The following is a 144,179-nucleotide window of genomic DNA, read 5'->3' on the forward strand; positions in this document are numbered from 1 at the left end:
CAGTAGCTTTGGAAAAGCTCAGAGAAGCTGTCACCCTCCTTTACTAGCAACACCTGGCAGGCTCTGAGTAGCGCCTGTGTCCTTTAGATCAAGCATCTGCTGCCAGTTTGCCACAGTGCTCACCACTCCCTCTTGTCCCACAGTAGCAAGGTTGAGTGCTCATTGCCTTTTATCATTGCATTTGTAGAGGAAAGCATCTCTATACCCATGTCTCTAAGGAAAGTGGGAGAATTAAAGAGTGAGGCAGCCATATGATTTTACCATACCTCTATTTATCTTCATTACTGTCCTGGTGTCTGTAGAACTTTGAATTTGCGATCCTTGAATACAGTACACATAGAAGAAGAAACACAGCATTTAAGAAGGGAAGGTTAGCATGGCTGTAGATGTTTAGCATAGAGAAGAAAAAGCTCAGAGGATGCATTATTGGAAGGACTATTGTAGGTCAGAGGGATCAGCCTGTGTTACTCCAGAGGGTAGACCAGATGATGAGAGATTCAGAAAAGCAGACTTCAACTTAATAGGATGGGTTTTTCAAATAGGAATGAGTTGTCTAGAGGAATGGAGACCTGGAAGAGGTGAGCAGAGATTGTTATGGGATGGCATCAAAAGAAGTAAGGAGAGGCAATACACATAAGCCAGGAAATCTGGTCCCCCTGTTTATTTACCATGGCCTTGAACAAGTTATGTAACTTGATGTCTGTAAAGTGGACATTGAAATCATACCACCCGTTAGAGATGTGGTGCAGGTAAAATCAAAGATTGCCAGTAAATTATTTTGCATAACGCTTAGCATGTGATAAACACTCAATAAATTCTAGCTACTATTATTTGCAATTCAGTGAAAGGCTGGATAATTTATCTGAGAGCATTGCCAAGTCTAAGTTCTGTGATATTATGTCTCATTCATCTCCATTTCCTCTCTCCAAGAAGTTGCTAAAAAGAAAGAAAATGAGTGAATTTCAATCTTATTTTCTTTTATTGCTTCTCTCCCCACCCCCGCCAAGGCGCTTCTAACTCTTGAAATGGCCACAGGCTAACTATGAGAACTGCAAACTTTGTATTTAGCTTCTTCTATGACCTCTTCTCTTGTACCAACCATCCTGGAAGTCTGCTAAGGTTTGCAGAAGATATGCTCATTTGAAAATGTTTGCTGATCTCCTTTGCTTCCAATCTAAAGTTGATTGCCCTGAAACCTTTTATTAGTAGTGATGGTATCAATGGGCTGCATCAAGTTCAAGATCAATCAGCTCTTTATGAAATGAACCTGGAAGAAGCAGGCAGACAAATACAAAATGCTGAGCCATTAAATCAAGATGAGACCTCTTCCTTCAAACATGGGATAAATGTGTGCTGGCTATATGGGTTGCTGGGCTTGTGGTTTTATGACTAAATTTGGTACAGAAGGGAAAAATCATGAGAGAAACACGTTTGTTCTTTTTTTAGTAAGATGGCTGTGGCAGACACTGCAAAATATACACCTATTCCTCCCTCTTCCTTACTAGTCAAAAACCCTGTTTTGTTCAGAATACCAATTTGCCCAGTTAATCACACTTCGTCAGTCCCCCTCGGTGCAGCTGGTTCTGACCAATGAAACAAAAGCAGACTTCTTGTTGCATGAGAATAAGCCTCTTACTTGCTCAAGTCACTATTTATCAGGTGTTCTGCTACTTCTAACCAAACAGGATCCTATCTGATTCATAGGCCAGCTACTTACTAGGTGTTTCCATCAGTTTTCACTGCTTAACAAACTATTCCAAAGCTTAGGGGCTTAAGGCAATCTTTTCATTATGATAATTCTATGGGTTGACGGAGGCTGGGCTAGACAATTCTGCTGGTCTCTCTTGGGTTGTCATGTAGTTACAACCAGGATCCAAGCTGGCTTTGCTCACATGCCTGGCACCTTTGTTTTTTTTTTGAGATGGAGTTTCACTCTCGTCGCCTAGGCTGAAGTGCAATGGTGCGATCTAAGCTCACCGCAACCTCCGCCTCCCAGGTTCAAGCGATTCTCCTGCCTCAGCCTCCCGAGTAGCTGGGATTACAGGCATGTGCCATCATGCCCGGCTAATTTTGTATTTTTAGTAGAGATGGGGTTTCTCCATGTTGGTCAGGCTGGTCTTGAACTCCCAACCTCAGGTGATCCACCCGCCTTGGCCCCTCCCAAAGTGCTGGGATTACAGGCATGAGCCACTGTGCCCGGCCACATGCCTGGCACTTTGACAGGTATAGATGAAAGGCTGGGACCTCTCTTTCCTCCATACATTTCCTCATGGCATTCCACACAGCAGCTGGATCTCAAGTGAGATGTCCAACAGCGTGCATTTCAGGGTGCAAGTCTTTGACAAGCTTTGTGGGCATCATACCTGCTAATGTCCTGTTGGCCAAGCCCAGTCACTGCGAGAGGGGACTCCACAATGGTCACCAAACTAATAGTTTGGCACACCAGGGATGTTGTAGAGTGATATATTCTTTATACAGAGGAGAAGAGAGCGCTGTGTAAACCTCCAAGCTCCTCCCGAGTAGTGAAGTCTTTTCCACCATGTTTTCCGTGATTTCATCCTCCTTCCCCATCTTACTCATTTTTTTTCCTCTCCTTATAAACTACCTGCCCTTCCCTCCTTAAAAAAAGGGTAAAAAATGTTGATCTATTCCCAGTTCCGAAATAACATCCCTATGAATTAGGATTTAGAACTTTTAAACTATTATTGTAAACCGATAGCCTACAGACATGTTTTGATTGGGGCAAAGGTTTTTAAAATAGGGAAATTTTATCTTAGAATCCACATTCCAAGCTTATTTTGAAAATAAGGAAGGGCAAGCACTCCTGGGCTCACATTCTTCCATGGCAACAACTGGCAAGAGCTGACTTGAGGCCTCCGCTTGTTAGAGGGCCCAGGACTGTCCAGTTTACCACAGTCCTCACCATTCCATATTGTCTCATTCAGATTGGAGCCATGGGTTTTAATGGTGGTCTGGCTTGTCTGCCTGATGCATTTCTGTCATCTGCCTAGCCTTTGAGTTACAACCCCTTCTTTACACTTACTCTGAATTTTCTCCCTTTCACCATTCCCCGCACCCACAATTCACCACAATTCATCTCCTCTCCATTAAATGTGCTTATTATTATTCTCCACTCACCATAATTCTATCATTGTGTATTACCTAAAGCCTTTCCCAGTTTGAGGCCAGCTCATCAAATAATGCCTTGCCCTTTGTTTAAGTGGTGCCTGAAATCCCATCTCCTTTTAAAATCCTTGCTTTACTTAATAATGGTAAAATGGCAGTGGATTTATCTGCATTTAACTGTGTTTAAATCCAAAACTCAAGGCTCTACTCTGCCTTCATAAGGTCTCAAGTCAAAGCTTGATTGATGACAAATGCCACTGTTTCTGGATTATAGAAAGATGCTCAAGACACAAAGATGGAGTCTTCATGTAGAGCAGTGTTATAATTCGAGGACTGAGAAACACAACTGAGTCCTTTTCAAAGAGACACATTTGGTCCAGATTTCAGATTTGGAGAATCACCAAAGGCGATGGTTCTCAAAGTATGGTCCTTAGAGCAGCACCACCTGCAAGCTTGTTAGAAATGCAAAGTCTTAGGCCTACCCTTGACCTAAGGAATTAGAGACTGTGTGAGGTAGGGCCCAGCAACCTGTGTTTTAGCAAGTTCTCCAGGGCATTCTGATGCACACTTCGATTTGAAAAGCACTGACTTAGAGCCATCTCATATCATTGGGCCTTGTGGCTCCAATTTGAGCTAAGCTGAGTAGGTGGAACCCTCCCCAAGAAGCAGCTGGTTCTGCTGTCTTTTTTACATTGCTGAAGTCCCTTCTTTCTGCAGGTAAGGGATTCCCGAAGTGGCTCAGCATAAGCACCACCTGAGGAGTGACTTCCAGCCTCCCTCCCCACTCTGAATCAGTGGGTCTGGGCTGGAGCCTGGAAATGTGCAGCTCTAACAAGCTCCCCAGGTAATACTAGTGATCAGTAGGGTTTGGAAACCATTTGTGGAAAGTACCTGCTAATGGGTTCACTTCTTTTCACCTCCCACTAAGCACAAGTTGGGCAATTTGGTGTGTTCCTGGAAAACGCCTTGAAAGCCTGTCAATTCTGCTGCAGGTTTTGGAGGTCCACTGAGAGGCCACTGGGCGTCTAAGGAGTGACACAACTTTTTGCACACTGACCCACTTCCACATGCAAAGTGCAGCTCTCCCCACCGAACCTCCCCCACCCTAATGCCCACACGGCGAAACTCTTTGGTCTGCCAGCCCTTTGGGGCTTTCTGTAATGGCATTTGACCTATAATGTGCTTTCCGCCTGGCCGCAGGGGATGTTTGCAGACCTTCTGGTGGGTGAATAAATAAATGATGGGCTTCTTTCTGACCACAGGAAACCATCTCAAGGTCAATGATACTGCAGAGTGGGGTTTTACAGGGCTTGCTAAGATTAAAAAATCATCAGTTCCCACTAACCACATCCCCTCTCTTCTGAAACTTTGAAGCTTCGCCGCAGTAAAAAGGAGCACAATTAAGCCTCGATAAAATTTTAATAGCAGGAATTATGCACTCTGCAACCAGCCTACAATTAGCCGTTGCTATGCTACGGGCAGAACCTAATCATGATAATGAGGCAAACAAAGGGAGGGAATTAATCAGGGCTATAAGGTTAGTGCACAGCCGGTTCCATCTCAGAGCACTGATTTCTGAAACACAGCAGTTGGGCCCCTGGGAAATCTCAGTCCTATGCAAGGTTAGATTAGCTGGTGTGTGTATGCAGTGTGTGTGTGATCTTCTGAGCAAAGAAGGCTATGTGCAATACCATCCCTACCATCATAAAGACGATGCATTCATTTGAAAAAATGGTGGTGTCCCTACTCTGTGCAGGAAACCATGCTAGATCCTGCAAGAGAGATATTGCTACCCTGCTCTTTAGGACTTTGCTATTCCAAGTGTAATCCTTGGACCAGCAGCATCAGCAGCACCACCTGGGAGCTTGTTGGAAATGCAGAATCTCAGGCCCACCCCAGAATCTGCAAAATCACACTGGATTTTAACCAGATCCCCAGGTGATTTGTGTGCACGCTGAAGTTGAGGCACCCTCCTCTAGGAGATTTCAACCTAGCAATAATAACTATTCTTATTGTAATTATAATAACTATTATTTCTGCCACATTCTGGGCAAGGCATTCAACACGTGTGATTATCTCATGTACTTCTCACCATAACCCTATCAGGCTCCCCTCATTATGAATGAGAAGAAGTTGAGGTTCAAAAATATTGAGAGACTTGCCCAAGATCACTGAACTAGTTAACAGGAGGGAATAGGATTACAATCCCAGGGTTTCCTGATTCCAAAGTCTAGATTCTTACCTACTGATATGGAATGGCTCCCATCCCACATAGATCGAAGGTGAATAAAGATAGTCACAATTCAGGTTAACATGTGATAAAGGGTCACAAGTGAGTTTTTTGTTTGTTTGTTTGTTTGTTTGTTTGTTTGTTTTTTAAAGAGGATAGTTTTAGATCATAAAGGGGCAGCAGTCCCTTTTAGTATGGGTGATGAGGGATGGAGGAAGTAGCATTGGAGCTGGCATTTGAACGGTGAGCAGGCTTTATACAGACATAATGATGGGAGGGCATTTCATGTAGCAGGCCCAGCAGAAGCAAAGCACAATGATTTGAGGGCATGAAGGATGTCCATGGGGCTACTAGGTATAACCTTTAAGTATGATACATGTGTGAGGTAGGGCTGGATTATGGAAGGCCTTAAATGTCAAGACAAGGGTTTGGACTTTATTAGGGGGTGATGAGGATCCATGAGGGGTATCTGAGCCAGAGGCATGACATCGTCAGGCCAATATCTAGACAAATCTGTTCTGGCCACGGTGAGCTGCACAGAGAAGACCAGAGAGCCTCAAGCTACTAAGCGGAATCAGAAAGGAAGAGGTGTCGAGATGTCCTGCCTGAAGAGGGAAGCAGGGCCTGGGGCTGATGGGAGACATGGTCAGGGCGATGGGATGAATCAGAGCCTCCAGTGCCGTGAGAACACTGGAGCCAGAGGGAAATATAGTTTGGGGAGAAAATGGTGGCATGGTTTGAGACGTATTATATTTTTCATTCAACAAATTGTTATTGAGAGGGACAGCAGAGCGAATAAGTCACAGAAGCCAACAACAATGACTGGGCACCATGGGCCAGGTCCCGAACTTAGTGATTTAGAGGCATTGCCCTCTGACCCTCACCAGAGACCCCTAAAGCGACTTGTTCCCCACAGACTCCCAACCCAGCTTGCCTGTTAAAATTACCTACAGAGCTTTAAAACACACCAGTGCCTGAGGCCCACCCCTCCACGATATGTGAACGGTTACTGAGTCAGGGTCCTGGTTAAAGCTATGAAAGTCTCAGGTGAATGTTCGTGGGACCTCCAATTTTGTCAATGTCCTGTAATTTACCAAAGGCCGCCAGGAACACAGTTAAACCAGTTGGGTTTATCACTTACTGCAGAGAGGGAGAAGGCACAGCATGGGAAACCATGGGGTGTGTTCTCTCCAAGAGAGGATATTAGAATTGATTATAGAATCTCGGCTTTGATGGGACAACTTGGGAGGGAGTCCAAGAAAGTGAAGGTTGCTCTAGATTGGATGCTGTCAGTAAGCAGGGGCAATTCTATGATTGGGTATCTCAATAAATCTCATCTCTAGGGACTATGGGAAAGACTAGAATGAAGATAAAGTTGAAATTAGAAAAGAAGTAGCAGTCATTCATCTTAGCCAAGAGAGGGGCTACTTGGTATTTGGTAGGTGGCAGAGTGACCTCATTCTTGTCTGACCTTAGGTAAAATTATGAAGTCACCTTGCTTCATTTCATTTTATCTTGGCCTCGGAGTTAATCTGTCTGAGGCTGGTATGCTGTGAGATTGTTTAGATCCAAGAAGAGAATAGCATGGCTTAGCTGCAAGGGTCAGGCCAGCTTCTAAATGTCAGGGGCTGCTTTTCTTTTTTCCCATCACCCATAGTCCCCTCATCATCCCCATTCCTTCCCCCGCCAAAGGAAAGAGAAGATGGAGTAGAGGAGAAAGAGAAGAGTGAATGGAGGTTGAAAATTGAGAAAGTGAAGAGGGAAAATAAAAAGGTGTGAGAGAGTAAACCTTATGGACTTTGCTTCTCAGCTCCAAGCTGAACCATCTTTCAGCTGAATCTGGGGCAGAAAAGCGATGACAGGGAAGTGATCCATTGATTTTTCACTGCCCTGCAGCCCAGCCCCTCACGCATCAGCAGTGACCTTGCCGGCATCCCCACTCAGAGCAAGAACTCTTTCCCGCCATCTGTTTGGCATCGGGTGATTGGTGGTGCTCAGCTTGGTGTGAAGGGGAACCTGCTCATGGAAGGGCAGGAGAGTGGCAGTGAGAGGCTCCAGGGAGCTGTGCCCGCAGCTTCTGTGTGTGTGTGCGCGCGCGTGCATTCGCATGCTTACTCTTGGCCAGACTATGCTAGAAGTAGGTTGTCACCCAAGATGTGTGTGCCAAGGGCTCTCCCTGAATCTGGAGTGCTGGCCTCAGTCCAGGTGTCTTGTGGCCTCCCCACTTCCACTCCAACCTATCTAGAAGAGGAGGGGCATGTGTCTGAGCCCTTGAGTGCTCCCATCTGGCTCAAGGTGCTGACATCTGAGGGGGCAGAGCCATCCTCCCTTTCGGGGCTGGCTCTATGAAACTCTGATGATTCGAGGGCCTTGGAAGCAGCAGGGCCCAGGTGTCATGGAACATGCCATATCTTTTGTGCCTTTCTTTACTTGGCTTAGGCTTTTCCCGTACCTGGAATCACTGTGCCTACCCTGCCCTATTCAGCCTTCAAGACTGAATGCAAATGCCTGCCTCTCCCAGCTGAATCAGTATTCCCTCCTCCCTGCTCCCAGAGAGAGGTCTTTGCTCCTGCATCTATGGAAAAACTTCTCACACTGTATTTATTACTATACGTTTCTTACTGGAGTGTCTCTCCTACTGGACAGGGAGCAGGTTTATTTATTGCTCAGTCGTCAGCCCCTGGACTTAGCCAGACTCATAGTAGACATTTGGGAAATGATCGGGAAAGGAAAGGAGGGGAGGAGAGAGGACTCCATGGCCATGTCTAAATGCCCAGCAGTCATAGAGGTTATGGGGGTGCAGGAGAAGACACGGTCCTCCCTCTGGCAGCTAGGATAGACCCTGGCTGCTGTTAAAGACAGGCAGCTCATTCCTCACCTGGGCCAAGCTGCAGCTGGTCATCTCTGCCCCTTTCTCTTTCCATCTTATGTGAGCTTTTATGGAGTCAGAAGTGAGTAAGGCAGACCTGGGAGAGCCCTACACTCAGGAAGAATGTAGGCTGCAGAAAGGAGCAGGTGTCTTGGAGTTAGCTCAGGAAGGTCTTGAAGGAAGGGGTTAACTAGCAGATGGCAACCCAGTGACTTTTGTTGCTCTCTGAAGCCACAGAGGAAAACAACAACAAAATAAAATAAAATTAAAAATTAAAAAAAAGCAAAGTTCCCAAGGAATAAGATGGGGGAATTGGGAATTAAGAAACATATTACTCACTGCCTGAGCTCCCCTGGGCAAAAGCAGAACTACTTCAGCACTCATCTGGTGCGGCTGGGTCCCTGGGCAGATGCAGGCTGTCATCTCCTGGCTGCTGTCTAGGCCCCAGCAGGGGAGACCTGCACACTGTGATGTTCAGAGAAGCTGAGCCTCCTCTTTGCAAACTTAAATCGTGGAGCTTTTCAATTATGCACTTCAGCGCCTGGAGCTTCAGTGGAGATGCTAAATGGAAGTGATGATCCACACATGCATAATGATTCATAGCATTTGTAATTGGCAAAACGCATAAAGAGAATAGGGAGAGGAAATTAAGGTAGGAAAGATTTCTTTATTTTATTATTTCAGCTTGAGATGAGCATGTTGGTCAGCACCTTGGGACTTGACAACTTGTCAAATCCTACCTCAAGGCCACAGCAGGAACCACAGAGAGGCCTTGTTTCAGAAGTTCAGGGATTCAGCCAAGGGGAGCAGGCAGAGATTTGGGAATAACATCTGAAATGTTGCCCTGAGTCCACCCTCATGGGGGCATCAAAGGGCACAAGGGGCAAGATCTTGGCAGTTGCAATTTCAAAGCATCTCAGCATAGGGGAGTGGCCTATTGGAAGCCACATAGACCAGGGTTCAAATCCCAGCTCCACCACCTGCTAATTCTGTGATCTTAGACAAGGTTCTTGAGCTCCCCAAATTTCTATTCCATCACTGCAATGAAGAGATCGTGGTTGTTGTGTGAGGCTGGTGGGATCTGGATTAAATTAAAGGATATGCCATATGGAAAGGGAGGGAGCACGAGGTCTGGCATATTAGAGGTGCCCACAAATGGAAGTCCTCTTCCTCCACCCCCATCCCCCTTCACAGGACAAGAACATGCCTTCCTGGACCCTCCCTGCCAACATACCCAGACGTCACAGTTTCTCATCAGAATGAATTATTCAGGTCTTCACGTGTATCTAGACACTCAGTGAGTGTGTCCTTGGCAAAGGGGAAGCGGTTGGCTGGAAGTGATGGTCAGTGGGTTCTAAATATTGACTTTCTTGTGTGTGAAGCAGAACTTCTTCTAATTTGTCCCAAAGAATATCTGTCCAACTGTGGGTTGGGCCTCAAGCTGGAGCAGGCTGGGATTGGATGAATCTCTCCTTCCCCATCATGATTTTATCGTCTCTAATCGCCTCTCTGTCCAGACTGCCAGGCTCCAAGTTTTCAGCTTCAAGTGATTCATCTCAAAGGCCACCCCCACGGGCCCCTCATCTGCTGTTTAATTGGAGAAGGGGGTGCTAGAGGCCCAGGCGCCTTAATTGCATTTGTTAATGGGTAGGTGCAATTATCCCTGCCACACTCCTGCACGCTGCCAGGCAGACAGAGATGATTAAGGGGGTCTTTACAACTCCAGCTCCCTGCAGCTCTCTCCACTAATTGAGCAGTGGAGGAAGCGATATTGCGCTCCCCCACTCCTTTCTTTAAATTAACTCCTGGCTCCAAAGTCTTCCTTGGAGCAGTGCATTGGCCACATGGCTCAGAGCATTTAGTTCCAACCCCATCCATCACCTGTCATTTAGGCCCAGGGCCTAGCCAGACCATGAGTTGGTCTATCCATCACCCACAGGCTGGGAGTGGGCTGGTAAGGGGGGTGCCTTTGTGGCCCCTGGAGGGTGATACCATCCAGCCTGATGATAGCACCTGTCATGGAGACTATAACTGAGAAGTGACTCAAAGGTTTCCACTGTCCTCTGAGCCTCGGCCACCTGAGTTCAGCCCCAGTCTGGACCACCACAGTTGCCTACAAACTGGTCCCCTACTCCATGGCTCCATGCATTCTCCACCTAGTAGCCAGAATGATCAGCCTGAAATGCAAATGGGGTCAAGCACTAATGTTAAAAACCATTTGATAGCTTCCCAATGTATCCAGGATGCCATGCAAGCTCCATGCCATCGCCTGTAAGGGGCTGTCAACCCAGCACATGGCACACTCTCCATCCTCAGCCTGTAGGCCTCTAGCCCTTGCTTACTAAGCTCCAACGACACTGGCCTTCACAGTCCAGCTCCTCAGACATACCAAGTTCTTTCTAGCCTCAGGGCCTTTGTACATACTCTTTCCTCTGCCTGGAAGAAGTGGCCCTCACACTTTTCGTGGTCAGCACCTTCTCACCCTTCAGGTCTCCATTTAAATGTTGCTTGAGAGAGGCCTTCTGTCCTCCTGTGACTGCCATATCTTAAGTAGTTTCCTACCCTCTTAGTTCTGTTTTTTAAAACCTTTGTGTGTTTCCTTCAAAATATATCACAATTTTTCATTATTTTAGTTTTGTTCTTTTGCGACATGTTTTTGTAATTGTTTCTGTCTCACTAAAATCATGGAAGATATAAACTCCATGAGGTCAGGATCTGTCTTCTGGTTCATCATTGCATCCCAACTGCCTGTTGAAGAGATTGATACCTCCTCATTCATTCAGCAAACATTTATTGAGCACCTGCTCTGTGCCGGTCACTTCTTTTAGGCATTGGGGAGACAGTAGTGAACAAACAGGAGAAAATCACTGCCCTCCTGGATCTTACACTCTAAAGGGGACAGGGGAGTCACGCAATAAACAATTAACATGGGCTAGGCATGGTGGCTCATACCTTGAATGCCAGCACTTTGGGAAGCTGGGGTAGGAGGATCACTTGAGAACAGGAGTTTGAGATCAGCCTGGGCAACATAGTGAGACCCATCTACACAAAAAAAGAACAATTAACAAAAGTAAATCATATCGAATATTAGAAGGTGACTAGGACTCTTTCTACCAGTCAAGGCTGGTGATTAATAATTCTCTGGGATCCTGGGAATTCAATATTGGGTAAAGAGAAAAAGAGAGAGATAGTATTGGGATGTGAGAGGTCAGTTAACAGGGTGGATAACATTGAGATGTAAATGCATTTTGTTCCCATGAAAATGAAGACCGTCACTTCCAGCTTCCTTCTTCCCAGTACCCATCTTCTAACCACTGCTGCTTCCTGAGTGGGTCTAGTTCCATTAGAGAGAGCCACAGAAACTGTCCCACCCTGCAGCCCATCGCAGCATGGTGCAGTCAGGTGAGCTTGGGATTCCGCCTGCCTAGGATTCATTCCTCTTTGTTCTGGAAATAGCATCCCAATTTGGAGGGAGGGGCAGTCCCTATCCCATTGAATATAGGCTTGGTAGGACTGTCAATTACAGCAGTCTGTCCTCTTCCAGCCAACAAGTGACACTGGGCCCAGCTTCCTCCCCAAACCTGAATCCTAAATGGAGAGACAAAACAATTTAAAAATAGAAGTTTATTTATTCCAATGAAATGATGGTCCATTCCTGGCACCCAGATCCTGACGCTGCCCTGCTTCCTGTCCTTTCCAATCATGTGTCTTCAGCTTTCCTTTTCCTTCTGGTGTGGCACCACCGTCCTTCAGCAAATTTTTTGCTTGTGATAGTGGGAGCTGGTTTCTGTTGCTTGCAACCAGAGATCCCTGGCTGGTACTGACTGATACTAACTGTGTCAGTACAAACTGATAAAGTGGCAGACCAGTTCTCTTGTTTGTTACTTGGGTGAACTTGGGTTAGATGTCTTTGGGCCTCAATTTCCTTGTCAGTACCACAAGGATAATAATAGCATATTTCTTAGAGTTATTGTGAGGATTAAGAGACCGGGTGTTTGTGTATGAAAGTGCCTGGCAGTCCTGTTCTTTCCCCTCCCCTCCTCTTCCTAACCTCTCTCACAAGTCCAAAAGGAGATGTGGGGAAGCAGGGATGGCAGGTCTCCACAGAGGTTCCTATGGGAACCCTAGCCACATGTGCAGCATCTCTGGGGGTATCTGGGAGGGGCTAGGCAGCTGCTGGGTGGTTGGCTGAAATGACTCTGCCTTTTGGAGCAGAAAGGCTCAGCTGTTGCCGTCCCCCCAGGTCCTAACTCAGCTCAGTGCATAGAACTCCAAACGGAGCAGATGTTCAGCTTCTGGAGCCTGGAAGAGGAGTGATCTCTGTATGGCTCTCAGCTTTCAGTCTCAGGGGACGCTGGGAGGGAGGAAGAACAGTACTCAGCTCAGAGTTCTCAGGTTGGAAACAAGCCTTAAGAAGCCATTCAGCCGATCAATCCAACAATGCACCTTCAATGAGCCGGTTCCAGGAGTCCAGCACTTAACTGGATAGGCAGTGAGGGAGATGGAGAATTAAGAGACATGAGTGAAAAGACTTCAGTGGAAATAAAAATAGAAGTTAAAGACAGCAACTATGGCTGTCATCTGTGGAGCGCCCACCATGTTAGCCACTCAGCTCAGTTATTTACATACATCTCCATGGTCTGAACCACAGATTCTGCCAGGAGGTAGAGAGCCCTTTCTACCTATGTGGAGGCTGAGATCATAGGAGTTACATACAGGACATGGCCAGGTTCTGTAGCCAGAACAATCACCTAGTGTGATCCTGTCTGACAGACTAATTCATTCATTCACTTATACCCAGAAATTTGTTGAGTACCCAATATGTTTTGAGCTCTCTATTTGATGTGCTTGGAGTTGAGTGGTGGAGGCTCATGAGCACACAGGTGACAATGATACCACTGAGAGCCCAAGAAAGGGTTGTGACAGCCATAGGACAGGTCAGTGGCTGTGCCTGGGTTGTCAGGAGGAAGTGAGGAGATGTTGGCTTAGTTGGCCATGGAGGATGGAGGAGTGGCAGTTCGGCATAGGGAAGGTGGAAGGAGGGAGGAGGGAATTTCACACAGTGAGCCCAGCAACAGCAAAAGTGTGAGGCTTTGCACAGGGCATCTTCATCCTGGAGGCCCTCAGCTGGAGCACTGAGTCCAGGGGACTCCATGCCAGGGCCTGAGGCCAGACTATGGCTGATGCCAGACGGTCAAGGGCCTTATATGGGATGTCAAGTGATTTAAACTTCATCCTGTAGGAAAGGGTTTTAAGCAGTGGGGAGGTGATGTGGTCAGATTTGCTTGATACCCAGATAACTCCTGCTCTTGCATATAGGATGGGCTTAAGGGTGGGGTTGAGGCGGAGCAGGAATCCTGTCCTGACTTTGCTATTGCCCAGGGGTCTCGGTGGGAGTTTCAGGGACTAGGGATGTGGCACAGGTGGAGAAGAGGGACAATAAGTAGAGACGTTTCAGAGATGGAGTCAGTAGACTCTCGCTGGCAGAAAATTGAGGACAAAACAGTGTTCCTTGCCAGACACTTTTGTGTGTGTCTCTGCGGTGTTTGTGGGCATAGACATGTGTCCATCTATGTACACATCACATGTGTGCATGCGTGTGCATGCATGCGGGGCTATCTGGATGCACATTGGTGATCATGCACATATTTGTGCATGTGAGAGTCTGTGCTCTCAGGCATCCTGTAATCTGCATGACTGTCTTTTTATGACTGTGCCTACGGCCTGTATGTCTGCTGCTCCCAGTCCAGCTGTGAACCCACCTTGCCAGCCCACTCCCATTGTGCTCCGGGCTCAGCACAAGATTCTGTGTGCCAGGCACCTTCCAGGGCTTCAGCTGCTTTCCAGGCTCCTGCTGCTAAAGCAAGATGCATCTTCCATCCCTGTTTGATGCTAGAACATGAACCCCAAGGCAGTTCTTCAAAGGGAGCCACTAGGAATGGAAAGAAAGAAAGTAAACATCGGGATTAAAACTGTGAACTAAGCCTGCCCCTGCTCTAGATCTGGCCCATGAACCTGCTCCCACAGGCAGGCTTTGATTTGACAACTGCATTACCCCAGGCCAGGATCCCAGGAAGAGCAAGAGGTTCTGGAAACAGAGATGGGCAGGGCTCAGGGAGGGGCTAGGGGACAGCCCTCTCCCACTCAGCAGCTTCCCATAGCTTCATGAGTCCCTCTACAAATGTGAAACAGCTGCCAGTGGGCCTGTCCTCAGGGCCATGGACAGAGAGCCCTACCTCCTTTCCTTCCTTCCTTCCTTCCTTCCTTCCTTCCTTCCTTCCTTCCTTCCTTCCTTCCTTCTTCCTTCCTTCCTTCCTTCCTTCCTTCCTTCCTTCCTTCCTTCCTTCTTTCCTTCCTTCTTTCCCTCCCTCCCTTCCTTTCTCTCTTCTTCCCTCGCTCCTTCTTCCTTCCTTTTTCCTTCTATTTCCTTCCCCACTCCTCCCTTCCCTTTTCTCCCCTCCTTCCCCAACCACCATTTCCAGAGGATATTGGGACTTCAAACTGACTCCCACGTGTGTGCTAACCCTGATAGTTAGTGGTTCTGTGATTGTGGGTAAGCATGCCTGCTTTATAAGGTAGCTACTCTGACCTCACAGGGTTGGTTGGTTGTTGGGTTTTAGTAAATTCAGGCATGGATGTGCACAGCAAATGCCAGCCTGGCTGGAAAAGCTCAGTACATGGTAGCCATCAGAATTGCTGTCACTGTTGTGCAGTGTCAGTGATCAGGAGTGACAAGGCATCTCTTGATCTCAGTCTGCTTCTACCATCAGGTAAACAAAGAGTGTGATGAGAGTTTTGTAAAAGGCAGGGTGCTAGGGTGTTTGGAGGGGGCTCAGAAGAGCAAAGGCCCAGCCTTCCCAGGAGAAGGGGCAAGATCTGGGAGAGCTTCCTGGAGGAGGTGACTCTCAAGTCTTACAGGACAGCTGGATTTCACCAAGTGAGTCCAGGCCAAAGAGAGGCTTTGGCCGAGGTGTGAGAAGCAAACTGCAAAGACCTCTGGTATGTCTAGGCATTGGATCCTGTGTGGGAAGCCTGTCTGCAGGCTATGATGCAAAGCAGGTCCTATGGGTGCTGGGCACTGCTGGACAAATTTAACCAGACTAGGAGTGCTGGGACTGAGGGATCTGAAAAAAATTTTTACAGGCCAACAGATCTTCTAAACTCAGGCGGCAGGCTTCCTGTGGTGGTTGCCCAGATCCCCTTCAAGGAGGGACATGCTGGGAGAGCTATAGTCAGGCCAGCCCCTTCCAGATGGCCTCAGCTGCAGAGCGCAGCCAGGCCTGAGATCCCTCGTCTTCCTGGGCAGCACACATTCAGTGACTGACCAATGCTGAGGTATAAAAGTGTGGCCATCACAGCCCAAGTCAGGATGACTCTGAGGAACTCATCTAGCTCCAGGACTCCCGCAAGGGATTGAGGGATTGGGGAGGCTGTGGCTGGCCTGCACTGAAACCCCACCTCTCCCTCTGCCCCACCTGCTTCCTCCCCTTCCCTTCCGTCCCAGAGGCTGTCTCTAAATTCCAGTAAACACAGTCGCAGAGTCCCCTACTCACCCCTTTGGGCTGAGCATTCTCTTTCCGTACTGCTCTCCCCCTACTGTCCTTTTTTTATTTTTAATTTAATTTCTTTTAAAGACAGGGTCTCCATCTGTCGCCCAGGCTGGAGACAGTGGTGCGATCACAGCTTACTGCACCCTCTACCTGGGCTCAAGCGATCCTCTCACCTCAGCCTCTGACTAGCTGGGACTAGAGGTGCACACTACTGTACACAGCTAATTTTCTTTAAAAAATATTTTTATGTTGCCCAGACTAGTCCCAAACTCCTGGGCTCAAGTGATCCTCCTGCCTCAGCCTCCCAAAGTGTTAGGATTACAGGTGTGAGCCACAATGCCCAGCTCTACTTGCCTCTTTTTAAAGTAAACTTCTTTTTTGTTGAAGTATAACATGCACACAGAAAGATGCAAAACTTAACCAATTATGTACAACATAAATCTCTGCAAAGTGAACATAACCTATAACTGTCACCAGATCAGGAAACAGAATTTTACCAGCACTCCCAGAGTCCCTTTTTGCCCCACTCCTTCTCAAAGGCAACCCCTGTCCTGACTTCTAACACCACAGATTCAAGGCTTACATGTTTTTGAACTTGAAATTAATGGAATCACAGTGTGCTGTCTTATGTATTTGGCTTCTTTCACTCAACATCACATTTGTGAGATTTGTTCATGTTGTTGCAGGTGGCAGTTCTCCATTCATTCTCATTGCTATACACATTTTCATTGCCTAAATAACTCCCACTTTCTTTATCTACTCACCACTGATGGGCATTTGGGTGGTTTCCAGCTTATGACTAATACAAACGGCTCTACTGTGAACATTCTTGTATCTTGTATAATTGACTTTTGGTGCCTTTATAAACAAACTTCTGTTAGATATATACCTGGGCTCAGGATTTCAGGAGTAGGCATGAATATGTTCAGCTTTAGTGATGCTTCTAAACTGTTCTTCCAAAGGGGCGGTATGAATTTACCCCTTCGCCAGCGCATAGGAGAGTTCCAGTTGCTCTGCATCCTCACCAGCCCTTGATATTGTCAGTCTTTGCACTTTCAGCCATCCCGGTGTAGTTCTAATTTGAATTCCCTGGTACCTAATGAGATTGAACATCTTCTCATGTGCTTCTTGGCCATTTGGAGGTCCTCCTTTGTGACATGGTTCTTCTAAGGTTTTTGCCTATGTATCTAATGAGGTTTTTGCCTTGTTGATTTGGAGGAGTTCTTTATATATGCAAGTGCTTTGTCAGATCCCCATGCTCCCTTTTTGAGATTCAAATATCCCCAGGGTAGGGTGAGGCCTGGCATCACCAATACTTGGGTGGTTCCAAATTACTTTCTCCCTTCTCTGGGCCTGGGAAGCCCTTCCAGAATGGAGGCCTCCTCACTGAGGCTGCATTTCCCTTCCTCTTACCAGTTTTATTCTTTCAGCTGGGAGAAGCTGAAATACAAAAGGGTACACACTAAAAAAAATCAGGAGCAAAGATCTGGAGTTTTCACAGAGGAGAAAAGAGGCCATGGGAAGAGTTTGACCTCTCCCCTCCGCCTGGGCAATCACAAGTGTGAGCATCTCAGTCTGGGCTGTAAGTGAGGAGGTAACTGCAGACCATGCTCTGAGGAGCTCTCAGGCTCAGGATACCTGGCAGGGGACTGGAGGAGGTTGGAATCCCCTCCCTGTTTCCAGAGAGACAGTGCAGAGGAGGTGCCCCAGCCCAGGGGGGATTGGAGGAGGAGATGAGAAGAAAGAAACAGGGGGGTCAGAATGTTTATGGAAAGATGTGAACCCCTCAGTGGACAGGACTCTGTGTTCATCTCCAGATCCCTGGTCCTTAGCATGGTACATGCCCCCGAATGTGCCTACCAGAAAGTAAGGGACATGTAGAACTTTCTGAAGGTAAGCCCTGTGGACGGAGGGCCTGTGGCTGCTCATCAGTATGGGTTGAATGAATGAAGTTCAAATTATGGTGTTAATAATAATAGCTCCATTTCTTGAGCAGCAACCAGGCATGTGTACCTACTAGCATCACATTTAATCCAACAAGCACTAAATTGAAATTTATGTCCAGTTCCATCTGATTCCAGAGCTCACAGGCTTTTTCCCTAAGCTGCACACCTTCTCATGACAGGAACCATAAAGAGTTTACGAAGGTGTTCTCTAGGCAGGAAGTCCACTCTTCTCCCTTCCAGGTGAGGAATCACAGGCCTAAAAAGAGGGGCTCTGAGAAAAGGAGGAGGAGAAAGGTGAAATTACAGATGCTCCTCTTATCCTGCCCATCACCTCCTTCAAACTGTGTTTCACTTCCCTTCCTCCCCTCCCTCCCTCTCTCCTTCCCTCCATCCCTTCCCTTCCCCTCCCCTCCCCTTCTCTCCCTTCCCTTCCCTTCCCTTCCTTTCTCTTCCCTTCCCTTCCCTTCTTCCTTCCTTCCTTCCTTCCTTCCTTCCTTCCTTCCTTCCTTCCCTCCCTTCTCTACAAACATTTCTTGAGCACCTACTGTGTGCTGGACTCTGTACTAGGGCCACAGTGACCAGAACAGACACAAAACCCTGTCTTCATACAGTTTACACTCAGTGGTGAATGCAGAAGACAGTCATTAATCAAATGAAGATGTCATTACACAGGGATGGGGAAACCTGGAGGCAATTGCATGCAGTTTGCTCTTCCAGCTGCAGACACTCCCCTCCCCAGTTTGGGAGGGAGACCAGCCTCTGTGAGTTCTGTTCTCAGAGGATTTTGTGTTGCTGGGTGAGCCACATCCTCCAGCCAAGCCGCTGGCTGCACAGGCTGCTGTTGCCAAGCACCCCAGAACACACCTCCTCCCCTTCCTGGTTTTGTTTTGTAAAAACACGTTTTCAGGGGAATTATGCTGAATTGTCTGACAGCGGGAGGGCTTGGAGCAGGTGAGATGGAAGTAGCTGAAGAAGGGATTTGGGGAGCTTCTCCTCACCAGAAAAAGGGGCAGACAGGCAATAGGAATGGGCAGCGGGGGAGACCTTGGAGGGAAGTGGACAGTGAGGACCCTAAGGTGGTCACGCCTACTAGGCACACAAGGTTCCCAACCTCAGCAAAGGTGCAAATAACCCCCACTATAAACACACACACACACACACACACACACACACACACACACTCAGGTAAGCCTGGCAGGGACATTGCAGAGCCTCCAGTCTTCAGGGACTAGGAAATCCTGGACAACAGCCATTATCTATGATGTCCAGGGCAGCTCACAGTCCAGAGGACCTAGCCTGAGCTATGTGGGTTCCTTAAGCCCCCAGACCCTTGCTTGAGTGGGGAGGAGCCCCAATGTCAACCGAGATGGAGCTGCCCAGCCTTGCAATGCAGCCCCAGTTCGTCACCTAGTTTTCCTCCCTTCATCTTCAAACTCTTTCCTGGCCTCTAGACTATCATATTTCCTCTGATGTTTTTCATTTGATCCTTCACTCCCTAACTCCAGTGGGAGACCTCAACCCAGAACTCCTATGTGCTTCTCTAGCATATTCCCCCAAATCTGAGTTGTTTAGCCAGAGTGACACTGTGGCAGGGTGGAGGGGGTAATACCAGTGTTACCTCATCAGGAAGTTGTGAGGATTAAACAAGATAATCCACCTGCAGCCTCTAGTGGAGCACCTGAAACATAGGATGTGCCCCATCAGTGTGAGCTATTGTTGCGAATTACCTTTCCAAGCAAAGGGGAGATGGGAACGCAGGCCCAGAGGCCTCGAGGGGCATGGCACATTCGCAAAGCTGGAGTTCACACAGTGGTGCTATCTGAGGATCATAGGAGGATTGCTAACGCAGGAAGGCCACCCAGGATCTAGAACATGTGTGTGATTATATACGCCATCCTGAGGGATCTGTGATGGCTTCCTGCAGGACATGGGAAGTATAAATGTTTTTTTTTTTCATTTTTAATTTTTTTTATTTTTTGGAGATAGGGTCTCACTCTGTTGCCCGGGCTGGATTACAGTGGCTCAATCACAGCTCACTGCAGCCTCCACTTCCCGAGCTCAGATGATCCTCCCAGCTCAGCCTCCTGAGTAGCTGGGACTACAGGTGTGCACCACTATGCCTGGCTCATATTTGCAAGTATGAGTGTTTTTTAAGTAGAGATGTGCATTTTACAGAGCCCACTTGGCCATGGTATGGAAGATGAATCTGAATAGGGAGAGACATGCCATTACATACCATTGACCCTGGTGTATAAAGACAGCCCTTCAGCCTCTGGGCAGGCAACATAAGGAGAAGGGGAGGATAACCTATTTTCCAACTACATCTCATTTTTAGTGAGTAAGCAACTTTGGAATCACGTTAATTGTATTGCCAGAGAAGTGATACCGCAGGAGAAGAAAAACACTGTAAAGAGATTGCAAAATCGAAAACCTGTTGTGGCTCTGCAGGTGACAGTGGTTCAGGGACACAGATGTGTCAAAGTTTCTTAAATCCTGACACCTCCCCTCCCACCCCATTCTGCCAACTGACCCCAGGAGGTCTCTTCTTCAGGTTGTGCATTTATTAGGACTCTGTATTGCAAGCAGCAAAACAAACAAAACCTCAGCTCAGACCAGTTTAAACGGGAAATGGAAGTTACTGACGTGCATAACTGAAAAGCCTAGAGGGAGGTTTGGCTTCAGGTGAAGCTTGATCTTGTGGCTCAAACAATGTTATCTAAGACCTGATTTCTCTCTGTCCTGCCATCTACAATACAGGCCTCACCTGCAGGCTTCACTGAGAGGACCCCCCAGTAACTCCAAGCTTTCCCTCACAATTATAAATGGCTGTGTTGGTGCCGACTTCACATCTCTACCTTACTCTCTTCCACCTGAGGGGGAGTCTCTTTCCCACAATAGCCTGCCTTTCCTCCCCTCACTCACATCCATGCCTCCTCGCTGCACATTGGCTCTGAGGGGTCATACAGCCATCCCAAAACCAATGAAGGGGGTGTGGGGCTGGGATCCACAACTGGCTAAGGATCCACCATCCTCATCCACACGGAAGGCAAAGGAGGAAGGCTGCTTTCCCAGAGGAAACTGCCCTGAGAACATGGGATCTGGACAAGGGTGAATCCTATGCTACACTGTGTGTGCATTCTCCTTACTCTCTAGGATTCGTCCTCTAGATTTTGAGGCTCCTCCTCTGTCCCCATCCTTTAAGGATAGGGCCTTCATAGTGCTGTCCTGGTCTCCCTCCTGAGCCATCATCCAACTCTCTTCTGCCCTCCTTGACCACTCATGCATTGCTGACTCCTGAACTCACGTCTCCAGTCCCGATGTTTCTCCTGTACCATGAAACCATATATCTACTGCCTGCAGGACTTTCCATTCTGATCTCCCACAGGGGCCTGACACCCAACATGTCTAAAGCCTGATTCATTCTCACTCCTCCCAACGACCCTGCTCCAAAATTGCTTCCCCTTCTATACTGTCACCGTTGCCCCTGAGCTGGAAATCTAATCACCCTCAATCCCTTCCTCTCTCACTCCCCCAAATTTAATCAAGCCCCAGGCCATAAATCCCTGGAATCCATTTACTTCTTTCTCTTCCTTCCCCCAGCCTCTGTTAGGTGCTCGGTGAAGTTCTGCTTGACTGATGGTTTCTATTTTAGCCAAGGCCCCCTCCCCTGTGCTGCGGAGCCTCTTAACTGCTCCCCTGGCCACCAGAGTGGCCTGGTCCTGAGGGCAGGGTAGATATCCTCATCACTGCCACACTGACAAGAGCTCAGGACAGCGCCTGGTGCTTAAAGGCTCTCACAGAAATGCGCAGGTGAACAAATCAACCTGTGAATGAGAGGGGAAAGGGCAAGAAGATTCTTCTTGGGAAAAAGTCAATATCTCCGAAGGCCTAGAGAAGCAGGAGCTTCCTCAGACGACTGGCGCTGGCCTGGCAGAGACTGGTCCTTCCTCATTCAAAGCTCATCAGGCAGCGGGCTGCCCAGCTCCAGTCAGGAGTGCAGGACAGCTCCTGACAGGCACTGTCCATCAGAGGAAAGGATTCTTAAAGAGCCTTTGAATCTCCAAATTTTGGGATTCCAAATGTTCACCTTTTCCCTTAAGCTCAGTACATTTAGCCCCAGTTACCACCTGGAGCAGCTAAAAGTCCAACTGCTCCATTTCTTGTTTAAAGTCATCAGAAAACCAGCACGTTGCAACTGGGACTTCGGGAACAAAGTGTGCTTGTTCTTCCCCCACCCTGGTCACAGGAGGTAGGCACGTGGGTTAACGACACCTAAGACTTCAGCTACTGCAGTGACATTAAAATGTTTGTCAGGGAGAAGGGAAAATGTGCCTGTTTGGCTTTAAACGGATCACAAATTTTAATATCCTTCTGTGACTCGGTAGAGAGGGCAAACCGGTGGCAAACGCACATATGTGGGAATAGACCTGTGACTGTGTGTTTTGGGTCTTCTGTATCAGGCTTCTGCATTTTTATAGACAAAGGCTTGCTCTTACCTCTCTTCTGCTGAACAAGGGCCTCCTTCAGTCCTTGACGGGCTTAGAAATAAACATAAGAAAGGAGGAGAAGATTTGGTTTTGTCATGTTCTGGCTTGGGCCCGTGGCCATGCTGGGCATCCCACAGCATAATCTTATTTAAGCCTCACAGTAACTCTGAGAACAAACACCCTCACCACTCCCATTTTGCCAGATGCAGACAAAAGCCTAGAAAAGTCCCTACTTACCCAACGTTGAATGGTTGGTGAGTGACAAACCCCTTTTCCCCTCCTGATGCAGATCTGTTCTCCCCAAAGCCCTAGAGGTACCAGGCTGATGACACAATCATCTTTAGCTCCTAGGGCCTTGGTAACCATCCTAAGAGAAACCAGGCCTATAGAGGGCTGGGGATTTATCATACTTCTTTTGACACTGGCCCCCAGTGAGAAGCTTGAGTAGTAACCTCACAGGACAGCCCAGTCTTCCTGTTTGCAAGAATTTTAGTGCATATAGTATATGCCATGGTAGACTCGAAGATTTCTCCCTGTGTGACCCACCTTATATAATGCTAATTGGATTTTTTTTTTTTTTTTAAGACAAAGAGGTACCAAGAAAAACAAAAAAAAAAATGAGTTAAAATCTCCCTGGTCAGATAGCTTTTGTTGACATTAACAAACCCAAGTATAAGGTTAAAAAATTCAAACAGCAGGAAAGTTTTAAAAATTAAATACCATTCCCCTCTATTCCTCTCCCAAAGGCAATCTTTGCTAATATTTTCTTGTGATTCCTTCCAGCAAAAAGGAGCGTGTAAAATCCTATAGATATGACTCTATTTTGTTTTTGACACGAATGGAGAGAGTACCCCCAGGGTATTCTGCAGCTCGCTCCTTTCACTCTAAGATGTCTGAGAGAAGCTTCCCATTTTAGCACAGAGCAATCCACTGTTCTTTTCCTGAACTCTGTGTGTTCATATTCTTTGCTCATTTAAAAATTTGGCGTTTGGTTGTTTTCTTATCAAACATTTGTAAATTAATAAGTTTGTGGTCAAGTTTATATGTTAGAAATATGTTTTCTCTGTTTTTCACTGCTGTAACTTCTAATAAATATTAGCATTTCTCCTTTTTAGCCACACAAGGATCACAGAGAGGAGAAGAGAGGACTGTATGACCTACCTACTGCTACTATGACAAATTACCACAAACTTAGTGGCTTTAAACAACTCATTTATTGTCTTACAGTTCAGGAGGTCAGAGCTCTAAAGTGGGTGGGCAGGGCTGCGTTCCCCTGGTGGCTCTGGGGAGCCTTTTCCAGCTTATACAGACCACCTTGGTTTGTGGTCACCTCCTCCATCTTCAAAAGCAGCAGCAAAGTGGCCTTTTCTTTCTTGCGTGACCTCTGTTTCCACCCTCATGTCTTCTCTCTCTATCTGAGCCTCCTAGCTCCCTCTTATAAGAACCCTTGTGGTTACACTGGGCCCACCCAGATAATCCAGGGCAACCTCCCCATCTCAACACCTTTAATTTAATCACAATAGCAAAGACCCTTTGGGCATGTAAGTTATCATATTCATAAATTCCAGGGATTAGGACATGGACATATTTGGGGGCCATTTTTCAGGGAAGAAGGGAAGAAGGGTATGTTGGGGGAAGGGGTGGTAGTATTGCTGCAAATTGTAGCTGTCCCCTCACCTCTGAAAGTCTGGAACCTTCTACACTTGGTGTGATTTAAGCCTCCTAAAAAGTGACATCCCTGCTCTTCAAGGCTATCACATCACAAGGTTTGTTTCTTATCCCCTCCCTGCCCCTAACACATATATCTGGCATGAGGGCAATTTACGAAAATCAAGCACCTGTGCCAGAAAATTAACTCTCCCAGCTGGGTGGTACCTCCTTACCAGGCTATAGGCTCTTGGAAGCCAGAGACCACGTCTCAAGCTTTGTTTTTGTTCTATCTTACACAATCTGCCTGGCACAGCACTTCATATGTGATTAGAGAGGGAAAGAGGAAGGAAGGAAGGAAGGAAGGAAGGAAGGAAGGAAGGAAGGAAGGAAGGAAGGAAGGGGAGAGAAGGAAGGAAGGAAGGAGGGAGGGAGGGAAGGAAGGAAGGAAAGGGAAAGAAGGAAGGAAGGAAGGAAGGAGGGAGGGAGGGAGGGAAGGAAGGAAGGAAGGGGAAAGAAGGAAGGAAGGAAAGGGAAAGAAGGAAGGAAGGGGAAAGAAGGAAGGAAGGAAGGGGAAAGATGGAAGGAAGGAAAAAAGGAGACAAGGAGTCAGTGCTTCTCTGCAGGCCCCAGCTCTCCTTGCACATTCCTGTAGAAATACTCTCCTGTTCTTCCTCTTCCCCGAGGTCCTCTTCCCCAAGGTCTCCCCATCCCTGGGACTCAGCTTGACTTCTCTTTCCTTGGATGACTGGGCTTTCCAAGAGGACACTGGCTATAGGCAGGTGGTTGAGCAAAGATTTTGTGGGAAGATCATGCCCTATTTTCCATCCAGCCATCAGTGCCCTATTTTCTATTTAGCAGAACACTGAAAGCAGGAAAGCAGTAAGAATAATTAGCACGAAGTCAAACCTCTTTTGGCATTCTGCTGGGAGTGGAAGGGCAAGGAAGGCAAGGGGCAGTTCTGACATGGTGGGGGGAGAGGATTCAGATATTGGTCTTATTCAGATACATCCAGAAGCCAGGAGGATGGGCTAGATGACCTCTCAAGGTCCCGTCCAGTCTGAGATGTTCACTGCCAATGTGTCCTCATCCCTGTGAATCTGCCTCTGGCCTCTTACTCTGAAACCTCCAGCCTTATGTCCTCCCTGAGTTGGCCAGGGAACCTTTTCCCCTCCTGATTATAAAAATAGCACATACTTCCTATTACCGAAAGTTTGACAATTTAAAGAAGCAAGAAAGTATGATATCCACAATTCAGCTATCCAGAGGGAAGCATGCTTAACATTTTAGATTATTTTTCTCCTAGTCTTTATTCTATGCATATATATTTGCAACTCCTGCAGTAGGCTTCTTTCTGCAGTCTTCTGGGGAGGGTGTGTCAGGAGATCGGCCTCCCTACCTCCAGGTAGCTTGTCCCCAATGGATGGCTGCTTCCCATACCCAGTGGCTGCCAATGACGGAGCTGCTTTGGCTCACCCCAACCAAGGAGGCAGCCAGAAAGCCTTCCTCTGCAGTAACTCAGCCCTTAAGGGAGGTTTCACTTTGTCATTTAATGAAAACAGGAGACTGGGCCAGGTGTGGTGGCTCATACCTGTAATCTCAGCACTTTGGGAGGCCAAGGTGGGCAGATCACTTGAGGCCAGGAGCTCGAGACCAGCCTGGTCAACATGGTGAAACCCTGTTTCTACTAAAAATACAAAAATTAGTTGGGCGTGGTGGTGGGTGCCTGTAATCCCAGCTACTTGAGAGTCTGAGGCAGGAGAATCGCTTGAACCCGGGAGGCAGAGGTTGCAGTGAGCTGAGATTATGCCACTGCACTCTAGCCTGGGCAACAAAGTGAGATTCCGTCAAAAAAAAAAAAAAAAAAGAAGAACAAGAACAAGAAGAACAAGAAGAAGGAGAAAGAAAGGAAAGGAAGAGAAAAAGAAACAGGAGACTGTCTTCAGGCCTCAGAGAATTGGAGTCCTATTGGGGGAAATGGGAGGGTGGAGGCAGATATCTCACGAAGTCCCACAGACCCGCACAATGTCTCCTACATGGATCTCTTCCCCGTCTCCCCTCTTCCTGTTGCCTCTCTAGCTTTTCACCTCTTTCTCCTCAGTAGCTACTGCTACAGGAGAGAAGAGGTGAGATCTCTGAGAAGAAAGGTGTGCGGAGGAGGGGATCCCTGAGGTGCAAGGCAGGAGGTGGGGAAAGGAGGACTTCCGCTTAAACTGTAGCTGCTTCACTCAACGGTGCATCTAAAATAAAACATATCTCATTCTCTAAAACTAATCTTTTCCAGGAAAGAAAATACAACCACAGAAATAATATTTGGCCCACATAAGAAATTGGCATTCCTCCTATTACTCTACTCATAACTCCATTTCCTGTGAGCAAACACTCTGACCTTATTAGCCCAAGAGAACATTTACATCCTCTCTGTCCAAGGTCAGATGACAAGATATCATTTATTAACTTGACAAAACAGCATATTGTACTCAAGTTACTGACTCCTTTAATCACTCAGAAGGGAAATAGTGGTGGGTGTGGAATCCTGGGGAAGGCAGGGTAAGAAGTCTCTTTTCACTTGATCACGCATATTTTTAACGTACACGAAATTACACAGTTTTTGTGGGTTTTTTTTCACAATATCATAAGCACTACCCCCCAAGTTTTTTAAAACTCCCTGAAGACTCTATCTTATCTGAGCACACTTGCAAATGAATTCATACTATTCCATTGTAGAGCACAGCCGTGGTTCTGTGATTTTAGGAACAGAGGTCCTTACAGACCAGAAGACCTCATATTATTCTTGCTAAAGTAAATCCTTAAGATTTCCCAATAGCTAGCTTAGTAATTGCTGGTAACTTTCCAAAGACATCACTGATAAGGAGCAGCTTCTGTTAGATGATTCAAAATATTGTCCTGGTTTATCAAAGCTGTGTGTAGAAGGCACTGAGGCCAGGTTTGGCAGTAACCACATAAGTGGAGTCAAGAAACATATCCTAGGAAGAGACACAGTATCTGGGTCATTGTTTCCACAGCTGTCAGTCTATCCCAGGGAATAGAACTGAAGACATTTCATCCTGGACACAGGCAGGCAGCTGTGTTACTGCACAAGAGTGGACAGATGTGGAGCCAGCACATTCCTAACTTTGAATTCTGATCATCTCTGAGATTGTGTAGCCCTCAGTTCTCAACCTTGGTTGTACATTAAGAGGGGAAAAAGCCAGTACTCAGGACTTATTGCAGACTGATTAAAGAAAAGAATCCGAGTTTCCCCCCTCTGGAGAATCTGAGAGAGAAAGCTCTCTGTTCAATTTTCGTAGTTTGGATGACCTGGAAAGCCTCTGTGGAGGCAGGGAGTGGGTTCTATGACCTCTGTTAGGTCCCCTTTCCCTCCCTGTGTTCCTTAGCCAGGACTTGGCAGGAAACACTGGGATATCAACAGTTCCACAGAGCGTTTTGCGCCCAGTTTTCCTGTTTTTGTTTTATCTTGAGATCTCATCATCAGGGAGACTTGGAGAATAGGCCGGTAATTTTGAAACCACAACTTGGCTTCTGACTGCATCAGGCCTTCTTGAAAGTTTCCACCAGCCAAGAGTTTCATCCAGATATCTGCAGGGGACCTTCAAGGGAACGGCTGGGAAGCTCATTGTCCCATTAGGACTCCCTATGACGTTCCCAGAGGGCCCAGCCACACAGATGCAGCCTGGAATGTGGCAGGAAGCTGCAGAACAGGCAGGAAGCCCAGCTCCACGTTACATCGCAAGCAGCCTCCAGCAGCCAGCCCTGAAATATCCCGTTTCTTCCTGATCCACCCCCACTCCCAAACACACATCTAACCAGCCAGTAAGATTCAGCAGTTACCTCTGAAATGCGTCTTGGATCTTCTGTCCTAACGCCAACTCCCCAGCGCAGGAGCAATCTCCTAACTGGACTTCCAACCTCCAGTCTCTCCACCTCCAGCCCATTCTCCATGCCATGGCCAACATGATCTTACTAATCTAAGATCTTCTGGTTTGAAGATGGCATAAAGTTAGTAATCCTCCCTTCATTTTCTGGAAGTAATCCAAAAGCAAAAAGGACTTGAGCAATAAAAACACAAATTCCATTTTTAGTAAAAGTAGGAGATACCTAAACCACAAAATAGATGAAAGAGTTGCCAAAAGCAATGGGGCTTCAGCAGAGACGTTGCAGGAAGAAATAGAGCAAGGATGCTGTGCTGCAAAGTCTCTGGGACAGCCTGAAAAAGAATCCTCCAGAATGGGAGGGGCACACCTGGATGCGGAATGCACAGAGCCCTTGTGTGCAGCAGCAGAAAACGGGTGCAGGTGCTGTGGCCTGAGCTCTGCTGGCTCAGGACTCAGACAAGCCATAGTTGTAGGAAATGGTCTGTTTCTGTGGCAACAGGGGAGGAGAGACTTTGCCTCGGGGAATCTTCGCCATTGGTTGGAAAGAATTCAAGGCTCAGTGAATTTACATCAACCCTGGGTCATAAGGAAAATTTAGCCAACCTGGAAGACAATCTTGGCCTCTCTCACACCTGAGGTCCACGGGGAAGGAAAAACATTACCTGCTTCAATAATGAGTAATATATACAAAGTTTTGACAAGAAACAAAGGAGGAAAAAAAGAAAAAGAAAAAGCAAACAGCAGGTAAAGAAGATTCATCAGAAAACATTGCCATGGAGCAGATGACAATTTTAACGAGAAAATTAAGAAAACATAGCAAAGTAATTTCCCCCACAAAGAAAACACACACATGAGAGATGAGGGAAGAGGTAATGAAACAGTGGGAGGAAGTGAATCCTGAGCTGCCAGAGCTCAGTGAAGAAGTGAAAGAAAAAAAGAAAACTATCCAACCTTCACTCTTAAAAAATGAAGCCTCAAATCTGAAGCAGTAAAAGGGGAACACATACTGTGGAAACTCAATGAGAGATAGTGAGAGGAATAAGAAAAGGAGGCAAATTAAATGAAAATAAAGAATTAGAAAACAATAGGTACATTTGAAAGGCAAAGAAGAATTAATTTTATATGCATTAAATATGTCTGAAAGGGGCCGGGCACAGTGGCTCACGCCTGTATTCCCAGCACTTTGGGAGGCCGAGGCAGGCGGATCACTAGAAGTCAGGAGTTCAAGACCAGCCTGGCCAACGTGGTGAAACCCTGTCTCTACTAAAAATACAAAAATTAGCTGGCGCACTGACGCACACCTATAGTCCCAGCTACCGGGAGGCTGAGGCAGGAAAATCACTTGAATCTGGGAGATGGAGGTTGCAGTGGGCCGAAATCATGCCACTGTACTCCAGCTTGGGCAACAGAGTGAGACTCCATGTCAAAGAAAAGGAAAACAAAATTCTGAAAGGGCACACAAGAAATTGATAATATCAGTTGCTTCTAGGGAAGAAAATTGGGTTGGCTGTGAGGTGGGGTGGAAGGGGTGGAAGGAGGGCCAGGGTGGAAGGGAGATTTTTCACTTTTGTGTTTTTTAAAGTTTTGACTTGTATGAACATATTAGCTCATCAAAAACATTCAAATTAAGCAATACACACCCTGCCTCCAACACACACACACTTTCACAATCTGATTATGTTACTGTCTGTTTAAAACCCTTCCATTGTTCTCATTTCTCTTAAGATAAGAAGCACACATCTAAAAGTGGCTTATTAGTAGGGTGATCATATAATTTATTGTCCAACAGGGCACTTAAGATCAAAAAGACGCGCTACAGATGTAAACTGGGACTAAGGCCATCTACTTATAAGGCAGGCCATGATCTGGCCCTTGTTTCCATCTCTAGCCTCATCTGTCACCTTCCAGCCCACAGGCTGTAACTCCAGTCTTACTGAGCTATAAGCAGCCACCCTCTTCCCTCCAGACCTCTCTGCACAAGCTGTCCCCTCTGCACAGTACTTTCCTTCTTCCAAGTCTCCCTACACCCTACACCCTACTCTTAGGCTTATTCTGTATATCCTTCGGGTCTGATTTACCTTACGTATTTAATCAGTTCTAAAATGCATGTTCTGGCCAGGCGCAGTAGCTCATGCCTGTAATTGCAGCTCTTTGGGAGGTCAGAGTGGGAGGACTGCATGAGCCCAAGAGTTCGAGACTAGCCTGGGCAACATAGTGAGACATCATCTTTACAAAAAGTTAAAAAAAAATTATGGTTAAGTGCAGTGGCTCATGTCTGTAGTCCTAGCACTTTAGGAGGCCAAGGCAGGTGGATCGCTTGAGCTCAGGAGTTTGAGACCAGCCTGGGCAACATGGCTAAACCCTGTCTCTAAGAAAAAAAAAAAAAATAGCTGGGTGTGGTGGCATGTACCTGTAGTCCCAGCTACTTGGGAGGTTGAGATAAGAGGATTGCCTGAGCCTGGCAGTGAGCTGAGATCGAGCCACTGCACTCCAGGCTGGGCAGCAACAGAATGAGACCTTGTCTCAACAACAACAACAAAAAGTAAAAAAAAAGAAAAAAAATCCAGGCATGGTGGCTCATGCCTATAGTCCCATCTACTCAGGAGGTGGGAGGATCACTTCAGCCCACGAGGTTGAGGCCGCAGTGAGCTGAGATTGCGCCACTACACTCCAGCCTGGGTGAGTGACAAAGAGAGACCCTGTCTCTCAAAATAAATAAATAAAATAAAATGCACATTCCTCGCCTCCCTACCACCCCATTACATTTTCACATCTCTGAAATTAGAACAGGTCTTGATAAAATCCATGACATGTCATGGTTCAATTGGCAGCATTTTTCTTAGTGGTGCATAAATTAATGATGCATCTTACAACAGAAGGCATCTTGGGTTTGATGACCCGTGTTATCACACTGTACTGTAACTGCCTAGTTCATGGCCAACTTTCCACTTGCTGGGAAAGCTAGTAATTGAGGGCAGGACTGTGTGTTATTTTTCACTGGGCTCCCACTGGCACTTACTGGAAAAATGGTAGTTCCACGATAAACATTTTCTGAATGTGCATAAACAAATGGATGCAGTTTAAACAACTTTTCTGAAAATACTTTGTATCATTTTCTATCTAGGCCCTATAGCTTAATTGGTGACATAAAACTTACAATGAAGCAGAAAATTTCAGAAGAAAAATTTGTTTAAGGACAGGGGGTTTACTCTCAGACATTTCTGCACATTTTTCCTCGTCAACATTTCTGGTTTACTCTGGGTCTTCAGATCTCCTGAAGACTCTTGATGACTGAATGAAGGCAATCAAGTTCCATATAGAAGAAATCTTTATGTTTTAAAAGCAGGACTTTAGATCTATAAAGGGAAGTGAAATAAAATTATTGTATATATTTGTATTTTCTTTCAAAGTTTCAATCTCACTCTTTTTTTTTTTTTTTTTGAGACGGAGTCTCGCTCTGTCGCCCAGGCTGGAGTGCAGTGGCGCAATCTCGGCTCACTGCAAACTCCGCCTCCCGGGTTCAAGCCACTCTCCTGCCTCAGCCTCCCAAGTAGCTGAGACTACAGGTGCCCGCCACCATACCCGGCTAATTTTTTGTATTTTTTTAGTAGAGACAGGGTTTCACTGTGTTAGCCAGGATAGTCTCAATCTCCTGACCTCGTGATCCACCCGCCTTGGCCTCCCAAAGTGCTGGGATTACAGGCTTAAGCCACTGCGCCCGGCCCTCAATCTCACTCTTAACTTGGTTCACAAAGCAGAAGTGACAAATACAAATACAAAACAGAAATTCATTTATTTATTCAACAAATATCTGCAGAATTCCCACTATTTGCTTGCATTCTTTTCCATACTAAGAACATTCCAGTGAATAAGACAAGGTCTTTCCCTCTTGAAGCTTACAGTCGAATGATGGTTGAGATACAATGATGTACACACAAATTAAAAACATAATATGTCAGAAGCTGTGACTGCAATGATGACATGTGAATATACCATTTTATTACACTTGTGGGTCCCCAGGCTTATCTGATCATAACAACTACCAGGCAGCTCGTTAAAAATACAGATTCTTGTGCCCCTGCCAGCTCCACTGAATCAAGATCTACAGCAGAGAGGCTGGGGCAAAACTATTCTAGGGAGTGCTCCAGTAATTCTTGTGATCACTGGACACCTAGGCTGTGTCAGAACTTTTGAACTTTGGCTGCAAGCTAGAATCACATGGAGAGCTGTAAAGATATGTGACACTGGATCCGTTTCCCATCACTTCTGATTTCATCCATCTGGGATGAGTCCTGCATCTGTATTTCAAGGCTCACCAGATGATGCTAGTGGGCAGCCAGGGTTGAGAACTGAGGGCTACACTGCCTCAGGGATGGTTGGAGGTCAGAATTGGCAACTTGCTGCCCACTCCTGCTCAGGAATCAGGAATCAGGCTCTTGTATGCAGCTGCTTGCCTATGTCCAAGATAAAATATCTTTAGCCTACACCCAGGGACAGACGGGCAGCTAACCTAGGTACTGTGTCTTCTGCATCTGGCTTTATACATTTGCCTTGGATGTAGCTCCTCCTTGGATATGCTTCCTGTACAGAGCCAAGTCTGAGAGGTGACCCCTACTGTAACATTTCAGCTGGGCCTGGCCTCAATACCCAGCTGTGATAATCTGATGCAACACTTCCAGTCACCTAGCACAAGCCATTCTCTCTTAGCGGTTTCTTTGGAACGTCCCCAGTGTATAATTTCCATTAGTAATTTCATTTTGAAATCCCATCAAGCCTACCAGCTGCTATGCCAGGAACCCAAAATGCAAACACTCCAACAGTTCCCCTTTTTAAAAAAGAAGAATATGTTTTCCTTTTTCAGCTCAAAAATTTCCAAAATCATTATGTCATTACACCTGGCCTCTGAGGGGAGAAGAAGAGGAAAACAAGAAGATGAAAGCCCCAGGAAACCCTGGCGTGAGAAGCATCGTCATTCTCTTTTCCTACAACCAGCCCCTGAAGTCCCTACCACTCTAAGACATTGTATCCTAACTGCGCACAATAATAGTTTTTTTCCCCCCAGAGGTAGTAGAGTGCTATGGGAAAAACTCAAGTTCAGGCCTTAGTTGGAGATGTGTGACTTCTGTAAGCCTCAGTTTCCCCATTTGTCAGTTTTGTTGTGAGGATTGGAGGAAACATAACTAAAGCAGTAAGCATGACACCTGCACATAGTAGGTAGCTATGATTGTTATTGCATCCTCTCCGCCTTTTGGTATTTTTCTCCTACAGAAATGATTATGCTGAGATTTTTTTATGTCATTGCTCAATGAGCTGGAAAAGGCAGTCCTGCTGATTAGAATGCTGGTTTGCAGGAAACAGAGTGGTAGTGTTGACATTTGCAAAAAGCTTTCTTGCTAAACTTTAAACACTTGGCAGATCTAATCCTGCTGGCATTGCCTGTTAGTGATATTTCTATGTCTATAACGGACATGCCGAGTTCAATCAGACACCCAGGGAAAGGGCAGGATAATTGGTTTCCCTCAAGTTTCCAGCAAAGTTATGTGGACGCAAAGTCCATTTTAGCATGGAGGGAACTAATGTGTATTGAGTATTACCTGTCTAGCACATTTGGAGGTGCTCAATAAATGCTGAGAAGCTGAATATACTGTGATGGAATGAATGTACTGCATAGGCCAGAATGGACTATGCATTTTTATTCTGTGCTATGTGTTTTGCTATGGATAAATGGTTAATTTCAAATATTGATGTATTTTTTTTTTTTTTTTTGAGCAAAGGGTGTGTCAGTCCACATGCTAGGTTCTGGGACCATACCTGTAAGCAAAACAGAAAAGGTGTCTCTGCCTTCTGAGCCCTCAGCACAGAGAGGGTGACAGGGAAGAAACGGGAATATTCTCCTACTCTGTGTGCTAAATCCTGTGATGGAGAAAGCACTGAAGGCATCTAACCCAGCCTGGACTGAAAGCTAGGGAAGTGGAAATATATGCTGGCTCTGGAGGGCAATGGGAAACTCAGGGAAGGACTGAGCCTCAGAGGAACTGGAAACAGGTTAGCTGGCCGGTGCAAGAAGAGGAGAGAGGCAAGGTGAGGAGATCCCAGCTGGCTTTGCAAACCTTACCGGATCTTCTGTTGGGCAGGCCAGTGTGCTGCAAGGCAAGGGCTTGTCGTTGCTATTAAAATAATTTTATAGAGGAAAATCGGCTTTTTGGTAAAGTTCCATTTAGTTTTTTTTTTTTAATTACATTGATGGAGATAGTGGGTTTTATAATTTTAGGGCCTCCAAAGGTCTTAATCAGGCTCGGATGGTGAGCTCATTAGGGCAATGGGGAGTTATTGAAGCATTAGCAAGAGGGTAGCGAAAATGCCCTCCTTTCTCTTTGTCTCACCACGTTCCTGAGGACCTCCCTTCAGTAAGCGCAAACGGGCAGGCGTGGCTGCGGAGATGGAGTCCATCCACTTCCTGGTTTTCTGCTCCGCCTGCGGGAAGGGCAGGGAAAGATTTGGGGACTTGGTTTCTCCCTGGGCTTGGCACACCAGTTCAGCCTTGGCTTCGGGTCCAGGGTCCCCCATCCAAGCTCCCGTCTCTGGGGAGGCCCAGGCAGGGCGAGGACTAGCGCGGTGATCGGGAGGCTGGATCCTGGAGAGACAGGAGCCTGCTTTCCTGCCCCGAGCGGCCACGACCTCGTAGGGTTGCAAACCGAATCAATCCTCTCCGTGCCACCACCTCCAGTATCTTCTTTGTGCCCTGGACTCGATTCCTCCTTTGGGATTCCTCCCTTTATGCAAAATCTGCTGGGACCTCCCGCGCCTGGAGACTCCCGGGGCGGCGTGCTGTCCCCACTGGGCGCGCAGCGCAGAGCGCTCCGGACAGCGAGAGCGCTCCCTGCAGCCAGCCCTGCTCCGGGCTCCCCACCGCGGCCCTTTCCTTAGGTTGTAGACACTCCCGCCCCTGCACGTTCCGAAAGCTGCACGTCCAGCGGGAAAAGGCGAGAATGGGATCGGGCAGTTTCCAACGTCCCCCTCCACCGCCCATCTCCGAGCACCCTAGGGGCAGTGCCGAGCAAGCGAAAGGCCACAGCGAGGCGATTCCTCGCTGTTACTTTAAAACAAAGTGTGTGTTTTCTATATTGGGATGTTAAGGAAAAACAAACAGGTAAAATAAGATGCCTGTAGTCACGACTCAGTGGGTAAAACGCTGTTTCTGTTTATCCCCTCTTCCTTCCATCTCTGCTATCTGCCTGCCTTTTTATGATTTTCTTTGTTTTATCACACAGGGAATACGCAAATGCATTTTCATTGTAAGAGGTTGAAACAATGCAGGAGATTACAAAGTAAAATGTGAACACCATATTGCAACTCGCCACCCCCATTCCACTTCCCTCCTCCCCAGTAAAACCACTGCCTGCCATTTGGTATGCGACATTCACTCCTATTCCACGCATTTACACGTATGTGAAAGTACACATTCGGATATACACAAATATAACATTATTGCATATATGTACATATGTACATGCACACATAACTTTTTTGCAGTTTTATGTCATGGAGACCATACAGTAAGTGTTCTTCAGATTGTGATTTTCATGTACTAATACGTCTTAAGGAGCTGTCAATGACAGAACATACGGGTCTTTTATGCCATAGCTCTCTTTCTAATAGGTGCAAATTCCAAACTGGGGATTTCTCATGGGTTATTTAACCTCCCATTATTTACATTTCTGGTGTTTCTTTTTTAAAATTTTTTATTTTCTTTCTCTTTTTTGTCATTACGAACAGGAAGCAATGATTATTGTATTAGTTATTTACTGCTGCCTAACACAATACTCCAAAAAGTAGTGGCTTAAAAGTATAATAAATATTTATAATCTCTCACATTTTTTGCCAGTCAGGAATTCGCAGCTTCTTGGGTGGGTGGTTTCTGCCTCAGTGTTTTGCATGGGCTTGCAGTCAAGATGTTGACTGAGGTGGCAGTCAAACGAGGCTCGACTAGGCCTGCAGGATCTATTTGCTTTCAGAGCTGGCAAGTGGATGTGGGCTGTTGGTGGGAGCCCTTAGTTTCTCGCCTGTGTGGGTCTCTCCACAAGGCTAATTGAGTGTCTTCACAACATGGTGGCTGTTTCCATCATAGCCAGTCATTTGAGAGAGCAAAGTAGAAGCATAGGGCCTTTTATGACCTAGCCTCGGAAGTCACATATTGTCACTTTGGCCACATTCTACTCATTAGGAGTAAATCATTAAGTGTAGCCCTTTTGTGAAGGGAAGGGTATCAAAGAATTTGTGAACATATTTTAAAACCACTGGTATCACCCTTATACATAATCTTGGTGTAGTTGTGTGACTATTTCCTTAGAGTACGTTTCTAGAACTGGAATTGCTGGGTCTAGTGATATATGCACTTTTAACTTTGATAATTCCTCCTGTTTGTGTTAGAAACTGTTCATTGTCCCCCTAATATCCATTTTCTCTTTTCTTCCTTTTAGCAATGAATCTCCTGAGTTTCAGGTGGGTATGAGTTGAGAATATATTTTCCACCCCCCTTGCTGCTACATGGGGACATGTAACTAAGTTATGACTGATGGGAAGCAGTGTGTGCAATTTCTGAATCAGGTCCTTAAAATATGCTATTTGTTGTACTTCTGCTTTCCCCATGGAGAAATCTATTCAGAGAACAGATGTGGTGGTGGGAGTCAGCTTCCACCAAGTGATGCAGGTAACATCCCTGGGGATGGTGGTACAATGTATAGAAAGAACCTGGGTCCTTGCATAACCTTGTGGAGCCGAGCCAGCCTTCTTTCCAGGACTTTCTACTAGCTTAGACTTTTGTATAAGAAAAAAATAAAATAAAGCTTTTATCTTGTTTCAGCCACTGTTACTTACTGATGATTTGCCTCCTTGAAAGCCTACCCCAAAATGTATGAGTATCCATTTCTCCCATCCTTGCCCACACTAGGTATTATCAATCTTCAAAAAGTTATCATTCTGATGCCCCCCCCAACTTATGACTTTATAATCTCCTTCACGTGCTACTGGTAGGGGCAGGGTGAAGGATATTGATATAAAATTCAAGAAAAAAACCTACCACAATCTGTATTAATAGAAAACACAAAGATATAATCTTGCTTTTGAGAAAGAAACTACAATTTCAAAAGTACTCATACATCCCCCCATAGACTCTGCAGGGATGCTGTGCCTTCCTTCAAAGGCATTACAGCCTAACTGGGAAAAGGTATCTGGACATAGACAACTAGCAGTACAGAGTGCAGCAGTCTGGCTGGCTAATTCCTGGTGCTGACCCAGGGAGATTGAGGAGGGAGCTGTGACGGAGGACATTTAGCCTCCCAAAGTCAGTGGTTCATGAATTTTGTATGCTGTTCGGGTGAGAAGCAGGGAGAACGGAGTGGACTATCTGGGAGAAAGTTGTGGCAAATGCTAAGGGTACAGGCTCTGGAGTTAGACTGTCTACATTCATGTCCCATCCCTGCCACTTCACTCTGTTGGCACATACTTACTGAGTGCCTTCTGCAAGCAAGGTACTTTTGGCGAGGCCGGGCGTTCCATGAGAAACTCTGCTGTAACTGGAGCTTCCTTTCAGAGTGCTGAGACAGATGACGACGGGCTGGGCTTCAGTTCCCTCACCTAAAGAGTGATGAGAACACCAGCACAAAACTCCAGGGCCGTTGGGAAGATGGAATGAAATAGTACGTGTAATGGCTCGCATCCATACTGCCTGGAACATAACAAATGCTCGTAAAGGTAGGTGTTATCATTAAGAAAAACCATGAAGGAGAAAGTCTCTAGAGCCCCCAAGCTTCCTTTCTGTGCCCTCGCTGGTGACTCCCATAAACTTTGTTTTAATGCCCCCTGAAACAGCGTGGATATTTCTCCCCTCCAAATCTCATGTTGAAGTGTGATCCCAGTGTTGGAGGCAGGGGCTGGTGGGAAATGTTAGGTCACAGGAGTGGGTCCCTCATGAATGGCTTGGTGCCCTCCTTGTGGTAATGAGTGAGTTTTTGCTCTATTAGCTAGAGTGAGATCTGATTGTATAAGAGAGCCTGGCACCTCTTCCTCCCTCTCTTGCTCCCTCTCCTGCCATGTGACCTGCCTGCTCCCCCTTTGCCTTCTGCCATGAGTAAAAGCTTCCTGAGGCCTCACCAGAAGCCAAGCAGATGCCAGTGCCATGCTTATACAGCCTGCAGAACCATAAGCTAAATAAACCTCTCTTCTTTATAAACTACCCAGTCTCAGGTATTCCTTTACAGCAATGCAACAAGGACTAATACCACCTCCCCATAGAAAAACTCCTGCTTTCATAAAAGATATCGGTTCTTTCTCACTGAGGTGAAAATGATTGATGTAGTTTGATGCACTACTTCTGTTGCATTTACACTTTAGTGGAGAACATCCTGTGTTTGGTTAAATCACAGGGATGAAAGTCTAATTATGAAATTTCAGGCATCAGCAAAGCTAAACCAGGGGCATTTGGGCCAGTTGAGGGTGCTTCACTGATGCTGCTGAAATAAACATTTTTAGGGAGCTGGCCCAGTCTTCTCTTCCCTTCCCTTCCCTCTCTTCCAGTCCCTTCTTATCTCTCCTCTTCTGTCTCTGCTCCCCTGCCTCCCCTTTCTTTCTCTCCCTCCTCTTCCTCCTCTCCTCTCTCTCCTCTCTGTCTTTCCCTTGCTTAAATGGCTAAGTCCCTGATGATTCAATGTGATTACGTTTCCATAGGCAGGTGTGTGTCTTGTTTAGTCACATTAAAAATAAATCACTTGGCCACACACAGTCGATGCATCAATCTGTTACTTTCCTCTGCTTTCCAGGAACAGATTGCTCAAAAAACAGACGACTGTTGGGTGAAATGTGAGTGGGGAAAGGAGTGAGATGAAGGGAACAGAGCCCTTCCAAACTTGCCCTTCAGCCTTCCTACGCAATCAGAAAGGAAATCAGTCATGTCCACAATCCTGCCAATAACACAGTATAGCAGCTGCATTCTTTGGACCAATGACAGTGAGCTGTAGAAGAAATCTCGTTTGGAGAAGAGACGGGGGGCTTCTGTTTACTGAACATCTACTACGAATCAGGCCCTGTGCTTTCTTTTGCATCTGTTCTCTTCTAAAGGGGAATCAGGATCCTGGCTGAGGGACCCTGGACTATTTCACCTTTCAGGATCTCAGTTTCTTTAGGCCAAAAACATTAATTTTTTTTTTTGCAATTTTTTCTTTTAAATTAAACTTTAAGTTCTGGGGTACATGTGCAGAACGTGCAGGTTTGTTACAGAGGTATACAAGTGCCACGGTGGTTTGCTGCACCCATCAACCCATCATCTACACTAGATATTTCTACTGATGCTATCCCTCCCCTAGCCCCCCGACCCCAAGACAGGCCCCAGTGTATGATGTTCCCTTCCCTGTGTCCCTGTGTTCTCATTGTTCAGCTCCCACTTATGAGTGAGAACATGCGGTGTTTGGTTTTCTGTTCTTGTGTTAATTTGCTGAGAAAGATGGCTTCCAGCTTCATCCATGTCCCTGCAAAGGACATGAACTCATCCTTTTTAATGGCTGCATAGTATTCCATGGTGCATTTTTGCCACATTTTCTTTATCCAGTCTATCATTGATAGGCATAATTCCTATTCTTTAAAAAAATTTTTTTTGTAGAGATGGGGTCTTGGTATGTTTCCCAGGCTGGTCTCAAACTCCTGGGCTCAAGTGATCCTCCCACCTTGGCCTCCCAAAGTTCTGGGATTATAGGTATGAGCCACCACACTAATTCATATTCTAATAATTCTTTTTGGCATCAGGGACAAGTCTTGGGGTTATTCAGACCTAGCTCCACCCTTTTGGGTAAATTACTTATCATCTCTGAGCCTCAGTTTCTTCATCTCTAAAATGGGGGTGGGAATCAAGATCAAATGAAATAATGTATTTAAGACATCTTTTTAAAATGGAGAGCTAGTAGTGATGGTGTTTAATCTTTCCTTCATAATATGCACATTTTCACCCTCTTAGAGATTTTTAAATATTTTTTACAGGTTGGAATGGTGGTTTTCCAGGTGGTATGAGTATGTGTGTGTGTGTGTGTGTGTGTGTGTCTTTGTGTGTGTGTGTGTGTGTTCTTTTTAGTCTTGATGAAAACAGTCTGAGGAAGAGACAGCTGAGGTTTTTTATAGTAATCTTGGCACTAATGACAACCAGACCCTGGCCTCCATAAATGCTATTGGGCATTCAGTCAAGGGGTAGCAAGTATCCCAAGATGTTCCCTAGCAAATCAGACCTCCCCTAGTGAATCACATCACCCTTGTGTGATCCCCTCCCACACTGAATCTGAGCTGGCCTGTGACTTGCTTTAACCAATAAAGTGTGTTAGAAGTGACAGTAAGCTGTTTGTGGTCTAAGTTTTAAAAATCCTCAAATCTTATACTTTTGTGCTTTGGGGATCCTCAAGTCAATATGTAAGAAGTGTGGTCTCTCTGTGCTGGAGAGATCACATAGAACAAGTGGAGAAGGAGAGACCTTGAGAATATATGGATAGAGGAAGACAGGGAGGAAGGGAGACCCAACTGTCCCAGCTTCACAACTGAGCCAGGCCTCCATCCACCCCTTCAAGGCACCAGTGAAGTGAGTGACTTATCCTGGATACTTCAGCCCAGTACAGTCCCCAGATGACCACAGCCCCAGCTGCTATCACGTGCAACAGAAGAACCACTCAGCTGATCCCAGTCAACCTATGGACTCATGAGAGATGATAGAATGGTTGTCTTAAGCCATTCACTTTTGCATTGGTGTATTACAAAGCAACAGATTATTGAAAAAGTCAGCAATATTTTTGAGCTTTCACTATGTACCAAATCATGGGTTCTCATTAGGAGACATACAGAGGAACTGCCCGCAACTTCCCTCAGGAACTTATTTTGGGCAAGAAGATTGTAAAAAGGCAAGTATAAAGATTCTAGACATTTACTAATCCACACACAAATGTGTGCTTGGAAGTATGATGTAAACAGACTGTTTAGTGATGGGGTCATTGGGGTTCAGTTAGGGTTAGGAACACTCCTACAAGGAGAGAGTCTTGAGCTGGATTTTGAAGGAAAGGGCAGGTGACAGTTCAGACAATGGCTGGGGTTGGAAATGGGGGGCATTGACAGCAACATAGCAATAAAATAGGAGCACGTGGAGTGGAAGCTGAGAAACTCAAGTTTGATATCAGCTGGACATAAAAATAATGGGTCTCAAAGGGGATCTTGCCAAGTCAGGTTCTAGGCCTGCAGCAGGGACCTCAGGAAAGCTGGTTATTTCATGATCTTCATTTTCTTCATTCCGTTTGGTAAAAACATAACTTGTGAATGGCAGCATAATCCCTTTATAAATGCCCCTGATTGTGGAGTCTCCTGGGGGAAACTTCCTCTTCAGCACCCATTGGAGGGGGCTCAGAAAATGTGTTTAACCTGTTTATAGAGGACCCTTTTAGGCCTCCCCCAAGGACAGCCCCCAAGGGGCAGGGGTTATAAGGGCCCCTCTGTGTGGCTGATAAGAAGCAGAGACATAAGCTAGGGAAGCATAGCCGAGAACAGAGCTAATTGGTTGGTAGCTGGCAGGTTAATGGCTCACATCAGGGATAATGCAAGGTTGTAGCCATATGGCAGGAATGACTTCAGGGTTTTCCTTTCTTTGCTTCTCTCCCTTCCTGGTCTTTGGTGGGGCTTTGAAGCTCTCCTGCCTGGGAAGATCTGGGTCATGCTTGAATCCTCAGCTCTGGGAGTCAAGGCAAGGCCAAAAGGTGATGACCTCTACTATGAAATGTGGACTCATAGGAAAATGAGCCATTCTGCCAGTCCCTTGAGGAACAGGGGTGCAAGTACAAGTCGGAGGGGGCAAGAGGCAAGTAGTTCCAGCTCTGAGCAGAGAAAGACTGAGGAGTCAGGAAAACAGGTGGCTCATGACAGCACCTTTCTTCAAATTTTAGGGTGGTGTCTTAGTTTGTGATTCTACCCAGTTTACTCCATTTATAAAGTTAGCATATACTGTTATTATTTTTCACAGTTACTGAGTTAGGCATATGTTCAGTTGTAAGTAACAGAACTCCCAGCTAACAGTGGCCTAAGCAATGTTGACCTTCCCTCAACCCACAAAGGATGACTGAGTGGCCACCACATACCAGTTGCTGTTCTAGGAGCTGGGAAAGAGCAGAGAGAAAAACAAACTTCTTGCTCTCATAGAGCAAGAAGGCAGCTCGGATCAGGGCAGGGCCTTGTCATTTTCCTGAATGCCTGGGGCTTCTGCCTCATGGGCATAGGAGACCTCAGGATGTCCAGGAATCTCAGTCAAGACAGGAAGCAGGAGAAAGAGGTGGACCAGCCTCCCTTGTTCCTTTCAGCAGAAGAGCAAAAGCTTCCCCAGAATCCCCAGCAGATCCCTCCTTACTGTCACTGGAGAACCAGGCCTGTGGCTACCTCAGAATCTTCATGGTTAACTTGGTCACTGTTTATGACCTGGGGCTGCCCAGAACAAGGCAGGGTTCAGTTTGCAAGGGAGAAGGGAGAAGGAAATTGGGCAGGTAGTCAGAGTTGGGCTGTTTCTGTGTTTGCAGGGGAGGTGGACACTGGAGAAGGTAAACATTCCATGGCAAATATATCATTGCAAACAGTAAGGAAATAGTGAAATAATCGTAAAATGACATTGAAACAATCCAAGATGAGGCAAAAAGTCCTTATTGAGTGCTTGCTGTTTCCTGTGGTCTTTTCCAAGTAGAACATGTGAAGAGGGAAGGAAGGATCCAGCCTCAGGGGGCTTTCAGACTGGCAGGAGATGACACGCACACATCTGAAACAACCTGTGCCCAGAGAAAGTGAAAAGGGATCTGGTGGCAACTGAATGCACAGTTCAAAGCAGTCATTGTCATAGGCACTTTCCCTGCCTGTCCTGCCCATGCTCCTTCTAGGGAACATGCCCTGCTCATGGCTGCTAAAGGTGTTGACCCATGAGGTCGAGGCCCATCCCCATCCCACTAAAAGGTGTTAAAACAAGGAAGATCCACTAAAAGGTGTTAAAGCAAGGGTGTGTCTGGTCTCATCACCTGATTTTAGTGCTTTTAATACTAAAAGGTGTTCAAAGCAAGGAAGATCCACTAAAAGGTGGATGGGACCAAACACGCCCTTGCTTTACACCTTTTAGTGGATCTTCCTTGCTTTCAGATTAAAGACAGACTCCTTGGCACAGCCTCGAGGTCCATCACTGTGCCTGTGCTCCCCTCTCGCTGCCTCCTGACCTGGCCTCTAGCCACCCCAAGATGGGCTGATCCCACCCAGCAACTCACACTTCTGGGTCTTTTCACATGCCTGGACTCATGTGCACAGATATACCCTCCCCCTCCCCTGTTTTCCAGCTAGTGAAGTCCCGTTCCTCCTTCAAGACCACCTCCTGGGTCATCTCACCCCCACCATGACCTTGCTTCCTCTCTCCTTCATGCTGCCCCAGCACCTCATGAGGACTGTGCTGGCATCTGCCCCTTGTATTGGCACTATGGGCCTGTGTGTTTCCCTCTCACTCTAGGGCAGGGCCTGTGCTTCATCTTGGTATCCTTGTTAACTGATACAGTGCCTGACACGAGGCAGACACTCAGCCAATGCCTGTGGGGTGAATGAATGAATGAGTGGTTCTCTAATGGTGACAGAGTAGGTCTCACCTGATTTAGTAGGGCTTTCCTCCCTGGGAGTTTAGCCTCAGTGTGGCTCTGGGTGGGGGGTCAGGTGCTTTATTGAGCCCTTCTGCCCTCTGCCCCTAAAGCCAACTTTATTTCCTGCTCACTGTCACCATCATCCTCTTCTCTAGAGCCGGAATCCCCTAGGAGCATTTCTTTGTTTTCCTCCTCTGGAGAAGAGGAGCCCAGAGCCAAGGAGCAGAGGACTGCAGAGCATGGCTCGGATTTGATAAACAGGCAGGAGATTTCAGCAGCAATCAGGAGAGGAAATCACATACATTATTCCCGGAATTCATAATGCAGCGCTAATGAGCTGGAGGGGCTGGGAGTTGATCATCCACCTCTTGCAGCCCAGGATCATCAGTGTTTGGAGAAGGACGCAGGGAGGGGCAGTGCCTCCAGGCTGCTCTCCCCCATCCCGTAGCCTGATGGCCCTCCCAGGAAGGGAAGGCATTTATTAGGCCTCCAAATGTGGCTTGGTCACAAAGGACATGAAGATGAGGGGCTGCAGAGACCTCCAGGGGGCAGTGGAGCTGCGGAGGGGTGCATGCAAGGTGGGGGACCCATAGCGACCTCCCTGTTGAATAACCTTTCCCTGAGAAAGTCCTAACATCTGGGAGATTTCTAAATCACATTATCATTGAATTAGTATCTATCGAGGCTTGTCATAGGCAGAAACAATGATAAGCACTTATTGAACCTTTGTCCTCCAATGCTGATAGTTTACAGTTGTACCTTATCCAATTCTCTACCTCCTCCCCAAACGCACACACTCACACCCATGAGCACACACATGCACTCACATACATTCTCACACACCACACCCCCTCCCACACATACTCCCCATGGTGAGGTGGGCATTGCTGCCCTCACTTTACAGGGTACAGGGAGAACTAAAACACCAAGCATTTCACGACTTCCTGTCATCACACAACTCCTGGCATATGCGCCCCAGGGGATTGACTCCAGGTACCCATGCTCCTCTCTGCACTTACTCTCTGCCGCTTCCCTGTTTTATTTTCTGTGAGCACTTACTCTCCACAATATCATTGTTTATTCATCTGTTTACTTGGTTTTTGCCTGCCTGCCTGCCTCCATAAAATGTAATTGTGATGAGGATGATGACGGACAACATTGACTGAAATATACTACATGCCAGGCACTGCACTAAGCACCTCATGTACATTCACTCATTTAATCCTTGCCATTACTCTACCTAATAGTACCAATCTTATTATCGTCCCCATTTTACAGGTGAGAATGCATTCACTCGGCTAAGGCCTGGAATACAGGAATGAGTATGGCTTGGATCCCCATCTGATCAAATGAGGCAGTGGCTTCTTCCCTCAGGGTAGCAATGCCTTGGGGAGAACAGGCTCCTGCCACGCCCCTGCCAGTCATATCTCCCTCCTCCCACTCTTGGCCTGCCCTAGAATGGGGCTTTCAGGGGGCTCTGTTGAGTAAAGCAGGTTAGTGAAGCCCTCTCAGGCCTTTGGGCTAACTGTCCCCATTCAGTGTCCCTCTGGCCTCTTTCTTCTGGGGCATCCGGCAAGGGCCCCAGGCTCCTGGCCTGGTTGTTCATGCACAGAGTTATCCACAGACACCAAGTGCTGGGTCCCCTGCCTGCCCCATTCCGCTGAGTGATTGATGGGGCCACTCTTGCTCTCAGTCCCAGAGAGCTCCTTTGAATAATAACTTGGCAAAATTACCTCTCTTTTTGCTTTCGCCATCTCTGATTCATTTGCTTTTTAAGTCATTCATCTCTTTTGAGTTAGAAGAAGGAAGAGGGAGAAGAATGAGGAAGAGAAGGAGGAGGTAGCACAAAAGAACCAGGGACCATGAGCCCCATCTCCTCATTTTTTTTTTTTTTTTTTTTTTTTTGAGACGGAGTCTCCCTCTGTCCCCCAAGCTGGAGTGCAGTGGTGCAATCTCGGCTCACTGCAAGCTCCGCCTCCTGGGTTCACGCCATTCTCCTGCCTCAGCCTCCCGAGTAGCTGGGACCACAGGTGCCCGCCGCCACGCCTGGCTAATTTTTTTGTATTTTTAATAGAGATGGGGTTTCACTGTGTTAGCCAGGATGGTCTCGATCTCCTGACCTTGTGATCCGCCTGCCTCAGCCTCCCAAAGTGCTGGGATTACAGGCGTGAGCCACCGCGCCCGGCCCCCACCTCTTCATTTTACCAAGGGGGAGCTGGGAGCAGCTTTGTCACCAGCCTGTCCCATCTTAGAGTGATTTTAAGGTGGAGTGCACCTCTGCCAGTGGATTTGTAGGGTTTGCAAATTCAACCTGATCCCCGGCTATGGAATGAAAGCGTGTGTGGGAGATCTAGAGCTGAGGGGAAGCGGGATCTTTCTAGGGCCCCTGAAGGTGCACCTTGAAAGGCAGCCGCCTGCTCTACCCACCTGTACCACTGGTCCTGTCTGCCTGCGGGGATGGTGGGGTGTTCTCACCCTTGAAGGGGAGCAGCAGAGAAGATAGGGAAAGGAATGAGATGGAGGCTCAAAGGAGTCACAGTAGCTCCCCAACACTTATTCTGATTACTAGGCACTGGGGAGACAAAGCCCACAAGGAGTTCACAGACAAGTAAGTAGGCAAATACAATACTGTCCAATACATATGTAAGTACAAGTAGCTACGTACAGTACAATCCTACGGAGCAGGTTGTTTATTCTGCGATGGGAGGGACCAGCAAGGAAGTCTTTACAGATAGGCTGATGATAAAGTGTTCCAAAATCTCAATCTGAAAGTGGGGAAAGGTGCTCCAAGTATCAGGCGATGCAGAAACAAAGGCTTGGAGGTGCAAAGCTGCACAGTGTCCTGGGGGAGCACGAAATGATGTTATTTAAAGTACAAAGAGCAAGGTGGACATTGCCAAGACCTGAGAGGTAGGCAAGGGCCAGGTAATACTGGCTGTAATGGTAGTAGATCTTCATCTAGGGCTTATGTGGGGGAGGGCTTGTGTACCAGACTCAGGAGTTTGATGGCTATAATAGGAGAGTCCTCCAAAATGAAGGTGTGCAGTCAGACCCACAGCAGTGTGTGGAGGATGGATCAGAGCCAGGCTGGAGAAAGGAAGACCAGTTAGCTGGGTGGTCTTCCAAACTTCCTTTCCGGCTAACTGGGCTTCCTTTCTCCAGCCTGTCTCTGCTGCACCAGTTCAGGCGATAGGCAATTTAAGGACTGAACCAAGGCAGGGCCAATGGGGAAGGAAATGTGCTTGAGAAGCATTTAGAATGCCATGTTGACAGGCTTGATGATTGGCTGAAGGAGGAAGATGGGGGAGATAGAGGAGTCAAGGGTACCTCATAGGGTCACCAGCTGAAACAGATCATAGCAGTGGAAACATTCATGAAACACACCAAGCACCTACTAGGTGGTGACGCTATTCTAGTCACTGGGGACACAGACACAAATCATTCACTGTTCTTGAACATTCTTTAGGGTTATTTAAAGACAAGCTTAATCTGTATATATAAACTCATGTCCAGCCAAATTTGGGTAAATCTCAGAATTTTTTTCCTTTACCAAAAAATGCATCATTTTCTTCCCTGCCACACTAAAACTCACTACCTGCCTTTCTTTCCTTTTTTTCTCCAGCAGGCTACACTCGCACAGCTAGGGTAGTTTAAGAGGGCCCATTTGTCCCTGAGTAGTATTAGGGCAGCCCCTTTGGGACCAGGGCTGGGTGGCTAAGGTTGGAGGCTGGAAGCTTCCTTGAGAGTCAAGTCTCTTTCCAGGCATCTCTGCCATTCAGCTTGAATATTTTTCCCCCTGGGATGAATTTCCTCATAAAATAAATGTCTTGTCTGAATTAATCTTATTTTTAAAAGGAGAGAGTCATCGTGTTGTAAAGACAGATCATAAGAAGATGCATCAATCCGTCAGGAAGGCTGGTTAATATGAGTATTTGTTTAGCACAGACAGTGTGCCCTGAGGCATCTCAACTCCCAGGCTGGGCTGGTGCCGAGCGTAGCCCCTGTGCACACAATTTCACGTGTATGCCCACGGCCTCCACAGTTCTCTGGACTAGTTTTGGGCCTGGACAGGGCCTTTTATTTTAATGCTTAGGCCATTCAGGGCCAGCAGCATATTGATAATGGGCACTATAGGAGCCTCCCTTTCTGAAGAGCCCAGGGAGTGACCCCCGACGTGGAGCGCCAGTCCCCTGGCTTTAGGCCCAAAATACTTTCACTTGAAACCAAATCAATATTCAGGATCTTAGACAACACTGCAGATAATCTCTGCATTTTGTTTTACTCTTTAAAAATAGATACAAGCCATACAAAAGTACAAAAATTAAAAAATAAAATATCACGTGAGTAATACAGGAAGTGAAACCTTACTCAGGTAACACACAAATACAGGAAACAGATAAGAGGAAAACATTCAAGTCCTCCTTTGCCTCCTCCATAGTTAACCACTGCGAACTGATTGGCATTTGGGCATCATCAGCCATGAACAAGAAAATGCATCAGGATGACTGGCTGACTTTTCTCCTTTCACCAGATGTTAACAATGCTGTAGACACATCTGGGTCCATGACAGATCAGGGCTGTCTGGGCCCAAGACAGATTAGGGCTGGCTTCTAACTGTCTTTCCGTGTATTTTTATCTATTTATCCCCACATGATATACATATATCATTTATTTTCTGTGTTATAAATAGGATTATATCAAACACTTGGTACTCGTTTTTTTTTTTCTTTTACATGACATCCTATTTTGGTTTTCTTTTTAAAATAAAACTATAATATTAATAAAAACTTAAACTTTACAGAAGGGCAAAAAGTAAAACAACAACAAAAACAAAAAATCCTTTCCTTCATTGTATCCCTCCATTCCCATTCCCCAGAGCACACAGATAAATATATTTTCATGTATCCTTTTTAGAAATGACAATTGTAAATGCATACACAAGTGCTTAAACACGTACATACTTGATCTGCTCATTTTATAATAAGAAAGTGAGAACTCAGAGAGGTCAAATGATACACCCAAGGTCACACAGCAGACTGTGGCAGAGGCAAGTGTAGAACTCAGTGCCCTGCCTCCCAGAGGGCAAAGGTTTGTCCACTGCGTCTCCAACAGGTTGGCCCAGAGCCAGTCTCGGCTAATGTTCCTCATCCCTCCCTACCTTCGACCTTGTCTGCCAGCCTGGTGACTCTCCATGTTGCCCACGCTCCCTCCACTCCCACGAATGCCCCTGGCTCAGTGTATTAATAGCCTGCACTTGTGTCGCTCGTCCAGGAGGGCCCTGACTGATTGGTCATTTCAGGAATGCCTGCTGTGCCTGTCAGAGCTGTCCTCACAGAACAGTGCAGTGGCACCTGGCAAAGTGGTTCAGTGGGCTTGTGTTTGTGCTTTTGTTCCCCAAATTACAAGTGACAATTAGGTGCAAAAGACTCTTTGTAAGGATAATCCCATTTAAGTAACCCTTTGCCCTGGGAGGAACTGACATCTGGTCTATACTTTGTGCTAGGCTTCGGGTCCCCATGTCTGGCCTTGGGGAGTTTGCAGCTTGATGGGGGAGGATGGGCACACGTGCCGATAACTGGCCTTTGATCCTTCTCTCTTCTCTTTGTGTGTGTCAGCCTTATCTGTCAGGGGCCCAGATGCGTCTACAGCATTGCCAACATCTGGTGAAAGAAGAAAAGTCAGCCAGCCATCCGGATGCATTTTCCTGTTGATGGCTGATGATGCCCATCTGCACATCTGGGAAACATCCAGATGGTCAGACCATGCGTGCTGTGCACTCATATGTGTGGTCCTGCTGCCTTCGATGACATGTCCACTGAAGCAGACAGAACCTGGACCTGTGAACTCTCCCTGAGCCAGGCCTGTCCAGCTCAACTTGACCTCGCCAATGGATAGTTTGTTGCAAGCAGAAAAGAGGAAAGCCCAGAACTGGACACTGGGTATGGGGAGGGTAGAGTTTTGGGGGGAAGGCAGTGGCAGTGAGAAGCTGACAGCTAGAGAAACTCTGACCTTGAACATGAAGTCTCCTGACTTCACAGAGATGGAGGCTGGAGGTTTTGCCTCTAGTGGGGAGCTTTGGAACAGGGCGCTGTCTTCCCAGCCCCTTTCCCTCTGATTAACTGCCACTCAGGGACCAGTCTCACTTCCTGGGAAACAAACCCTCTTGAGATTCGTGATTCTGCAGCGCCCTCTCGTGGGCAACTGGAATCTGTCTGGAGCGAAAACCTCAGGACACGGGCATATGGTCGTCACACGTGTGGGCATTCATGGATTTTAGAATCGTATGTCCAAGTCTTTCCACCTGCTCCCACCCACTACATTATTAAGTCCTAAATGAACAGCTGACTATTTGTATATGCTGGTGGGAGCCTGGTGAAAACCTGTTATGAGAGAGCAAAGGACTGAGGACAGGGCTCAAATGTGTTAAATCGGTGTAGACACAGATGGGAAAGAATCCAAAATGGTGACATGCATCTGTGTGTGCATTGAGTGCATGTGTGAGACATCCTGTGCTAAACAGATTCTACCATGTTTCCAAATGATTTGGCACAGCCTCTTTACATCCTCCAACCTTAAGTCAGGACACCCTCTTTAGTTTCCTTCTGTGCCCCAGAGAGCGTTTTGTCCAAGCCTTCCCAAGCCTGGTGAAGAGGGGAAAGTACAGACTCAACAGAGGCAAAGAGGTTCCAAGAGTGTGTGGCCTCAGGCTGGTAAAACTCCAGGTGTGAGTTTCCCCGGTGAGTTCTGTGCCTCCCCAGGCTTGCTGGAAATTAAACACGATCCGGTTGGAAGGCCCCAACACCAGGTCTCCTGGCCTTGCTGACTCCCGGTCCAGGGAGATGGAGGCTCGGTGCAAGCGTGAGCCCCGCTTTCCACCCACCCAAACCGAATTAGCCTCTCCTTGACTGCAGGCCCCACTCCTCCTCTCGTATTCTTCTTCCCGTTCCTCCTCACATCTTAAAGATGACATCCTCACTCCCATCCTGCTCTGTCCCAGTCCTCAGGGTATGTTTTGCCCTCCCCTCCCCAGGGCCTGCCTCAGCTTCTTCCTCCACCATCCCCTTCCTATTGATCCTTTCAGAAGAGAGCTTTCCCCCACCTTCATTCTTCCATCCACCCAACTGGCTCATCCCCTGCACGTCACACCCACCCCCAGTGCTGCATCCCAGCCCCACCTTAGATAAGGGACATCATCGTCCAGGTTATAATCCGGCTTCTTTACCTCCCCCTTCCCAACCATGGACTTCCAACCCATGGAAAAGAACAGTGCCAGCTACAATACCATTGGAAAGTGCCTGGTTCCAACCCCATGATGGCAGCCTTGGGGAAGGGTGCTTTACACTGTCAAGAAGAGAACCTAGCAGGACTGACTGCAAGGTGGAGGATGCCCAGGAAATGTGGGGCTCACAGGAGCTCACGGTGTGGCACAGATGGAAATGTCCAGCTCAGATGGAGGAGGTGAGGCCCGCCCTGTCCTCTGCCCAGGGCTGCTCCTCCCCACAGTATGTGCTGAGAGAGCCTTTGCTGCCTCTGCTGTTCCCTCCTGCCCAGACAGGGACAGACGCAAACAGAGGCTGGAAAACAGAGACAGAGGGAGCCAGGATGAAGAGAAGTGATGTAGACGCACGAAAGCCTGGAGCAGCAAGGAGCTGTACTGTGGTGGAATGTCTTGAGCACTTGGCATCTCATGTCACCTCACAGCAACTGTGACTGAGGGATGGCATCAGCCCATTTCACAGATGAAAAAAACAGACATGGGGAAGCTTCCAGGGCCACACAGCCAGGGTGTGGCTGAGCTGAGCTTCCAAGATTAGCCTGCTTCATCCCCAGGCACTTGGCCTTTCCACGACACAGAGAGAGGCACACAAAGAGGCTGTCTCCATCCTGTTTTTCAAGCGACTTAGCACACAGAGAGAAGGAAGAGGCCAGCATACAGAGCCCAGAGAGGCTCTGAGGGACGCGCCAGGAGAGAGAGGGAGATGGGGAGACAAAGACACAAGGAGGGGCAGGGAAAGACGCTGCTTATTTCTCCCTATGCAAATGGATTTGGTGGAAAATACATATTTCAGGTTTCATTCCCAGATCATCAGAATCAGAATTTCTGGTAGTGGGACCAAGGAATGTGCATTTAAAGAAGGCTCCTCCAAGTGGCAAGGTGTGCTGAGATATTTGCACCTAACTTGAAAATGCATCCAAAAAATCAGATAAATTAACAGATGGAAAGAGGGAGGAGGAACTGATGGATAATATGTGATAAACAGCAAAATATTAACTGGGGAGTCTAGAAAGTAGGTAACACTGTTCACTGTATTATTCTTCTCACTTTCTGTATATTTGAACAATTTTATAAGATGCCGGAGATACAAGCTTCCAAATGACTGTGATGATTGGGCAGGTTTGGGACCATGGATGTAGGGGGAGACTCCGTCGGAAAATGTTTGGAGGAGTGGTTGCCCTCTGCCCCCTCGAACCCCACCCCCAAGCTCCCATGACCAGCCTCTGGTTTCCTCAGTTTCACAGCAACCCCAGGATCTACAGCAGAATGAACAAGGCACTGTCCCTTCCCCTAGGTTCTAGAGGAAGTTCATCTGCCCCTTTGGGTCTCATGTTCTCCGTGTTGAGGAGGATTGGGGGTCCCTAGGCTTTGTCTTATTGTGTGGGTCATCTGAGGCTGGTCTCTGTGGGGGCATTTATACTAATGCGATGAAGCAGACCCATGGTGTGGATTTGGGGCAGAGCTTGGAGAGGTGAGGCTAGAAATTCTCTTGGAAAAATCTGAAGCCAAACTTCTCACAGTGGCCCTTCAGCACCTTGGCCAGAGCTGGGGAGCCACAGAAGAAGACCTGCACCTTGCCCTTCTTCTCAGCAGCCACTTTCTGGAACACCTGGAGTCAGTGGGGTTGAGGAAGAGAAGAGGGAAGATAGGTGGAGCTGCTGACTCACCAGTGACACAACCGCCTGGCGGTAACAGCTTAACGGGTCGGCAGCAATGAGCATTCCCATTTTACACAGGGAGCTGCACCGCACAGCTGTTGGGTTTTACAGCAGAGTTCGACACTCAGCCGTTCAACTAAGAGCCATTTGTTCAACTGGCAACATGACCCAGAACCCCAGGTAGAGGACCAGGGCCAGAAATAAATAAGACCTAGGCCCTCCACTCAAGGATCTGCAACTGTGGGAGACAGGCACTAAATTAGACACGCAGAGAGATGCATACAGTGCTCTGGGACTCCCATGGGAGTCTGAACCTGGTGTTAGTCCCCAGGGCTGGCCACCTGCTGTCATTTAAATATCTTTCCTGATGTCAGTCTTTCCCCCAGTGAGAACCCTTTTCTACCCCAAATTCTGCTTATGAATTGCCTTTTTCTGAAAGTCCTCTTTGATGCCCAAGCACTCACCATGGACATTCCCCTCCCACTCAGCTGTCGTGACCCAGGCATGGGGTCATCTGCAGCACTTTTAAAAGCAGCACCTTCTGGGCCACTTCCTGCAAACTGCATACCCTGACAGGTAAGTGTTCAGGGAAGAAAAATAATAATAAAACCAATCTGAGAAATAAAATAAAAGGATTGCAAACGATTTCATGTCTCTGTGCCTCAGTTTCCCCATTTGTAACAGGAGATGATAAGATTTGGTGTTTTTCCAGGTCCCTGTCCACTCAGGCCTTCTGACACTGGTCCATAGGGAGTCAAGGCTGCAGGGGTCTTTGAGGTCATAGAGACTAACTTCCTCTCTGAACAGATGGAGAAACTGAGGCTAATGATGGAACAAAGGCTAGTGATAAAGCCAGTGTAGGTGCCCTGTTTACCTTTTACACCATGAGGTCCCTTCTGGACTCTGGACTTAACCTCACACTTTGCCCCTGACAGCTTGGGCCTCGTCTCCCCACCGCTGCCTCGGGCTCTCAGCTTCATCCATACCTGTAAGCTGCAGGGCTCCAGTTGGCATTACCTTGCTCCAGTCAGGCCGCCCAGGCTGGGTGCGTGTCTGCAGCCCCGTGATGGAGTCTTTCTTCTCCTTGTTGGCCAGGAGGTCAAGGGCCATCTGCAGGCCAATGGCCTTCATGTCATTCTTGCCCAGTGCAGATGTCATGTACATATGCAGCTCCAGGAAGCGGCCTGTTGGGCAGGGGACGAGGGCTGCACTGAGGGTCTAGTACCCATGATGGGCACAGGGCAGGATGCCAACCACTACCTTACCCTGGGGCTTGGAAGGAGACCCGTAGGTCTTTTGCCCAGGATCTGTCGTGTAATCAGTGCCATGGAGAGGAAAGGCAGCCCGTTGCTTGAGCTGGGCCTACTATGTGCATGGCACACATTAGTTACTTTATATGCACTAAGGTGAGCCTCACAACCACTCCAAGAGTTAGATCTTTTATATTTATTTATTTAGTATTTTTGTGGAGAAAGGATTTCACTATGTTGCTCAGGCTGGTCTTGGACTCAAGCAATCCACCCGCCTCAGCCTCCCAAAGTGCTGGGATTACAAGTGTGAGCCACCGTGCCTGGCCAAGACTTTTTGTATTTATAGAAGAAGAAATGCATCCCAGGGCAGTGAGCATGGCAGTCCCTGGGCTCCAAAGCTCATGCCCTTCCATGCCTCACATGTCTGTCCTCAGCCTGGCTGGGGACACAAGCCACACACACTTGAAAAGGTAATTTGGACTAAAGGGTCAAGGGTCGAGTGAATGGATCATAGCATGAAGGTTACTGATATGCAGGGAAGGGCCGATGCAGACAGAGCTGCTTCCCAGAAGGGATGGGGACTGGGTTAGGTCTGGGACGAGGGGTGAGAGTAAAAGCAGAGGTGAAGGGAAAGCATGCTAAGAAGGACTAGTGTGAGCACAGAGTGAGAGGCTGGAACAAACGCGATGTTTGCAGGACAGGTGTGGTGCCCGGCTGGAGCCGCATCCTCGGATGGGAGCAAAAGGAGATGGGACTAGAAACAGATTGAGGCCAGAATGAGAAGGGTCTTGAACGCCCAGCTAGGAGAGAGGGGAAGGTTGAGAGTAACTGAGTAGGGTGTGACATAATGAAACAGCACTTTAGGAAGGGGCATCGGAGAGCTGAAGAGACGGGGAAGGAGACTGGCATGAAGGAGCCCACAAGGCCAGAGCACCCGCAGTTCTGCGCCACAGAGTTATAGGTCTGCTGGGATACTGATCCCTCAGCACTCAGGAGCTCCCAGGTGGGCACCTCTGTGTTCCATACCCAGACATGACATATGAATGTTATCATTTTTATGTGTGCCATGATGAGAAAAAGATTGGTGAGTGCTGCCTTAGGCTTGAGCATCGGTTCAAGCCAGAGTTGGCAGAGCCTGATCTAGGATGTGGGAAGGAGCATTCCGGAGCTGACTGATGATCACCTCATCCTTCTCCTCTCCTTCTCTTCCCCTACACCCAGACTAAAGGAGCTTTGCCATTCCAACCTGCTCTCTATTGTTTCCTAAGTCATCATCAACCCATTTTTCATTTGGCCTAAGGGCTCAACCGCTGTTACAATGCAAATGGCCCTAGGAGGGATAGCACATTTCATATCACATGTCACTTAACCCCTAGTCATGCTGGATGGTGTGGGAGGGAGGGACATGTATTATGAGATGCCCACCTGGGGGACCCCCCACTTCTTACCCTCCCTTAGAGTCACCATAACCCAGAGAGGGGTAAGAGGAGAGAAGGGGAGACACCACGGTGGGAGGGAGAAGAAAAAGGGACTATGGAGGATGACCTGGCGAGGTTTTCACCCTCTCCATCCAGCTGTGTTTGGGATACTCATCTAATTTATGGGATACTTTCCTAAGAAAATCATCCAAAGCAAGGAAAAAAACTATGTGCACAAATATATTAATTTTGGCATTTTTATGATTATGGAGAACAAGGAATAAACAAAATGTCCAGTAGTAGGAGCTTGGTTAAATAATTTATGGTATAATCACTAACTACACCATTCATTAATTAGCCATTAAATACTACTACTACTTTTATTAAACAGTTATTACTACTAGTACTTCTACTACAAATAAATTTATTAAGCAGTTACTATTACCACCACCACCACCACTAAATTTATCAGGCAGTTTATTAAGCTCCAGTCACTGTTCTATGTGTTTTGCAGATGACATCTCATCTAATTCCCATGACAATCCTATGAGGTGGGTACTAGTAGCATCCAGATTTTTCAGATAACTACTTTCAAGGCAAACTAGTTAAATAATATGCCCAAGGTCTTATAGCTATTAAGGGTGAGTAAAGATACAAACTTAGACAGAATAATTGACGCTTAAGCTATAGAAATGAAAAATTATAAACCAAAAATTATTTAATGCAAACCTTGACGTATAATTAAAGTTGAAATCAGAAGCCACAAGTTTCAGCTGCAGTTAATGAGAAACCCTGAAAGAAATTTGATGTGATAGAGTTGTTGACTCAAGTGGCTTTGAGAATGCAAAGCACTGAGTTAGCTCTTACCCTTTGTTTACACAGATTAGGAAGAAGCAAACAGCAAATATTTATGTGCCAGTAACTAGAAAATTTAAATTAAATTTAAACTTTTCCTTTAGCTTGTCATCATAAAATTGAGTTTCTAATGGATATACGTAAAAGCACTTAGAAAAAAGAAGTCAATGCTATATAAATATTTGCTGTAATTGTTATTTACAAGAAAGGGCAAGGAGCTTTACTGAACTATTCTAAGCTTGAAGACTTATCTTCCAAAGACTATTGACTTGGACTTTAAGGCTCTGAATGTTTGCTATAGTAAACTAGGTCTGTTTGGATAGTTTCTTGTAGAAAACTGTGTTTGATTACTTGAATGTATAAACTGTGTTTATCATAGGAATTTGAATTCACTCATGACAACCTTGTGATAATTAAATAGTCAAATACGACCTAGTTCTAACGAACTCAACAAGTCTAAAACACTACGCCAATTCCCTTAAAAAGTTAGAAACATATCTAAAGATATTTCTCCTTGTACAAATTATAAGGAAAACAAAACAATGACTCTAACAGGTTAACATTTAAATATAGTGTAAACTCTCAGTATTCCACAAAGATGTCCCATGAAGACTATGATATGATCCAGAGAAATATTTTATCATACTTAATAATGATGAGAGTAAATGCTTAGTAAAAAATGTAGAATACAGCAAACACTGGGGCAGTGAGAAGGGAGAGGTTGGAGAGGTTGAGGGGAGGACATTCAAACCTTTTATTTATTTATTTTTTTGAGTCAGGGTCTTCCTCTGTTGCCCAAGCTGGAGTGCAGTAGGGCTATCATGGCTCACTGCAGCCTCAAATTCTTGGCCTCAAGTGATCCTCCCACCTCAGCCTCCCAAGTAGCTAGGGCTACAGGTGCATGCCACCATGCCTAGCTAGTTTTTTAAAAAATATTTTTTGTAGAGACAGCATGTGCCTATGTTGCCCAGGCTGGTCTCAAACTTGGCCTCAAGCAATACTCTTACCTTGGCCTCCCAAAGCACTGGGATTACAGGCGTGAGCCACCAGGCCAAACATTCATTTTTGATAAAAGTATAAAAGAAGGGACCAAACAGTTAAAGACTTCATATATGTTAATATATTTAATCTTTAAAAAAAAAAAACAGGAATGGAAGGAAAAAAGGGTGTCCAATCTTTATCTTAGATTACTCTCTAAACTTTTTGATTGTCATTTCTTCAGAAAAAAGGTTGAGCACTCACCCCCAATAAATATATCTCTTTATCCATGTTTGTCTCTACTCACAGCTTGTGTACATCAAAAATGTATGTTGCAGGCCAGATTTAGTGGTGCATGCCTGTAATCCCAGCACTTTGGGAGGCCAAAGCTGGTAGATCACTTGAGCTCAGGAGTTCAAGACCAGCCTGAGTAACCTGGAGAAATCCCATCTACAAAAAAATGAGATTAGCTGGGCATGGTGGCACACACTTGTAGTCTCAGCTACTCAGGAGGCTGAAGTGGGAGGATCGCTTGAGCCCGGGAGGCAGAGGTTGCAGTGAGCGCCACTGTACTCCAGCCTGGGTGACAGAGCCAGACTGTGTCTCAAAAAAAAAAAAAGAAAAATTTACATTGCCATAAAATGAACCACATTTACCCTTCCACCTGAAACAACCAGAAAAGTGGACAAAACACATGAAACAATGGTTTCCAGACATTGGTCAGCAGGTGGCACGGGACTATCATTGCTGAGAAAAGAGAAACAGATGAAGTAAGCCCTACAATAGCCCCGCTTACTGCCTGATGCAGTCTCCTGAGGAGAGGAGAAAAGACAGAAAACTGGCATTCACAGAGGCCAGGACAGCCAGAATGTTAAGCACAAGACTGGAAAAGTGAACTGCAGAAAGGAAGAGAGGGAAGGAGGGAAGGAGAGAAGGAGAGCTGCAGGGAGGAGGGGAGGCAGGGAGGAAGCTACTCACTAGTTCTGAAAATCTGTATAGTTTCTCCTAAGTCTCTGGCTGAGCATTAATTTGAATGTGTGAAAGAAAATGACCAGAAAAACTAGGATGAACGATACCTCGAGCTTAAACAGCTGGAAATAGTTTGTGTTCTCACTAAAAGCGAAGAGGCTTTGCCGTATATAGGGCATTAGGTAGGGTCCTCAGAGGTGTATCACCTTAGTACTAGGGCTAAATTAATCCCACACTAAAGGCTGCTCTAGACTCACCCTAATAAAAGTTAGAAGTGAGCCTCAAGAAGATCCACAGTCTTACATAATTTAACTGTGCACCAGAACGAAGTGCAGTACTATTTAAAGAAATAACACAAAATCCAGGCCGGTGGCTCACGCCTGTAATCCCAGCACTTTGGGAGGCTGAAGCAGGTGGATCACTTGAGGTCAGGAGTTTGAGATCAGTCTGGCCAACATGGTAAAACCCCTCTCTACTAAAAATACAAAATTAGCCTGGCGTGGAGGCGGGCGCTTGTAATCCCAGCTACTTGGGAGACTGAGGCAGAAGAATTGCTTGAACCTGGGAGGCGGAGGTTGCAGCGAGCCGAGATTGCACCTGGGCGACAGAGCTAAGGTGTTTGCAGTCAAAAGCCAAAAGAGTTTCTCACCAGCAGACCTGCATTACAAAGAACCATCAGTTCTTCAAGCAGAAGGAAAACTTTCCCAGATGGAAATCTCGATCCAGGCACAAAAAGTGAAAAGACCCCAGAAATGGTAAATATATGTATAAAAATAAAAAATTTGCTTTTCTGATTTTTAAATTTCTTTTTAAAAGATAATTGGACAAATGGTGGTACACCCATAAAATGGAATACTACTCAGCAATGAAAAGGAATGAATGACTTACTGATACATGCAACAACATGGATAAATCTTGAAGGTATTATGCTAAGTGAAAGAAGTCAGATGGAACAGACTACATATTATATGATTCCATTTATGTAAAATTCTGTAAAAGGCAAAATTGTAGTGATAGAAAGCAGACCAGTAGTGGCCAGGGGTTACAAGTCAGGGGAGGGTGTTGACTGCAAAACAGGAAGAGGAAATTTTCAGGAGTAATGGAAAGAAATGCTCCATATTTTGATTGCAGTGGTTGGTGGTTACACTACTGTATGCATTTGTCAAAATGTCATTGTATTTATTGTACGCTTAAATTGGTAAATTTTATTGTATGTAAATTATACTTCAAAAGCCAAACACAAATTCGTGTGAATAAGAATCATTTGAGGAGCATGTTAAAATGTACATCCCTGAGCCTGACTCTCAGAGAATCTATCTGATTTGGAAGATCTGAGGTGAGGCCTAGGAATTTAAATTTTCAACATGTGCCTATTCTGAATTAAAAGATATGTCATGAAAACGATAAATTACAAAACTAAAGAAATATATTTTTATAAAATATGAATAAGTAAACAAAAATTGGAAGGGAATCCTTTAAAATGCTTGATGTCATCTGGATAGCCTGGATAGCTGCATGAGATTATGATGGCTTTTTTTTCCCCCTTCTATTTTTCAACTTTACAAAATGTTACATTTTAATAGAACTTCCCCCAATCCTACTTCTCCAGAAATGGAATAAACACCTCTTAAAAAGACTCTGAATTAGCCTGGGCAATTTAAGGAGATTTCATCTCTACAAAAATAAAAAAAAAAATTAGCGAGAGTGGAGGCCTGCACCTGTGGTTCCAGCTACTCCAGAGGCTAAGGCGGGAGGATTGCTTGAACCTGGGAGGTGGAGGCTGCAGTGAGCCATAATCACGCTACTGCACTTCAGCTTGGGCGACAGAGTGAGACCTTGTCTCAAAAAAAAAAAAAAAAAAAAAGACTCTGGGTTCACTTTAATGGTTAAATGCTTCATTTTAGGTTACCTGAGTTTCATATCAATAAATTATTTTTTTAAAGAAGCTGAAGGCCCCTGCCCTACTCCTACTGCCCTCAGGCCCTGTCCCTCTCTTACCATATTGAGCCTCCTCGGCCTGGTCCATCTCCAGTTTAGTCAGCAGGCTCACAAACCACTCGAAAGACCGCTGGTCTCTGTTGATCCAGATAAAGTCCACCTAGGGAGAGAGGCCCTTCAGCTCAGAGGCTTGGTCTCCCTCATTTGCAGGAGGCTCACCTCTGTAATCCCTAGGACCCATATGACCACCTCGAAGTAAGCAGGGAACATTCAGATACCCATTTAAGGGAGGGAAAAATCAAGGCTCATAGAGGTGAGCAGCCATGCCCAGATCACAGGGCAGCATGGGACCAGAACCAGGTTTCTGACCCCAAGGCGGGGATTTTCTCTATTATCTTCTATTGTTTACAACAAACAGTGTGTTGAAATACTAGCTCAGGATAGCCAGAAAAACATAAATTACTTTTTAAGAAACACTTCTAAGTGGCCTATACAGGATGATGAATTTTCAAAAGGCAAACATGTTTTCATTATTATTTGATTATATTATTTTAATTATTATTATTATCTTTATTATTTCTTTTTTGAGACAGAGTCTCACTCTGTCACTCAGGCTGGAGTGCAGTGGTGTGGTCTCAGCTCACCGCAACCTCTGCCTCCTGGGCTCAAGTGAGCCCACCTCAGTCTCCCAAGTAGCTGGGACCACAGGTGCTCACCACCACACCCAACTAATTTTTGTATTTTTGTTAGAGACGGGGTTTCGCCAAGTTGCCCAGGCTGGTCTTGAGCTCTTGGGCTCAAGTGGTCTGCCTGCCTTGGCCTCCCAAAGTGCTAGGATTACAGGCATGAGCCACCATGCCCAGCCAGTATGTTTTCATTCTTAAAACCACCATAGGGTCATGGATAGGTAGCATCATGGCTGTAACTGAATCCAGACTGCCTGGCTGTCAAGCTATGCAACCTTTAATGAAATGTTCAGAACATCTCTCAGAGGTGATGGGAATGTTGAAGCAGGGGCGGGGCTCAGACATTCAGGAGGCACCAGGATAACTTATTTAAGAGAATTCAGGGTATTGTAGGGAAAGAAAGATCCCATCAGGGATCACCTGTCTGCTCCCACCTTTGCACAGGAGGATGGGCTCCTATTTTAGGAGGTGTCCAGGGGAGAAGGTCTGGAGGCCTGCCTGCAGGAGGTGGTACTCACCTTATGGAGCTTCATGTTGTCTTGGACACCTTCAATCCAGGAGTGCTGGCAGCTGGGGCAAGTATGCTTTCTTTTCTGGTGCCTGAGGGGAGGCAGGAGGAAGGGGTTGTAAATTTGGGGTGAGATTTTTCAGGACCCCAGAGAACAGTTCAGGGGACAGGCAGCAAGGATGGGGTGGCAGAGCCCACTCTATAAGGAAGGGGAGGGATGAGACACAAAAAGGAGAGGGGGGCAGAGCAGGAGAGGAAAGAGAGAGAAGAGCAGAGAGAGACAGGTGAAAGGAGAGGAAGGAGAAGGAATAAAAGGAGGAGGAGCGGGGAGGGTGCCTTGGGGCTCTGACCCAGGATGCAGGCAGGAGCATACTGTTCACCCACCTGTACATGATACTCTGCAGGATGGAAGCAAAAGGGGTGATGCCGATGCCTGCCCCGATGAGCACGGCATGCTCAGAGGCAAAGATCCTGCGGGTGGGGGTCCCGTAAGGCCCATCGATGTAGCACTGTGCACAAGAGGGCATCAGAGTAGAGAGATGGGGGGTGACGCTGGTCTCCTCTGCTACCAGGGGATGTCCCCAGGGCTTCAGGACCCCCTTTATACATAGAAAGACATCTCCTGGGCTGGAAGCCAGGACTAAGTGGCTCCCACTCCAGTGCTCTTTCCACATCCTGTGCTCTCAGCACCAGTCTCAGGAGAGCTCTAGGTGTTAGACTGCAGAGCTAGTGAAAACAAGGACCCAATCGGCATCCCTGGGGTGTGTACCGTGGGTGCCCAGGAGACAGGGACAGACAGCACGTAGCCCTATACGCTGCACACCCATCCCTGCTTCTGGTAAAGAGACAGGCCAAGGGTGAGGCTGAGCACCCTTGGATATAAAGAGCAGGGGGAGGGATGTGATTACATGACCCAGATACCTGGATGTCAGCCCATGGGGATTTGAGGAGCTTGAGTACCCACAACCACAACAGCCCCTCCTTAAAGGCAAAGACTTTATTTCCTTTGGTTGGGGCAGGCATTCTTGCTCATGTCCACCCCTGCAGCCTCTCACCTTGATGTTACAGAATTTGTGTTTCTCCAAAAGTATCTCAGAGCCCTGCAGGGAGTAGAGCAGAGAGTTATGCATCTTAGAATGGACAGTATTAGGCATTTCTTAGAAGTTTCTTGCCCTTGCCAGTCTGAGCAACTTCATAAAAAGGGAATTGCTTTTTCTTCCCAAACGATTCAGGGAACACGAAGCCCTTCTGAAGGAGAACATCAGGGATGTGCTGGTAAACTGACTTCTGGAGAAGGGATGACAGTCTTGATTGTTAGCTTCTGCCCATTTCTGTGGTGTAAATCCTGCCCTCCGTGGCTCCCACCATAACAACTGTGTTTAATAACCAGCTCACGAAATTCCTGAAAATTTAACAGTGGCTTCTATGGTCCAGCACAAGTCAGTTTCAGGGTGTGACTGGACAGCACTCCCCTCCTAGCCTGAAATATTCTTTTCCCTCTGCCTGAAACACCCTTTCCTCTTCCCCAGCTGTCAAATTCCTTCAGTGCACACTGTATCCTTCATTGTCCAGCTCATTTGAAGTTGCTATTCCTCTTTGAAGCTCTTCCCACCTTCTCCAATCAGAGAAGCCAGGGCCTCCCCTGGCTCACAGCTCCCCAGGCCCTAGAGCTTTGCTCTGGGGTTCAGACAGTGTGCTCCTGGGGGGAAGGGAGCAGGCCTCCTCTGTCTTCCTCAGGACTTAGAGCGTGGTAGACAGTCAGACAGCCCTGTCCGAGTCAATGCCTTTCCTTCTGGAAGGTGAAGGAAGCAGACCCCAGAACAGGTCTGAAGGAGCCAGTGCTATTTCCCGCTCTGGTGCAGGAGGCAGAGTTAGGAGTGACCCTCGCAATCATCCAGGCTGAGAGCATGGGAAGGGTGTGCCCACGTTCCCAAAGAGCTCGGGTAGAGCCTGGGTCTCCTCCTGCCTGTCCAGGATCGTGATATCACGCCGTGTTGCTTCTTTGTCCGGAGATGACTGAAGGCTGCTCCCCTGGTGTGGGGCATGAACTCCTGGCTGTGGTTTGAGAGTTATGCGGTGAGACAGCCCTTCTCCTTTCAGTTTTCTTTAGTCCTTCTGATGGCAACGAGAAAGCCTTCCATTCTGGCTAATGCATCTTTACCACCTCTCTAACACTTACTAATCTCTTCTCTTTTTTCCTTCCTTTTTACAAAGTGAGAAAGGAAAGAAAGAAAAGAAAGAAAGAGTGAAAAAAAGAGAGAGAGGGAGGGAGGGGGAGAGAGAGAAGGAAGGAAGGAATGAAGGAAGGAAGGAGAGAGAGAGAAAGAAAAAAGAAAGAAAGTAAGAGAGAGAGAAAGAAAGAAAGAAAAGGAAGGAAGGAAGGAAGGAAGGAAAGAAAGAAAGAAAGAAAGAAAAAAAGAGAGAGAAAGAAGGAAAGGAAGGAAGGAAGGAAGGAGAAAGAAAGAAAGAAAGAAGGAAGGAAGGAAGGAAGGAAGGAAGGAAGGAAGGAAAGAAAGAAAGAAAAAAAGAAAGAAAGAAAGAAAGAAAGAAAGGAGGGAGGGAAGGAGGAAGTGTGGCTTGGAGCCTTAGCAGACAGGCCATCTAGCAAGAATTTAATAACATTGATTCTCATTGTTTTTACTTTCAGAGCTATCCTGTGTGGCATGCAATACTAGTTTTCCATTAGAGATAATAATCTTTTAACTCCTTTTGAAATACAATTAAGTTTAAAGTAATGTTGGGATGTAAGAGAAATACTAAGTAGAAAGTATTACTGGGGCAGTTCTTACGCAAAAGTTAGGAAGGTAGCAGGCAGATGATTGGCTTCAAAGACATCCAGGTGATGTGTCATCCTTCCTGAACATGGCTTGCCCTTAAGGCATGTTCCAAGGACCCACGATCCCTGGGAAGATAAGCCAGCTGGCCCTCCTGCCTCTAGTCCCACCTTCCTCAGCCTTACTAGGCCACTGTCTTCAGAAGAGGCTTCCCACTGTGTGTGAGTCTCCTCCTTTGTCTTCGTGTACACCAGGTCTTCGTCCTGCGGCCAGGGATCTCCCTTGGGCCTGTAGGACGTCAGCTCCAGTGACGTCCTTGGATGCCACAACTCCCTATGCTGAGATGCAGGAATGGACGAGTGGGGGCTGTACACTCTGCTTTGTTTCAAAACAGAAATTTCTTTATTATTTAAATCACAAATCGATAATGTTAGTTTTAAAAATTCAGATATAGAAACTATTAAACAATAGTGAAAAAGTATCAGAGCACATAACTACTCAACATTTTCTCTATGCCCTTACAGATTCTTTTCTGACACAGACATACACAACACTTTTACATAAATGGAGCATACTTTTTAGTAACCTGCTTTTTCCACTTACTACATCTTGACTGGTTTTCCAGGTAAATACATTTAAATTGACCAAATCATTTTTTTAGGAGATTTAATATTCTATTGTAAAGGTGATCAGCAATTTAGTTAGGTATTTTCCTATTGTTGGGAATTTTGATTAGCCTCATTTTCTCATTATTGAGAACAACCACCCTCTCTGAAATAGCACTTTTCCCATCCCTACCTCTTGACACTGACTTATTTATCTTTATAGCATTTATTATCAACTGACATATTATGCATATATTTTATTTGTTCATTGTCTGTCTCCCCACCAGAAGGTAAGCAGTGACTATGCCTATGTTGCTTACTGATAGATCTCCAGCATCTAGAACAGAACCTGGAAAACAGCAGATGCTGCGCTCCATAAATATTTGCTAAATGAACAAGGAAATTACTGTATTTTGTGTGCACCTGTCCAATTAGCATTTTTTTTTTTTTTTTTTAGTTGGAGCATCACTCTGTTGCCCAGGCTGGAGTACAGTGGTGTAATCTTGGCTCACTGCAACCTCTGCCTCCTGGGTTCAAGAGATTCTCCTGCCTCAGCCTTCCGAGTAGCTGGGACTAAGCACGCACCACCATGCCTGGCTAATTTTTGTGTTTTTAGTAGAGACGTGGTTTCACCATGTTGGCCAGGATGGTCTCAATCTCCTGACCTCATGATCTGCCAGCCTCGGCCTCCCAAAATGCTGGAATTACAGGCGTGAGCCACCGCGCCTGCCCCCAATTAGCTTTTAAGAATACGTCTCTAAAATGGAGTTGCTTGGTGTGTAGGTATACATATTTAAAATGCTGACACATATGGCCAGGCTGCCTGCCAGAAAGATTGTGCCAATTTATAGTGGCAGAGGTGACTGAGGTCCCAAGAAAACAGCTTTTAGTGTATCTAGCCCATTGATCCTCAGTGTGCCATGACTCATCTGATTTTGAAAGTCAGCTTCCTCCTTCAGGAAGTTTCCCTGATTAACAGCCAAGAACGTTCTGCTTCTCCTACCTATCCCTGCATATCCCAGACCTTTGCTCCTGGTGTGATCCTGGAAAGGTCCTCTGGTCTGGCCAAGCAGGATTTCACCTGGATTTCAACTCTGGACTTTAAATTCCCCAATGGCAAGGTAGGGTTGGGCCAGGCCTTGGGACGTCTCCTATGGCAGGGTTTTCATATGTTAACCTGTCTCCCAGTCACGAGGCACAGTCTACTTAGTTTGAGTTCAGCCACCCTCAGCCTCAGCATCTATTCTTATTTCTTTAGCAGTTGCTCTGTCTCTCTGTTCCTCCAAAGCCTTGATAGCACCAGCAACTCATCAGCTTTATAGGTTTCATCAAGGCTCAAAAGAGAATAACATTGCTGATGGTGATGATGATGATGAGGGGCCCACCTGGACCAGGCTGCCTATTTCAAGCAATACTTTATGTGCATTCATTCAGCTGGTTTTTAAAATAGTCACAGGAGAAAGGTAAGTAACAGAGGAAACTACTTCTATTTTATAGATGAACAAACCAAAGGACTTGCCCAAGCCCACACAGTTAGAAAGTATTAGAGTAGAGACCTGGAGGTGGGTTTTTCTGATTTCGATTTCCACTCTCTTTCCGTTGCTCTCTCCCCCTTCTAATGGGGGACATCAGACTGGGAAGGATCTGGAGTGGTCAGACTTCGAGAAGGTTCTTGGACCATGGAGTCAGCAGTTGCCTAACCCCCTTGTGCTGCCATCTGTGTACACAGCAGTTGCTCACTAATTGATGCTCACTGAGAAGAAGGAGGCAACTTGGTCTCTGTGGACTTGCCAGCAGAGTGGACCCCTTCCCTCCAGTAGCCACCTACCTCGGACAACCTTTGACTCTTCCTCATTGTCACACTCCTTGACAGCCTCTTAGAACCACGGCCCAGTGGGTCTGATGCCTTGAAGGACTCATACAGCCTGTTTGTCCACTGGCCTTGGGACCGAATGTGCAGCCAGATAGTGTCTGAGCAAGAGAAGAGTGGGAGGGGAAAGGAGGTTCATAGTGACTGGCACCAGGGAGCAAGCCTCACCCCGCTGGAGGGATTGGTGCTGGGCCTCAGCCCTCCAAGCCCTGGTTTGAATGTCCTTCCTCAGGACCAAACTAGCAGCCACAGCCACAGGACTTGGAGAGCTGATCTCTCTGGGGCAGACCTTGAGATCTTTCTTGATGAAGTCAACCTGAGCTTAATAAGGGTACAGACTCCTGTACCAAAGAAAGGATCAGAGCAGCTCACTAGGAATTTTCTAAAGGCGGGGACTCTGCCACCTTCATCAGGCCAAGGTCTCACCAAAACAGGGCCTCCTGCTATTCAATGGCTCTGCACACAGTAGGCGCTCAGTCCATGGTGGTACCAACTGCTTTCATGGTACCCATGCCTGGGATGTAGCAGATACTTACTAAGGTCCTCTGTTGAATGAATGCCTGATGGAAATGTGGTGTGAGGTGATGTGACTCTTCTGCTGAGTGGCACCAAATAGAATCCACAACATCAGAGTGAGGAGGATGCAAGACATCTCCCACTTTGAACTCTTGCCCTTTTCCTGTTTTTTTTTTTTTTTTAAAACCATGGATTCTCTTAGCAGTCCTGTGAAGGCAGTGGATAGTCTCCTTCTCAGAATAAGGGTCTAAAAACATGAAGCAGGGATGGCCTATCTTTTGGCTTCCCTGGGTCACACTGGAAGAATAAGAATTGTCTTGGGCCACACATGAAATACACTAACACTAACAATAGCTGATTAACTAAAAAGAAAAAAAAATCACAGACACACAAAAATCTCATCATGTTTTAAGAAAGTTTACAAATTTGTGTTGGACCACATTCAAAGCCATCCTGGGCCACATGCGGCTCAACGGCCACAGGTTGGACAAGCTTGACATAAAGTAATATACAGAGAAATTACATATGAATCCAGTTATAATTAGTTATCAAAATGTTAAAAAAAAAAAACAAATTTGTGACTTAGGAATCCATGTGCTTCTTTGTTAATACATGAATTAATGAGCTGTAGCAGGACCCAACGAGCCCTGGGAATCAGAAGTAGTAGTGAGCATAAATACTCTTGAAGCATTGCCCACAACTGTAACATACAGAAAGGCATCCATGGTTTTCACCGTGAAAAAGTCAGAGGTATCATTAATACTCCTGGGGTTTGTTGCTCACATTTATCATTGAAGAAAATGCTAAATTTCAGTTAGAGTTTAGTAAAAATAAAGATGTCCCATTCAAGTTGATGAAGGAATTCATGACCTGGTGTCACCCTGTATTTTACAGAGGCTTAGAGAGGTGCTTCACAGTTTATGAGGAGTGGATTAAAAAGTCAGGACTGGAACTCAAGTTCTAGCATCCTAGCTCCATCCACCTCTCTGTGGTTTCCTCCTTCATTCAGGCATCAGCATCCCGAGTTGCTCGAAGTGCCTCAAGCAATGACTCAGACCTAGGACGTCTCTAAGAATGGTGGTTGAATTCATTCAGCCACAGCTGCTAAACTGAGTCCCACTCCTGAATCCAGTAAACAAGCTCTGTAAACGAAGTTGGTATATTACCAGCCCCCACATGAACCCTCTCAGCTCAGGGCAGGAGACTCTCCCAGGGTCCAAGGACAGGCAGATTCCAAACTAAGACCCAGAAGAAATCCCTTCAAGAACTGGTGAAGGTCGGGCATGGTGGCTCATGCCTATAATCCCAGCACTTTGGGAAAGGCGGGTGGATCACCTGAGGTCAGGAGTTCAAGACCAGCCTGGCCAACATGGTGAAATCCAGACTCTACTAAAAATACAAAAATACAAAAAAATTAGCCATGAATGGTGGTGCATGCCTGTAATCCCAGCTACTCAGGAGGCTGAGGCAGAAGAACCCAGGAGGCGGAGGCTGCAGTGAGCCAAGATAACACCACTGCACTCCAGCTTGGGTGACAGAGTGAGACTCTAATAAAAAAAAAAGAACTGGTGATTATATAACAAGTTTGGAAAGTTAAGGCAGAAAAAGAATTGTTGAAATACATGACACACCCATATAATATTAATAATAGTCAATAACCATATTAGTATCCATACACTGGAATACCATGCAGCCACAAAAAGGAAAAGCTGTATATTCACTGATATGCAAAGATCTCCATGACATACTGTTCACTAAGAAAAAGTGTGCTGCTATGAAACGCTGCCTCTAGTGTGAGCCCATGTATACAAAATCTCTCTATCTGATTAGCCATGTAGATAGATAGAGCTGGAAGCCTATTCACCAAATAATTGGCAATGGTTTTCCTTGGATAAAATTATTTGAAGGATTCTCATTTTCTTCTGTACACATTTTGATATTGTCTGAGTTCTCTGAGAGCATAGACATTCTTTACAAAGTAGAAAAGAAAAGGAAAAAAATAGGGAGAAAATAGCCTCACCCTCTCCAACCTCTAACTTTGCTCCGTGGTACATCGAGGGCACAATTCAGGTAATTCCAAGGTAGGGGGTATGCAGCCCCACATGGGGAAACCCTGGCCATGGGTCTACATCGTGAGCTGAGGGATCTGGGCCAGGGGTCCTGCTGGGCTGGGTCTGGGAGGCATCCTGAGTGACACTAAAGCTTGTAACCAGGATGAGTCAGAGAACCCCCAGCACCCAGAGCTGGGTACCCCTCATGAAGCCAAGCAAGGGTCTTACTGTAATAGGTCACTCAAGGCCTTCCCTGTTGGAAATGTCAGTGCAAGCTGCACTTGCCATACTTGGTGGCATCTCTCGTGGTGGGAAGGCCAATCATTGGCCTGGCCAGAAGGGCAAGGGTCCAGGTGGCAGCTCCAAAAACAGCCTGGGACCAGAAGGAAGGCACGTGCATGGTGAGAGTCAGAAGACAGCTGAGCAAAGCATCAGCTGAACTGTTCTGTGCGTGCTGGGAACCCAAAAATCAGTGGGAATAGTTCAGGGCTGGAGAAGGGTGTGAGAGATTCTGCTGCCTTGGGGCTCTATAAGGCCGAAGTCCAGGTAGGAGTAGGGAAGCCTGGTCTCCCATCAAAGCCCTCTTAAAAATGCCTATATCCTCTCCTGAGCCAGCTACTCCTCTGCTTAAGAACCATTCCTGGTTCCCAACTGACTGCTCCGTCCATCTGGATTCCAACTTTGCTTCTGAAGTCCTCCTTAGTCCCATCCTAGCTCTAACTGGCTTTGCCAGCCACATCACCTGCCTTTCATGCTCTTTTTCTCTCTCTGTGTGTCCCTCCCTTCTTTCCTTGCTACTCCACCTGCCCACCCCCCTCCACTCCCCCATAGCTCTAGCTACAGGAGACTCTTCTGAGTTTCCAGGTCCTCATGTTTTTACTTCTGCTTTTCCCTCTGCCTCCTCCCCATCTCCTTCCCTATCTGGTAAACTCCTACTAACCACTCAAAGTCCAGCTGAATGCCCCTGTGTCTGCAAAGGCTTCTCCCCACCAAGCCAGGCCCTCCCTGTAAGACTTCAGTGCAGCTGGTGCAGCCCTTGCCATGCCAACTGGTGTCTGCATGCCTGCTCCCACTTCAAAGAGAGCTTTTTGAGGCTGACTTTGTGTTTCTGGCCTTGTTCAGTGCTGTGTTTCGAGTTTCCAGCCTGTACTTGGCCCACGGCGGGAACTCAGTGAATATGTGCAGAGTGACTGGAGGAGATGGCCATTACCTTTCTGCTCAGGAGCACTGCTGATGGTGAAAGGGTGCCACTCATAGCGAGCGATGGTGGGGATGTTCAGATATAAGTAGTCACCAGGTCTATAGTGAAAAAAAGGGGGCCGCTTGATGAGGAGATGAGTGACCTGGGAAAGAGGAAGGAGATCCGCATCATTCCTGCAGGCCCAAAGCCACCAGGGGCTACAGGACAAGAGGGCAGAGGCTGGGCTGCCCTCCTCCTCCTTAAAACAGGCATGCCCTGAGACACACTCTTCTGTGCTTCTGAGTGGGGGCCCACCTCAGCAGCCAACCTGCCAATCTGGAAGTGGGCAACAATCCTAGAGGGGGCAGCCAGGCTGTGTCTGAATTGGGGCCCCTGGTTTTACCCCGCTTCTCAGGGTATAAGCACTGCTTTTTAGTGGACCCTCTGTGACGTATCCCTGTGATGCCTCCCTGGCTACTCCAGCCCTTTCTTGGAACTTCAGCCAGGGCGGGACTAGCATTCTAACCATCAATGGGCATCTCTCCTTGGATAACAACATCCTACCAGACAAGTGCGTTGGAGCACTGTGTTATCTCAAGGCCTCACAGCAATTGCATGATGCAGATATTATTTTCTCTCTACTTTAGGGACAAGAAGAGGAGGCTCAGAGAGGTTAAATAACTTCCCAAGGCCACCGGGTAAGAAACCGTGGGATCTGAATGCAGCTGAGGCTGTTGGATGCCAGAGCCTAGACACACAGCACAGCCTCATTCTTCAGCCTCCCAGGTCCTCTAACGCAGTGTGTCCAGAGCTGAGCCTGCCTAGAACTGCCTTCCTTTTCTCCATAGATGGTACCACTCAGACACCTGGGAGACGTCCTAGACTCCATCCTCTCTGTTGCCGCAAAACATAACCAGTTGCTTCTTGAGTCTTTCTGTGATGTGCACCTGCCTCCATCCCATGGCCACTGCCTCAGTGTCAAGGCCCTCATGAACTCTCATCTTTGTATTTGCAAGTACCTCCCCACAAGCCCCCTCCAAGCTACCTTCCACAGAGCAACTAAAGAAATCTAACTAGAATATAAATGGTCACAGCTTAATACCACCATCTCCTCCCAGTGTGCTCAGGGGTTCCCCATGGCCTGCGGGGTTGGTCTCCCAGCTCAGGAGGCCCTTCATAATCAGGCCTTACTCACCTCTCTGGCTTCTTCCTGGCAACTTGGCTCCAGCTATGCCAAATTACCTGTGGTCCCCCAAGCACAGTATACCCTTTCACAATTCTGTCTTTACTGTGCTGTTCCTCTTGCCAGCAATACCCTTCCTTGTCTTCTCTATCCAACAAACTCTTATTCATCCCTCAAAACCCTGATATGGCATCTTCTCCCTTATTCTGAAGCTTTCTCTGACCTCCCAAAGACAAAGGGTTTAATACCTCCAGCAACACAGCACTGCACTGTAATGAAAGGGCTGGCTCTCCTAGAAAGCAGGACAGTGCAGAACCTTCTCTATTTCTCTGTAACCTAGTTCAGGGCCTGGCACCCTGTAGGCACTAATAAATGCTTACTGAGCTGAAGGAGACTGTTCTCCCCAAAACTGGATTTTAGGGGTATATTGCCTGCCCTGCCATTCATCTTCCTAAAGCTTCCCTCCTGGAGGGCTGGACTGGGTCTTGCATTTTGCTTCTCTCCTCCATAGCAATGGGGCTGCAGCTACACTATTCCCTATTTCCTTGGGGGTCTGACAGGGTACCCAACTGTTCCACCCCACAAACTGTCCCTTGGGGTGAGTTGGAAAAGCACCCCGCCCCCGCCTTTGTACCTTGGAGGGGAGGAGGTTGACTTCCATGATGCACATGGCTGCCATGCGGGACACTGCCAGTCCGATGGCCTTCTCCATGAAAAACAAGATTCCAGGAACCAGCAGCCACTTCCAGAAGTTGGGCCCATGAAGGATGAGCAGAAGCCACACAAGGAGGTAGGACAGGTGAGTCCAATAGAACACCTATGGGGGTAGGGGGGGCAGTCAACTTCCAGAGCTCAAGGCCTGGGGGGTGGAACAGAGCCAGGACTCAGGGTTATTCTCAAAGCCAGGACAGTGCCCAGAGCCTTGACCCTCTCCCGGGGATGGAGTTGGGTAAGATGTTGGGGCTGGGAAGCTTCTTTTTCTGAGTGCTTGGCCAAAGGAGGCTGTAAGGGAAGATGCCTGATACCAGAGGCAAACATCTGAAATGTCTGCCTGGGGAGGTTCTGGGCAGAGTGGAGTGCCCCCACAGGGATCATGAGCATCAGTATCGCTACCCCCTGACCCATTCTCAGAAGGAAGAAAGACAGCAATGGCTTCCTGGGAGAGGAGAAGAAATAGCAGAAGACAATTTTAGCACCTTCTAAAGCTTTGGGATCTTGGGCAATTTCATTACTTTCTGAGTATCAAATTCCTCATCGGTCAAATGAGGATTTTGATTCCTACTTCAAAAGCTTGTTGCTGGCCCAGAGTAGGTAGGTGCTCAGTATATGTCTGATATGGCCAGGCCACGAGACAGTCAAGCTCTCCAAACCAAGTCCTCTGTGACTTTCTGCATTTTGAGGAGGCTGGAGAGACAGAAGCAAAGATGGAACTAATATTTTCAGAGCACCTATGTGCTAGGATGTAGTTAGTGGTTTTACATGTATTATCGCCTATAATTCCTAAAATAACATAGAGAATTACACCTCCATTTTACAGATGAGAGAACTGAGGCTTGGAAAGGTTGAGTGACCAGTAAGCAGTGGAGTGGGGATTCAAAACCTGCTGAGCCTATGTTCCTTCCCCTCCTTGTGCTGTTTTAAGTCCAACTTAATCCAAATAGGCTAAAGGGATAAGCCAGCAAAAAGGCAGACTCTTCCGTAGCAAAACGTCTACACTTGGCGGACATAAACTACAGTCTAATGGCAGAACCCAGTGGCAGGTCCCAAATCACATGCAAATAATACGCAGACCAGCTTGGGACCTTCCTGGGCTCTGGAGTAAATCAGAGGGGACACAGAAAGAAATGAAAGTAGGACCCTGGCCTTGGGGGAAGCAAAAGCGCAGCGACTGGGGCACCTCAAAGTGGCCACTCCTGCGGACGCAGGAACTGGAGCAGATGAACATGAGGAGGAGCAGCAGCAGCAGAGCGACACCTGTCGGGGAGGCTGAACCGTGTACCCAGCCAATGCCAGGCCTCGTGGTGAGCAGCAGCTCCCAGAACTGGAAAGGACTGGCCTCCTCCTGAGCCTGGAGCACTGGAAACAAGCTTGGAAAGGTTGAGTGACTGCAAGACCAGCTCTTCCCACTCCACCTTCCCTTTGGGACCCCCACCCTGCACCATCAGATACTAGCACAGGCAGAAACTTTTGTCCAGAGCATTGGCTTATCTAGGGCACCCCTTCTCTGCCCTTTGGGCAGGCAGTACACACAGGGGCTGGGCCCTGCATTCTGGGCTTGAGGCTGCTCAAGCTTCTCCCCGACCCAATCCTGCCCCAGATCACTCACCAAAGTTCACAATGTGAGCCACGGTGTGCACGAGGGATAGCCCCACCACCACGTAGCCCATAAGCTGGTGGAACTGGATGTTCTGGTCCAGTGGTAGGACTTGAGCCAGCCACGTGGCCCGCAGCCAGGTGAGACAGCGTCTGAGCATCAGCACCTGGCCAGGCAGAGTGGGAGAGAGCCCTGCCTCACTCTCTGTCTGCCTTGTCCTCTTTTCCCAGCCACCTCCCTGCATCCTCCTGAGCTAGCTGTGCTTTCTGAACAGGACACTCACCGAAGTCCCCTTTCCCCATGCCTTGCTGCTTCCCTGGATTCACACCTGGGGTCTCTAGAGGAGGATCTCCAGAATTGCAGTGGGAAGAGAAAGTTACAGAATGTCTATTTGTATTAATTTTTATCTAAACACATGAGAAACATCTATGCTTTTACTAATATTTAATTTATGGGCCAGGCACAGTGGCTCACTCCACTAATCTCAGCACTTTGGAAGGCTGACACAGTAGGATCACTGGAGTCTAGGAGTTTGAGACCAGCCTGGGCAGCACAGCGAGACCCCTGTCTCTATAGAAAAAAAAATTGTTTAATTAGCTGGGCATGGTGGCACACACCTTTAATCCTAGCTACTTAGGGGGCTGAGGCAGGAGGATTGCTTGAGCCCAGGATTGCTTGAGCCCAGGCATTTGAGGTTACAGCAACCTATGATCACTCCACTGCACTCCAGCCTGGGTGACAGAGACCTTGTCTCAGATAAATAAATAAATAAATAAATAAATAAATAAATAAATAAATAAAATATCTCTGTTGACTTGGTGCCCTCATTTAGTCCATATGTCAGATGGGCACGTGTTGTGTTAGTTCTCAAGGTGCCTTGCAGGAGGACCAGACTTTCCCAAATGTGGAGTGGTTGACCAGGGTTCTCTCATTGCTCATTTGCTTTCAGTATATTTATATTTGCCAAGGATGTGGACTTGTAGCTTACAGTATTTGACTTTACCAAAACTAAGCTAACTACCCCTCACAGGAAGGACAAGTATCTTTAAGTTTCCCAGCAGAGAAACCACAGATTAACAGTTGTGTTAGTAATGCAAGAGCAAGTGACCAAGAAAATAAATCACACATTTCCCACTCCTGGAATGAAGTCTTTGTCAGCTCGTTGAGCCGTTAAGACAAAACCCACTTTAGGGATGGGTACCCCATTTTGCAAGATGTGATTATTACACATTGCATGTATCGAAACATCCCATGTACCCCATAAATATATACACCTACTATGTGTCCACAAGAATTAAAATCAATAATTAAAAAATAATAAAAATAAATTTAAAATAAAACCTATAAAACCCACTCTAACGAGAAGCTGATATCCAGAAGCATATCTGAGCTAGAGATGGGCATCCCTGCTCATCAATGATGAATCTTCCCCTGTAGTTACTTTATGCTGTGAGTCTATTAGCTAATGATAATAGGGCATGCATATAAGCATAAGAGGGCTTTTGTTTTAATGGTAGGAGTTGTGTGATCAAAAACTCTTAGAGGTCAGGCGCGGTGGCTCATGCCCGTAATCCCAGCACTTTGGGAGGCCGAGGAGGGCGGATCACCTGAGGTCAGGAGTTCGAGACCAGCCTGGCCAAAATGGTGAAATCCTATCTCTACTAAAAATATAAAAATTAGCCAGGCGTGGTGGTGGTCGCCTGTAATCCCAGCTACTGGGGAGGCTGAGGCAGGAGGATTGCTTGAACCTGGGAGGCAAAGGTTGCAGTGAGCTGAGATCGTGCCATCCCAGCTGGGCAACAAGAGCAAAATTCCGTCTCAAAAAAAAAAAAAAAAAAAGAAAAGAAAAAAAACCACCTCTTAGAGGCCTCATCCTATGAGCCAGAGAACCACATTCCAACTCCATGGTCTGGTATTCAAGGCCTCTTCTAGGGTTTCCTTTTGAAGGTGCACCTGCACGGGGGTCCACCATAGGGGAGTTGTGAAGGTCAAATGGAGCGTGCTCAGCACCGTGCCTGGTGCATAGTGCACAAAATTGCCAGTTATGTTACTATTTACTGGCTGTGTGACTGTGGACAAGCTACTGTCCCTCTCTGGGCGGCATCCTCCAACTCTGAGCGTTGGCCCAGCTGATTTCTAAGGTGCCACCCTGCTCTGGCATTCCAGGTGTCCTCTGTGAGTCGCTCTGTCTAGGAGGAGCCCACCTCGGCTCCTAATTAACATTTTCAGAGCACCGTGTGCTGGCAGAGCCTACCGCGATGAAGCTGCAGTCGAAGTTGAGGCACTGGCCGCAGCCCTTGGCCACCATGACGCTGGCGCTGAGGTCCCGGTGCGCGCTGGCAGCTAGCGCGAAGAGCAGCACGTGGAGGCCTGCGTAGGCGGCCAGGCAGAACAGCTGGCTGCGGTGGTTGTGCCAGTAGGCGCGGGTCAGCTGGCGCGGCCGGCGCGGGCGTGGGCGGGGGGCAGGGGCCGTCAGCCAGTGGGCAGCGCTGCGAGAGAGGCGGGCTCCCCTCAGAGGGGAGCGGTGGGGCGGGGACCACCCGTGTCTTAACTTAAAGATCCCCCTCCAGCTATGGCCGACCAAGTCTGGCAAGCAGGCTGGCTTTCTTCACACCAAGAAACAGAAAGGTCAAGTGGCTTGATCACAGTCGCACAGCTCCGTGGAGCTGAAAGGGGACTCCGGTCTGCCTAATGCCACAACGACCGCTATTTTTATTACTTCTCTTTACTTTCCAATTTTAAAAGAGGCAGTCGAAAAGGATGGAAGAATCTGAAATATGTTTTGGTAAGTAAGCCCCAAGAAAGTTAATAGGCAGGTGCCCAGTGCGGTGGCTCACGTCTGTAATCCCAACACTTTGTGAACCCAAGGCGGGCGGATCACTTGAGGTCAGGAGTTCGAGACCAGCCTGGCCAACATGGCGAAACCTTGTCTCTACTAAAAATACAAAAACTAGCCGGGCATGGTGGTTGGCACCTATAATCCCAGCTACTCGGGAGGTTGAGTCAGGAGAATCGCTTGAACCCGGGAGGCGGAGGTTGCAGTGAGCCGAGATCATACCACTGCACGCCAGCCTGGGCGACAGAGTGAGACTCCGTCTCAGAAAAAAAAAGTTAATACACAGGAAGAATGAACTACAAAACTGGCTCTATTCAGAGCCTGGAGTCGGACAGACTTGGGTCTTGCTGTTACACTCTTATTTTCTCCACAGCACTTATTAATTTTGTGATTCTCTAGTCTGTGTGTTCATTGGTGTAAATGACATGTCTCTCCGTCTGGAATGGAGCCCCAGCAGGGTGGAGACCTCATTCACTGCATTAATCAGAACAGTGCCTGGTGCATAGAAGCTGCTCAAACATTTATTGCATAAATAACTACCTTTGTTAATTATTTGTGTGATCCTAGGCAACCTACTTCAGGCGAAGTAATTTCCTTTCGTAAAACAAGTATTGCTAAAAAATGCACTGGTATATGCAAAAGTGCTCAGCACACAGTAGGTGCCTCAGACCTTGAGTTGATTCTGCAGAGACGCTGCAAGAAGTGGAGGCAATGAAGACAGCTGCCCTGCAGGACACTCAAGAGTGGGCTAAACTGGGGAGGGGAGGGGCAGGGCGGGGCGGATCCGCGTTGAGTTCCAGCCACACTTCCGACCAGGAGTCTATAACGCCGCCGCGGACAGTGCCAATGCCCGGCCGTACCTGATGGTCAGGTTCTCCATGACTCCGGGGAAGCGCTGCAGCTCGTCCCGGAGCTCCTCGAAGGTGATGGCCCCGTTGCCGTCCGCGTCGGCCGATTCGAAGAGCGCCAGCGTCAGCTGGTCCAGCTTCTCGTCGGGCAGCGAGATGGCGCTCTCGCGCAGACACGACTGCAGCACAGTGCGCAGTTCATCCGGGTCAATGGAACCACTGCCTGTCCCGAGTGGAGATGAAGCCCAGTGGGGGCCTGCCCCAGCACCCCACTCTGTACCTGTAGACGCCCCCTGCCATGCACACACTGCAAGAAATGGTGGGCCTCTTCCGTTTACCCACCTCCAGCTTTCTGCCAATCAGCTCTCCTTGGGGGTATAGACCATGCAACTGAAGGACCAAATGTCACCCTCAGCTCAGAAACCTTCCATGGTTCCCGACTGCCTAGCTCAACAGCAATGGACGCCTCCCCACGGATGGAGAATCTTTGGCTTTAGCGGATGCCTGTCTCCAGAATCTGTAGCTCCCTAAGTACTACTCAACTTCCAAGACTATCTGCCCAGAAAATACACCTGCTTACTTAATCTGTAAAGGGCTGTGTGTCCACAGCCTTAATTATCCAAAAGCACACTGTATGTGGGTTAGTGCTGAGGGAGTGTGCCTTGTTGTTCAACTTGGAGCAAATGCTCTGTTTATCATGTTGTCTTGAGAGGGGCCACAGCTAGGCATTCCAGCCCATTGGTGTGGCCTTACGTAAACATGGGTGGTTGAAAGTGATGGGATAAAGAAGCCAAAACTACCAACAGAGATGAGATTTTTTTGTATTTATTTTATTCTTCCTGAGCAGCAGAGCCTGTAATTAATGATTTCTTGGCCTGCTTTGGATATGGACACACCCAGTGTGGCATCCTGCTCCTGCCCTTCCTTAACTGTGCAATAGTGGGCTCTAAGTCCTCTGGGGTAGTGGACCTCACTTTGCTCATCTCTAAAATGAGAGTAATCATTTCTCCCTCTCAGAACTGGTTCAAGGAAACTCAATAATGGTAAAACACCTAATGCAGTATCTGGAAGAAGGCAATTGCATATACACGGAAATTCTCATTGGCGTTGTGATCATCATTCTGGCCCAAGCTGAAGTCCATAGTCACATTACGATGCAGAATCTATTAGAGTATATTATACCACTCTCCAGTCACACCTCCTGTTCTGCTTTCCTAGTCAAGAGCCATGATGACAGCAGGTTTCTGGACTCATCCAGAGGACCAGTCTCCCCCTGGCCCCTTCACAGCCTCTTCTATCTGCTTTAATCTCTCTGTTGGCCAATTTCAAATCCAGGGTCCTCCTTCACAATAATTCTCATGTACACATTCTCCTTTCTTCTCCATCTAACCTTCCATTCTACTGACTCTAAGAATATCCCATCCCTGGGTGAAGCCAGCTACCTGTTTTCTGTCCTCCCGCACCAGGGCAGCAAAATGAACGTTGCTGAAGAAAAGCTTTTCAGAATGCAGGTCCATCCTTTCGAATCCCTTGCTCAACACTTTTTGATGGCTCCCCATTGTGCATAAGTTAACTAATTTAACCTTCATCTCAACCCCATGAGTATGAACTATTATTATCATAATTCCTATTCAACAAATAAATTGAGGTACAGAGAAGTTAAGCAACTTGTCTAAGATCATATAATAAGTGATGGAACTGAGATTTAAACTTAGGTAGCTTGTGCTTAGGGTCTTAAATACTACACGATGCTGCACTATACATACAGTGGAGTATAATGCAGCCACTAAAAATGACACTGTAAGTACAGTGAGTTACCACTTCACACCCATTAGGATGGCTATTATCAAAAAGCAGAATATAAGACCGAGCACAGTGGCTCACGCCTGTAATCCCAGCACTTTGGGAGGCCTAGGCGAGTGGATCACTTGAGGCCAGGAGTTCGAGACCAGCCTGGCCAACGTGGTGAAACCCTATCTCTACGAAAAATACAAAAATTAGTGGGCATGGTGGTGGGTGCCTGTAGTCCCAGCTACTCGGGAGACTGAGGCTGGAGAATCACTCAAAACTGGGAGGTGGAGGCTGCAATGAGCTGAGATCATGCCACTGCTCTCCAGCGTGGGCAACAGAGCGAGACTCCATCTCAGAAAAAAAAAAAAGCAGAAAATAACAAGTGTTAGCAAGAATGTGGAGAACTTGGACCACCTGTACATTACTGGTAGGAATGTAAAATAATGCAGCCACTGTGGAAAACACTATGGCAGTTCCTCAAAAAATTAAAAATAGAATTACCATGTCATCCAGCAATTCCCCTTCTGGATATATACCCGGAAGAATTGAAAGCAGGAACTCGAACAGATATTTGTGCACCAATGTTCATAGCAGCATTAATCATGATAGTTAAAAGGTAGAAACAGCCCAAATGTCCACTAATTGGTGAATGGATAAACAAAATATGGCATATACCTACAATGGAATATTATTCAGCCTTAAAAAGGAATGAAATTCTGTCACATGCTATGACATGGATGAAGCTTGAGGATACTATATTAAGTGACATAAGCCAGATACAAAACGACAAATATTGTATAATCCCACTTAGATGAGGTGCCTAGAGAAGTCAGATTCTTAGAGACAGAATGTATGAATAGAATGGTGGTTGCCAGGGACTAGGGGAGGAGGCATGGGGATTCAGTGTTCAGTGGGCAAGGAGTTTCAATGGAAAGATGAAAAAGTTCTGGAGATGGAGGGTGGTGATGGTGGCAAAGCAATGTGAATGTATTTAATTAATGCCACTGACCTGTACACTTAAAATGGTTAAGATGGCAAATTTTACATTATGTATATTTTACCGCAATAAAAATGATACTGTAAAGCAATATATTTTTACATTTCAAAATGTTCATTTTTGTAAGTGAAAAAGGGCAGTGTGTATAGTATAATCCCATTTTGTTAAAAAAAAAAAAAAAAGGTGGCTGGGCGCAGTGGCTCACGCTTGTAATCCCAGCACTTTGGGAGGCCGAGGCGGGCGGATCACGAGGTCAGGAGATCGAGACCATGGTGAAACCCCGTCTCTACTAAAAATACAAAAAATTAGCCGGGCGTGGTGGCGGGCGCCTGTAGTCCCAGCTACTCGGAGAGGCTGAGGCAGGAAAATGGCGTGAACCCGGGAGGCGGAGCTTGCAGTGAGCCGAGACTGCGCCACTGCACTCCAGCCTGGGTGACAGAGCGAGACTCCGTCTCAAAAAAAAAAAGGTGTGTAGGGTGTGTATGTGCAACCATTTAGAAGGCAATATAGCAAAATATTACGGGTGATTTTTGTGTTATTTTTTATACCACTCTATATTGTCTAAAATGTTCATAGTGAGCTTATACTATGATGAAAACGAAAAAACAATGGAGGTTTTCTTTTTCAGACATAGAAAAGAACGGAAGAAGCTTCTGGCCTCTGGTAAGTTGAATAGAAGGCATTTGTCTCCTGTGCCAGAGTCCCTCCTTTTCTCCCTGCTGCCCCAGAAAGGGGGGCAGGGATCAGGCAGAGAGACTGGGGACTGGGGGAGAGATATGAGGAAAGGAAGTGTCAGCCTCACCTGGAGAAATCAGTCCCAGGCTAGGCTCAGGAGGCCGGGATGGCACCTCCAGGCCTGCCAAGGTGAAATGGCCAGTTCTCACTGAGGCTCCCACTGCTCTCCCAACCCCAGCCCACACCCAGGAAGAGCCCTTACCATCGATGTCATACACCTGGAAGAGGAATTTGAGTTTGTCCATGGGGCTGCCATGGATGAGCAGGGTCAGTGCCTCCTGCAGCTCCTGGAGGGTTATGGTGCCACTTCTATCGGAGTCAAATAGGGCAAAGAATCGCTCTGCAAAGAAGGACTGTGGGCAAGAAGGGTGGAAGACAGCACAACTGTGGCCGCAGGGCCTGGGCTTTGAATTCATTCACTGTCTCCCTGTGTCTGGGGTGGTGGTGGGGGGTGCACCACAGAGTGGCGGTATTCAGGCAGGACTCAGGTGCCTGAACACCCATCGTGATCCGCTCTAGTGGAAGACCTGTTCTGATCCCTGCAGTAAGGATGGGCTTGGTTTGGGCTTCAGGCCCTCTTCAGGCACTGGGCTTTGTAATTTGCACGGGCTCTCTGCCCCCTACATACGATCACCCCCATCAGCCTTTAAGTCCCAGCCTCTGGGTGGCCCCTTAACTAACATGGGAAAGGGTCAGACAGAGGGTCCTCCTGCAGGCTCCTTCCAGCCCTGTCTCACCCCACTTGGTGTGAGCGCAAGGGATGAGTGAATCTGGGAAGGACTTACAGATTCCACTGGAAGATCTGAGTCCTTTCTTTTGCTTGTTCTTAAGGCTGCCTATGTTTTATACTTAAGACTTGTTCTTAATCACCAGTTCACTCATTCATTCACTGAGCAGTCTTGTGCTGTGTAGCCTCTGCCTGCCAGGCCTGGTGTTAGACCCTGGGAGCACAGAAATTCAGAAGATAGGCTTGGATGGGTGTCCCAAAGATACTGTGTCCTGGGATGCTCCCCTCAAGGCAGAAGGAGGATCCTATGGAGCTCTAGTGTCTGACTTAATAAAACTATGAGGGGTTCACAAGTATGAGGTATAGGCCGAAGTCCACTGTGGACTGACAACCTTGCCACCTTGCCTTGGCTTTCTTCATCCCCAGGATCCCTGGGTAGTACCTTTATCACTCTCTACCATCCCAAATGCTCTTTGTCTTACGATGTTTTACACCTTCCCATTTGGATGGGATTGTCTCATTAGGCAGAATGGGATTTTTTTCCTTCCGCATATTTGCTGTGGGAGGAGGTATGGCATTAGAGTTCTGAGTAGTATCCCCAGGACCAGCAGGGGAGGGTCCTTCTGATTCAAGCAGGGCATTCAGATGCTCATCAGCTAGTCCGTGTCAAGGACGAGGCCACTATTCAATGCCAGTCCCGAGGACAGCTGGGAGAGGCTGGTGTTTGAGGCTCAGTCCTCCCTTCTCTGCTGATGTCTCCTCTGTGTCAGGGCATGCAGGCTGTGTGGGGTGGGCAGGGTAGCTGTGGAGCCTGGAGGACTGGGAACAGTGTGCCACGGCAGACAGGGCTTTAATGGGTATAGACCATTGACAAGCTTATCTTGAGAGAAAGCTTAAGTCAGAGCATCAGCTCTGCCCATTAGCCTAGTGGAAACTGTGAAGTTAATCATATTGCTTAAGATTTGACAAGCTACTGACTTCCAACTTCATGGGTTGTTTTGAAAGCCCAGGAGGCCATGACTATTAAGAGGAATGGGAGGGTGCCAGAAACATCCTGCCAGCCCGCTACAAGGTAGAGACCTCAGGAACCCCAGGGAGCTCCCTTTCCCTCCTTATAAGGGCTATGCCCTGAGAACCAGGCCACATAACGATAAATGCAGGGCTTCCACCTTGGCCCAACACTTGCCTCTTTCACATGCAGAGCTGCTTTGAATTCTTGCAGGCTGATCTCCCCATCTTCTCCCGCAATGGTCTTAAACTGCTGAGTCACCCACCGGAGCCACCTGGCATCCTCGTCGGCACTCATGGTGCTGGGAGGCAAAGGAAACAGGTTTATGGGCTTGGGGTGGCCAAAGCCTTATGAGGTCTCATGGTGGTCCCAGGGCCTCTGCCTTGCTCTAACTAGGGCCCTGAGCCTCCCCAAGTTGAATCGGATCAATCAGTTCTGGCTGTGGATTGGAGCTTCCCACAGCTGTTTCTCTTCTTCCCTATGCCTCAGTCTCTTCCTCTTATCCTGAGTTGGCTGGCCCAGGCTTGCATCTCTTTAGGTTCTGAAATGACAGGGCCTGAGTGAGGTGGACCCACACTGTGGGGATCGGGTCAGAGAGTGGCATGCTGCGACTGCATTAATTAACATCATGACAACAATGACTTTCCATCTTGCGTTTACACAGATCTTTACTGCTTTCCAAATACTTCCCACCACCACTACTTCCTTTGGTCTCTCTGACAGCCTGGTGGACCAGGACATTTTGCAGAGAAGAAATAGGCTCAGAGCAATTAGGTAACTTAGCTAAATGTATTCAGCAAGTTAGAGACAGAGATAGAGTTCAAATTCAAGTCCAGCGTTTTCTTCCATTCTGCCCCAAAGCCTCCACCCTCTGCTTAAATGCTTGTAGTACAAGATGGACCAAGCCAGGATTCAGCCCTCAGGTCTTAACTCTTCAGGCCCAGGTTGTCTTCTATGGTGTCACCAGGGTATTGGCTGTCTAAAACCCTCACAGATGGGCTGTCTGTACTATGATCTAAACAGAGGTGAGTGATTAAATTAGGACACCTCCGTAGCATCAGGACCCAGGAAACCAAAATTGGGGCAGTGAGTGAGGAGTTAACAGATTCTTGTTACTGTAAATGACTCCCTGGGAGAATGGCCTTGTCTATAGCTCATGAGTGTAACATAACCCTAAATGATTTAGCTACAGTAATCCTCATTCTTTGTGGATTTTGTATTTGCAAACCTGCTTGCTTCCTAAAATTGATATGTAACCCCTGAATCAGTACTCACAGCCCATCCGTAGTCATCTGTGGACATGCACAGAGCAGTGGAAACTGAGTCACCCAGTGGCTTGCTCCCCACTGAGGCTGAGCAAGGCGACGATGCCTGCCTTCTTGTTTCAGCTCTCAGTGAGTGTCCTTTTCATGATCTATCTAGTACTACATGTTTCACATTTTTATCCTTTTTGTTGGTGTTTTCACTGTTTAAAGCGGCTCTCAACCATAATGTTGCGATGCTGTCTAGCGTTTCTAAGCGAGCAAAGGCTCTACTGTGCAGTATGGAGGAAATATGTGTTAGGAAAGCTTCGTTCAGGCACAAGTGACAGTGCTGTTGGCCATGAGTTCAATCTCAACGAATCAAGAATACATATTTTCAAGGTGTCTTTAAATAGAAACACACATAAAACAAGGCGACTTATTGATCGTTTGATAAAAATATTGTGCCCTGAGGCTCACATGAGCCTAACTCTATATTTCCTTCTAAGAACAGTGGTTCCGAATTCACTAATTCAGTGTTTGCAGTGACTTTATAGAACATAAATGAAAATTGATTTTATTTTTAAAGACTAAATAAATATTAAAAATAAATGTAATAGTTTTCACATAAGCAACTAGACAAAGAATAAAATACATATCACACAAATGTTAGTACATACTACTAAATATAAAGTCAGAAATTAAGATATTAGAAAACCAAAAAAAGTCAAAATGATACATTTATTTCAATTATGGAAATGGTTTTACAGATGTATGCATATAATACTTCTCCCTTATCTGTGGGGGATACTTTTTAAGCCCCTTAGTGGATGCCTGAAACTGCAGATAGTAGCAAACCCTAAACAGACTATGTGTTTCCTACATAATACATACTTATGATAAAGTTTAATTTGTAAATTAGCTACAGTAAGAAATTAACAATAACTAGTAATAAAATAGAACATTATAACAATATATAACAATATACTGTAATACAAGTTAAGTAAATGTGGTCTCTTTCTCTGGAAATATGTGATTTTACTGTACTCACCCTTCTTCTTCTTGAGGTCTGTGGATCTGATAACCGAGACAGTGACTAAGTGACTGAGGGATGGGCAACGTGTATAGTGTGGATTCACTGAACCAAGGCGGGACAGAGCAGAAAGGCTCAAGATTTCATCAGGCTACTCAGAATGGCTGCAATTTAAAACCTATGAATTGTTGATTCTAGAATTTTTCATTGGGTATTTTTGACGTTGGTTGACCATGGGCAACAAACCATAGAAAGTGAAACCATGTATAACAGGGGGCTACACTGTCTCTCGACACTCATCAAATTATTCTTTTCCTTTTTATTTTTTAAAAATTATGGTCTTATTTTTTATGTGAGGACACATCATAGTAAATTAAAGGGAAATGTAAGAATATTTTAAAAGAAATAACAATTTTAGGTAGGCAAATCAGGAAGATAACAATCATACAAGCCATGGCTATATGATTCTTCCACAAGCCCCAGGGTAAGACATTGATGCCTGGTTTGTCAAATATTCCTTGCCAATACATATTCGGTAGCCACAGGTATTGTTTACTATTTCACTGAGTCCTGGGCAGAAGTTTTGTTCCAAAAATCCGTTAGGCAGCAAAGCTGTAAAACTGGAATGCTGAAGTACTTAAACCATAACAGCCAAGATGCAATGGTTGCGAGATTTACTAATAGACCTGAAAAAACCATCATAAACACAAAAGAGATGGTCATGAGAAGCATTGCTATGGAAACCACACTGACCTGCTGCTATGGCCAGTGCCAAATAAGTCACTATCATGAGGGTAAACATCATGATGATGAAGGTGTCCACCTTTGTCTTTAATCCTAACAAGATTAGGATTGTTATACAGCATTATTTTTATAATGCACGTATTATCATAGAGGTAAATATAATACTTGGTAACATCTTCCTGGTAGTAAATTAGATAATAGTTTTCCAAAGAAATAAGATGACACTCTGTAGTATCCACTAATATATTTGTGTATAAAGAGCTTCTCTAGCACAAAGAGCTCTATGACCGACACACGGCTGAAACACTGGCTGGTGGTCAAGAAGACAACCCTGGCTCTATTCGGGATTTCAGTAGAATCATTTTTTAGCCCAAAGTAAATGGCACCTATAATCAGCCTCAGTATGGTTGTGACAATTACCTGAACTATAGAGGCCTGGGATTTACCCAGCAAGTTTTTGAATAAATGCATGGAAACCCATCTGAGAGAAGGAAGTGGCATAGGTGATCTTGAAAGCTGAGATCCTCTTCTTTTTCTTACCCTCTGAGAGTTGATCTAATTCAGCTTTTGTTTCTCTGTTGAAGGAGGAGTTGACGTAAAACTCAGCTAATTTTTCTGTGAGTGGCTTATCTCTCTTAGCGGTCTCTACAGTCTCCATGGCTTCACAGTCTTCTTACTCTCTGTTTAATACCACAGCAGGGAATCTCCATTAATGACACTGATGAAGAAGTCTGCAGGGTTATTATGGAACTCACAGTGGTAACCAGTTGATGCAAAGTACCCCAAGGCCTCCTAAGCAGGCCCACGGAACATTCCTCTTCCTGAGGCCAATAAGGTGAGGCTATCAGACAACTTGAAGATGGAATATTGAAGCTGGTGAATGGGAAGAAGATGATTGTTCATCCCTGCTTAGACATCCTTTTCAGGAGCAAAAAGGTCAGCATTTGCTATGCTTGAGTCCAATACAGTTGTGGGCTCATCCACGAACAAGATGAGAGGATCAGTAATAGGCTCCATTCCTATACTAGTCCTTTTTCTTTTTCCTTCTGACACACCACAGATAAATTGAATTCTAACCTTGAAATCTGCTGCTTTATCCAGACCTAACTCTTGAAAGACCATATTTATCTATTCATTTTTTTCAGATTCATTCTTAATTAAAACTATAAGAAAAATGGGAGGAAATTACCTCAACATAGCATAGATGTTTACAAACTAGTAATTTTCTCTCTTGTTCTATGATATTTGCAATGTTTATTTAGTTTCTCTAGTTTAATGCATTAAATTCAATCTCCAAATACTAGGTATTAGTGATGGCTAGTGTCCGGGCTCAAGGGAAATAGACCAAAATCAATGATCTATATCTATCTATATTTATATGCATATAAAAATTGGTATCTATATCTATATATATTCATATTTATTTACATCTTTACCATCTATCTTTTTAGCCAAAGCAGTTACAAATGGAAATTTTTAAAAATTGTATTTATAGGCCGGGCGCGGTGGCTCACGCTTGTAATCCCAGCACTTTGGGAGGCCGAGGCGGGCGGATCACGAGGTCAGGAGATCGAGACCACGGTGAAACCCCGTCTCTACTAAAAATACAAAAAAATTAGCCGGGTTCACGCCATTCTCCTGCCTCAGCCTCTCCGAGTAGCTGGGACTACAGGCGCCCGCCACCACGCCCGGCTAATTTTTTTGAGTCCCAGCTACTCGGAGAGGCTGAGGCAGGAGAATGGCGTGAACCCGGGAGGCGGAGCTTGCAGTGAGCCGAGATCGCGCCACCGCACTCCAGCCTGGGCGACAGAGCGAGACTCCGTCTCAAAAAAAAAAAAAAAAAAAAAAAAAAAAAAAAAAATTGTATTTATAATTGTTATTAAAAGTTGGATAATTAAATAAATGCTTTTGGCAAAATGACTGTCTACACAGAAGAAAATAATTAGATAACTACAGTATACTATTTTATTTACATTTTCTGATCAAATTATAAATACCTAAATGTAAAAATAAATAAAATAATGAGAATTAGCAGAAATTATAGGAGATTTTATCATCTTTAAGTAGGGGCACAAGATGGGAATCCCAAAAACATTAAGGAAAATGATCTGTAGATCTGCATATGTAAAAATTAATTTCTGCATGATAGAAGACAATACATTCAAAAGGCAATAGGCTGAAGGAAAATATTTGCAATAAACATGATGGAATGGTCACACCTGTTATAAAATAATAACAACTAAAAGGGCAACAATAACCGTTAATGCTTTTATTAGGTATTGATAAATTGCAGCTGTGTTAGTGTTCTTTTAACATAGAAGTCCTGTAAGTTTGACAGAAGCAAAAACAAACAGAAACCAGCAATGGAAAGTAGCAAAAGATATAAAAAGACACTTCATAAGCGAGAACTTATATTGGTTGATAAACATTTGAAAAGATGTTCAATTCACTTCTCATGCCTGGGGAAATGGGATTTATAACAATTATATCTTTTGTAGTTGGGGGAAGAGGTATCAGAATGCCAAAAATTCAAAAGATTGGTAATATCCAATATAAATAGTGCTGGTGAGAACATGAATTATACAATCTTTCAGGCAATTCAATTTTTAGGAATGTATCCTACAAAAATAAAAGTGTTATTACATAATGGACCATATCCATCATCCACCCCTGTGTACTAGATTGCCATTCGAAACAGCTAAGCCCGCCCATGTTATCTATAATAGGTGTGAATCAATTTGAATAAATACAGTAGCACTGTGTGGAAGGGAATCATCAGGCTGTCAGCACTGGGCCTTAAAGAGGCAGGACTGGAGGGGAGAAAGGATTTCAGTTCCGTGTTGCTTTACGCTTCAGTATGATTGATCTGATGGTATCCATGAGCATATACCATTCTTGTGATAATCTTTGAAAACTCTTCATTTTGAGATAATTATGGATTCACATACAGGTGTGAGCAATAATGTAGAGATTCCTTTATTCCATTTCTCCCAATTGTAATATCTCACAAAATTGTAGTACAATATGACAAAGAGGATACTGACATTGATAGAGTCAAGATACAGAACTTCCCGCCACTACAAGACTCTCTCAAGTTGCCTGTTCACAGCCACACGTACATCCCTCCCTGTCCCCTTCCATGGCGGGTGGGCAGTGGGCAAAGTCCTGACTCTCCACTGGGCCTCCTCTGACCGTCCCAGTCGGGAGGAGGAGGGAGTACCTCGTTACTGCCAGGTATGATAATTAAAAAGCTAGCAAGGCCGGGGGTGGCGGCTCACGCCTGCAATCCTAACACATTGGGAGGCTGGGGCAGGAGGACTGCTTGAGTTAAGGAGTTTGAGACCAGCCTGCGTAACATTGTGAGACCTCATCTCTACAAAAATTTAAAAAATTAGCCAGGCATGGTAGCATGCACCTGTGATCCCAGCTATTCTAGAGGCTGAGGTGGGAGGATGGCTTGAGCCTAGAAGGTCGAAGCTAAAGTGAACTTTAATCACACCACTGCACTCCAGCCTGGGCAACAGAGAACCCATCCCTTATAACATAAATAAAATAAAATAAAATGAATAAAATAAAATAAATAAAATAAAATAAAATGCAAGCAAACAAAAAATCCCCTGACCTTTAATCCTGTGCCATCAGAGAGCTCTGGCCTGGGATGTGGCTCCCCAGGGCAGCTTCTCCAAAAGGTGATATCAAGGGTGTTACTGGCCTCTTATCCCCCAGCAAATTAATACCTTAGTAAAACAAACATTTTACATGGCACGACCTCACCCCAGAACACACCTGTGAGGCAAGTGGCTCAACAGGTACAGCCCACTGATCAGATGAGAACCCGCCCTCTGAAGCACGGTTCCCAGCTTTGGGGGTCCAGTTGTTGCACCCAGACAAGTTAGAGAAAATACCACACTTTGAGACAAATTAGGAGTCCTTTATTAGCCGGCGACCAAGAGACGGCTAACGCTCAAAATTCTCTCGGCCCCAAGGAAGGGGCTTGATTAACTTTTATACCTTGGGTTAGGAAGGGGAGTGGGGGGTCTAGTTAAAACAATTTTACAGAAGTAAAGTAGTCAAAAAGTTAAAAGGATAAATGGTTGCGGGAAAGTGAGCAGTTCCAGGTGCAGGGGCTTTAAGACTATTACAAGGTGATAGACCCGGGGCTTTGGGCGTTATCAATCGGATGAATTCCTGGGAACTGTGGATGTAGCTTGCCACGGTATCTTATCAGTTAATTGCATTCTTGGATGTGCTGGGAGTCAGCATGCACAAGTTAAGTCCTTGAGGAAGGGGCTGCCAGTGAAAGAGCCAATATGGAGTCTGTCTGGCTCTCTTAGCTAAGGGAGAGTCAATTCAGGTGGAAACAAGGCTAGGTGATTAAAGGAAAAGGGGAGTCTAAAAACAGTAAAAACCAGGTTGGGCATTACATAATAACACAAAAGGGTCTTGTGGGGGTGGAGGTGGGGGTGGTCTTCACTTGGTGGGAGAGGTGCACTGTCAGCCTCTCCCTAGGTTATGTCCCAGCTAACTGTAATTCCCTATCAGAGCAGCGTTTTCTAGGTTAAATTAAGGGGTTATGGAGATCAAGGTTTCATCATTCAGGTAAAGCCTCCAGGTAGCAGGCTTCAAAGACAATAGGTGTAAATGTTTCTTATCAGACTTAAAGAGTCTGTTCCTGGCTCACATTAACTCCGCAAGCTGCCTCTCACCTGCCTGCACAAGTCCCAGGTCCCCAGGCCTGGCCCTGCAGCCTCCTTGCCCATTCTCCCTGCCAATCCCTAGGAATCCCACCTGCTGCTTGTTCCTCTTTCTCTGAAACCCAAATGGGAGTTGGAGTTTCCCTAGACTGCCTGAGCAACTGGCAACTCTGGGGCTCCATGAGTGTGGTCCATGGACCGCCCACAATTGCATCACCTCAAGAGTTGAAAGTGCAAGTTCTCTGCAGCCCCAGATCTTCAGGACCAGAAGCTCTGAGGTCTGGGCCCTGGGAGTGTGAATTTTAGCAAGCATTCTCAGAGCCGCTGGTATTACTGAGTGAAAAGAAACCCTCAGACAGCACTTCCACGGTTTTCTAAAGTGCCTCATGCCTGCTGGGTGATCCTGTGCCAGTTATTTGACCTCTCTGTTTCTCTCTGACCTCTTTATAGGTATGTGTCTTATGCTATATATGTGTGGCATGTATTTGTGTGTGTGTGTGTGTGTGTGTGTGTGTGTGTAAAAAATATATCAACAGAGTCAAACTATAAAATACCTGAAGATACTTATTCTGAGCCAAATACAAGTGACCAGTGGCCTGTGACACAGCCCTCAGGATATCCTGAGAACATATACCCAAGGCTGTTGGGTCACAACTTGGTTTTGTACATTTTAGCAAGACATAAAACAATCAATACATGTAAGTTGTACATTGGTTCTCTCTGGAAAGGTGGGACAGCTGGAAGCAGGGGCTTCCAGGTCATAGGTAGATTCAAAGATTTTTCTGATTGGCAATTGGTTAAAAGAGTTAAGTTTTTGTCTAAAGACTTAGGAATGTCTGGCCGGCCGCAGTGGCTCACACCCGTAATCCCAGTACTTTGGGGGGCCGAGGCAGATGGATCACTTGAGGTCAGGAGTTCGAGACCAGCCTGTTCAACATGGCAAAACCCCATTTCTACTAAAAATACAAAAATTAGCCTGGTTTGGTGGCATGCACCTGTGATCCCAGCTACTTGGGAGGCTGAGGCATGAGAATTGCTTGAGCCCAGGAGGTGGAGGTTGTAGTGAGCCAAGATCACGCCACTGCACTCCAGCCTGGGTGACAGAGTGAGGCTGTCTCAGAAAATAAATAAATAAATAAATAAATAAATAAATAAATAAATAAATAAATAAATAAATAATAAATAAATAAATAAATAAATAAATAAATAAATAAATAAATAAATACTTAGGAATTTCTATGTTAAAATAAGGGGTTATGGAGACCAAGGTTTCATCATTCAGGTAAAGCCTCCAGGTAGCAGGCTTCAAAGACAACAGAGTGTAAATGTTTCTTATCAGACTTAAAGGGTCTGTTCTATCAGTAATCCCACAAGGGAGCAGAGTATAATGAGGCATGTCTGGTCCCTCCTTCTCATGATGGCCTGAACTAGTTTTTCAGGCTAACTTTGGAATGTCCTTTGCTGAGAGGAGAGGTCCATTCAGACGGCTGAGGGGCTTAGATTTTTATTTTTGGTTTACAAATATATGTTTTAGTGTGTGTATGGATGTGTGTATATATATGCATATGTCATATATGCTTTAGTGTGTGTGTATGTGTGTGTGTGTGTGTGTGTGCATGCATGGTTCAGTTTCCTCATTTATTAAAAGCGTTAGTGATAGCTCACCTTGCAGAGTTGTGACAGGGCATAGGACGTCTGTCTAGCGCATGATGATTAGGTACGTACACCTTTCTCTTCTCTTTTTCATGCCTATTAACTTACTACACTTTCCAAGTCAGCAAGTCCTAGATGGATTCCCATTTCCCAGAGGGAGCACAGACAGATGTCCTCCCAGGGCCCCTGCATTGACTTGGGGCAGAGCCAGGCCTAAGTCCCAGGCTTCGGACTCCTCAGTTTCTTCGTGCGGACCACCTGTCCAGGTCCTCACTCTCTCCTCACCTATAAACATGTGGTCCTAGTGAGTCACTGGAACTGCAGGCAGCAAGGAGGGTGCTCCAGGCAGCCCCTGCCAGAGGCCAGTCCAAAGCCCCCAGGGCCCAACTCACTGTGGAGGAGGAGGGTGAGATGAGGCATTGAGAGAACCTGTAGCTGGGAGTGTCAAGGGCCAGGGCAATGCCCCCACTCAGCCTCCCACTGAGATAGGCCAGCTCCTGCATGCTCCCAGGCAGGGGCTCCAGGCCCTCCAGTGTGCCAGACCTTTATTTAGTATATTGGCCCCTTCTGTCTTTGGTGCAGCCCAGTGAGGTAGGTATTATTACTATCCCTGCGTATCAGAAGCAGCCCACAGCTGGAAAAGAGGAAGGGAGCTTCCCATCAGACCTTCTCATCCCTTGTGGCTTCAACATCAGCCAAGGAGCCTCTTTTAAGAGCTTCCTAGGTTTTTTCACACCAGCCCCAGAGAACCACTGTCCCGGGCCCAGCCCCACACACTTCTCCCCATCCCCCACCCAACAATGACTCTGCTTCAACCTTCACTGATGGGCGCTCACTGCCTGTGCAGACACCAAGCTTCGAGTGCCTGTTTCTCATGTCCCTGAGCTGAAACCGGCTTCCCATCACTGCCCCTCAAAATATTCATGCCTCACGCTGACTTCTAGCCACCCTTTAGTGGTTTCAAGACAGCCCTCCGCAGCCCAAAAGGGCACTCACCTAACGACTAGTGGTTCCCAAACTGCAATATGTTCTTGCCAGAAACATGAGAGCCTGTAAAAATGTGCATTCTGATTCACCAACCTTGAGGGGGGGCAGGAATCTGCACATTTCACCTGCACCCCGGATCTTGTGACCCACACATGGGTGACCCACCCATGCACCTGGAGAAATGCTGCCCTGGGGGTTAAACAGCCTCCACTTTCTTCACCTCTCGGGACCCTCAGGAAGGCATTCCACAAAGCAGAGAGAATTCAGGAAAAAAGGCTGCATGCAAGTGCTAACGCAGGGAAGGCAGGGAGGAGGTATCTGCTGTTCACCTCCCACTTCTCAGAAACAAGATCAGTGTGGTGGGCCTGTGCAAGGGGAGAGGTAACTCTGGGAAGGGACTGAGAAGAGACTGGGAGAGCCAGGGTGATCTAGGTGGTGAGGGAAGAGGGAAGGAAGGAGGGTAACACTGTAGGTAGCAGGAAGGAGCTGGGAATCTTCAGATTTCAGAGCTCAAGGGGAACAATGTGCTCACCAGAGGCCAGAATTTACCCCAGGCGACCAGGATTTTAGGTCCAGCCTCGCTTTGCACCAGCCGAATGACCAGCCCACAAGCATCTCTCCAACAAAGGGCTATGATGACCAAATGAGATGCTGTTTGGAAAAGTACAACTGAAATGCATTGTACAAATGCTGGGTATTGCTATTACACTGACTTGACCAGTTCTTTATTTTACAGATGAGAAAACAGGCCCAGAGAGGGCTGGTGACTTATCCAAGATTGCCCAGCTTGCTAGTAGCAAGGCAATAATAGAGCTCAGATCTTCTGACTTCTGCCCAAGGCAGACACAGTCACCTTTTGTAGATCCCACAAAGGCAAATAATCCCACCTTCCCTTGTTCCTGGCATGGAAAGCTAGACAAAGGAGCCACTCACCCTCTACAGCCTTCTGTCTGGGCTGGGTCTCCAGACGTGTTCATCTTCTCCTGTCTTCTAGATCACAGGTCCCAGAAAGACTGCTGTCCATAGAGCTGCCTGCACTGTGTAGCCACCCCCCTGACTCCTCCTCTTCCTGACTCCTAAAGACCTGCTCACACCCACAGTCCCCATAAAACTGGTGGCTGAGTTGGTCTAGAAAAATCCCAACCAGGAAGCATGAAATGCAATGGGGCAAGAGTTTTATTAGGAAGGATGAGCTGTCTTCCATCTGGCCCAGTATCTTCTCTTTCCTTTCCTCAAAAATACTATGGTGAAGCTAGGTTATCTAGGAACATACTGTGAAAAAAATCACCAACAACTCCAGGTAGGTCCTGCTTATAAGTCAAGCAAGACTTCGCCAATAACAATAATATCAATTATCGACAAAAATGTTTAAGCACTTACTCTGAGCCATGCACTGTACTAAGAACTTTGCACGTATTGCTCAGTTTAATTCGTAACACAGCCCTGTCTGGTGGGTGTTGGCATCATTCTATTGATTAGGGAAGTGAAATAGAGAGGTGAAGTAATGTGTCCAGTGGGCTTAGCATAGATTTTACAACTACATTGGGCTGACTGTGGAGATTGTGCAGTTAACCACCCCTGGAGCTAAACTCAGTCTCAACCTACTGTGTAAAACTGTTGAGACAGTCACATGCAGAGGTTCCTAGCCCAAAGAGCCTGGGCAAAAAAGTGGGACCTGAAAGCTACTTTGTTTTAAACTTAAGGGAAATTGTGTAGTTACTTAGGTAATACTGCTCTGCGATTAAGATTCAAAGTGTTTATACTTCTTGTTTTGCCTGGAAAGAGATCAGCTCTGGCTGATAACCCTGGCTATCTAATGCAGATTGGGATGTCCTAGTGGTGATTTTAGATGTCTCTGGTGAATTTCCAAAATCAGGGAAATGATTAGTTATCATTATGGTTTTGTTTAAAAGCAGAGTGCTACAAGAAATTTATCCCAGTATGTGGCTCATGGTGGGGGTACCCTAAAGGGATCCTTTGGTACTGGCCATGTCAAGTCTTCTGAACCAGCAGGGGCTCACTGGAAGCCCCTTTGGTGTCACTCACATATTTTTCTACCCACAGGCTCAGCCAGTTCTCATTTGTTTGGAGCCAGCCCCAAGACAAGTTCTACAGAATTTCAGTGATCTTTTGGTAATCTCTGGAAATGGGGTGCTCCCATGCCTGGATAGCAGCAATTTTGGAGGCTACTTTGACTGTTTCAATAGTTTTCCTGGCAAAGTAAAGAGAGAAATACAAACACATTCCATTAAATCAGTTCAGGAATAATAGGTAGGAAATAGAAAATTCTTTTGAGGAAATAAGCCAAGCAGTAAATATGAATTATACTTTCACGTTATGGCTAGTTAAGGGAAAAAAGCAAGAATGAAAAGATGTGAGACAGAGCTGCTGGTATCCACTGTAATTGTAACTATCTGTGTGTGTCTCTTTCTGTCCTTCTGGACTGTGAGCTCCTAAAGGCCAGATCTGTGCCTCATTAATTTTGAATCCCAGGAAACTAGCACAGTGCCCACTATATCATGGGCATTCCATGTATGTTTGTGGAATGAATAAACCTGCCTCAATTCAACAAATACTTAGGACACACTGTATGCCAGGCCCTAATTGTATATACAGAGACAAGTAAGATAATCCAGCATGGTAAATGAAGATACAGAAGTGTGTTGTGAGACAGCACTGGGAAGGGAGAACCGGGAAGACTTCCCAGTGAAAGTGACTGATCTGTAGTGGGTTTTAGAGCATGAGTAGGAGTTTGCCAGGTGGAAACGGAAAAGGACATTCTGGGCAGCTGGAAGATCGTATAGAAAGGCATGAAATGAGAATGCATTCTGTGTTCCAGGAACTATAAGCAGTTCAGGTAATGACCTGGAGATGCACACATTTGAAAGCAGAACTGCAGCAGGGAGCAGGAGTCAGGTCATGATAAATCTGTCAGAAAGAGAGCTAAAGGCCTGGGATTACCTAGGAGCTAGGAAGCCAGTAAGCAATGCTAAGCAATGGAGCAACACATCAATACTTGCCAAAGTTCTGACAACAATCTAGTTCATATCCCAGTATCTGGACAAAATGCAAGTTTTTACAAGGGAAGTAATAAACATTATGAAAACATTAACATTATTGTTAATCTGGAGTTGCCCAGGCTGCAGTGCAGTGGCATGATCTTGGCTTACTGCAACCTCCGCATCCTGGGCTCAAGTGATTTTCCTGCCTCAGCCTCCCTAGTAGCTGGGATTACAGGCATGCACCACCAGGCCCAGCCAATTTTTGTATTTTTAGTAGAGGTGGGGTTTCACCATGTTGGGCAGACTGGTCTCCAACTCCTGACCTCAAGTGATCCACCTGCCTCAGCCTCCCAAAGTGCTGGGACTACAGGCATAAACCACCGCACCTAGCCAGAAAATGTATTTTTAAAAGCGTCTTTTTTCTAAGAAAACTTTTGGAAGGAGAGATTTTTTTCTCTCAATGACACTTTTTTATAATTACACAAATTATAAACATTAATTATTAGGCCAAGGCTAGTGGATCGCTTGAGCTCAGGAATTCGAGACCAGCCTGGGCAACATGGCAAAAACCCATCTCCACCAAAAATAGTAGGATCTCAGCCTCCTGAGTAGCTGGGACTATAGGTGCACACCACCACACCCAGCTAATGTTTTGTATTTTTGGTGGAGACAAAAATCGCTTGAGCCCAGGAGGCAGAGGCTGCAGTGAGCCAAGATCACACCACTGCACTCCAGCCTGGGTGACAGAGAGAGACCCCATTTTGATTTTGAAAAATAATAATTGTTATTATTTAAAAATTAGAAAAAAAGCCTAAAAGCACAAAAAAGAGTAACAATCAGTGTAATCCACTCACCCAGATTAAAATCACTGCTAAAATGGAATGTTTGTTTATTTCTAGTTGCATGCAGAAGGTAGCCCAGCGTGGGATTCAGAGTGGGATTATGTCTGATGAGCTCACTTGTCTGAGCTAGTTTGCCTTGTTGAAGCTGATTTGCCACTGAGGAGGAAGCTGGATTGGGGGGCTTCAGATGGTTCCTGGGGAACAAGGGAGAGTGTCGGTCTCTTCTCCAGCTTTTAGATGAGGACTGAACACCAACATGCCCGTGCCTCGCATGCACACACGCATACACACACACACACTCACACAATTACCATTCAAGGTGAACCAGTAAGCTGGCATTCCAAAAGATCTGAAAAAGAATATCAAGAATCCTGAGAAAGATAGCCAATCAAACCAATAATAGGGAAAATAACTCATACTTTAAGAAGTGAAAATCATAGACTTTAAGCATGTTTAGAATCCTCATAAAAGAAAGGAAAGAAAAACATGCATTAAAAAAAGAATAAGAACTTACAAGATGGGCAGCACTGAAGTGAAACAGCCAGTCACAAAAAGATATTGTATGATTCTAATTACATGAGGTACCTGGAGGAGTCAAATTAATAGAAACAGAAAGTAGAATGGTCCTTACCAGAGGCTGAGGGGAGAGGGGAATGGGGAGTTATGGCTTAATCATAGAGTTTCAGTTTTGCAAGATGAAAAGAGTTCTGAAGATAGATGGCAGTGATGGTTGCACAATGTATTAATACAACAAAACCAGGAAGTATTAACTTTCTGACGCCTTTTGACATAGCCAAATAGCTTTCCAAGAATTGTGAAACAGCTAAAGGTGAAAAAAAAAAAGAAACTATTCTGGCCGGGTGCAGTAGCGCATGCCTGTAATCCCAGCACTTTGGGAGGCTGAGGCAGGTGGATTACCTGAGGTCAGGAGTTCAAGACCAGCCTGGGCAACATGGTGGAACCCCATCTCTACTAAAAATATAAAAATTAGCCAGGCATGGTGGCACATGCCTGTAATCCCAGCTACTCGGGAGGCTGAGGCAGGAGAACTGCTTGAACCTGGGAAGCGGAGGTTGCAGTGAACCAAGATTGTGTCACTGCACTCCAGCCTGGGCAACAGAGCAAGACTCTGGCTCAGAAAAAAGCTATTCTGAATAAAGTGTTTATAAAAGATATGTGCACAGGTGTAAAATAGGCTCACTTCTTTTCCAGATCTATCCATGCTGAGTCCAGGGATAGAGAATGATTTCTATGCCCTATTTCTTAATGGACTCCACCCTAAACTCAGTAATTTTAGCTAACAAACAACAGCTAAGTTTAAAAGATCACCCATTGAACTAAAATACATATTTCTGGCATTTAACTGGCTATCTATAAACACTTTTATAGGAGAAATTTAAATCCATGAAGGAAATTTCCATTTGTAAAGGTGTCTGAGAGGGAGGGCTGGGTCACTAGAAACTCTTGCCATTGTTTGAAATTTACATAACAGGTCTTTGTTACGGCGCCTATCCTGGCCATCTTGTCTTAACTGGGCCTTTATATGCAACCTTTTTTCCTTGGTTTAAGCAAATGATGGTACAATATTTAGGCCCAAACAGAGCTAAGAACAGGTCTTAGCTCTATTCTTTTGAGATATACATTTTCTACCTTGTTTAACTTGTTGAGTCATCTTTTTAAAAGGCAAATTGTTGCACAGCTAGCAATTGCTTAGGGCAATAAAACAAGTAATTAAAAAATTAACAGTCTAAATGGGGGAAAAAACTAAAAGCTGGCAAGTAAGAATTACTTATAAAAACTATAAGATCTGCTTCTGTTTGTGTCTGTATGACTATATGTCACTATGTGGCATGTGTATATGATAATATTTGACAAATAAAGCTAGATTTTAAATGTTAGTAAAATAGAAATGGCTCCAAAATTGTCAGTTAAATATAATTCAGACATTTTTGCCTGGATTTACTGGTCAGACAGGCTTATGCTGCCTTTGTTACATGTTTTAAGGTCATAATACTACTGCTTCTGTAATATTTTTGATATTTGTTTGATTTGACTTTGAGCTTATATTTTGAGTTTTAAACACCTGGATTCTGAATAGGTCATCATGGTGAGGTCTGTTTATATATAAAGTTTCAGTGCCACAAAAGGAATAGCACTCAAATATAAAATTTTCTTTTTAATTCTCAGCAAGGCAAGGTACTTCTATATAGAAAGGTGCACCCTTACAGATGGAAAAATGGTGAGCGCACACTCGGACAAGGGAGGGAAAGGGGTTCTTATCCCTGATGCACATGACCCCTGCTGCTGTGTTGTTCCCCTATTGGCTAGGGTTAGACCACACAGGCTAAACTAATTCCGATTGGCTAATTTAAAGAGAATGATGGGGTGAGTGTTTTGGCGGGAGTCAGGGCAGAGCAGGTAGCAGGTAATCAGAATGAGTTAGGGTGGAGCAGGTGATTGGAATGAGTCAGGGTGGAGTAGGTGATTGAAAAAGATTGCTTTATGAGGAAGTTAAGTTTGAAAGTAGAAGGCAAAGAATTGAACATATTAATTCTTTGAAAAGAAATTTAGAACTCATATCTAACAGGCCTGGGAACATGTTCTCAGTGCCTAGACTAGCAGCTATGAGGCAGAATCAAGCCTAATACGGCCCCTTCTTCTCTGCCCCAGCTTTACCTCCTGGCTATTCTGATAGGGGTTTGATCCTCCAGGCACCATCTTCACAGCAATGTCTTCTGTCTTGAACTCTATACCTGGTATTTAAATTCAGGACTCAGGCTCTCCTCTTTATAGCCATCCTGGGTGCTATGTAGCTACTTGAGACCCAGGATGACTAAAAAAGACATTAGGGAGGGTACCTGTGTTATAGTTCCAAAATTACTTTCAAAAACTTAAAATATTAAATTATATTATGTCAGATAATAGATCATTATAAAGTATCCGTGTCATTTGTCATTTTAAGAAGGTTAAAATCCAAAATATTAATTAAACATAAGTTTATATACTTTGGTATCTTATTTTTATATGGTATTAAAAAGCTAAATATATTTAAATGTAATAAACAGTAATTTGAAGAAACACCTTTCTAAAAAATTATAAAAGGATTTTCATCTACAAATACTGACACAAGACAGTTCAAAATTACTTCCTAGAATGTTCACTAGAAATTAGGATTACTAAGAGTTAAAATTATTGAAAATATATGTAATCAGAACCACTAGATATGAGAAAAACAATTTTTTATACAGAGTGTATAAACAACAGAAAGACATGGTTTTGATAAAAAGTTATAAAGGTGTAAAATATATTTGTTAAAACAATAATATTTTCTGGTTTAAAAGTTACTTAAAAGTTGTTTCAAATTTAAAAAATAGATAACACTAGCTAAATACAAAGAATTGAGAAGAGAAAATATTTTAAAAATCATAAGAGATTATAAAAGGTTTATAAAAATCTGTTGTGGTCAAAAGCTAACTAAGATTAGATAGATTTATTTATAAGGTTTATTAAAATTAACTTTAGTGTTAATAATACATAAATACAAAAGTAAAATTCAGTTTTCTCTTTTAAACAAAAATTTCATGTAGTATTAATAAGTCACAGTAAAATATTTTTGTTCACCTTTTTTGTAAACTGAGAAAAAGACAGAGAGGGAGAGTGGAGAGAAGAAAAGAAATATTCTGTCTCATGCTGTTTTTCTTTGATTGGAAAACTGAGTCTCCTCTCCATTAAAGAGTAAAGGTTTTTGCTTTGTAAAATCTTTGAATTATCACTTTGGCTAAATAAATAACTATTATTTAATAGTGACCTGTGATCCTATTTTGATTGTTTTAAACCTTTTATATATTTGATAGATTTCCCAAATCAAATTTAAAATTTAAAATTAAGTCTTTTTTTTTGGCCTCAAACTAACTTTGGGATGCTACAGAGAACCCCCGCAGCATCCAACAAAGAGATAAACAGGATTAATTAGTATATTAAATTCCAGGGGAGGCATTGTCAAATAAGAGATGATGTTTAACCTTCTTCAAAATAGATTTTTATAAATATGTTATTAATATATGTTACAAAATTGTATGGGATTCCTAAAAATCTGATATATCTGGGTATATTCTATCACTTATAATTATGGTTATATTAAATTATTGTAGGTATAAAAAGTAAAAAATTTCCTCTTCAAAGTTCCCCTTCTTGTTAAAGAATAAATCATAAGTGTTAGAAATAATAGTTTCTTTTAAAGATTAACTCTCTTCAAGCCTCCTTGCTTTGTGCTAAAAATTCTTTGTTAAGCCCTATCCTATGTAACTGATGGACATGCTCACAGGCACATCCCAGCTCACAGCCTATGCTCCTTCCTTATATGGAAATGTTATTCTTCCTTAAACCTTTTGTAAGCAACTTCTTTGTTCTTCCTTGCACTTACCTATTTAGGAAAGTTTTAGGCTATTAGCAAATCGGGTATCAGTTTAAGACTGTGAGGTCCCGCTCTAGCCAATGGATGCAGGACAAAGCAGTAAGGACAACCCAAATGCGTAAGGGATAAATATGTCTGCTTTTCCTTTGTTCAAGTGTGCTCTTGCCATTTTTCCATCTGTGATTAAGCAACCTTTCTGCAGAAAGTAAAGATGGCCTTGCTGAGAGATCTTTTGTCTCTGCGCTGACTTTTCTTCATGGCACCGATTATCTATTTCTAACAATTTTGGTATTTCTAATAGTAGGTCACAAAAATGACCAAATTTCTTTGTCTATTGTGTCTTTCACTATGACCATTTTAAATCACTTTTATAGTTAATTGCTTAATTCTGATGCAGTTTCTGTAAACTCTTCACAAGCAAAGTAAAATCCTAGATCATTGTGTCTTCAAGGAGGTTCATAAAAAGGATGAGAAGGACCCTGAAAAGCACTCTTAAATACAGGTTTTTGGTTATTTTAGGATCATATCATTTGGACTGGGTAAGAATTGCCAGAACTCCAAGAAAGGAGCTGGTTTATAAAACTGCTAATGCAGGCAGGACAAGAGATAATTGAATACCAATAAAACACTCTTCCAGATTTTCATGCTAAATCAACCAGTACTAAAGTTGTTTAGATGTGCAATTTAAATAACCTCCATGGTCCAAGCCAAATTACTTACGATAACTCATCTAATAAACAGCGCTATGCACCTAAGTTGTAGAAACAAAATTGGTATTTAAGAGGATATAAGTCTAACATTAAGCATGGACTAATGGAGAGCCTCGACAGCCGCCTGGTCCTTCCTGAGTCCTTAAAGCTTCCATTATTAAAAGTTCTGCATTCCATGACTCATCACGGAAGAGACAAAATAATCCAAATGAAACATATATGTATATATATTTACCTGATTGGCCATTTAAACATTTATAGAGGGATTTCATTCATCAGTTTCAATGCATGTTTTCTGGTTATATAAAAGCTTTCCTATGCAAGAGGGATGATGTATAAACAGTAGCTAAAAGGTTATTAGGAAATGCCCTGGACAAATCTCCAGTGATAGAGGTACTTGCTTCACTGAACAAGTTGTATAATAGTTAAATAAGGTATTACTGACACAATAGCATTAGGCAAAGCCAACTGAATTGACTGGATTGCCTTGGTCAAAAGTATTGCGGATTGATGACAATCAGATCCACTTCCAGTGGAATAGTCACTGTAATGCCTATGCACCTAGTAATAGAATTTCATGTATCTTCTGCTACTAAACTCTGATATGACTAAATGCTGCAAGGCTTTACTACATTGTGCCAAAGTATATTTTCGCCAGATAAAAGAAGCTTTTCATAGTCCTCAGAAAACACGGACAATCAAACCCTTCACAATCTCACTCACTCTCTAACTCCTCAGCTTGTGCTTTATTTAATCTTTATGTTAAAGATTGGATCTTTAACATAGAGAGATTGAATCTTCTGAAAAATGACATCAGAGAAAGACTGCCCTACCCACACTGCAAAAAAACTCAGGACCTTAACCTTTGGGTTCATAGTCTCACAGCTCAGAAGGGCCTGTCCAGACTCTTGGAACTATACACCCATTGGAGACATTAAGGTAAAGCTAACCAGCTTTACCTAGCAGATAGCATCCTAGACGTGGACAGCCTTTTCCCAAGATCATTGATCAAGGCTTCTCTGCTATCACAAGACTCTTGTCTCTCATTTTTTTCCTTGCTTATCTTATCTCTGTACGAACAATAGAACTAAAAAGGGGATCTCTTGTGTTCACTCATGGGGTATACTTTTCTTTGCAAGGGATTTTACAGCCAACCTTATACATGGATAGCCTTATGCCCTGGTAGACAGAAGACAAAGGGCCAATGTGGGTAAAAAAATTTTAATAATACTTTGGTGATTCATAGTCAGAAACAGAACACTGATCCACTCCTCTTAACCTACATCATGGGTTAAAGAGAACATTGCCAGCATAGGTTAAAGAGAACATTGTTTGGAGGCCTTCACTCTTCTGGATGGACAAGATTTGTTAAGTCTCTTTTTCCATGGTTTGGAGTAAATGAGACAATAATTCAAAATTTCTCCCTCATAAATAAGCTGTATAGCATATTCTGCTACAAAGCCTATGGTTACACAGTAGACTTTAAATTCTCTTGCTAAAGTTGTGCTAAATAATAGAATCACTCTAGATTACCTCCTTGCTAAACAGAAAAGTATCAGTGCAGTTGCTGACACTTCTTGTTACACATGGAGGAATACGTCAAGTATTATGGAAATTCAATTGTAAGGGATTAATGAAAAGGCTGCTTGGTTAAAACAAGTAGACTCTTTATCTAGCTTATTATTTAATCTATTTAATTTTAGTTGGTTTCATTCATGGAGACCCTGGTTACGGAGCACATTCTTAACTCTTGATATTATCTTCTTGATAGTCATAATGGTAACCTCCCTGGTGCACTGTATTCTCTCAAAAGTTGTAAATGTTTGCATACAGCCATCTGTAAAGATTCAAGTTATCTCTCTTCAACTGGACCAACAAAAATTCAAATAAATGTGTTATCATAAGGACACCGTAATCTATAAATAATGTGCTGAGACCAAAAACCCAAAATGATGGTACCTGAGAGTGGTGTTAAAGACTTGTTAGTTATACTCTCACTTAATTGAGAACTTAACCAAAGGGAGGCCATTCTTTCGAACTGATTTTGTGAACTAGGCCCCAACTGACAAGACCAAAACAAAATGGAGTCATTCATGCTAAATGCAAAATAATCAAATTGAAACTTTAAGGAAATACATCCTAAAACAGATCAAATTTTGTTTTTCTCCAGCAAATAGGAGATTCCAGCACAAGGAAGTGTCCTCTACTCTAATCCTTACTCGCCTTACAGAACACACTGTTCTGATTATTTCCCAGTGGGATTTGAGACCAAGTAAATACATTTATGATGGCAATGAAGTGATATCAATGCCTGAAATTTTGGTCAATGTCTCAATTTTGTGGGGGGAATTGTTAAGTTTAGCCTAAAGCTGCCTCCTTACCTATTTTAAGTTTGGCCCTAAAGCTTTCTCCATACATAGTAAACTGCAACCTAACTGAATGTGTGAACAAACTATAACCTATTCTTGGCCAATGGCCAACTATAACCGAGTTTCAGCCAATCAAAGGTGGCCAACTGTTCAAATTTTGTTCAAGAAAAGCAAACCCCCAGTTATAACCAATCCAGCTGTTTCCGTACCTCATTTCTGTTTTCTGAACCTCATGCTCTTTATTCTGTCCATAAGTCTTCAACTACACAGTAGTGCCAAAGTCTCTCTAGCTGTATTCTGGCCCTGGGGCTGCCTAATTCACGAATTGTTCTTTGCTCAATTAAGCTCTGTTAAATTTAATTCATCTAAGGCTTTCTTTTAACAAATAGTTGCTGGGCTACAGTAGTCACACAATTGCTATTAGGTAAATGAAGTGGGCTAGCTGCAGCAGCACCCTACAGAGGATGCCCCCACTCTAGTCAACCACTTACAATGCCCCTGTCTAGTTCTAAGGAGGAGCAATCAGGAGAGGTGCTTCCACTCCCAGGCTGCTGACTCACTGCATGATCTGGGCAAGGTCACCATCTCTCTACAGGACTCAGTACTTCATCTGCTCAATGGGGATTTTCTTCCTTTGGTCCCTGCCTCGGGACACTGTGTAAGAGCAGATATAGGGATATATAGACATGTATTTTTTGTTTCTTTGTTTTTGAGATGGAATCTCAACTCTGTCACCCAGACTGGAGTGCAATGACGTGATCTCAGCTCACTGCAACCTCCACCTCCCAGGTACAAACAATCCTCCTGCCTCAGCCTCTCGAGTAGCTGGGATTACAGGCGTGTACCACCATGCCCAGCTAACTTTTGTATTTTTAGTAGGGATGGGGTTTCACCATGTTGGCCAGGCTGCTCTCAAACTCCTCACCTCAAGTGATCCACCCGCTTCAGCCTCCCAAAGTGCTGGGATTATAGGCGTGAGCCACCGTGCCTGGCCAGCGTTTGTTTGTTTTGTTTTGTTTTGTTTTTTAAGCCCAAACAGTTGTCTTTGGGAGACTCAACAGGAGCTGTTTACTGGCAGAAGACAATTTTTCTTGTGGAGATCTGACAACCAGTGTGGCATCCCTTGGGGCCAAAAGAATATGCAGAAGCTCTGTCTTTCTGGAGATGTAACTGGAGTTTATTCTAATGAGATGAAATGTGGCCTATCCCTGCCCCCTCAAATGACCTTCTCATGGAAATCAGAGCAGGTAAGATTCTCTAAGATTGTTCCAGGCTAGTTCTATTATTATTTTGAACTTATACACAAGATTTCAGAGGAAATTAAGTTTTCATCAGTTTTTTCTTATCTTGTTTGTTTAAGCCCTGGAAGCCTGGAACATGTCTTCTTTCTCCTGTATCCCCTGAGAGCTTGGCTGGCAGTAGCAGCTCCCTCAGCAGCTACTGCTTTGGTTCCGGTCAGTTTCCTGTGTCCTGGATCACCATCCCTCATCTTGAGGAAAATATGGAGATGGCAAAAATTCTGTCTGCTTCGGGAGGAGGTTCCGCAGAGAGCTCTGGGGTCACGGTGAGCAATCCCCTGAGCAAGAAGACAGCTCTCAGTTGCAAAATGCATATATGCAAACACATCCCAGGAAAACCCAACCAGACCCCAGGCAGGTAGAAATTCTGAGGCTCCGTTTGTTAGACAGAGAAACTGGAGACAGAGTAGGCGAGTCACTGAGTCAGCTCACAGAGTGGGTCCCAGCCTGGACCACAACACAGCCCCACTAGCACCTGCTGAGGCTCCCTTCTTCCTATGGCAGAGACGCAGCCTCTGCTTGAACTTGCCTTGCTCACTCCCAGAATAGAGCCTTTGCAGCAACTGCTTCTCCTGTGGGATCCCTCTGAGGGCTCTCAGCACTCAAGAGTCAGCTAAAAGCCCACCTCCTCCTGGAGGCCCCTCCTGCTACCTCCAGCCCTGAGTTACAATAAATTCCTGCAGCCTTTAATATTTGCATCACAAATGTGACCTGACATGCTGTGCTGTCATCAACATCTTATGCCCTTGCTCTGTGTGGTAAATTGGTCCTTGGGTCATCATTATACTTTACGTGTGTGTACCTCATCTCCCCAACTAGCAGGTCAGCTCTAGATAGGCAGGAACCACCTCCACCCATTCACAATTTCATTCGTGCATTCATTTAAGAAATATTATCTGCTATTCCAAGGATAAATCAATAATTAAGTGAGACGTGCTTCCAGCCCTCGCAGTGCTTAGAATTCTCATTCCCTGCAGGACCCAGCATAACCTGCTTGTAGCCAGCAGGCACGAGTTGACAGGGACAGCCTCTGGCCAACAAGTTCCAGCAGTGTCTCTTTGATCTGGCCAAAGCCCTGCAAGGACTATTTTTAAGTAGAAAAGCAGGAAGGACCACAGAGACAGAGTCTGTAGAACAGCTTTTGAATGTAATGCAATTCCTAGAAAGGAATTCCTCTAGGCTCTGCTCCTGGGATACATCGGGAGCCCCACCCATAAAAGGGTCAAAGAGCCCTTATGCCCAGAATAGACCTCTAAGCTGTAACCAAAAATAAAATTCTGAGGCTCCTTCAACCATCTGAATGGACTTTCTCCTCTGCCAGGGCACTTTTAAAATTTAACCTGAGAGACTAGTTCAAACCATGATGTGAAGTGGGTACTCTGACATGGCTTATTGTACGTCTCCAGCATTAATATCAACATAGAACTGATGTCTGAAGAGAAGCATTTACACTCTATTCTCTCTGAAGCCTGCTCCCTGCTCCCTGCATGATTAAACTTTAGTCTTGGCCAGGCGCGGTGGCTCACACCTGTAATCCCCACATTTTGGGACACTGAGACAGGTGGATTGCCTGAGGTCAGGAGTCCAAGACCAGCCTGGCTAACATGGTGAAACCCCATCTCTACTAAAAATACAAAAAAAATAGCTGGGCATGGTGGCAGGCGCCTGTAATCCCAGCTACTAGGGAGGCTGAGGCAGGAGAATCGCTTGAACCCGGGAGGTGGAGGTTGTAGTGAGCCGAGATTGCACCATTGCACTCCAGCCTGTGCAATAAGAATGAGATTTCATCTCAAAAACAAACAAACAAAAAAACTTTAGTCTCCACAACCTCCTATAGCAACTCAGACATTTCCTTTCTACTGATCCCAGGTCTTTAGATAAACTCAACCAATTGTCAATCAGAAAAATTTAAATCTGCCTGTAACCTGAAAGCTCCTTCCCCACCTTCGAGTTGGCCCACCTTTCTAGACGGAACCAATATATTTTTAAAATGTATTTGATTGAAATCTCATGCCTCCCTAAAATGTATAGCAACAAGCTGCACTGTGACCACCTTGGGCACATGGGCATATGGACACATGTTCTCAGGACCTCCTGAGGGCTGTGTCACGGGCCATGCTCACTCATATTTGGCTCAGAATAAATCTCTTCAAATATTTTACAGAATTCGATTTTTTTTGTCGACAAGACTCTCTAGAAGATCGATTTATGGCACAGATGGAGATATTGAGGCAGCGTGGGTTTGTGGCTGATCTGGTGCTAAACTCCCAGCACAGTGCTTTCATCCTAGTACCCACTGAGGCATGAATTCCTGCTGAAGGAGAAGAGTTGTTTTCCCACTTAGCAGCTGGGAGTAACCCTGGCACACAGGAGCATATAGGTGGAGAAAATAAAAGAGATCATGAGAGAGAGAGAGAGAGGTTCTAGCCGTCTACTCTGTCCAGGCATTGGACCAGGGACTGGGGCAGATGGTGACTAACACGTGGTCCTGACCTCGAGCAACTCAGTGGGACAATGAGCTGTTTAGCAAGTATGGTTCATGGCCCCATGATGGGTATGGGACCTGTGAGTCAGTGAAGTGGGACCTCTCTAAGCCTGAGTTCCCTGCAGCCGTGGGGGTCCTGTCTGTTCTGCCCACCTGACCACGTGGCTGTGAGGATTAAATGAAATAACATAGGAGGAAGCACCTGGTCCATAACAGACACTCAACTCATTTTCACTCATTCAGAAGGTTGTTTGGTTCTTCTCAACCACCTCCTTTGTTCCCCAAGTTCCAGTAAAAGAATCCTAATTAGTCTTCTTGTAGCAGAAACAGCTGAGTGTGCATGACCCCAAATGACCCCCAGGGGTTATTGTCCTGAGGCTCCAGCTCGCCCCACCACTCACAGAATTGACAGCTTTGGTTCATCCCTTAATGCCTGAGGCCAATGTGCTTCCTTTCCCTATTTTTCATTTTGCTTATCTCTAAAAATGGCCTGCTAAGACCTACCCCCATAACGTTGTTAGGCTCCATTGAGACATCACAGGTACAGCCCCTAGCACGTTGCACTGGACACGTGGTAGTTCCTGTCCCCTTCTTTCTCCCTCCTGCTGAAGGGGTCTTGCTGCTGACAGCAGGGAATTGTCCTCCAGAGAGTGTGGGGCAGAGATCTGAGTTGGGCAGAAGCCTCTCCTCCATGGCTGCCCCTGTGCCCTCATAACCTCCTCTAGCATCCTTAGCACAAGAGTCTCACTTTCTGTTCTGGACACCAGAGACACATGTGGTGAGGGCACCACCACTCAGCTTGGCACATGTGAGACACAACAGGCAATGGGTGAGGGCAGCTACTGTGGGAACCCAGATGCAGAAAGAATTCTGCTTCTCTCCTCCTTCCTGCATCCCACTTTTGAGCTTGGAGAAGTCTAGAGACTCCCAGAAAATAGGTCTGAGTACAGACATGGAGATTCCTTATTCCATTGGCTTCTGAACACTTAAAATTCATTTTCAGTCATGTGGGTAAAATTTTAACTGACCCTCCAAAGTACGTGTGTGCAGATATTCTTCTGCAAAAGATCTGGTGGTAGCTTTCATTTCTAGATGGAGAAACGGAGGCGCTTCCCACTGCCCTCCACCGGAGGAGGTAACTGAAGAATGCAAATCTCAGCTCTGCACCTGAAGTATAAGGAGGAAAAAGGCAGGGTGGAGTGCTTTGTGGCTTTGGTGGGGGAACGAATCTTGGGTGATCCAGGAACTCTGTAAACTTATGTCTGAATCCAACTTCCCAAGAATCAGTCCTTGGAGTAAGATGAGTAGCTATAAATCCAGACTTTGTATTGGAAGAAGTAAAAATATGATTACTTTTTGTTTTTAAGAGATGCCAAGAACTATCAGGCCTTAGGAATCTCAGAGGAAGGAAATGTAAGCCTCCACGTGTGTCTCTGGTCCCCACTGTGAGCCAAGGCCTGTGATCCTCACCAAAGCAGAACTGACTTCCCTTTCCCCACCTTTCCCCAACTTGCCTTGCCCTTCTTTGCTTTTTCCTCTGCTTCCTTTCCTTTCCTTCCTCTAATCATATGATTGGCACCCACAGGAACCACAGCATGAATGACAAGACCTTCCTTTACAGCAGCAGTCCCAGCCTGTTCCCAGAACACTGGCTCCACAGGAGAAGCATGGGGCATCTGGCGATTCCATCCACACTGGCGTATTACAGCCTCCATCTTGACCACGTACTTCCCAGACAGCTGCCAAAAGAGCATCCTCTCGCTAGAGGCTCTGAGTTCATCTGGACCTGCTCTTTAAATCCTAGAGATGCAGAGGAATTGGGGCCGCTGTAGCTTGGTATAATTTGGGCAGTCTCTGGACAGAATCAGGTCCTTGGATTTAGCACCAAGTTTTGATAGCTCTCCTTCTCATTTCTTCACCTGGTGAATTCCTATTCAACCTTCAGGTGCCACCACAAGCATAAGTGTTCCCTTTTCCAGTCCACTCCTCCCCAAGAGAGCTAATTTAGCTCTCTCCTCTAGTTCTCACTACACTGTACTTTTACTCTTTTTTTTTTTTTTTTGAGACAAAGTCTCGCTCTGTTGCCCAGGCTAGAGTGCAATGGCACAATCTCGGCCCACTGCAACCTCCGCCTCCCAGGTTTAAGTGATTCTCCTGCCTCAGCCTCCCAACTATCTGGGCTTACAAGCATGTGCCACCACGCCCAGCTAATTTTTGTATTATTAGTAAAGACGGGGTTTCACCATGTTGGTCAGGCTGGTCTTGAACTCCTGACCTCAGGTGATTCACCCGCCTCGGCCTCCCAAAGTGCTGGGATTACAGGCGTGAGCCACCATGCCCAGCCTACTGTACTTTTACTCTATCAGGATATACCCGAATTGAAGAAGAAGAACTCATTGAAAATGTAATGTATAGTAATAACTCACTGAGAAATTATGTCATTTATTGCTGCTGTTGGCTCACCAGGAAAGAACAAAAGCTATCCAGAGCTTCACCTATTGGAGGGTGGCATGATTTTCTTCCTAGAGGCAACAAGGATTCTCCAACCCCCTAAGGAACAATAGACAATTCTTTCTGTTTCTGGGTCTGAGAGAGGAAGTTGAGTAGGCATGGAGGGGCCCTGGTGTGAGAATGGCCAGCCCTGAAGACAACCTCTAAACAGGACTGTGTTTAGAGACCACTGGAGGCAGTTAAGCGAGATTATCCCAGAGGGAAATGAGAATAAACGCAGTACTGCAAGGTAGAGGGTAAAGATGTTTTTAGGTAAAGAACATTTGTTTTTCATAAGTGTATAGCACAGAGTGCTGAACGTATTTTCTTCCTAAAGTAACACCATAGTGTGACACCAACGCACTGGCACTGTGAGAGACATTATCTCAACATTTCGGACCCAGGTTGGTGGTGGGGTGCTGCATACAGAGCTGGGAAGCCTAGGCCTGTATCTTGCGATCACTAGGAGCAACGGCTGTCATGGCAACCAGAAGCTGCAAGACCCCCTTTCCAGATGGCTAAGTCCCTGGGGGGGCCTTTGACAAACCCAGGAGAATTCAAGGATATGATGATATAAGACTTCTGGTCAGTCCTGCTTAAAGAGGGTCCAAACAGGATTTAATCTTCTTTTAATAAAAATAAGTCATGCACATAGTGAAAACTGAAACAGCGCGAGAGTAAACAAGGAAAAGAGGGTCACCCTCCTTCTTCAGGCCCTGGTCTCGCTTTGCAGAGGTAACACCATTAGCAGGGTTTTTTTTTTATGTACAGATACATGATATGTACAATTACAAAGCTGCCTAAACACACACACACACACACACACACACACAGGAGTACACTGTGTTGCCCTTAGCCTTTCACCGCCTACTCTGAGGATCATTCTATATCAGCTTACTCAGTACCAACACATTCTTTTTTAATGGTGGAAAGGATCCCATTTCTCGTCCCCATTCAGAGGAACTTAGACATCCTAGAAACACTACATCAACTGTACCCCAAGTGTCATTCCTATATTTATACAGGCATTTATATTTATGTAGAATATTTCCTATATTACTAAGTTTGTACCTGCATCTATCTCCCTTCTAGGATGCAAGCACCTCAAAGGCAAGAACTGAGACAGAAGACAGTTCAGCAGTTGCCAAGGGTTAGGAATGGGGGCAGGGGTGCAATTCTAAAGGGGAAGCCAGGGCGATGAACAGTTCCCTGTCTTGATCGTGGTGGGGGTTCCTCAAGGTCTGTTTGGTTGTACCAATGTAATTTCCTAGATTTGCTACCTTAATATAGTTATTCAAGGTGTTTTTGAAGGAAACTGGGTGAAGGGTACCTTGGATCTTGCTGTACAATATTTGCAACTTCCTGTGAATCTATAAGTATTTCAAGATAAAAAGTTAAAACAGCAATCAGGTTGGATTCTCCTCCATCCTAGTGTTCTATTCCCAGCTTCCAGTGCTAGGCCTGGCACAGAGAAGTGCTCCATGAATGTAAGCTAAAGAAATGAAGAGTGTCTCCTTTCTGGACCTCAGTTTCCCCATCTGTACAATGAGGGCTTTGGGCTACATGACCTCCAGCAGCCTTTCCAGTCCTCACACTCGGTTCTGCTGGGCAGCGCCTGTGCCTGCCTGTGAAGCCAGCCAGCTGACTCCTGAGCCTTGACTGCCTCACAGACTCTGCCTCCCCTTCCTCCCACCCCACAAGCGCCACAGGCTACTACTCCAAATGTTCCCAGCAGAATATTACAGTAGTGATAGTGGTGCGACAAAATTAGTAGCCTAATTAAAATGGAAGATGTAGCATTTTTTGAACAATGATCCTTCCACAAACCTCTGACATGTGCAGCGGAAGTGTGTCAGGTGTGTGTCAGCTGAGATTGGTTTACTGTACAGGGTGAAAGCACACAGCTAAGTGACAGAATTATGCAATCATTAAGCCTGGGGTTCTGGGCTGCCTTTCCATTGTCTATGTCTACCAGGCCCTGGCCTTTCTGGGATGTGAGAGAGATACCGGCTTGTAGTAGATAATGTTGGTGCTCCATCCAGACCCCCTTCATCATCTCTGTACCTCAATTGTCAGCACCCTCACCCCTTCTAGGGACAACTGCCCTAGGCTGCTGGAGTGACTTCACCCTGAAGTGCAGAATGCTGGGGTGGCTGAGAGTTGACATGCTTCTCCTCTCCCAACAGCTGGGCAGGGAATATGAGAGTCTTGCCTCAGCTTGGGGCAGCTGATGTACAGCTCACACTCTGGGCTTCCCCTGTGGCACTGGGTGAAGCCACCTTCATGGAACTTTTGCCTGAGGTTTCCCCTTGCTTGGCTTTCCCCTTCCCCATCCTTTCCCCATCCTCTTACCAGTGTCCCCTGGGAGTTTACAAATCACACCTCAACACTTGCTTCTGGGGAATCCTTATAAGCAATGCTCTCTTCAAACAAGCGCTGGCCACCAAGATTTGTCTAAAACCACTCCTAAAGTTAGGGCTGAGTGTTGTCATGGAGGAATCCCCATCCCACATTGGTAAGATTCCCCTAAGAAGGCAATTGGGGAAGATGATGAGAGGACCAACTGAGAACAGGGGTCAGCTAGAGAAGGAAGATGAAATGATGACTCCATCAAAATCTAACATCAGCTACAAATAAAACCTGCTATTAACAAACCGTGACCCAGCAAGAGGTCTAGGACTCCCTCAGGAGCTGGGGAGAGGGGCTATGATTGGCCTGTCTGCCACTGCCCCCACTTACCCACTTCATCTTCTTCCATGGCCCTTTTTGCCTCCCCAGCTCTAGGCACTACGACTGTCTCCAGACTGTATTAATTTAAATAGCTTTACTGAAGTACAATTACATACAATAAGCCACAAAACTTAAATAGTTCAAATGTGGTGTTTTGGCACATGTAGATACTCATGAAGCCATCACTAAAATCACTACAGACAGTGAACACCTCCATCACCCCCAAAAGTTTGCTCACTGACTTTAACTCTTGAGTCAGTGCCAGAAAGACACAGTGACACAGGGGTGACAACAGTCCTGGGCCTGGGGTGTTGGGGTGGATCCTCTGAACCCACTGTTCCTGAAGGTGATGTTGCTGTGTTCCTGGCTACCAGCTTCCCTTGGGTAACTGGAGATGAGGCAGGAAATTAAAGAAAAATAAAATTAAAAAGAGAAAAACAAGCTTTGTATAGTAGGCTGACTCATACCAAAGGCAGTAACAGGCAAAGCCTGGACCCAGGTGAAGTCTCGATAACATTCTCAAAGAAGCCAGGACTCAAAGAGATGTGATCTGGAGACTCTCCCAGCACTCCCTCAACATAAGGATAAGAAAAAAGTAAAGTTCCCCCTCGAATCCCACCCCCCGCCATCTGATTATACCTTGCTCTGCAAGTTTTATGAGTTTATAGATTCCTGTTTTCTTTAACTAGTAACTTCAAGTATTCTGTTTTATCTAAGCAGCACAGTGAAGGTTATAAGACATGCCTGAGCAAGCCTGGGCTGTGGCCGTCTGGGTGCCATAGCGAAGGTTATGAGATATGCTCATGCAAGGCTCTTTTGAGCAAGCCTAGATAACAGCCATCCGGACCCTGCAGCAAGAGTTGCATGTAATCCTGGGTTATGAACCTGTCACAGTTTGATTAGCTGCATTTGTTCTGCCTCCGTATCCTGGCTTTCGCGCCATTACGCTTCGCGACACTGTAAGCTTGTTTCAGGCTAGCCCATCCCCTTTCAAAGGTGTGTATAAATGCCAAGCCCCATCTTTGTTCGGGGCCCAGTTTTTGGATGTTAATCTGCTGGGTCTGAGTGCACTCAATAAATTCTCCTGTCTCACTCCGTGGTCTCTCCAGTCTCCCAATTTCTGCAACACTTTTGGCGAGCCAGCAAGGAGTGGAGATGACAGGCTGGCTGTCTCCTTTGCCTGTGGATGGTCTAGGGCACCCCCAGCCATGGGAGACCCATGACTTCAGGGACCACCAGGGGAACTTAAACCTGGAGAAGGGAGTGGCTCTCCCATGACCTGTGCCCCTTCCCTGACAACACAACAGAACCTAAGGGGTTACAGGACGATTCCAGGAACAGCATGCTTCAGGATCCGTGATAAGGTTTTGGGGCCCAAGGCAGGACCTGTCCCATAAGGATGGAAGGGGAGCCTGATCACCTCCTGGGGTGTAACTAGTAATCTGACCCAGAGGGGTTGGGGGTGGCGTGAGTGGTTCACCAATTCCAATGAAACTTACACCCCAACCAACACAGTATGTGAGAGTGGCTCACTAAGTCAGTTAGGAAAGGGTACTGGGAGTGGGGAAGTGTGTGTGTGTGTGTGTGTGTGTGTGTGTGTGTGTGTGTGTGTGTGTGGTGTGTGTGTGTGTGTGTGTGTGTGTGTGTGTGTGTGTGTGTGTGTGAAAGAGACAGTTCCAGGAGGAACCAATGCGGGGAATGATATGTGGGAGCCACAGGTCTCTTGGTACAGACTGTACGCTCCGAGCGAAGTGTGGGACCGATCAGGTCTAATCAGTCCAAAACGAAAGGAAGAGTGAGTGTGATGTGCCATAACTGGGAGGAAATGGAAGGAAAATCGTCAAAACCCACCCCATTAGAATGCATGTTAAAGAACTTTAAGAAAATCGTCAAAACCCACCCCATTAGAATGCATGTTAAAGAACTTTAAGAAAGGCTATGCAGAGGATTATGGAGTCAAGTTAGCCCCTCAGATGCTGAGAACTCTCTGTGAAATAGAATAGCCCTCTTGTTGTCGACTGGCCGGCCGAAGGCACTATAGTTAGGGAAACAATTGGCCGTGTGTTTAAAGTGGTGACTGGAGTCAGCGGACAGTCAGGGCATTCAGACCAATTCCTAACACTGACTCATGGCTGAATGCAGCCCTGCCTAGCAGCTTATAGAAGAATGCTTGTGGCCCAAGTAGCCAAGACCAAAAGTGAAAGTAAGATCAGCTGCACTGGCAGCTACAGAGACAAAGGGAAAGCCACAAGAAAAACCGGTTTTGCAGGAACCACCGGAGGAGATAGAGACCCTTCCTCTCTACACTCCAATCTACCCCCCTTTACCAAGGCTGGCCCTGAGCAGCCAGGCTCAGATGGTAATACGCCCCAGGCTACACCCCAGAGGGAGAAATCTGAGCCCTTACCTCAGGAGGTCAAGGAGGAAAGTCAGGATGATCCAGCAGGCCACCTTGGATCTAGCCGTGCCAGAGTTATGCAAATACCTCTCAGGGAAACAAGAGGATCCATCTATTATAATGAGCATGGCCATGTCCAAGGAGTAGAATGAACCTTCATTAACCAGCCTTTTTTCAACCACTGATCTCCTAAACTGGAAGCATCATACTCCCTCCTACATGGAGAAGCCCCAGACCCTTACAGATTTAATGCAGTCCATCTTCCTAATGCACAATCCAACTAGGCCAGACTGCAAAGAGCTTCTCCTGACGCTGTTTAACACTGAGGAATGCCAGAGAGCAACCCAGGCAGCCCTCCATTGGCTAGAAGCCGATGTGCCCGCAGGCACAGTTAATGCTTAGGCATATGCACAGGGCCAATTTCCTGAAGTGGACCCCTACTAGGACCCAGATGATGCAACCCAGCTTCAGCGCCTGCAGAGGTGCCAAGAAGCACTTCTGCAAGGGCTAAGGATGGTGGAAAAAAGCAATCAATATAGGGAAAACCTCAGAGGTGCTCCAGGATGCAGATGAGAGCCCCAGCCAGTTTTATGCAAGACTTTGTGAGGCATTCCGGTTGTACACTCCGTTTAACCCTGAGGCTGCTGAAAATCAGCGCATGGTGAATACAGCGTTTGTAGGGCAGGCCCAGGGAGCTATCAGGCGGAAATTGCAGAAGTTAGAAGGCTTCGCAGGTATGAATGCTACTCAGCTTATTGAAGTGGCTACTGAGGTGCATATTAACTGAGATCAGGAGGCAAAGAGGGAGGCTGATTGGAGGCTTAAGAAAAAGGCTGATTTGCTAGCAGCAGCCCTCAGGAGAAGGGAAACTGGCTTTGCAAGGGGACGCGGATGCGGTGCGGACACAGTCGTGGAAGAGGGCAAGCTGGACAAGGATTTGAGAGCTGGCCAAGGCTAGAGAGATATTAACGTGCACGGTGCAAAAGGAAAGCGAACTGGAAGGATGAATGTCCAGAGAATAATAATAAAGAGAATGGCCAGGGCCGTGGTATGAGAAAGCCACGGCCGAGGGCTACCGCACCCGGGAGGAACCTGACACTGACCTGATTGGGTTGGCAGGGGCTGAAGGATATGAAGACTAGGACAGACTGGGGTCCTTCTCTTTGGGCCTCCAGGAGCCCATGGTCACATTACAAGTTGGAGGCCAGCTAATGGACTTTACGGTAGACACCGAGGCTGAACACCCAGTAGTAACCTGACCTATAGGGCCACTATCCAAGAACTGTGCAACTATTGTAGGACCCACCAGAGTCTCAGAGAAGAGGCTTTTCTGTCAGTCAAGGATATGCATGATAGGAGGACAAGAAGTTAGCATGACTTCCTATACCTCCTAAACTGCCCAGTTCCCTTGCTAGGAAGAGACCTCCTCCAAAAACTGCAAGCACAGATAACATTGGGGCCACAAGGGAATGTAACTTTAAACCTAGCTCACCTGGAGGCTGTGGTATTAACCCTTATTGTCCCACAGGCTGAGGAATGGAGGCTATAAGCAAAAAGACTCCAGAACCAGGCGTAAATTAAATGCATGGGGTGCTTACTAAAATTCCTGGAGTTTGGGCTGAAAGTAACCCATTTGGACTGGCTGTAAATCAGGCACCAGTTGTGGTAGAGTTAAAACCGGGAGCAACTCCGGTTCAGGTCCACCAGTACCCACTACTCCCCGAGGCCATACAGGGTGTCCACAAGCACTTAGAGTGGCTTCATAAGCGTGGAATCATAGTCAAATGCGAGTCACCCCGGAACACCCCTCTCTTGCCAGTGCAGAAGCCGTCTGGAGAATATAGGCCAGTGTAGGACTTGCATACTGTAAACCAGGCCACAGTGACCAGGCACCCAGTGGTGCCAAACCTGTATACTTTAGTGGGACATATTCTGGCAAGTGCTGCCTGGTTTACTGTCCTAGACTTAAAAGATGCATTTTTCTGTCTCTGGCTGGCACTGATTAGTCAGCCTATTTTTGCTTTTCAATGAGGTGAATCACAGTACATTTGGACAAGACTCCCACAGGGATTTAAAAACTCTCCTACAATCTTTGAAGAGGCAGTGGCCTCAGACCTTAAAACCTAAACCTCACCGAATAGTGACTGTGTCTTGCTTCACTACATAGATTACCTTCTTCCAGCAGCCCCAACACGAGAGGACTGCTTCCAAGGAACCCAAGACCTCCTGCACCTGCTATGGAAGGAAGGATATAAAATGTCAGGGAGAAAGGCTCAAATTTGCTTTGAAAGTGTCCAGTATTTAGGCTTCTATATAAGCCAAGAGGAAAGATGGCTTGGTAGTGAACAAAAGCAGGCTGGTTGTACACTTCCCACTCCAACCAGTTGGTGGCAAATAAGAGAGTTCCTAGGGGCAGCAGGGTTCTGCCATATCTGGATCCCAAATTTCTCTCACATGGCTAAGCCATTATATGAAGCCACAAAGTGGGGAGAGAAGGAACCCCTCCTGTGGGAGGCCAACCAGAAGAAGGCCTTTAAAGAAATCAAAGAAGCCTTAATTCAGGCCCTGGGCAGGGGGCTATCGGTACATGTTGGTGTTCATTTGCACCTTTTCAGGATGGGTCGAGGTTTTCCCCACCAGAACACAGAAAGCACAAGAAGTGACTAAGGTGTTGTTAAAAGACATTATTCTTAGATTTGGACTACTCCTGACTCTGGGATCAGACAATAGACCAGCATTTGTAGCTGAAATAGTTCAAGACTTAATTTGACTATTAAAAATAAAACAGAAGGTACACACAGCTTACTGGCTGCAGAGCTCAGGAAAAGTGGAGCGCATGAACTAGACACTCAAGCAGCTGCTGAAGAAATTTTGTCTGGAGACTTTTCTGAGATGGGATCAGGTCTTGTCCATGGTCCTCCTCCAAGTCAGGTGTACCCCCACGAAACAAACTGGGTATTCACACTATGAGGTCTTGTTCGGCCAGCCACCCCCAATTATAAGTCAGGATAAAGGTGAGCTCTGTGAGCTAGGAGAATTAACTTTAAGGAGGCAAATGCAGGCTTTAGGGATGGCCATGCAGAAAGTGCATGGCTGGGTGTGGGAAAGAATGCCTATAAGTCTGACAGACCCAGTACACCCTTTCAAACCTGGGGACTTTGTTTTGGTTAAGAAATGGAATCCAACCACTCTGGGACCCATATGGTATTGGCCCCATACTGTAATCTTGTCCACTCCCACTGCTGTTAAAGTTGCAGGAATTGTGTCTTAAATCCACCACAGTTGGCTGAAACTGGCATCCCAGGACCAGTGGACCTGCCAGCAGGACCCAGACCATCTGACCCAGCTGATCCTGCGACAAGACCAAGTTGCCACTGAGAACAACAACAGCCCTGCTCTGGTCACTCCAGAAGCTGACCAATCCACACACGCCAGAAACTTGAGGAAACAGCAAGCCCTGCTCTAGTCACCCTAGAAGCTGACTAGTCTACACACAGCCGAAGCTTGAGGAGTCATCATCAGATGAGTAAATGTGGCTGGAAATCTTAGGCCCAATAATCTTTCCTGTATTATTAATTGTACTTCTGTTCTTCTGTCGCTTTAGCCAACCCCCTCCCCTGGGAAAACATCTCTTCTGCCCACGCTGGGTGTAAGAATGTTACTCTTTGCTTTACTTTTGATGGTCCCCATATCCATGTTAAAAGGAGAAGGGCCCATAGAAGGATGCCCTCACTGCATGCATACTACATGGGTAGGAAACACAGTAGTTAAGACTTTATTGTACCATAGAAATCTTAGTGGACAAAACAACCACCAGTCAACTAATGGCTCTAACAAAGTATAAACCTTTGCCAAAGACAGAAGATCTGCCTTGTCATGAAGAACTAAATAATAGTGATGCTTTCTATTAAATTCCATTTATAGGAAACATCAAAGGGGGGAAATGAGGCAGGAAATTCAAGAAAAATAAAATTAAAAAGAGAAAAATAAGCTTTCTATATTAGGCTGACATCCCAGAGGCAGTAACAGGCAAAGCCCAGACCCAGGCAGTCTCCATAACACTTTCAAAGAAGCCAGGGCTCAAAGGGATGTGCTCTGGAGATTCTCCCAGCACTCCCTCAACATAAGGATAAGAAAAAGTGAAGTTCCCCCTCAAATCCCACTCCCCTCTGTGTGATTGTACCTTGCTCTGCAAGTTTTATGAGTTTATAGATTCCTATTTTCTCTAACTAGTAACTTCAAGTATTCTGTTTTATCTGAGCAGCACAGTGAAGGTTGTAAGACATGCCTGAGCAGGCCTAGGCTGCGGCCGTCTGGGTGCCACAGCGAACGTTATGAGATAAGCCCATGCAAGGCTCTTTTGAGTAAGCCTAGATAACAGCCATCTGGGTGTTATCTAGATGACCGCATAGCAAGAGTTGCATGTAATCCTGGGTTATGAACCTGCCACAGTTTGATTAGCTGCCTTTGTTCTGCCTCTGTATCCTGGCTTTTGTGACACTACACTTCGCATCACTGTAAGCTTGTTTCAAGCTAGCCCCACCCCCTTTCAAAGGTGTGCATATAAGCCAAACCCCGTCTTTGTTCAGGGCCCAGTTTTTGGATGTTAAACCACTGGGTCTGAGTGTATTCAATAAATCCTCCTGTCTCACTCCATGGTCTCTCCAGCCTCCTGATTCCCACAACACAGGTTCTGACCTTGGCTGTCCAACTTCTCTATCAATTCCACGAACAGCCCCCCACCCCAAAGTCTTCAATCAGTGCTACTTAAGTTACCCAGAGCTGGTTTCTGTTGTTGATAATCTAAAATCTTGACTGAAAGATGGTAAGGAAATGGTTGGAAATAGGTCACTGGCTAGAGGGTTCTTGGCAAGGGCCACCCCAGGGCCCTTCACGTCCATCAAGACAGCATGCTCCAGATGGTTGCCTCCCTGCCCAGGGTCCAGCTCCTCTGTGGTTCCTTAGAGCTCTCAAGAGGGGGCTGCCCAGGACCAGAACCAGAGACAAAGCTCCCCTCTACTCTCACACAGGAGCTCACTGGGACCCAGACTGCCCCCATGCCTGCCTGCTGAGGTAGGGATAATCATGATTGCAGCAGAGCAGGGCGGAGGTTGGGAGTCCAGGCTGTCCAGTGGGTGTGCCTGAATTCTGAATCCTAGTGCTCTCCCTTTCAGCTGAATGTACTTAAGGCTCTGATTCCTCTTCTGTGAAATACAACAGCACCAACCTGACAGACTGTGCTGAGGATCAACGAGCTGTTGCCTGTAGAGTGCGTATTTAGGTCTGTGCCTAGCTGTTTGAAGCGTAGGTGGGGTTGGTTCTACTCAAGTATGATATGACACGCAGACACAAAAGTGACCGTTAGGAAGGGGGACGTTTGTTACGTATACAGATCCCTAGAAGCAGGAGGCGCCGCCCACCACTCAGAGCCACGTGAGGAAGTACCAGTTGCTCAGGAGCCAGAGAGGCACAGGGGAAAGGTCTGTCATGACTTCCACAAGAAGGAATGAGCAAGGCAGGGTTGGCAGACTTAGGATTGATTCTTTTAAGTAATTTCAGAGGGCTCTGGGACACAGGGGCTGTCCCTTGTTGTCTGGTACCCAGCTTGTGGGTGACTAAGTCAGGGGGATAGCGGCCTGCAGTACAAAGGCCTGATAAAGGAGGTGGGTGGGGGTAAGAGCAAGGGTTTGGTTAGTTTGCATAAAAAAGTCATGTTCTAGGACAAGCAAATTGTTTGCTATCTGTAGGAATTGGCTAACCCTGGGAGGGGCAGTCCCTCCAGGGACAGCAAGGATACAAAGCATCAAAATACAGAAAATAAAAAGACATGGCATCAAAATACAGAAAATAAAAAGACATGGCATCAAAATACAGAAAATAAAAAGACATGGCCAATGGCCATGAGAAATACTGAGAAATGCATTTTTCTGCCATGGGCCATGTGCCTGCCATATGACCACAGACTTTGTCTTGTGCCTTCCCGACAACAACTCTATGAAGTCGTCACCAGAAAGATTGATTTCTGTAGAAAAGTTAAAAGCTCATCTAAGAATCTGCAAGCAAGGGGGCAAAGATAAGGATCATCCTTTTTCACAGATGAGGAAACTGAGGGTTGGGGAGATCAAGCAATTTACCCAGAGTTAAAAACCCAGTAAGGGGCAGAGCCAGAATTTGAAGCTGTCTGACCCCCAATCCTGTGTTCCTGCACTCTGTGCTATATCAGCATAGGTCCTTACTTGAGTCCTCTAGCCTGCGCCAGGACCTGGAGGGCCTTGTTTTCGTCACCACAGAAGATTGCCTTTGTGTTCAGTTTCCCTATTTCCCATCAGACCTTACTATTTAAAGGGGCTCTGGTACTTTTATCTGAACTGGTTTCCACCCAGCTGACCCATCTCCACCCCAGTTCAAGCCCCTCAGGGGGAGATGTAGCAATTCTTTGGTCCCCAAAGGTCAACACCAGCAGATCTGTGAGACCAGGGAGGCTGTTAGAGCTGAAAGCCGTTTTCCTCAAGTGTCTAAGCTCTCCTTTGTATATCTGGAAACCGGGTAGGGACTGTGGTCTTGGACAGAAGAGCAGCAAAGTCAAGTGACCTTGGGGATGTGCAGGAGAGAAGGAGAGGAGTGGCAAAGTGTATGTGCATGCATGCACGTATGTGCGTGCGTGTGTGTATGCACAATGTGTTGAGTGGTGGAGGGTGGGCAGCCAGGGCCTTGTGGAGTGAATGCATTAAAGTGTCTAGAGCACAATTATAGGTCCTTCCCCCACTGTGTCCATCTGAAGGTCTGTTTTGTACATTCTACAGGGCCCCATACATAAGCATCATTGTTCAATAGCAAACTTACCTAATAATGGGCTGTATGTATCATTACTTTCTGGAGTTCCTCTTATTTTGATGGGAACTTGGCCTCCTTGGCTAAAACAGAAATGGTGGCTTCTCTCTGTTTTCTCTGTGTGTGAGCCTTGTCTTCTCACAACATCAGGTAACCCATTATTCACCTGAGATAGGGACGAAGCACTTGGGCTCAGGCAAAACCATTGCTTATACTTCATCTGTTGAGCTATTATCAGTGTGGGGGCCCTTGAAGACAATCAGGAAGTAGAAGGACTCCTCCCTTTTTTTTCGAGACAGAGTTTCACTCTTGTTGCCCAGTCTGGAGTGCAATGGCGCAATCTCAGCTCACTGCAAACTCTGCCTCCTGATTCAAGCAATTTTCCTGCCTCAGCCTCCCGAGTAGCTGGGATTACAGGCATGTGCCACCATGCCGAGCTAATTTTGTATTTTTAGTAGAGATGGGTTTTCTCCATGTTGATCAGGCTGGTCTGGAACTCCCAACCTTAGGTGATCCACCCACCTCAGCCTCCCAAAGTGCTGGGATTATAGGCGTGAGCCACCACCCCCTGCCAGGACTCCCCTTTTTTTTTTTTTTTTAGATGAAGTCTTGCTCTTGTCCCCCAGGCTGGAGTGTGATGGTGCGATCTCGGCTCACTGCAACCTCCGCCTCCCAGGTTCAAGCGATTCTCCTGCCTCAGCCTCCTGAGTAGCTGGGATTACAGGTGCCTGCCACCATGCCCGGCTAATTTTTGTATTTTTAGTAGAGATGGGGTTACACCATGTTGGCCAGGCTGGTCTCGAACTCCTGACCTCAGGTGATCTGCCCACCTCAGTTCCCCAAAGTGCTGGGATTACAGGTGTGAGCCACCGTGCCCGGCCCAGGACTCCCTTTTGACCTCTTGCGGCTGAGCTATCCCGGACAGAGGGTGACAAACCCACCCCAATTTGCCCATAACTTTCTCGGTTCAGCACTAAAAGTCCAAGTCCTGGGCAACCCCTGGTCCCAGGCAAGCCAGGGCGGTCAGTTCCCCTACATGGACATCAGCGGTCCCTGTCTCACGTGTCTATGTGAAGAGACCACCAAATAGGCTTTGTGTGAGCAACAAGGCTGTTTATTCCACCTGGGTGCAGGCAGGCTGAGTCCGAAAAGAGAGTCAGCAAAGGGTGGTGGGATTATCATTAGTTCTTATAGGTTTGGGGATAGGCGGTGGAGTTAGGAGCAATGTTTTGTGGGCAGCGGGTTGATCTCACACAGTACATTCTCCAGGGTGGGAAGAATTACCAGATCAGGCTGGTCTGGAACTCCCAACCTTAGGTCATCCACTAAGAGCCCTCTTAAGGGTGGGGGAGATTACAAAGTACATTCATCAGTTAGGGTGGGGCAGAAACAAATCACAATGGTGGAATGTCATCAGTTAAGGCTATTTTCACTTCTTTTGTGGATCTTCAGTTGCTTCAGGCCATGTGGATGTATACGTGCAGGTTACAGGGGATATGATGGCTTAGCTTGGGCTCAGGGGCCTGACAGTCCCTGCTCCTCAAACACTTTCCCAGGGCTTGGAAGTGAAGTGGCAGGGAGCAGAGCTCTCCTGTGTGACCTGCAGGGACCTCACTGAGGTGTTGCACATGTGTGTCACTTGCAGCTTCCTGAGAAGTAGTTCTTAGTGTCAGCAGCAGGCTGTTTTCCAGTAGTTTGGGTTAGATCCGCCCTAGCTGAAGACATTCAAAGGGTCCCCAAGGGACCAGAAAATCATGTTTATGGAATGACATGAGGTCAGAAAAGAAATCAAATTCTTTTGAAGGGTGGGATTTTGTTGGCCTGAGACAAGACACGTGACAGAATGCTCCAGGGGGTGAGTGGCACGCATGTTTTTAATAAAGGAAGACAAGAATAGACTCCCGCCCCAAGATGGCTGCATGCTCAGGCAGTGGTCCCTGCCCAAGATTGCCAAATGAAACTTACCAGAGGATGCAGGGTGCTGCTGGAGTAGAATCCGGAACACCAGAAAGACTGAGGTAGAAAAGTTAAAAGCTCAGCTAAGAATCTGCAAGCAGGGGGCAAGGATAAGGAACATGGGTCTGAAAAGATTCAGAAGCAAGTTAAGTATGCTTAGCCCGGCTTAAGCTGAATGACAGAGAAGGAGGAGGGGAGAACCTAGAGAAGGTGCGGCCCTGAGTCCTAGGAGAGGAAGCCTCCACAGTGGGAAGAAATCGCCTCCTTCCTGAGAACTAAAACGCCCACCTGACCCATGTCTTTCGCTGATGCAGAGCTTGATGGTTGACAAAAGCCTCCATGGGCATGCGATCATTTGGTTTGGTCTTCAAGCCACCCCTTGATGTGGAAGGCAATGGATACCCCATTTTATAGGTGACAGCAAGGGAAGCACTCCCATAGCAAGGTGATGAGCCTCTGTGAGAAATCAAATGTGGGTGACTAAGCCGGGGAGGTCTCCCATCTAAGCACTCTCTGGAACCCTGGCCACCATTATCTCAGCCTCCTTTACATGATATTGTGACAGTGGTTTGTCCAAGCCGCCCAAATTGTCCTTTCTTATCTGCAAAACCTTCAAAAATCAACCCACACTGCCCCTTATCCCTAAAGCAGAAACATCATCACTGAATGTATGTATGTGTGTGTTGTATGTATGTACAATATGTATGTATTGCTACTATTCAGGGGAGAATTTGGGAACAGTGTGAACAAATCTGGCAAGAGGTTCATGTCAGCCTGAAAACCCTCAGGGGTCATGAAGCCTAGCGGAGGATGCACTTTGACGTTCATGTCAACAGATTTATACAGACTGGAGACCAGCTACGAGGCAGACTCTGGAGAGACACAAAAATCAGTAAGACATACATCATAGGTGTAGGAAGCTTCCTACCCAGAAGGCAGGTGAACACAAAAAGGGCCAAGAGTCCTCACAGTAGCCAGTCGACACTTCTTGGGTGTCTACTGGCTGCAGATACTGTGGCAGCATGTTGCTTGTGTTACCCATTTAACTCTCACTACAACCTGATGAGACGGGTACTTCAATCAAACGCGGCCATGCCCATGAAGCACTGGGCTAGGGTAGCAGTAAGCAGTTAACACACGCAAGCTCTCATTACACATAATTACTATCCCTGTGTTAGAGAAATGAAGCTTAAAGAGGTTACGTGATAGGCCCAGGATCCCAAGCTCTATACTGTTTGATTCCAAAGTACCTTAACTTTGACCACTGGTATCAGTGGTTTTTAAACTTGTGTGCTAGTTAGAAATACAGCATTTTTGGCTCTCTGTTGGAGATTTATTTTTAGCAAGTCTAAGGTGAGGAAGTTATTATGACAAGAAGGAGGCGCACCTAGTGTTTAAGAGCATGGGCTTTGGAGTCAGACACTCGGGTTTGAGATCTAACTTTGCTTGTTACTAGCCTTGTGACCTTGCTTAATCTCACCAGGATGCAGTTCCTTGATCTGTAAATGGGGTAATAATGTTAACTATTATGTTAATATACATTAAAGGCAGTTTAATAAAATATTTGAGAGCATAAACTCTAAAGTCAGACGGCCCAAGTTAAATTATGGCTCCAATACTTACCACTCTTGACACTGAGAGAGCAAATTGCTTTACCTCTTTGTGCCTCAGTTTCCTCATTTATGAAACTAGAGTGATACTAATTCCTTCCCCAAAGGGCTGTTTGATTTTAAAGTGTTCATACTTGTAAAGCCTAGAATAGGGCTTGAAGAGTGGGAAGGCTCAATCAGGGTTAGCTGCTGCTGTGATTAATATTGTCATCACCATCATCAACATCGTGGCAAAAAAAAAAAAAAAACAACAGCTTTAACCAGGGCAATGGTAGGAGGACCAGATCTAATGGAATACACATGTAAAATCCAACAGATAAGCGCTTAGGAGCAGCAAGAACGAGAAAAGGAAAGTGTGATGCTCTTCGTCCAAAGAGTGGGGAGGGTTGTGGGTGGGCTTGGGACTAGTCCTGGATGTGCCACCAGCATGCAGGGTGACCATGAGCAAGGTCCTCCCCTCCCTTGGCCTAAGTTTTATGATCTGTAAAATGGGGGGCTTGCATTGGTTTAGCTCGTAGATCTCCTCTGATTTTAATACACTAAGATTCTGAGATATTTCACGCAGATGCTTTCAATTTTTTTTCTTATTTGCTGGTGGGTTAGGGCATCCTCTTGTGTTTCTAAGTTGTCACATTTTAGGCTTTTTTGAAGGACATGTTGATTTTCAACACCAAACTGTCACAGTTCCTATGGATCTTGGGCAGGGAGGACGTTTCTATGACTGAAAGTGAAGCCCAAAGTCCACTGGTTGGCACCTCCTTCACATGCTGTCTTGGTGACCCTGACTGGAAAGTCCATCTGCCCTCCTCTGACATAGCAATGTCAGCTGCTCATGGAGAAGAGCTCTCTGTGTCTTCACATCTTTGACATAGACTCAGCACTCTATTACCAGGAGCTCTCCAAATTTTTGTTTTGAGACAGGATCTTGCTGTGTTACCCAGGCTGGTCTTAAACTCCTGGGCTAAAGTGATCCTCTCACCTCAGCCTCCCAAAGTGTTGGGACTACAGGCATGAGCCACCGAGCCCAGCCAAGCTCTCCAAATTAAATTGCATGTAACATAGATAAGTAATGCAAATGTGATAATCTGGAGTTTACATATGGAATATTAAACTCAACAGAATCACAGCAATTGCTTAGAACTTGGACCTACAGATTTTGGATGAGGAAGTAGTACTCTGTCAAGCGCATGAAAGGGAAGGCAAAGCATGATTCAGTGAGTAAAAATACAGTGAGCTACTTTCAGATTCAGACAGTTTATTACTCACATAGACAACACTGAAATAAAGGTAGGCAAATATGCCACTCCCCCAAAGATCCTTGTCCTGCACACCAGAAAGGATGACACCGAAACAAAATGGGCCAGATGGCTGGACCATGAGTTGTGGTGTTATGGGACAATCAATGGGAGAGAACGAACAGAGTTCAGGCGAGTCCTTTATTAAAAGGTGATCACCTGGCTCAGTTGGACTAGCGTCCAGGAAAGTCTGAGCCCTGGACAAAGAAAGCAGCCACCTTTTAAGCAGTCAGTGGCCCAGAGCTACATGATGCAGGAAGCATACTTACAGAAGCGAGAACAAAGGCAGTTATTTGTTACTTCACGTCTTACATCCTTGGGAATACATAGTTCTGTAACATATACTTATCAATCTTATGACCTTGCAGCTGTGCTGGGGAGGTAAGCAAGAACTTGCTGAGCCTCAAGGAATGTGAAACTAGTGAGAACAGATAAGGCTTGCTGAGCACAGAAGGAAAAACAGGCAGTATTCTTCTCTAACTTAGACTACGGTGGGGGGAGGGGGGGCTACACTACACTAAGCCCTGAGGGGAAAGTTAATTTTCTGGCTTTACATATTGTAAAATTCATGAATTCCTTCTTTAGTGGGATATACACTCACCGAGGAGCCAGTTCTAGACTGGTTCTTTTAAAGCTATTTTGTTTCCTTTTAAGCAATGTGTACTGGATTTCTCTCTTCAGGCCTACTATCTGCCTGTCTCCACCCTAGAAATGAGTGACCCAGGAGGCTGACCTGGATAAACAGCATCAGTGGGCTCCCTTGCTCTCTGGACAGGCAGCATCAATGGGCTCCCTTGCTCTCAGGCAGTTAACCAGTGGGCACAGGAGACCAGAGAGATGGAGAGTGAGGCCAGGTGCTTATACCCCTGGCTTCCCTCTGGAAGAATCATAGCTAGCTAGCTGCTCTTCTCTACCTAAGGGGGCAGCTCCTAGTAGGCGGATCTATTAGTTGGTCCTCTCCACACAGTTCTGTCTCCAGGTTCCGGTAAAGGCTCCTTCTCCTCCCTCCATGTAGTTAAAGGAAGTAATGATATCTCTGCCATTATTCACCATAAGATACCATACTCTTCTTTGTGGTATCCCTGTCCATACCTTTGTAAAAAGTATCTTTATTAATTCTCTTTAAATCACCTAATTTGGGAAGGTCATCTGTTTTCCTAAGTTTTACAGAAAGTGGCCCCAAAGAACAGACCCTCAGAATGTGATTCTGGAATTGGATTGCTCACATATTTGAGAAGTGCAAGGATGTACACTCCTTGCCTGGGAGAAATGGGAAAGCAGTTAATCCATGGCATATGGTGGCATCATAAGTACTCAAATTATTACAAGTAATGACACAGAGTAGATTAGAAGGTGCTGTTGGTACTCCATGCCATATCTTCTCAGCCCAGCTCTAATGTCAGCCACAGCTGTGCGGGACAGTCCCAGGCACACTGATGGCTTCCCATCTCAAACACTCACCATTCTTCTGCCTCAGAGCTTTCTCTGGAACCATGAGGACATGCTCAGCCAGCAGGAATGCACAGCCTCATATTGCAAGGGAGTTTCCCCTCCACAAATGGGATAATTCTGAGGTACATAACTCATGATTTCTCAGAGTTATTAAGCCTCAGTTCCCCACAGAGATAACAGCTCAGAAATACTCCTTCACTTCCAGTCTTACTCTCCAAACTCTCTTATCACTGCTTTCTTGGATTACCTACCTCCCTGCATCCACATCTTTGTCATAGACTCTACCATTTGGGGCAAGCCAAATGAACATAGTTGGTGTCAGGAATGGCCCTAGAAAGGACTCCTCTTGGGATGGGATTCTGAAACTGAATCTTTCAGTCAGATGGCCACAGCATCTCCTTGATGGTAACAAGCAGGATGGTCACAACCCATGGTCTGCTGAAGCTTCGTAATTATTGACTCCTCTATGGTTTGGATGAGATACAAGAGGCAGAGGAGGGTACTGGGATGTGCAATATCTTTAAACTTGAATGTAGGACCAGGACTAGGGTGAAACAAACAAGGTGCCGAGGTCACAACATTTGAGGAGGCACTCAGTCTCAGGGTTGTGCAAGTGCAGGTTTGGCACTTGAGTATTTCCCTAAAACTTGCATGCTCATTTGCCTCACCCTAGTCCTGGCCCTGCACGGTGATAAATTGAGTCCTTGCTCAAGTCTATCTCGCCGTGGTTCTAAAGGGTCCATAACGTCCCCTTCTGGTGATTTCCCCAATATTGAGTATATAATTGACATGGATTTTCTTAGCAACTCTTAGTCCTCACATTGTTTTCCTGACCTGGAGCATTAGAGTCATTATATAGGAAGGGGAAGTGAAAGCTCCTAAGTTAGCACCCTCCCTCAACAACCAAGATGGCAAATCAATAGAAATAAAGAATCTTTGAGCATTTGCTGAGTCACTCCAGAAAATTTAAAGGATGTTGGGGTGATAATTCCCATCACACCCCCCATTCAATTCACTTGTATCGTTCCTGCAAAACACAAACAGATGGTGGAGGATAATGATGTACTACTGAAAACTTAACCAAGTGGTAGCTCCAATTACAGCTGCCATGCCAGCTGCTACATGTTTATTACAACAGATCTAATGTTTGGGCAAATGCAATTTTTAAGATCTCCATCAATAAAGAAGGACAAATGAAGATAATACATATGGAAAGGACAGAGATACACATTCATCGTCTCGCCCCAGGGCTATGTTAGCTCTCTTGTTCTCTGTTACAATATAGTCCACAGGGACTTTGATCATTTTTACATTGCACAGAATATTGTGCTCATCCACCATAATGATAAACATCATGTTAATTAGATATGGTGAACAAGAAGCAGAAAATTTTCAGGAATTGTGCTAGAGGGTAAGAGATAAACCTTACCAAGATGCAGGAGACGATCATATTCACGAATACCCTGGGCACAAAAAAGCTACATAAACAGGTGACCCAAACCTCCAAGACTCCCCCATTCATTGCATCAACACCGTGGCTCAAACCTTGTAAATTTTCCCTATGACCAGATAAAGGAGGAAGAAAACATCTGGGTCTAATTCATGAATGGGTCAGGCTGGCATGCTGGCATGAGCCAATAAGGACTACTGCTGCAGAACATCTGTTGTGTCTAAAGTACAATATAGGGTGGTGCGGTGGGGAGGAGAAATCTTTCCAATAGGTAGAGCTTTAAGAAGAACACTTACTCATCAATTTCATATGGAAGGAGTAATAACCTGAAGTAAGGATATACATGGACTCCTGTGTAGTGACAAATGAACTAAAAGGAGCAAGAGTAGAGACTAGGAGATGTGGGCAAGAGACGTGTAGATGACCTGTGAGGGTAGGCATAAGCTTGTGGAACTTTATCTCTCTATCAAGGCCTACCTGACAGTATCCACTTCAGAGGAGATACTGAAAAACCAGTGAATAACATGATACATCCAGTGGATGTCAGCTAGCCTCTGTCTTTGGCTACCTCAGTGCTTATAAAATGATTCCAAGAATGGAGTAACCATAGTGAAAGGGGTGAGACCACGTTTTAGCCCAACAACATAAGCTTCTCTTACCAAAGTTGATCTAATTATTGCCACTACTGACTGAGTGATTTTAGAGCTACATAGACTGGACCTGAGCCATCAATAGGGTGCCATCTCTTGAATAGAGCAGCCAGCTAATCACATGAAACCCCTCCATCATGCAGGAAGCAGTGATTCATCCCTCCTGGGACTGGCATCTTCTTTGGATATGGGTTTTTCTTCTCTATCCATTGTATTTTTTTCTTCTCTATGCAATGTATCCACTGTATCCATTTTTGTTTTCTATCCAGCATTACCATCTGAGGGCTTATACATGCCTGCTTTACAAAGGGGTATCCTATATAACATCACCCTGGACTAAGGTACCCATTTTATGATAAAGGAGGTGTGACAATGGGCACATGACCTTGGGATCCACTGGTCCTAATACATCCCTGGAAGCAGCTGAATTCATTAACTTGAGTGCACTCACTCAAGGTCGGGAATTAATGTGATGGCTTAAGCACTGGAGAGGGGCATAAATAGTCTGTGAGATTCTCTAAATGAAGCCTGAAATCAACAGTGACCAATGCTGTCCTTAGACTTGCTCTTTTCCCAGGCCCTTCCTCATGGAGCAGTGCCACCATGCTCCAGAGTGGAATTCCAAAGTTTCTTTGAGAATCCTAAGTATGAACATTCTAAACTGTAACACTTTTCAAGGTAGAAGGACAAAACATTTTATTTGTTTTTTATCCTGATTTACAAATATATGTATGTGACCCACCATTTGTACCCTTTTCCTGGTAACCACAAATGTTAGGAGCAAGCTTAATACTGGTCTATTGGTAATGACAAGATTCCTGGCACATGGACAGGGTCCAAAGATTCAGAGATGGGAAAAATTCCCCTAGGATACATAAAAGATCCAAAGATTCACAAGGATCTGTTTTGTGCAATCTGCTTAGCATCCCTTCTTCATCAACCATATCCCCTGGGATAGCCTGGAAGACACTCCCTTCACCAAGGTACCTTGAAGAGGGAGATGCCAGCATCCTTGAAGAGTTTTGCCTTGGTTGTGCTCTCCAAGGTGATGACACTAGTGAGAGATTACGAAGTAGATTCTTTGTTCACAGTGGGTATAGTGAGATTCTGAAGTAGCAGAGGCCAGATGGCAATGGTCTACTATCACAGATCAAGTGGGCACAATTATCACAATAAGCACAGTGATGGGGTGGTAAACAAAGGGCTTTGGCCTGCATGGATCTGTGGCAATGGCTAATTAATTGCTGGATCCCAAAATGTGACCCAGCAGGCAGTCTACTAAAAGGTTGCTTAACATGTACATGCAGGAAAATTCCGGGTCTGGGGGAACAGAAATCTGACTTGAATATGACGATTTATATCCTCTTACTCAGGTCCTAGACCTAAGCTAGTCCACAGATCACAAGTTCTTTGGCCAAAAAATAGACAAGGTCTTTTTAAGGAGGACTCTGCAACAAGATTGTGTGAATCTCTCCTAGGTCTTCTCCAGAGTCATCTAACAGAGTGACTGAGCACTTTGGAAAAGAGAATACCCATATCTTCTAAGGGTTGTTAGAGACTGTTCCTGAGTGATGCTAATCCACAGATACCTAAAATGCCACTGACTGTCAAGAGTGGGTCTTAAGTATAGCTAGGGAGGTTTAAATGGAAGCCTCTATAATTGCAACTCCCACTGAGATAGTAAACTAACAGCAACATCACATCGCTGGAATTGCAGAGATTAGTGCCACCATCACAGACCTGAAAGATGCAGGCACAGTGGTTCCCATTGCATCCCCAAATGCAATGATGGTTTTTATCTTTGGCTGGTGCAAAAAGCCTGATGAATTGTGGAAGATAACAGCAGATCATCACACACAATCAGATGGTGATGTCACTTGCAGAAATTCCAGATGGTATCTTTACTGGAGCAGATGAACACAGCCCTTAGCTCCCTAGCTGTGTTGATGAAACAAATGGATTTTCCCTCTTCTCTGTTAGTTAAAGAAAAAAAATGAGAAGCAGTTCACCTTCACGTAGCAGGGACTATAGAACATTATACTACTATAGTCCAGAAGTATCCTGATCATCTTGATATCCCAAAGGACATTATGCAGGTCCACTGCTTTGGTGACAGAATGCCTATTGGACTTGCGAGTGGAACGTAGCAAGCACCCCAGATGCCTTATGACATGTCAGCCAGCAGTTGGAAATAATTCCTCCCAAAGCTCAGTGGCCTATCACATCAATGAAGTTCCAAGGAGTTCAAGGGTCTGATGTATATTGGAATATCTTGTTTAAAGTAAGACACAATTTTCCTGCCACCATAAAGGGGAAGGTACAAAGCAGGGTGGCCTCTTTGGATCTTGAAGGCAACCCATGTGACAGTTGGACATGCTGCTACAACCTATTTAGTGGGTTAAAGTAAGGCTTTCCCATGACATGATTGCCTATGAAGAAAATCCTGAGAAATAAACCTCCAAAATCCTCTCAGAACTAATAAGCAAGTGTAGTAAGGTCAAAGGATATAAGACCAACACACAAAAATCAATTCCATTTCTATATACTAACAATGAACAGGAAAACAAATATTAAAAACTCAATACTATTTATAATCACTCCAAAGATAATGAAATACTTAGGTACAGGATTGTATGATGAAAATCACAAATTGCTGATGAAAAAAATCAAAGATGACCCAAATACTTGGGGAGACATACTGTGTTCATGGATTGTAAGACTTACCTAGTGAAGATGCCAGTTTCCCCCAGATTGATCTATATGTTTAACACAATTCCTATCAAAATTTCAGCAAGGTTGTTTTTGTAGACATAGACAAGCTTATTCGAAAACTTATGTGGAAGGGATTGACTCTAGAATTTGTTGCAGGAAGTCAGGAACCCTGAATGGAGGGACCAGCCGAAGCCATGGCAGAAGAACATAAATTGTGAAGATTTCCATGGACACTTATTAGTTCCCCAAATTAATACTTTTATAATTTCTTATGCCTATCTTTACTGCAATCTCTGAACATAAATTGTGAAGATTTCATGGACATTTATCACTTCCCCAATCAATATCCTTGTGATTTCCTATGCCTGTCTTTACTTTAATCTCTTAATCTCATCATCTTCATAAGCTGAGCACGTATGTCGCCTCAGGACCCTGTGATGATTGCATTAACTGCACAAATTGTTTAAACAATATGAAATCTGGGCACCTTGAAAAAAGAACAGGATAATAGCGACGTTCAGGGAACAAGGGAGATAACCATTAGGTCTGGCTGCCTGAGAGCCGGGCGGAACAGAGCCATATTTCTCTTCTTTCAAAAGCAAATAGGAGAAATATCGCTGAATTCTTTTTCTCAGCAAGGGACAGCCCTGAGAAAGAGAATGCGTTCCTAGGGGTAGGTCTCTGAAATGGCCGCTCTGGGAATGTCTGTCTTTTACGGTTGCTGATAAGGGATGAAATAAGCCCCGGTCTCCCGTAGTGTGCCCCGGTCTCCAGTAGCACTCCCAGGCCTATTAGGATGAGGAAATTCTCACCTAATAAATTTTGGTCAGACCGGTTGTCTGCTTTCAAACCCTGTCTCCTGATAAGATGTTATCAATAACAATGTGTGCCCAAAACTTCATTAGTAATTTTAATTTTGCCCCAGTCCTGTGATCTCACCCTGCCTCCATTTGCCTTGTAATATTTTATTACCTTGTGAAGCATGTGAGCTCTGTGACCCACACCCTGTTCATACACTCCCTCCCCTTTGAAAATCACTAATAAAAACTTGCTGGTTTTGCGGCTTGAGGGACATCATGGAAACTGCTGACATGTGGTGTCTCCTCTGGATACCCAGCTTTAAAATATCTCTCTTTTGTACTCTTTCTCTTTATTTCTCAGACCAGCTGACACTTAAGGAAATAGAAAAGAACCTATGTGAAATAACATTGAATTATTGGGGGTGGGTTCCCCTGATAAGAATTGTCAAAACTATTTTGAAAAGAAGAATAAGGTGGGAAGAATCACTTCTCCCTGTGTTAAGGCTTACTATGTAAGTATAGTGATCAAGAGTGGTACTTGGAGAAGGATAGTTGCATAGACCAATGAAGAACCTAGAAATAGGTGTACACAAACATACCCAATTAATCTTTAGCAAAATAGCAATAGCATTTCAAATGAAGAAGGACAGCCTTTTTAATAAATGATGCTGAAGCAACTGGACATCCATGTGGGGGAAAACAAAAACTTTGACAAAATCCTATACATTACACAAATGAACTCATAATGAATCATGGACCTAAATGGAAAATGGAAAACTCTAAAAGAACTAGGCAGAGAGTTTTTAGACTTAACACCAAAAACACAACTATAAAAGAAAAAAATTTAAAAACTGGACTTCATCAAAATGTAAAGCAATATTTAAAACCCTATTAAGATAATGAAAAGACAATTATGGGCTGGAAAAAATTTCAAAATCTCATATTTGACCAAAAATTTGTGCCTAAAAAAATATTTAAAACTTTCAAAATTCAACATTAAAAAAAAAAAAAATCCAAGTGACACTTCACCAAAGAGGACATAAAGGGGTAAAATAAACACATGAAAAGATGTTCATCGCCAGGCACAGTGGTTCACACCTGTAATCCCGCCACTTTGGAAAACCAAGGTGAGAGATCACTTGAGCCTAGGAGTTTGAGACCAGCCTGGGCAACATAGCAAAACCCCATCTCTACAAAAAATACAATTAGCTGGGCATGGTGACATGCACCTATAATCCCAGCTCCTCAGGAAGCTGAAGTGGGATCACCTTAGCCCGGGAAGTTGAGGCTGCAGTGAGCCATGGTCACATTGAGAGGTGACAGCGTGCTGGCAGCCCTCGCAGCCCTTGCTCGCTCTCGGCACCTCCTCTGCCTGGGCTCCCACTTTGGCAGCACTTGAGGAGCCCTTCAGCCCACCACTGCACTGTGGGAGCCCCTTTCTGGACTGGCCAAGGCCAGAGCTGGCTCCCTCAGCTTGCAGGGAGGTGTGGAGGGAGAGGCATGAGCGGGAACCGGGGCTGCGTGCGGTGCTTGTGGGCCAGCTGGAGTTCCGGGTGGGCATGGGCTTGGTGGGCCCTGCACTCACAGCGGCTGGCCGGCCCTGCTGGTCCCAGGCAGTGAGGGGTTTAGCACCGGGCCAGTGGCTGCAGAGGGTGTGCTGGGTCCCCCAGCAGTGCTGGCCCACCAGCGCTGCGCTCAATTTCTTGCCAGGCCTTAGCTACCTCCCCGTGGGGCAGGGCTCGGGACCTGCAGCCCACCATGCCTGAGCCTCCTCCACCCACTGTGGGCTCCTGCATAGCCCGAGCCTCCCCGATGAGCACTGCCCCCTACTCCACGGAACCCAGTCCCATAGACCACCCAAGGGCTGAGGAGTGCGGGCGCACGGCACGAGACTGGCAGGCAGCTCCACCTGCGGCCCTGACGTGGGATCCACTGGGTGAAGCCAGTTGGGCTCCTGAGTCTGGTGGGGACTTGGAGAACCTTTATGCCTAGCTAAGGGATTGTAAATACACCAATCGGCACTCTGTATCTAGCTCAAGGTTTGTAAACACACCAATCAGCACCCTGTGTCTAGCTCAGGGTTTGTGAATGGACCAATCGACACTCTGTATCTAGCTACTCTGGTGGGGACTTGGAGAACCTTTATGTCTAGCTAAGGGATTGTAAATACACCAATTGGTACTCTGTATCTAGCTCAAGGTTTGTAAACACACCAATCAGCACCCTGTGTTTAGCTCAGGGTTTGTGAATGCACCGATCAACACTCTGTATCTAGCTACTCTGGTGGGGACTTGGAGAACCTTTATGTCTAGCTAAGGGATTGTAAATACACCAATCGACACTCTGTATCTAGCTACTCTGGTGGGGATGTGGAGAACTTTTGTGTCGACACTCTGTATCTAGCTAATCTAGTGGGGACATGGAGAACTTTTGTGTCTAGCTCAGGGATTGTAAATGCACCAGTCAGTACCCTGTCAAAACGGACCAATCAGCTCTCTGTAAAATGGACCAATCGGCTCTCTGTAAAATGGACCAATCAGCAGGATGTGGGTGGGGCCAGATAAGAGAATAAAAGCAGGCTGCCCCAGCCAGCAGTGGCAACCCACTTGGGCACCCTTCCACACTGTGGAAGCTTTGTTCTTTCGCTCTTTGCAATAAATCTTGCTGCTGCTCCCTCTTTGGGTCCACACTGCCTTTATGAGCTGTAACACTCACCGCAAAGGTCTGCAGCTTCACTCCTGAAGCCAGTGAGACCACGAACCCACCGGGAGGAATGAACAACTCCAGATGCGCTGCCTTAAGAGCTGTAACACTCACCGCGAAGGCCTGTAGCTTCACTGCTGAGCCAGTGAGACCACGAACCCACCAGAAGGAAGAAACTCTGAGCGCATCCAAACGTCAGAAGGAACAAACTCTGGACATGCCGCCTTTAAGAACTGTAACACTCACCGCGAGGTTCCGCGGCTTCATTCTTGAAGTTAGTGAGACCAAGAACTCACCAATTCCAGACACAACATGACTGCATACCAGCCTGGGCGCAATGGATTGAGAACCTGTCTCAAGAAAAAAGAAAAGATGTTTATTGTCATTAGCGAAGAGAGAAACAGAAATTAAGACCACAATGAGCTATCACTACACACACAGCAGAATGACTAAAATAGAAATAGTGACAGCAAATGCTGGCCAGGAGGTAGAGAAACTGATCACTTATACACTGTTGGTGGGAATGTAAAATGGTAGCCCCTCTGGAAAATAGTTTGGTAGTAGTTTCTTATGAAACTAAATATGCAACTACCGTACAACCCAACAATTGCAGTCTTGGGCATTTACCTCAGAGAAATGAAAAAACATTTACATTCACACAAAAACCTGCACCCAAATGTTCATAGCAGTTTTATTTGTAATAGCTCAATCCTGGAAACTACCCAAATGTTCTTCAACTAAAGAATGGTTAAACAAACTGATAAATCCATATTATGGAATACTACTCAACAACAAAAAGAAACAAATTGTTGATACATGCAACAATTTGGATGAATCCCAAGGAAATTATGCTGAGTGAAAAAAAAAAAAAGCCAACCTCAAGAGGATACATACTGCATGTCTCCATTTACATAGCATTTGTGAAATAATAAAATTATAGAGATAACAGATTTGTAGTTGCAAGGGTTAGGGATATGGGAGGGGAGAAGGTAGATATGGCTGTAAAGAGGTATTGCGAGGGAATCTTGCGGTGGTAACAGTGTTAAGCATCTTGATTGTGGTAGTGGTTACATGAAGCTACACATGTGATAGAAATACATAGAGCTATACATCCCACCCTCATACACACATACAGACACACAATCAAATGAGTACTCATATAATGGGTGAAATCTGAATAAGCTCTGTGGATTGTACCAATGTCAATTTCTTAACTTGATATTGTGCTATAGTTACACCAGATGTCAACATTGGGGGAGGTTGGAGGAAAGATGCACAGAACTTCTCTGTACATTTCTTTGCAACTTCACACAAACCTACAATTACTTTAAAATTTAAAAATAAAAATAATGTTGGCCGGGCAGGGTGGCTCACGCCTGTAATCCCAGCACTTTGGGAGGCCGAGGCGGGTGGATCATGAGGTCAGGAGATCGAGACCATCCTGGCTAACACGGTGAAACCCTGTCTCTACTAAAAATACAAAAAATTAGCCAGGCATAGTGGCGGGTGCCTGTAGCCCCAGCTACTCGGGAGGCTGAGGCAGGAGAATGGCATGAACCCGGGAGGCGCAGCTTGCAGTGAGCCGAGATTGCGCCACTGCACTCCAGCCAGGGCGACAGAGCAAGACACCGTCTCAAAAATAAATAAATAAATAAATACATACATAAAAGTAATGTTGTCCATTTTGAATAAGCAAGGATTCTGTCGCAGGTCCAGGGTACTGTACAAGCTGCCCTAACTCTTGTACCTTAGGACTCAGTGGATCCGATGATATTGGAAGAGTCTGTGGTGGCAGAGATACTACACAGAGGTTGGCAAACACAGTAAGAAGCACTTAGCAGACCACACAAACTTCGAAGTAAAGCCACACCATCCTCTGCCCACAGTTTCCTCCATTGGAAGGGCAGAGCCTGGCCTGTGACAGGCCCTGGCCGTGACTAAAGGCCTGACCATGAACCATCCACAATGAACTGATTATGATCCAAAAAGCATAAAACTGGATAAGGATAGCAGTGTCCCCCAACAAAATGGAAACAATTTACATTAGACCCAGCCCAAGCAGGTCTGAAATACCTAAGGAAATTCCATGAGCAGGTGGCTCAGCCTCCCCTATGGCCCTGCCTTTGTCTTTGCTGGGGAGTTGCCTAAGATCACTAATGAAGGAAGAAAAACACAGTTCTTCTTTACAGCTCTGTATACCGGCACCAGCCAGAACTAGGCAGCCACTGTCCTGTTGTGGGTTGAACTGTGCCCCTCAAAAGAGATATTGCGGATTCCTAAACCCCAGTGCCTCAGAATGTGACCTTATTTGGAGATAGGATCTTTACAGAGGTAAACAAGTTAAAACTGGGTCATTAGAGTGGGCCCTAATCCAAAATGACTGGTGTCCTTATGAAAAGGGGAAATTTGGACACAGACAGACACACAGGGAGGATGCCATGTGAAGATGAAGGCAGAGATCAGGGTGATGTTTCTATAAACCAAGGAACGCCAAAGCTTGCCAGCAACCCCCAAGAAGCTAGCGCAGAGGAGCTCAGGAAAAGGCATGGAACAGATCCTTCCTTCATAACCCTCAGAAGAGACCAACCCTGCCCACACCTTCATTTTGGACTTCTTGCCTCCAGAACTGTGAAATAATACATTGCTGTTATCTAAGCCACCCAGTTTGTGGTACGTTGTTATGGCAGCCTTAGAAGACTACCACAAATCCTCCTCCCAGGTGGCTCTGAAAGGCAGTGGTGAAGAGAAATTCTCTCAGTGGGCAGAACTCTGAGCAGTACACATGGTTATCCATGTTGTGAGGAAGGAGAGATGGCCTGAGGTCTGGCTCTACACCTAATCATGAGCAGTGACTAACAGATAGGAATGGTTTCATAAAAAAATATTTTAAGAGAACTCTACCAAAGATAAAAACCCATTTGCTCTTAATTTCAAACGTAACTCTCACTCTGTTATCTGGGTTTCCTAGCCCAGCCCATTTTTGAAACAGACAACAGAGAGGTAATTGGAGTGAGATGCATTACATGATGGGGAGAAAACATAAATAAGAATATTAACAAATACTCCCCAAAAGTAAAGCATACTGGAACCGCTTAGCATGGTTGTAAAAAGCCTTTACATCTTACTAGCTTCAGGTACTATTACTAGCTCTCCAGGTGCTATTATAATCCCACCCAACACATTGTTTAAAATGATGATGAGGTCCTGAGTCAAGGAAAGATCAACTTCTGTTCAGAATACTTTTTTATTAAGGCAGAGAAAGTGTTCAATATATTTTGCTTAAGAGTAAAATGTCCTCAAAAATGCCAAAATAAAAGTATGTGCTTAAAGGCATAACATTTGGTTATCTGGAAAATTAATTTTTTATGAAATAGTCCAAAAAGTCCAACATTTAGGCATAACTTTTTAGTTTTGCCATGAAATTACAGATAAATTTAGCTATCTAAAATAATAAGCTGAGATATAGATGAATTAACATTTCAAACTATTTATATATTGTTCTGAATTATCTTACTGTTCTAATTTTGAAATTGCTATTTTAATCAGGAATTTAAATTGAAAAATCAGAATACTATTAGAGATTCAACAATATTCTTTTAACTCTATTCTGGATAAGTTTTGCTATAATACCTGCTAATATGTATATGAAACTAATTACAGTTATTCTAGCTAAAAGAATTAGTCATTATCATTATCTATGAGTGAAAGTTTAAAAGGATGATCATATGTACAAAGGTCAACAGTGAAAATGCAAAAATGAAATGAGTTGTTTTCCCTGAATTTTAAAAAATTTCTATTCTGCTATATTGTGGCCATTATTAAATATTAAAATATGTTTAGGTCTTAAACCTTATTCTTATGGTCAGGGGTGGTAGATTTATAATAATGGAAAGGTTAAGTATAACCTAATTAGAAAATAACTTGGAAAAGCATATTAAAGATCATGATTTAACCCTTCTCCAGGAGTTTAATCCTAAGAAATTCTTTTTAAAAATAAGAAGTCAAACTGTTAAAAATGATCCATACAGTTGTATTATTTTTAAAACTAGGAAAACCTAATTTCTAATAATTAGGGATTGGCAAAGTATATAACAACATGTAAACTCAATGGAGTATTATGTAAACATTAAAAATGATTAAGTAGTGACAAAATTATGTGTACTTGATGGAAAGGCAGCATTGCAATATAAGCAGTATAATTTGGTTTGCAATAGTATCTGTATAAGCAAGGACTAAAATAAACTAAAGAGAAATATTTGTATTGAGGCAAGGGGATGATTGTAAATTTTTCCTTATGTTATGTTTATACTATGAATAAAAATTGGGGAAGGGAAAACCCATGGTAGGAAAATAAGGGAGTTTAAAATTAGATGGCAGAAACAGTAATAGACTGGAAATCAGAAACCGTAGATTATCATGTTATCTCTACCATCACTTAGGATTGTGTCTTTGGACATGTTATTTTATTTCTTTGAACATCCCGTTGCCTCATATTTTTTCATATTTTTTTCACTTTCAACCTATTCGTGTCTTTGGATCTAAAGTGAACCTCTTTTAGACACCACATAGTTTAGTCCTGTTTAGTTGTATTCATTCATTCTACAAACCTCTGCCTTGTGGTTGGAGAATTTAACTTATTTACATATAAATTAATTACTGATAAAGAAGGATTTACTTCTGCCATTTTTTTTTTGTTTTCTGTATGCCTTATATACCTTTGTCTCTCATTTCCTCTATTCCTGTCTCATTTTGTGTTTAGTTGATTTTTTTGTAGTGAACAATATTGATTCCTGTCTCATTTCCTTTTGTGTATGCTTTCTGGATATTTTCTTAGTGGCTATAAGAGGGATAATACTTAACATCTTAAATTTGTAGCAATCTAGTTTGAATTGATACCAACTTAACTTCAATAACATACAAAAACCCTGCTCCTACACAGCTCTGTCTCTGTCCCTTTATGTTGTTGTTGTCACAAATTATATCTTTATATGTTGTGTAACTAATAACTGATTTCAAATGCATTTGTCTTTTATTATGTAAGAAATAAAAATAGAGTTAGAAACTAAAAATATAATAATGCTGACTTTTATATCTACCTATAGTCACCCTTACTACAGATCAACATGTTTTCCATACAGCTTTGAGTTACTGTCTAGTGTCCTTTTATTTCAGCTGGAAGAACTCCCAGTATTTCTTATAACTCAGGTCTACTGGTAAACTCCCTCAGGTTTTGTTTATCAGTGAATGTCTTAATTTCTCCTTTACTTTCAAAGAATAGTTCTGCTGAATATAAAATTATAGGTGCAGTTTTTGTTTACTTTCAGCATTTAAATATGTCAGCCCATTGCCTTCTGGCTCCATGTTTTCTGATGAGAAATACCTGATAACCTTAGTTAGAATCCCTTGTATATAATGAGTCACTTCTCCCTTGCTGCTTTTAAGATTTTCTCTTTGTCTTTTCCTTTCAACAATTGGATTATAATGTGTCTTAGTGCAGATCTCTTTTGAGTTTATCTTGCTTAGAGTTATTGAGCTTCTAGGACATGAAGATTCATGTCTTTCATCAAATTTTGGGCATCTGTAGACATTTTTTCAAATAGTCTATCTACTTCTCTTATATGCTGGGACTCCAAAAATACATATGTTGGTACACTTAATGGTGTCCCACGGGTCCCTTAGGCTCTGTTCACCTCTTCTTCTTTTTTTCCTTTCTACTCTCCTCAGACTTGGGTAATGTCAGTAATCCTATCTTCAAGTTCACTGATTCATTCTTCTGGCTAATCAAATCTGCTGTTGAATCTTTCTAGTGAGTATACTATTTGTTATTGCACTTTTCAGCTCCAGAATTTCTATTTGGCTTCTTTTCATGATTTCTATCTCTTTGTTGATATTCTCATTTTGTTCTTACTTAATAGTTTCCTTTAGTTCTTTGTCCATGGTTTCCTTTCATTCTTAGAGCATATTCAAGACAGTCGACATAAATTCTTTGTCTAGTAAGTCCAATGCCTGGACTTACTATTTCTTTGTATGTCTTGTGGTTTTTGTTGAAAACTCAACATTTGACTTTTATGATGTGGTAACTATGGAAATCAGATATTTCCTTTCCCAGAGTTTGTCATTTTTTTATTGTTGAAGGCTGAAGTCAGCCATTGTTTAGTGACTTTTCCAGATTATTTTTGCAAAGACTGTATTCCTTGTCATATTTAGTGACTAAAGTCCATGTTTCTTTAGCTTGTGTTTAACTAGTGTTTTGACACAGATTTTCTTAAGTGCCAGGAGCTAAAAACAAATAAATTTAAAAACCACTTCTATTCTTTGCAGATTAGCTCTGTGTAGTGGCACTCCTTCAACACTTAGCCAGGCTGTTTACAACTCTGCCTTAGCCTTCACTTCTTGCTTGTACTGAACCTAGAGATCAGTCAGAGTGAAAGCTTAGGGTCCTCTCAGGTCTTTTCTGAGCATGTGTATGTTTTTCTAGATTCATCAAAATACACAGGCATTTTTGAAAGTCCTAATTTTTCCAAGACATTCTTCGTATCGTTTCCTCCCAGGCTTTAGGTGGCCTATTTTGTCTTTTGCCCCAGGTTGCTGTAGATTTTTCATTTGTCTTATGATGTTTTTGAGCAGTGCCTACTGCTTTCCCACCTGATGAGTTCTGAGTTAAGTATAACACACAAAGGCACCTCATATCAGTCATTCAGTGAGTCCTTACATAGGTTAGAACAGGCAAACACAATAATGTGTGAATAAGCTCTTCTGTGCTCCCTCTGGAATCAGGAAACAGTGTCCCTCACTGACAGTGTGAACTGCCATCTTCAAGACCATGGCTGAGCTAGGGAGGGAGTGAAGCAGGGAAAAGTTAAAACACCACAAAACTTCCCCACCATTTAAAAGTTGCCTTTTTCCTGATTCAGCACTTTTACTTATTTGCTATAAAATTTCGTTTTCCAGAATTCTGATACAGTTGGTTCTGACAGTTTCTGCTTGTATTGTTGTTTCTGTGCAGTGAAGAGAGCTTGCCATTTTGTTGATCAATCATATTATTTTTTAATATTAAGATGATCAAGATATTTTTCCTTCTGTTTTGGATTATATGAATTCAAAAATTTTAAAATATTTTGTAAATGTTAATGATCAATACTCTTCTAATGCAAATAGATTAAAATAAAAGGTTCAGAAAATATGACAACTGAAAAGGACCTGAGAAACTATCTAACTCGACCAAGCAGAAAAAAAGAA

At 45.4% G+C, this 144,179-nt stretch overlaps 1 protein-coding gene, 1 long non-coding RNA gene and 1 pseudogene across 3 annotated transcripts; all 3 read right to left on the minus strand.

Moving 5' to 3' along the window:
- Positions 1-31,571: 31,571 nt before the first annotated feature.
- Positions 31,572-49,564, minus strand: LOC116481862 (uncharacterized). Of its 2 annotated transcripts, XR_009209804.1 has the most exons (4): positions 49,429-49,528; positions 46,085-46,261; positions 37,261-37,478; positions 31,572-34,225 (listed from the first exon to the last, which is right to left on the minus strand). It is a non-coding gene; the product is annotated as an uncharacterized LOC116481862 (long non-coding RNA). The 2 variants fall into 2 exon arrangements; XR_009209805.1 differs by lacking the exon at positions 46,085-46,261 and having other exon boundaries at positions 49,429-49,564.
- A 2,532-nt stretch (positions 49,565-52,096) lies between these two features.
- On the minus strand, positions 52,097-115,629 carry NOX5 (NADPH oxidase 5). The gene is made up of 16 exons (XM_058427855.1): positions 115,491-115,629; positions 82,569-82,692; positions 80,858-81,008; positions 77,145-77,355; positions 75,703-75,937; positions 73,461-73,614; positions 73,032-73,210; positions 71,769-71,951; positions 69,982-70,114; positions 66,163-66,305; positions 62,011-62,055; positions 61,340-61,464; positions 60,966-61,047; positions 59,822-59,921; positions 53,371-53,537; positions 52,097-52,304 (listed from the first exon to the last, which is right to left on the minus strand). The coding sequence occupies exons 1-16, from the start codon at positions 115,613-115,615 to the stop codon at positions 52,173-52,175; spliced, it is 2,289 nt and encodes a 762-aa protein (XP_058283838.1). The 5' UTR covers positions 115,616-115,629; the 3' UTR covers positions 52,097-52,172.
- On the minus strand, positions 85,039-86,546 carry LOC116482363 (broad substrate specificity ATP-binding cassette transporter ABCG2-like; annotated as a pseudogene).
- Positions 115,630-144,179: the final 28,550 nt, after the last annotated feature.

The sequence above is a fragment of the Hylobates moloch genome, unplaced genomic scaffold, assembly GCF_009828535.3.
Source record: "Hylobates moloch isolate HMO894 unplaced genomic scaffold, HMol_V3 SCAFFOLD_14, whole genome shotgun sequence".
In the NCBI taxonomy this organism is placed as follows: domain Eukaryota; kingdom Metazoa; phylum Chordata; class Mammalia; order Primates; family Hylobatidae; genus Hylobates; species Hylobates moloch.

What these genes read in the sequence shown, in the direction of transcription:
- NOX5 (XM_058427855.1), bottom strand. Translation starts at nt 115,615, where the DNA reads ATGGCCATGCTCATTATAATAGATGGATCCTCTTGTTTCCCTGAGAGG. An exon ending in CAGCTCTGCATGTGAAAGAG is followed by an intron (nt 81,009 to 82,568) that starts GCAAGTGTTGGG and finishes TCTTGCCCACAG; the next exon opens with TCCTTCTTTGCAGAGCGATT. An exon ending in GGCCGAGGAGGCTCAATATG is followed by an intron (nt 53,538 to 59,821) that starts GTAAGAGAGGGA and finishes CCTGCCCAACAG; the next exon opens with GCCGCTTCCTGGAGCTGCAT.